Source organism: Triturus cristatus, chromosome 2_1 (genome assembly GCF_964204655.1).
Source record: "Triturus cristatus chromosome 2_1, aTriCri1.1, whole genome shotgun sequence".
NCBI classification, from domain to species: Eukaryota; Metazoa; Chordata; class Amphibia; order Caudata; family Salamandridae; genus Triturus; species Triturus cristatus.
In genome coordinates, this window is record NC_140581.1 from 915,473,963 (window position 1) to 915,618,141 (window position 144,179).

The 144,179-nt window shown below is 44.2% G+C and overlaps 1 pseudogene; it reads right to left on the reverse strand.

Annotated features, from left to right (window-relative positions):
- Window positions 1-85,581: 85,581 nt before the first annotated feature.
- LOC146866095 (28S ribosomal RNA) lies at window positions 85,582-86,598 on the reverse strand (annotated as a pseudogene).
- Between the last annotated feature and the right edge of the window lie 57,581 nt (window positions 86,599-144,179).

A 144,179-nucleotide genomic window follows, 5' to 3' on the forward strand; every position in this document is an offset into this window, starting at 1 on the left:
ACCCTTTCAGGACAGTTCATGGCTCTCTATTGAGCCTCGGATAGGACTTTGCCAGCTTTCAATGTAAGCTCCTGCAGCGCCAACACGTTAGGCAGTTCCCCCTCGGTTGGACCCTCCACAGCTCTCGGGTTGCGCGATCCCACTGCGGCTTCGGACCAGCCGCATAATATATTCACCAGAAAACGCCGAAACGCTTTAGGCCGCAACACAGCTGCAGGTAGGTCAACAAACCTTTATTCAAGCAATAAAGCAGGCAACTTTGCATCCCTTTAAATGTCCCTGGCCTGATGCATTTCGGAGCGTCTGTCTCCTTCCTCAGACCCTGTGTGTTGAAAACCAGTTCATCTCGTACGCTGCCTCTCCCCTGCACGTTTTAAACAATGCCTTAATTGGCCTCCGGTGTACTCCGGTATTCACTGTTCCACATGTATGCTGGGAGATGCAGTTCAATTAGTACCTTTAAATGCCCTCCAGTGGGCTCTGGTTTTAGCACCCTTTCAGGACAGTTCATGGCTCTCTATTAAGACTCGGATAGGACTTTGCAAGCTTTCAATCTAAGCTCCTGCAGCGCCAACACGTTAGGCAGTTCCCCCTCGGTTGGACCCTCCACAGCTCTCGGGTTGCGCGATCCCTCTGCGGCTTCGGACCAGCCGCATAATATATTCACCAGAAAACGCCGAAACGCTTGAGGCCGCAACACAGCTGCAGGTAGGTCAACAAACCTTTATTCAAGCAATAAAGCAGGCAACTTCGCATCCCTTTAAATGTCCCTGGCCTGATGCATTTCGGAGCGTCTGTCTCCTTCCTCAGAGGCGGTGTGTTGAAAACCAGTTCATCTCGTACGCTGCCTCTCCCCTGCACGTTTTAAACAATGCCTTAATTGGCCTCCGGTGTACTCCGGTATTCACTGTTCCACATGTATGCTGGGAGATGCAGTTCAATTAGTACCTTTAAATGCCCTCCAGTGGGCTCTGGTTTTAGCACCCTTTCAGGACAGTTCATGGCTCTCTATTGAGCCTCGGATAGGACTTTGCCAGCTTTAAATGTAAGCTCCTGCAGCGCCAACACGTTAGGCAGTTCCCCCTCGGTTGGACCCTCCACAGCTCTCGGGTTGCGCGATCCCTCTGCGGCTTCGGACCAGCTGCATAATATATTCACCGGAAAACGCCGAAACGCTTGAGGCCGCAACACAGCTGCAGGTAGGTCAACAAACCATTATTCAAGCAATAAAGCAGGCAACTTCGCATCCCTTTAAATGTCCCTGGCCTGATGCATTTCGGAGCGTCTGTCTCCTTCCTCACAGGCCGTGTGTTGAAAACCAGTTCATCTCTTACGCTGCCTCTCCCCTGCACGTTTTAAACAATGCCTTAATTGGCCTCCGGTGTACTCCGGTATTCACTGTTCCACATGTATGCTGGGAGATGCAGTTCAATTAGTACCTTTAAATGCCCTCCAGTGGGCTCTGGTTTTAGCACCCTTTCAGGACAGTTCATGGCTCTCTATTGAGCCTCGGATAGGACTTTGCCAGCTTTCAATATAAGCTCCTGCAGCGCCAACACGTTAGGCAGTTCCCCCTCGGTTGGACCCTCCACAGCTCTCGGGTTGCGCGATCCCTCTGCGGCTTCGGACCAGCCGCATAATATATTCACCAGAAAACGCCGAAACGCTTGAGGCCACAACACAGCTGCAGGTAGGTCAACAAACCTTTATTCAAGCAATAAAGCAGGCAACTTCGAATCCCTTTAAATGTCCCTGGCCTGATGCATTTCGGAGCGTCTGTCTCCTTCCTCAGAGGCCGTGTGTTGAAAACCAGTTCATCTCGTACGCTGCCTCTCCCCTGCACGTTTTAAACAATGCCTTAATTGGCCTCCGGTGTACTCCGGTATTCACTGTTCCACATGTATGCTGGGAGATGCAGTTCAATTAGTACCTTTAAATGCCCTCCAGTGGGCTCTGGTTTTAGCACCCTTTCAGGACAGTTCATGGCTCTCTATTGAGCCCCGGATAGGACTTTGCCAGCTTTCAATGTAAGCTCCTGCAGCGCCAACACGTTAGGCAGTTCCCCCTCGGTTGGACCCTCCACAGCTCTCGGGTTGCGCGATCCCTCTGCGGCTTCGGACCAGCCGCATAATATATTCACCAGAAAACGCCGAAACGCTTGAGGCCGCAACACAGCTGCAGGTAGGTCAACAAACCTTTATTCAAGCAATAAAGCAGGCAACTTCGCATCCCTTTAAATGTCCCTGGCCTGATGCATTTCGGAGCGTCTGTCTCCTTCCTCAGAGGCCGTGTGTTGAAAACCAGTTCATCTCGTACGCTGCCTCTCCCCTGCACGTTATAAACAATGCCTTAATTGGCCTCCGGTGTACTCCGGTATTCACTGTTCCACATGTATGCTGGGAGATGCAGTTCAATTAGTACCTTTAAATGCCCTCCAGTGGGCTCTGGTTTTAGCACCCTTTCAGGACAGTTCATGGCTCTCTATTGAGCCTCGGATAGGACTTTGCCAGCTTTCAATGTAAGCTCCTGCAGCGCCAACACGTTAGGCAGTTCCCCCTCGGTTGGACCCTCCACAGCTCTCAGGTTGCGCGATCCCTCTGCGGCTTCAGACCAGCCGCATAATATATTTACCAGATAACGCCGAAACGCTTGAGGCCGCAACACAGCTGCAGGTAGGTCAACAAACCTTTATTCAAGCAATAAAGCAGGCAACTTCGCATCCCTTTAAATGTCCCTGGCCTGATGCATTTCGGAGCGTCTGTCTCCTTCCTCAGAGGCCGTGTGTTGAAAACCAGTTCATCTCGTATGCTGCCTCTCCCCTGCACGTTTTAAACAATGCCTTAATTGGCCTCCGGTGTACTCCGGTATTCACTGTTCCACATGTATGCTGGGAGATGCAGTTCAATTAGTACCTTTAAATGCCCTCCAGTGGGCTATGGTTTTAGCACCCTTTCAGGACAGTTCATGGCTCTCTATTGAGCCTCGGATAGGACTTTGCCAGCTTTCAATGTAAGCTCCTGCAGTGCCAACACGTTAGGCAGTTCCCCCTCGGTTGGACCCTCCACAGCTCTCGGGTTGCGCGATCCCTTTGCGGCTTCGGACCAGCCGCATAATATATTCACCAGAAAACGCCGAAACGCTTGAGGCCGCAACACAGCTGCAGGTAGGTCAACAAACCTTTATTCAAGTAATAAAGCAGGCAACTTCGCATCCCTTTAAATGTCCCTGGCCTGATGCATTTCAGAGTGTCTGTCTCCTTCCTCAGAGGCCGTGTGTTGAAAACCAGTTCATCTCGTACGCTGCCTCTCCCCTGCACGTTTTAAACAATGCCTTAATTGGCCTCCGGTGTACTCCGGTATTCACTGTTCCACATGTATGCTGGGAGATGCAGTTCAATTAGTACCTTTAAATGCCCTCCAGTGGGCTCTGGTTTTAGCACCCTTTCAGGACAGTTCATGGCTCTCTATTGAGCCTCGGATAGGACTTTGCCAGCTTTCAATGTAAGCTCCTGCAGCGCCAACACGTTAAGCAGTTCCCCCTCGGTTGGACCCTCCACAGCTCTTGGGTTGCGCGATCCCTCTGCGGCTTTGGACCAGCCGCATAATATATTCACCAGAAAACGCTGAAACGCTTGAGGCCGCAACACAGCTGCAGGTAGGTCAACAAACCTTTATTCAAGCAATAAAGCAGGCAACTTCGCATCCCTTTAAATGTCCCTGGCCTGATGCATTTCGGAGCGTTTGTCTCCTTCCTCAGAGGCTGTGTGTTGAAAACCAGTTCATCTCGTACGCTGCCTCTCCCCTGCACGTTTTAAACAATGCCTTAATTGGCCTCCGGTGTACTCCGGTATTCACTGTTCCACATGTATGCTGGGAGATGCAGTTCAATTAGTACCTTTAAATGCCCTCCAGTGGGCTCTGGTTTTAGCACCCTTTCAGGACAGTTCATGGCTCTCTATTGAGCCTCGGATAGGACTTTGCCAGCTTTCAATGTAAGCTCCTGCAGCGCCAACACGTTAGGCAGTTCCCCCTCGGTTGGACCCTCCACAGCTCTCGGGTTGCGCGATCCCTCTGCGGCTTCGGACCAGCCGCATAATATATTCACTAGAAAACGCCGAAACGCTTGAGGCCGCAACACAGCTGCAGGTAGGTCAACAAACCTTTATTCAAGCAATAAAGCAGGCAACTTTGCATCCCTTTAAATGTCCCTGGCCTGATGCATTTCGGAGCGTCTGTCTCCTTCCTCAGACGCCGTGTGTTGAAAACCAGTTCATCTCGTACGCTGCCTCTCCCCTGCACGTTTTAAACAATGCCTTGATTGGCCTCCGGTGTACTCCGGTATTCACTGTTCCACATGTATGCTGGGAGATGCAGTTCAATTAGTACCTTTAAATGCCCTCCAGTGGGCTCTGGTTTTAGCACCCTTTCAGGACAGTTCATGGCTCTCTATTAAGACTCGGATAGGACTTTGCCAGCTTTCAATGTAAGCTCCTGCAGCGCCAACACGTTAGACAGTTCCCCCTCGGTTGGACCCTCCACAGCTCTCGGGTTGCGCGATCCCTCTGCGGCTTCGGACCAGCCGCATAATATATTCACCGGAAAACGCCGAAACGCTTGAGGCCGCAACACAGCTGCAGGTAGGTCAACAAACCTTTATTCAAGCAATAAAGCAGGCAACTTCGCATCCCTTTAAATGTCCCTGGCCTGATGCATTTCGGAGCGTCTGTCTCCTTCCTCAGAGGCGGTGTGTTGAAAACCAGTTCAACTCGTACGCTGCCTCTCCCCTGCACGTTTTAAACAATGCCTTAATTGGCCTCCGGTGTACTCCGGTATTCACTGTTCCACATGTATGCTGGGAGATGCAGTTCAATTAGTACCTTTAAATGACCTCCAGTGGGCTCTGGTTTTAGCACCCTTTCAGGACAGTTCATGGCTCTCTATTGAGCCTCGGATAGGACTTTGCCAGCTTTCAAATGTAAGCTCCTGCAGCGCCAACACGTTAGGCAGTTCCCCCTCGGTTGGACCTTTCACAGCTCTCGGGTTGCGCGATCCCTCTGCGGCTTCGGACCAGCCGCATAATATATTCACCAGAAAACGCTGAAACTCTTGAGGCCGCAACACAGCTGCAGGTAGGTCAACAAACCTTTATACAAGCAATAAAGCAGGCAACTTCGCATCCCTTTAAACGCGTTTCGGCGTTTTCTGGTGAATATATTATGCAGCTGGTCCGAAGCCGCAGAGGGATCGCGCAACCCGAGAGCTGTGGAGGGTCCAACCGAGGGGGAACTGCCTAACGTGTTGGCGCTGCAGGAGCTTACATTTAAAGCTGGCAAAGTCCTATCCGAGGCTCAATAGAGAGCCATGAACTGTCCTGAAAGGGTGCTAAAACCAGAGCCCACTGGAGGGCATTTAAAGGTACTAATTGAACTGCATCTCCCAGCATACATGTGGAACAGTGAATACCGGAGTACACCGGAGGCCAATTAAGGCATTGTTTAAAACGTGCAGGGGAGAGGCAGCGTACGAGATGAACTGGTTTTCAACACACCGCCTCTGAGGAAGGAGACAGACGCTCCGAAATGCATCAGGCCAGGGACATTTAAAGGGATGCGAAGTTGCCTGCTTTATTGCTTGAATAAAGGTTTGTTGACCTACCTGCAGCTGTGTTGCGGCCTCAAGCGTTTCGGCGTTTTCTGGTGAATATATTATGTGGCTGGTCCGAAGCCGCAGAGGGATCGCGCAACCCGAGAGCTGTGGAGGGTCCAACCGAGGGGGAACTGTCTAACGTGTTGGCGCTGCAGGAGCTTACATTGAATGCTGGCAAAGTCCTATCCGAGTCTTAATAGAGAGCCATGAACTGTCCTGAAAGGGTGCTAAAACCAGAGCCCACTGGAGGGCATTTAAAGGTACTAATTGAACTGCATCTCCCAGCATACATGTGGAACAGTGAATACCGGAGTACACCGGAGGCCAATTAAGGCATTGTTTAAAACGTGCAGGGGAGAGGCAGCGTACGAGATGAACTGGTTTTCAACACACGGCGTCTGAGGAAGGAGACAGACGCTCCGAAATGCATCAGGCCAAGGACATTTAAAGGGATGCAAAGTTGCCTGCTTTATTGCTTGAATAAAGGTTTGTTGACCTACCTGCAGCTGTGTTGCGGCCTCCAGCGTTTCGGCGTTTTCTGGTGAATATATTATGCGGCTGGTCCGAAGCCGCAGTGGGATCGCGCAACCCGAGAGCTGTGGAGGGTCCAACCGAGGGGGAACTGCCTAACGTGTTGGCGCTGCAGGAGCTTACATTGAAAGCTGGCAAAGTCCTATCCGAGGCTCAATAGAGAGCCATGAACTGTCCTGAAAGGGTGCTAAAACCAGAGCCCACTGGAGGGCATTTAAAGGTACTAATTGAACTGCATCTCCCAGCATACATGTGGAACAGTGAATACCGGAGTACACCGGAGGCCAATTAAGGCATTGTTTAAAATGTGCAGGGGAGAGGCAGCGTACGAGATGAACTGGTTTTCAACACACGGCCTCTGAGGAAGGAGACAGACGCTCCGAAATGCATCAGGCCAGGGACATTTAAAGGGATGCGAAGTTGCCTGCTTTATTGCTTGAATAAAGGTTTGTTGACCTACCTGCAGCTGTGTTGCGGCCTCAAGCGTTTCGGCGTTTTCTGGTGAATATATTATGCGGCTGGTCCGAAGCCGCAGAGGGATCACGCAACCCGAGAGCTGTGGAGGGTCCAACCGAGGGGGAACTTTCTAACGTGTTAGCGCTGCAGGAGCTTACATTTAAAGCTGGCAAAGTCCTATCCGAGGCTCAATAGAGAGCCATGAACTGTCCTGAAAGGGTGCTAAAACCAGAGCCCACTGGAGGGCATTTAAAGGTACTAATTGAACTGCATCTCCCAGCATACATGTGGAACAGTGAATACTGGAGTACACCGGAGGCCAATTAAGGCATTGTTTAAAACGTGCAGGGGAGAGGCAGCGTACGAGATGAACTGGTTTTCAACACACGGCCTCTGAGGAAGGAGACAGACGCTCCGAAATGCATCAGGCCAGGGACATTTAAAGGGATGCAAAGTTGCCTGCTTTATTGCTTGAATAAAGGTTTGTTGACCTACCTGCAGCTGTGTTGCGGCCTCAAGCGTTTCGGCGTTTTCTGGTGAATATATATATATATATATAGGAAGAGCATTTTTTATTTTGCTTATAACTTTGGCGTCGTTTGATTAATCTTCATGAAAATTTCTAAATGCATTATTTGTTCATATCAGCTCCTATGTTGAATGTTTGGGGGTGATTCGTCAAGGGGGGCTGAGAAAAAAGGGGGGTCCCAAAACATGTTTTCTCCATGCAATTTTCATAGGAAACTTTAGACAAGGCTACAGGTCGAACGGGTGAACGGAATTACCCCAAATTTGGCAGGGAGAAGGGTCTTGGTCTAGAAAGCACGCTTTTGTTTATTTGGTGTAAATCCGTTTAGTAGTTATGGAGAAGTATCGAAATTTACAGATATCGATATTTGGGAATTCTGCCATCTGATTGGCTGAGGCGTTACGAGCACGAACTTGCTGGTTATTGGCTGCAAACTGTTGCAACTAGGAAGTGTTGGCAGCCATTTTGTGATTCCGTTGAAGTGAGTTAGGGGAAAAAACGGCAAAAAAATTAGGAAAGAGGAAGGTAGGAGCGCTGTGAGCTCTGTGGGGTGGTTAGGGTCTGATATACAGGGAGTGTGAAGCAAAGTATTCACCCCTACTGGTGTGAAAGTGCTGTTTTGCCCAGAGTTAGATGGTGCTGAGGTGAGGTGCTGGTGCGGGGAGGAAACCGTGCACCTAAACCGTGAGCTGATTGCTGTAAACTGATGTGCTCTGGGCGCTGTAGCATACTGGCCGCTGTAGCATAGATGTGCAAGTGGTGTCAGTATGTGTTTAGACTATAGCAGGAGTGGGAAGCAAACTACTTACTCCTACCAGTCTAAAGACTCGGGGATCAAACCATGAGCCTAAGCCATGAGCTGATTGCTGTAAAGTGATGTGCTGTGGGCGGTGTAGGATACTGGCCGCTGTAGCAAACCTGTGTAGGTAGTGTTAGTATGCGTTTATACTATACAGGGAGTGGGAAGCGAACTACTCACCCCTACTGGTCTGAAGACTCAATTGCAGTGTTTTAGCAAGCAGAAATAAAGAAATAATCATGAAGAATATAATACAGAATTTTGCAATGCCACAGAAGACAAATGGTGAAATTAGGTGTGTCTGAGAAAGTGGCTGTGTAATAAAGCGATGGAGTCTGCAAGTTATATAAAAAGTGTCTTTATTTAAGTGCCATAAATGGACCCACTAGTGCAAGAGCTAAGGCATCCAGCGGAGGCAAACTCCAAACGCTTCTGCTGTATTCAAACCTAAGCTCCTGCATCAGTGAATTCCACATTACATATTACAGTTCCATGTGACATAAACAATACCTATTAGACATGAATGACTCTAAATTCTATAATGAAAATAAAGGTAGGATACGATTACCACACTGTGCCAACCAGTTCCTAAACAATGTCGTGTTTTTTATCTTGATCGCCAGCTCGTGAGCAGAGGCTGAGGATGAGCTGAATTGTGGGAAAGGGATTCGTGGATAACAGGCAGGCAGAGAGACGTGTGCACAAAGAATAGACATGGTTTCAAAATGGATGCCGGGTTTAGTCTAATTTAGCAAGTAAATAGAGAATTTGCATAGGCCATACATCACCCATCCCTGGTTAGGCTGGAGACGTAAGGAGCAATAATGAAAACAGAGTTCAAATGCCTGAGCATACTTAGAAAGTTATTATATGAAAATAGTTCAATAGAAGTGTGTTAAAAAATGTTATAGGAAAAAGTTAAAAAAGTTGGAAAAAATCAATCCAAGGATAACGTGAATTTCTTACAAGTCTTGGAGATTGCAGTCCGGAAGTTCTTCAGTGGCTTGAGATGCGTAATGTTCCAAGAGGCGATTGTTGCCATCGTGTGAGAAAAGCGAAGCGATCCAATTCATATCCTCGAAGGGACAGTAATGTTCCTCGAATGTTGGAGCGGCAATTTGAATTGGCAGGCAATCTGCGATGTTGTCAAAGTTCACACGTTGCAGGAGATCTTTCGCGGCTACGCAGAAATCCCATTCCGCCAGGATACCTTTTTGCGTTGCATCCGCCTTTGCTCCACTGCCCGAACAATCAAGTTCATGGCTTTCAAGATACTCCATTAACTGCTGGATATCGGGAGCGATTGTTGGGATGTTGGCAAGGCATAGATCCATTCGCCAGTCGAATGGGCAAGTTTTGCAATAAAAAGATGGTTGCACACAGATTGCATATGTGTAAATAAGTGACATGTTGTAGCTGGCTCCGATAATAGATAGAGGCAGGCAGCCGAAAAGTTGTTCCATTTTTTCATGATATTGATGTAGCTTCGTATTGAGGCGTATTCCGTCGGACATGCTTGTTACCACAGGGAGCGCAGCCATTTTGTGCAAGCAAAAATAGTAGTAGGATGGCCGCAAACAGAGCAAGAATTATGGGCACTGTTCCTGTTTTTCCAAAGATAATCGAATGAATGAAGTCTGCTATTATGCCAAAAACAGTTTAAAAGCCTATGACAAGGCCGGGGGAGACAGTGTTAAAAAAGTGTGCCAGACCTTGAGTGTCAGATGTGTTGAAAATTGTGTAACAATTCACAAAGTGTAATGGGAGGTTTGTATTTAAAAGGAACTGTATTTTACTTGAAGTTCGTGCTATCTGCAGTCGATAAATTTCTTTCGCAGAAGTGAGGGTCACTGTTTGAAACAAAAGCACTTTCAGTTTGCTCAGTTTAATGACATCTGTTTTCAAAGTAGGTATTGAAGGCCAAGTTGAACTTTGGGAGTTACTTTGGGAATAGACATTGCCATAGGAAGTTACTCAGTTTGAAACAGTAAGGACATACGGTATGCCAGCTCGCATTCCGCAGCAATCCATGTTATTAAGAACCAGATAACTGCCGTTAGAAAGCTGTGTGGATGTTGGTCTGATTGTGGGAGTTGGCGTGCTTTTAAGAAAGCATGCAAGATTGGGGGCTGTAAGCTTAGAAGCGTTGTGCAGTTGGACATTCTTGCATAGTAATGAATGACTGCCATTGTGGTCGCACTTTTCACCTGTGAGAAAAATGTCTGTATCCTCTTTAAGACAGCGATATGTAAATGGGAGAAACCACTGCTCGTGAATAAATGCACTACCTTATATAATCACATACAACATGACAAACAACATGTACACCTAGCAGACACAACGACACTATGTACTGTGGGAACCGTGGCTAGCCATGTACACAAACCAAACATGGCATGGCACCTCTGCCACACAATGCAGAATGTGGGGAGAGGTGGAAGCAAAGTATGTGCAAAGATGGCAAGTGATTCTCGATTATAAAAGTATTCAATTCAAAGTGTTGAGGGGATGTGCCGGAGAGACTTGAGTATGCAGAGAACAGACATGTACATGTCAACATACACTGATGGTCTATTGAGTGAAGTGGACAGTGTACGCAACCATGATTGTACAGTCAGTAGCTAAGATCGTGAAAACATAGCGCGTGCATGCCCCCTCCCCCCCAAATCTTTAGCGTAGTGGGCTGGCTCGGCGTACGCAAGGCTAGCATAGGGGTATGAATAAAAGGCATGTTTCTCTGGGTGTGGTTCTCTTCCGGAATGGCGAACATATCTGCCAGGTCTGCGCAGCTTACACCGCCACGAGGCTGAAGCCGTGAGCGAAGGTGGCTGCGTGAATGATGCTCTCAGCCTGCTGGTACCCAGAAACCGTCATGGCCGCTGCGATGCACATATGCCCCACTGTTGACCTTTCAATACCGCCGTATGTGAAAGAGGGCCCACCACGTGCCGGCGGAAGCTTCTGGGCTGAGGTCTGCGAGCTGGGAAGGCTCCTGAGATCAACGCTGGCTACCGCGACACAGGCACACAGCGCCCTGCCTGAGGCCCAGCACCATGGAGTGCTCTGTATACTACTAACACAGTAGTCCAACAGGTACCAGCAGTGGAATTGTGTCTTAATCCCACAATGTACAATGTTCGAACTGCATCTGAGAGTGGACATGAAGGTACTCCCTTCGACCAGGTGCAACCAACTCTAGCTCCCAACAGTGGGACGGTGTCTTGATCCCACAATGGACGATTTTAGAACTGCATCTGAGAGTGGAGATGAAGGTACTCCCTTCGACCACTTGCAACCAACTCTAGGTCCCAAAAGTGGAACGGTGTCTTGATCCCACAATGGACGATGTTAGAACTGCATCTGAGAGTGGAGATGAAGGTACTCCCTTCGACCAGCTGCAACCAACTCCAGGTCCCAACAGTGGAACGGTGTCTTGATCCCACAATGGACGATGTCCGATGTTACCTGCTGCTTGGTTTTCACACAACTCCCTCCGGTGAGGTGCATTACACTCTGTGCTTCCGTAGCTAACTGCTGCACATGATTATTGGGCTTGGTTTACTGTAGTCGCTGGACTACACCACGGTACAGCAGGTCCGAACAGTGAAACAGGGTCTTGATTCTATGATTGAGGATGTCAGAAGTTAAAGCCTGTGATGATTTCTGTGTACCTCCTCCGATCAGGTGCAACCAACTCCGTGCTTTCGAATACAATGGCACGTGGCTGTGAGACGTTAATGACCACTGCCTCTGGACTACACTGCAGTCAGCAGGGCTCACAATTCAGATCGAGTGGTGATGTTAAATTACAGAATCCAGTAGGCAACTAACTGAAACGTTTATTGAAATATACACAATATCCCGTTAGTATACTTGCTTGAAGAACTTTTTTTGATGAGTTATAGGTTTAGTACAATGACCAAATTCTTCTTGGTAGTGGAAAAGAACACTGAATAGCAGTCTACACTGTGGACAGCAGAGATCACAATTCGAATTGTTTTGATTTATTTTTTGCAGAGATTTTTGTAAGTTATGTTGTTGTATTTTGTGAAGAGGATGTGAGAAAAATAATTTACGGATGTCTGTGCTGACTACTGCCTTCCATTTACACTGCAGACAGCAGTGTTCGCAATTCAGATCGAGTTGCTATTGTAGATGACGCAGTCCTGTAGGTAAAAGACATTGCTCCAGTGCGCTCTGTCTGCACCACGCATACGCATCATCGCAGGCTCCCCATATGCTTTTTGTTGCTTTGTGTATTACAAACTGTGCAGCTCAAGTCAACGCCACATGGCTGTGGGCCCTTGCTGACCGCTCTCTCTGGCCTACACTGTAGACAGCAGTGTTCACAATTCAGATCGAGTCGCTATTGCAGATGATGCAGTCCTGTAGGCAACAGACATTGCTCCTAGTACGACCCGCCCGCAGCACGCATCATCGTTGGCTGTGCAGATGCTGAATGCTTTTGATGTGGCTATCTGAGTGCACTAGAACTGATGAACCCTTTATGATACAATCTTTTTGTGTATTATTTCAGATCTACTGCCTGTATCTCAGTATACCACAAGTTATGGTTCTTTTACAATAGAATCTTTTCTGTATTATTTCACATCTACTGTCCCTACCTTACTGCAGCACAAACTAGTGACCCGTTTATTATTGAGTCACTGTGTGTGATCCAATGATTACTGTTGTAGTAAATGCTAGCAGCAACCATTCCCTGAGGGCTGGTTTACACTTACCCCACAGGCATACAGCACAGACGTCACTGGATATATGACCCTGGTAATAAAAAGGAGTCGAGCGCATATGCCCGTACCCATGTCCACTATCTATCTGTGTCCGTGTGTTTCATTATCTATGCATGATACTGCCCCTGGGCTGTACCACATTACATTGTGCTGTGGACAGCGTATGCAACCATGTTACCTCTGGCAGTGGGGAAAACTTCGGGTATGTAACTTTTAGGTGCGTGGCTATCACAGGTGGCAGGCTACTTTACAGACCATGAATATTGATGAAGATGATGGTTGCATGTTGTGTGTAGTGTAAGATATGTGTTCATAGCAAAACGTTTTCAAAAAAGCTCTCTAAGCAGAAGAGGTGTGTCCCATCAAATGCTGTAGAGAGAATAACTAAAATGGGTTGCGTTCTCCAACTGCTACAATGGGAAATGTTCTGAACTAATCACATGCATTTTTTTAAGGTCACATGGCAATCGCGCACCCAGCGCGCAAGGAGACCGCACCTGACACGATTTTGAGAAAATATATTTACCATAATATAAGTGTATTACAGTTAGAAATATATAGATGTTTAAAATATTTTAGATTTTCACTTGCTCTCATATACACTTTAAAGTTATTTAGATATAGTTTTGAGACATAAAGAGACTAGCACACTGTCAGCGTTTAGGACATATTTCTTAAAAGAAAGGCAAAACTGATTTCATCTGCATTAGGAGTGTGTTTACAGCAATCAATAAATGGTTGACCGGCCGTGTTTAAGAGTGCGTCGTACTGCCCTATGAAGCCCCGCTGGGTGGAGTCGATGCTACATAATATATTACATAAATAAATATTGTTTGCCAGTAGCCCGGTGGTAGTGGGCTTGCTGGTTGACGCTTGGATTGCTGGTCGCGATCATCCTGCTCTCCGCCCCCGCTGATTACGAGCGCAGGCGACGTACATTTGTATTGTATTTTACTGCTTTTAACTGATCTTCAAAGTTTGTGCAGGTATCTTACCTTTTGCGGTTTCAGAGGTGGGTTGCCAGGGCGGGTTGGTGCACTTGCGGGCTTCTAAGCAGCAACGGGCGCCATCTTAGATCGGGCTGCCTTCCTTCCTAGCCCTGCCCCTCCTCCACCGCTCCGCCCCTACTTAAGACCCTTGACCTGCCCTTCCACTGTGTTTGCCAGTAGCCCGGTGGCAGTGGGCTTGCTGGTTGACGCTTGGATTGCTGGTCGCGATCATCCTGCTCTCCGCCCCCGCTGATTACGAGCGCAGGCGACGTACATTTGTATTGTATTTTACTGCTTTTAACTGATCTTCAAAGTTTGTGCAGGTATCTTACCTTTTGCGGTTTCAGAGGTGGGTTGCCAGGGCGGGTTGGTGCACTTGCGGGCTTCTAAGCAGCAACGGGCGCCATCTTAGATCGGGCTGCCTTCCTTCCTAGCCCTGCCCCTCCTCCACCGCTCCGCCCCTACTTAAGACCCTTGACCTGCCCTTCCACTGTGTTTGCCAGTAGCCCGGTGGCAGTGGGCTTGCTGGTTGACGCTTGGATTGCTGGTCGCGATCATCCTGCTCTCCGCCCCCGCTGATTACGAGCGCAGGCGACGTACATTTGTATTGTATTTTACTGCTTTTAAATGATCTTCAAAGTTTGTGCAGGTATCTTACCTTTTGCGGTTTCAGAGGTGGGTTGCCAGGGTGGGTTGGTGCACTTGCGGGCTTCTAAGCAGCAACGGGCGCCATCTTAGATCGGGCTGCCTTCCTTCCTAGCCCTGCCCCTCCTCCACCGCTCCGCCCCTACTTAAGACCCTTGACCTGCCCTTCCACTGTGTTTGCCAGTAGCCCGGTGGCAGTGGGCTTGCTGGTTGACGCTTGGATTGCTGGTGGCGATCATCCTGCTCTCCGCCCCCGCTGATTACGAGCGCAGGCGACGTACATTTGTATTGTATTTTACTGCTTTTAACTGATCTTCAAAGTTTGTGCAGGTATCTTACCTTTTGCGGTTTCAGAGGTGGGTTGCCAGGGCGGGTTGGTGCACTTGCGGGCTTCTAAGCAGCAACGGGCGCCATCTTAGATCGGGCTGCCTTCCTTCCCAGCCCTGCCCCTTCTCCACCGCTCCGCCCCTACTTAAGACCCTTGACCTGCCCTTCCACTGTGTTTGCCAGTAGCCCGGTGGCAGTGGGCTTGCTGGTTGACGCTTGGATTGCTGGTCGCGATCATCCTGCTCTCCGCCCCCGCTGATTACGAGCGCAGGCGACGTACATTTGTATTGTATTTTACTGCTTTTAACTGATCATCAAAGTTTGTGCAGGTATCTTACCTTTTGCGGTTTCAGAGGTGGGTTGCCAGGGCGGGTTGGTGCACTTGCGGGCTTCTAAGCAGCAACGGGCACCATCTTAGATCGGGCTGCCTTCCTTCCTAGCCCTGCCCCTCCTCCACCGCTCCGCCCCTACTTAAGACCCTTGACCTGCCCTTCCACTGTGTTTGCCAGTAGCCCGGTGGCAGTGGGCTTGCTGGTTGACGCTTGGATTGCTGGTGGCGATCATCCTGCTCTCCGCCCCCGCTGATTACGAGCGCAGGCGACGTACATTTGTATTGTATTTTACTGCTTTTAACTGATCTTCAAAGTTTGTGCAGGTATCTTACCTTTTGCGGTTTCAGAGGTGGGTTGCCAGGGCGGGTTGGTGCACTTGCAGGCTTCTAAGCAGCAACGGGCGCCATCTTAGATCGGGCTGCCTTCCTTCCTAGCCCTGCCCCTCCTCCACCGCTCCGCCCCTACTTAAGACCCTTGACCTGCCCTTCCACTGTGTTTGCCAATAGCCCGGTGGCAGTGGGCTTGCTGGTTGACGCTTGGATTGCTGGTGGCGATCATCCTGCTCTCTGCCCCCGCTGATTACGAGCGCAGGCGACGTACATTTGTATTGTATTTTACTGCTTTTAACTGATCTTCAAAGTTCGTGCAGGTATCTTACCTTTTGCGGTTTCAGAGGTGGGTTGCCAGGGCGGGTTGGTGCACTTGCGGGCTTCTAAGCAGCAACGGGCGCCATCTTAGATCGGGCTGCCTTCCTTCCTAGCCCTGCCCCTCCTCCACCGCTCCGCCCCTACTTAAGACCCTTGACCTGCCCTTCCACTGTGTTTGCCAGTAGCCCGGTGGCAGTGGGCTTGCTGGTTGACGCTTGGATTGCTGGTGGCGATCATCCTGCTCTCCGCCCCCGCTGATTACGAGCGCAGGCGACGTACATTTGTATTGTATTTTATTGCTTTTAACTGATCTTCAAAGTTTGTGCAGGTATCTTACCTTTTGCGGTTTCAGAGGTGGGTTGCCAGGGCGGGTTGGTGCACTTGCGGGCTTCTAAGCAGCAACGGGCGCCATCTTAGATCGGGCTGCCTTCCTTCCTAGCCCTGCCCCTCCTCCACCGCTCCGCCCCTACTTAAGACCCTTGACCTGCCCTTCCACTGTGTTTGCAAGTAGCCCGGTGGCAGTGGGCTTGCTGGTTGACGCTTGGATTGCTGGTCGCGATCATCCTGCTCTCCGCCCCCGCTGATTACGAGCGCAGGCGACGTACATTTGTATTGTATTTTACTGCTTTTAACTGATCTTCAAAGTTTGTGCAGGTATCTTACCTTTTGCGGTTTCAGAGGTGGGTTGCCAGGGCGGGTTGGTGCACTTGCGGGCTTCTAAGCAGCAACGGGCGCCATCTTAGATCGGGCTGCCTTCCTTCCTAGCCCTGCCCCTCCTCCACCGCTCCGCCCCTACTTAAGACCCTTGACCTGCCCTTCCACTGTGTTTGCCAGTAGCCCGGTGGCAGTGGGCTTGCTGGTTGACGCTTGGATTGCTGGTGGCGATCATCCTGCTCTCCGCCCCCGCTGATTACGAGCGCAGGCAACGTACATTTGTATTGTATTTTACTGCTTTTAACTGATCTTCAAAGTTTGTGCAGGTATCTTACCTTTTGCGGTTTCAGAGGTGGGTTGCCAGGGCGGGTTGGTGCACTTGCGGGCTTCTAAGCAGCAACGGGCGCCATCTTAGATCGGGCTGCCTTCCTTCCTAGCCCTGCCCCTCCTCCACCGCTCCGCCCCTACTTAAGACCCTTGACCTGCCCTTCCACTGTGTTTGCCAGTAGCCCGGTGGCAGTGGGCTTGCTGGTTGACGCTTGGATTGCTGGTGGCGATCATCCTGCTCTCCGCCCCCGCTGATTACGAGCGCAGGCGACGTACATTTGTATTGTATTTTACTGCTTTTAACTGATCTTCAAAGTTCGTGCAGGTATCTTACCTTTTGCGGTTTCAGAGGTGGGTTGCCAGGGCGGGTTGGTGCACTTGCGGGCTTCTAAGCAGCAACGGGCGCCATCTTAGATCGGGCTGCCTTCCTTCCTAGCCCTGCCCCTCCTCCACCGCTCCGCCCCTACTTAAGACCCTTGACCTGCCCTTCCACTGTGTTTGCCAGTAGCCCGGTGGCAGTGGGCTTGCTGGTTGACGCTTGGATTGCTGGTGGCGATCATCCTGCTCTCCGCCCCCGCTGATTACGAGCGCAGGCGACGTACATTTGTATTGTATTTTATTGCTTTTAACTGATCTTCAAAGTTTGTGCAGGTATCTTACCTTTTGCGGTTTCAGAGGTGGGTTGCCAGGGCGGGTTGGTGCACTTGCGGGCTTCTAAGCAGCAACGGGCGCCATCTTAGATCGGGCTGCCTTCCTTCCTAGCCCTGCCCCTCCTCCACCGCTCCGCCCCTACTTAAGACCCTTGACCTGCCCTTCCACTGTGTTTGCCAGTAGCCCGGTGGCAGTGGGCTTGCTGGTTGACGCTTGGATTGCTGGTCGCGATCATCCTGCTCTCCGCCCCCGCTGATTACGAGCGCAGGCGACGTACATTTGTATTGTATTTTACTGCTTTTAACTGATCTTCAAAGTTTGTGCAGGTATCTTACCTTTTGCGGTTTCAGAGGTGGGTTGCCAGGGCGGGTTGGTGCACTTGCGGGCTTCTAAGCAGCAACGGGCGCCATCTTAGATCGGGCTGCCTTCCTTCCTAGCCCTGCCCCTCCTCCACCGCTCCGCCCCTACTTAAGACCCTTGACCTGCCCTTCCACTGTGTTTGCCAGTAGCCCGGTGGCAGTTGGCTTGCTGGTTGACGCTTGGATTGCTGGTCGCGATCATCCTGCTCTCCGCCCCCGCTGATTACGAGCTCAGGCGACGTACATTTGTATTGTATTTTACTGCTTTTAACTGATCTTCAAAGTTTGTGCAGGTATCTTACCTTTTGCGGTTTCAGAGGTGGGTTGCCAGGGCGGGTTGGTGCACTTGCGGGCTTCTAAGCAGCAACGGGCGCCATCTTAGATCGGGCTGCCTTCCTTCCTAGCCCTGCCCCTCCCCCACCGCTCCGCCCCTACTTAATCGTGCAGCATGTGTCAGCGCAGCGGACGAGCGCAGCGGGCGCGACGTAGGCGCGCCGGAGTTGCGCCAGAGTTAAGCCCGTCTGCGCCCGTCCGCGGCCGACCGGGGCTAGGGGCACAAAAGGCTGCCCGTTTACTTACGTATTCACCTGCACTACTACTCTCATTTTGGGTCCCTGGAACGGTTGACCCTTCGATCAGTACCTACCTGAGACAGCTTGATTTATACTCTTTCCCACCTTATCGTCCTCCTAGTATCAGCCCACCCTTATTTTCTTCATCCAATACACCATCCCGCACCATCCTGCCCCCCCCAGCCCCCCCAGCACCAATTTGTAATACTTCAGCAATACTCTTAAACACCAGGTCTGCGGTCAGTCATCAATACGAACTATTTGACTACATTGACACCCATAATCCAAACCTCATATTCTTAACGGAGACCTGGTTTAAGGCAGACTCCCTACCCAATGTATTAGCCGCATTGCCTCCATCATACTCTGCCATTCGAGCAGATCGGCCTGAGGGCAAGCGGGGTGGCGGAGTAGCCTTAATAGCCCGGACAGACTTCTGCTTCCAGATTCTCCCTTCCTTACCCATTCCTGAGGTAGATTTTCTTGTAGCTCGTTCAACTCTTCATCAGGTACCATTCACCTTTGTCCTAATTTATCGTCCCCCCCAGCTAACCCCTTCCTTTCTCCCTAGCATCCAGGCTCTCTTAGCCACCTTGGTGGTTAATAATTCATCGGTACTAGTGCTAGGGGACCTAAACTTTTGGCCCAATGAACCTGCTGAGAGCCCTCAATCCAAAGATTTTACAGATTTCATGATTTCTTTGAACTTTTCACTGCTCACTCATGGCCCCACACATACCCATGGTCACATGTTGGATCAAATCTGGGCGCTAAATATTCCATCCACACCCCCCATAATTTCCCCGTGCTCCTGGTCCGACCATTCTATTATTTCCTTTTCCCTTGCACTGACCGCATTGGTCAAACCTCCTCTTCCTAAAAACATTTGGGTCAGGAAATGGGGTAAAGCGGATATGCCCTCCTTCTGTTCAACTTTGGCCAAAACTGCTCCCGACCTTACAGATCTCACTGCTACGTCGCAACTGGCCGCCATTGATAATTGGCTGACTTTGGCAGGCGACGAATTCGCCCCCATGAGGCGACTCACTGTCAAGCGGGCCCATGCAGCCAATCGATGGTTCACCTTAGAGCTAAAAGAACAGAAACTAGCAGCTAGAAGAGCCGAGCGAGCCTGGAGGAAAGACTACAGCCCAGAGCTAAAGACTATATATCTGTCTGTTTTAAAAACTTACAAAGCGGGCATTCTAGCGGCCAAAACTGCATTTTATACCAGCAGGATCATGGCAGCTGAGTCTCGCTCAAAGGAAATTTTTACCGCGGTCCACGAATTAGCATTATCCAGTCGTACCACGACTACCATTCCCCCCTCTCAGTCCTTCTGTAACTCGCTCAATGAGTTTTTTATTGATAAAATACTCAAAATCAAACTCAACATTCCACCACCCTCCCCTGCATTTGTCAATTCTTCCCCTCCCTCCACTGTCCCCAAACTTAACCTTATTCCACCATTAACGGAGGACACCTTCTTCTCATTACTTCACCGAGTCAAATCTGGTTCTCCCTTAGATTTTGCCCCCGCCCATATCCTCAGGGAAATTTATTTATCTTCCCCCACTCCCCCTCTGACTCTCCTTAATGACTCGCTAAAGAAGGGAAACGTTCCTGATCTACACAAATCAGCGGTTGTTATACCTATTATTAAAAAGCCTGACGCTGATCCTTCCTCCCCCTCCAACTACCGTCCCATTTCCCTACTGCCTTACCTAGCAAAAATTTTGGAAACTCACGTCACAACCACCTTAAGTACTCATGTTGAAACCAATCACTGTCTTTCCCCCCGTCAAGCCGGCTTTCGCCCATTGCACTCCACCGAGAAAGTGGTGATCTCGGTTATGGACGTGCTACGTGAAGGCATTGACACCAACCTTCCACAAGCCTTGATTTTATTAGATCTGTCCGCCGCCTTTGACACGGTAGATCATTCCATTCTTCTTAGCCGTGTCAGGGCGGCGGGCATAGAAGGCTCTGCCTTCTCGTGGATTGAGTCCTTCCTCACAGGGAGGGCCCAAGCCGTCCATTTGGCCAATTTCACTGCTGACCTTCGTAAAGTGGAGTGTGGAGTCCCTCAAGGCTCATCACTTTCCCCACTTTTATTTAATTTGTACATCTACCCCCTCATTTTTTCGTTACAGCAGATGGAGGTCACGGTGTTTAACTATGCTGATGATCTCCAGCTAATCTTTAATCTCTCCAACTTCCCCTCATCTGCCTCCAATGTTCAGACCGTAATGACCTTCATTCAGGACTGGATGAACTGCAACCACCTCAAACTCAATCCGGACAAGACTGAGTTAGTCCTGACCGGAGGTGGTTGCAGTCCATGGACCTCTGCCCACTGGCCCTTGTCACTTGGTGCTCCCCCTCTTCCTGTCTCTAAGGTCAAAACTCTTGGGATTTCTCTTAACACACAACTCTCTATTCACTCACAGGTGGGTTTAGTGGTCTCTGCTTGTTTCTTTTCTTTAAGACTAATTAGGAAAGTATCCCGTTTTTTCTCCCTTCCTGCTTTAAAAATCATTGTGCTGGCCATGGTACTGTCGAGAGTTGACTATGGTAACATCATTTACAATGGAGCTCCAGCATATGCGGTCCATCGCCTGCAGCTCATTCAGAATCAAGCGGCTCGCTTGATCTATGGCTTACCCACATACCATCGTGCCACTCCCCTGCTTAAAGCTTTGCATTGGCTCCCGGTGAGGGAGCGTGCCCTTTTTAAACTGGGTTGCCTTACCTTTCAGGCTAGACCAGGTACAGCCCCCGAATTCATTTGCGCCGCCATAAAACCGTACCTCCCAGGTCGTGAACTCCGCTCTGCCCATAGGGCCTTCCTCAACATTCCTCGCTTTAAGAAAAAGAAATCTGGTGGAGAGAAATTTGCTGTTCTTGCCCCGCTTTTTTGGAATTCTCTCCCTCCTGCTCTCCGATCTTCTCCGTCATACACACAGTTTCGGAAAGACCTTAAAACCCTGTTATTTGAGCAAGCTTACACTGTTTAGCCCTCCGCCGACCGCTACTGCATCACTTAAAGCGCCATGAAACCGCTTGGTAAACGTGCGCTCAATAAATGTTTTTAAATTCAAAATTCAAATAAGGGGGCTGTTAACTTTGTTATTCTGTTCAGAGGTTGGGGTCTGTCCTTTAACTAAAGACCCAATAAGAGATGGCAGCTAACACTTGTTTGAAGAGGCGACCCCTTTCACTGGACCTATTTACCTCTCTTATCACAAGAGCCAGGCCCCGCTGTCCCCAAACTAACCCCTCCAGCCACCTTTTCAGATCTCTTATCCGTCACCAGCAGCCTCCGCCCATGCGTGAGACATTAAACCTCTGTTTGCACAGTCGGGCCAAGTGTCTGGTGTCAAAGGATGGCTGGTTATACAGCGGCTCGTTCACAGGGCCTCGGCACCCGCTTTGAAGAGAAGTAAGGCAAACACACCTGCATCCTGCATCCTGCAGCCAGCCAGCCAGCCGAGCGTGGTTCGAGTCAGTGCGTGCCGGGCCGGAGGCTGCCGCTGCACTACAGAGTAACACTTTTGGCGTGCATGCGCACGATGTCAAGCATTGTGCGCATGCGAGAGTCTGGACAGGTCAGGCAAAAGAAAGTGCGAATGCAGGCAGCCAATCAGATGAAAAGAAAGCATTTACAAATGCAATAGGACTCGTATTTACGCGAGTCCTATTGCATTGTAAACAAAAATGCAGGCGCCGAAGAAGGCAGGAACGGGAGTGGGTGGGGGGGTTCTGGTGGTCAGAGAAGTCACGGACTTTGGGAGGGAACAGGGGGAGGCAGGGGAACAAAAGTGTTGCTGAAGTAAAGGGGCTGATAGCCATGGAAGGATAAAAATAGCGTCATGGCAGTAAGGAGTCGGGACTAATACGCTGGCAACCAATGAGAATGCAGCATTTCAGATTTGAGCCAATCAAAAGCATGGGCAGAAAGTGGGTGGAGCTTCCCCCACAATACTGTATACAGCATCTCTCACCAAGACATCGCATGTGCTGCCTAGGTAAAACCAAAATATGAGGGAATGGCGTACCCGGCACGACACCACACATCTATGACATTACACAGGGCCTGGCAGCATGCACTCGTCGCATACAGAACACGCAGCCGGCGTGACCCCATACGTATATGACGTAACGTGCGGTTTGGTACCGCGCACCCGTCGCATCCCAAACTAGCAGCTGGCGTGGCCTCATACATATATGATGTTAGGCGGGACGTGGTGCCATGAACCCGTCGGATATGAAATGCACATCCTTTACGAGTTTAGCAATATGGCGGATAGGATTCGCGTGCTGATGGAGCTTGGTACACTACCCGTACGGAACTCCAGTTTTCTAAAAAAAAAAAAGATATACATACTTTTTTTGAAGATATAAAACATTACATAATTTTTAAATTAAAAAAAAGATAATAGAGTTCCAAAACATTACAAAAAATAGAAAAAATATAGGTTTTATAAATAATAAAATATGAAATTAACATTTAAAAAGCCTTTGAAATTCACTGAAAAAACCATAGGTTTTACAGACATTATAGTTATGAATTAGCATTTAACCCCTTCAGCGCGGCGCGGATTATGGAACCGCTCCATCACAAGCATCGAAAGGGTTAAAAAAGCTTTGAAATTCACTAAAAAACCATAGGTTTCAGGGACGTTATAGTTAGTTGGACATTTGACTCATATAAAACCAGAGAAATTCGCCCGTTATAGTTAGTTGAGCTAACTATAACTCACGCGCCCACAATGCACTGGTGATGACGTCATATATTACATCACTCATGACATGGTCAGTGACATCACTGATGACATCTCAAATTACATCACTGATGAAATCTTCCACGTGATAATCTGATGCACATACTGATGCCCTAATATAAACTTTGATACACGCACTCTAAAATACAGACTACTATTTTTGAAACCATACCCACAACAATGCCAGATACTACATACCACCCACTATTTGCTAGGTCTACACACACATCCAGTCACTTATACATGCAGTTACTCATCAATACAGTACTATAATATGCTCTCATATACCTATACATACAGTCATATTCCACCACTCATCCATAGAGTTACTCACACACGTAGTCAGTCATGCAAAGAATCAATCACAAACCCATTTACTCATGTATACAGTTATACACAACAACTCTGTTATTTATACACGCACCACATCACTTATTTATGCAGATACTAACACATACTTACTGTCTTATACAATCACTGCCACAAGCAGACACTCATTTATACACCCACTCTTCAAATAACTTACTCTCACGTATAGTCATTTATATACTCCAACACTCACATATACTGCCTTAAAACATATGTAGTTACTCACACATATACCACTGAGACATTAATTCACTTACCAACACACCCATACACACACTAACACACCCATACGGCCCTTCCCAGATACACTTTTGAATCCATACAACCAGTGAATCACCGACTCAGACATCTATGAACAGAGTCACACACACCCCCACCCACCCACACAGACACTCAGGCACCCATACAGATACTCAGACAACAAATCAATAACCCATATAGACACTCATGTAGCTACTCACCAACCCATGCAGCCGCTTACACACCAACAGAGAGACTAATAGAGACTTTCACACAGTTTAGTCACTAACCCATGCATTCAGTAAGACACGTTCATTCACTCACTTATACAGTCAGTCATGCACCTACTAAATAATCCATTCAGGCACTTGTAAATCCACTCATTCTTCAATACACCTTGGCATAGATACATTTGAAAAATATTTAAACTTTACAGAAACACACATTAACTGGATGATGTCATCAGTGATGTCATTTGAGATATCATCAGTGATGTCATCATTGATGTCACTGACCTTGTCATGAGTGATTTAATATGTGATGTCATCACCAGTGCATTGCAGGCGCGCAAGTTATAGTTAGCTCAACTAACTATAATGGGCGAATTTCTCTGGTTTTATGTGATTCAAATGTCCAACTAACTATAACGTCCCTGAAACCTATGTTTTTTTCAGTGACTATATATATATATATACAATTTTTTAAATTTGCATGAAAATAGCAAAATGTAAAGAAAATACGTTTAAACACCATGGCAAAAAAGTACCAGCAATTCCCTAAGGGAAACTAATGAAAGGGCCAGTAACACAGAGTCATCAGCCTCAGAGTTCAGTTAACTAACAAGTGATAGTGATTCAGAAGAAATGAGAAGTAACTCACATAGCACTATAGATAAAAGAAAGAAATTGAACCCTGGAGAGGAGTTGAATTTATTATCATACGACCGCCGGCAAATGCTGCGACCTCACAACCAGCAGAAACAAACAAATCACAAAGAAACAAAAGGCGAAAAGCAAGGCACAAGCTTAGAAGCGCCAAAAGGAAGGAGAGGACAATGGCGCAAGTGATAGATGACAATACCATTGTCAACTTGTCCTCTATAACTCTAACAAAAGCGGAAACTCAACTTTTAGCATTGGGACTCTCATATTGCCCCAAGAGCAATTTTAATTACAGTAGAACAAGAGTGGATATATTCAGATATATAAGAAAGCTCAAACTCAAAAAAATCTTCACAATCAAAGAAGGAAACAATCAACAGAGGGGCATTGCAATGAATGAGGATAGTGATAACAGTACGGATATTAACCTGCAAGTATCAGACGCAAGAATACTGCTTACACTACATGAATTAAGCAGTAACACAACTACGGGACAAGACAGCACTACGATACAAAGTTCAATGCAGGACAGATAACCAAATAACGCAGTTGGTGTGTATAACTGTATACATGAGAAAATGGGTATGTGATTGATTCTTTGCATGACTGACGTCCCTGAAACCTATGGTTTTTTCAGTGAATTTCTAAGGTTTTTTAAATGCTAATTCCTAACTATAACGTCTGTAAAACCTATGGATTTTTCAGTGAATTTCAAAGATTTTTTAAATGCTAATTCCTAACTATAACATCTGTAAAATCTATGGCTTTTTAGTGAATTTCGAAGGTTTTTTAAATGTTAATTTCATATTTTAATATTTATAAAACCTATATTTTTTCTATTTTTTTTTTCTATTTTGGAACTCTATTATCCTTTTTTGTTTTTAATTTGAAAATTAATGTCATATTTTAATATTTATAAAACCTATATTTTTTCTTTTTTTTTTTTCTATTTTGGAACTCTATTATCCTTTTTTGTTTTTAATTTGAAAAATATGTATTGTTTTATATCTTCAAAAAAAGTATGTCTATCATTTTTTTGTTGTTGAGAAAACTGAAGTCCTGTACCAGTAGTGTACCAAGCTCCATCAGCACGCCAATCCTATCCACCATATTGCTAAACTCGTAAAGGATGCGCATTTCATAGCAGACGGGTTTGTGGCACCGCGTCCCGCGTCACCTCATATACATATGTGGTCGCGCAAGCTGCTACTTTTGGTATGCGATGGGTACGTCATGTATGTATGGGGTCATGCCCGCTACGCGTTGCGTATGCGGTGAGTGCACGCAGCCAGGCCCTGTGTTACATCATAGATGTTTGGTGTCGTGCCGGGAACGCAATTCCCTCATTTTCTTTTTGTCTCAAAACTATATCTAAATAAGTTTAAAGTGTATATGAGAACAAGCAATAATCTAAAATATTTTAAACATTTATATATTTCTAACTGTAATAAACTTATATTTGGTAATATTTTCTCAAAATCACGTCAAGTGCGGCCTCCTTGCACGCTCGCTGCGCGATTGTCATGTGACCTTAAAGAAAAGCATTTGATTGGTTCATAACGTTTCCCATTGTAACAGGTGTTTGATGAGATATTCCTCTTCTGCTTGCAGAGCTTTTTTGAAAACTTTTTGCTATTTTCACATATCTGATAGTACACACAACATGCAACCATCATCTTCAGCAATATTCATGCTCTGTAAAGTAGCCTTCCACCTGTGACAGCCATGCATCTAAAAGCTACATAACAGAACTTTTCCCCACTGCCAGAGGTAACATGGTTGCATACGCTGTCCACAACACAATGTAATGTGGTACGGCCCATGGGCAGTATCATGCATACATAATGAACACACGGACACAGATAGATAGTGGCAGTGGGTATGGGCACGTGAGCTTGACTCCTTTTTATTACCAGGGTGACATATCCAGTGACGTCTGTGATGTATGCATGTGGGGTGAGTGTAAAGCAGTCCTCAGGGAATGGTTGCTGCTAGCATCAACTACAACAGTAATCTCTGGATCACACACAGAGATTCAATAATAAAAGGGTCAATAGTTTGTGCTGCAGTAAGGTAGGGACACTAGATGTGAAATAATACAGAAAAGATTCTATCGTAAAACAACCATAACTTGTGGTATACTAAGATACAGGCAGTAGATCGGAAATAATACACAAAAAGATTGTATCATAAAGGGTCCATCAGGTCTAGTGCACTAAGATAGCCACATCAAAAGCATTCAGCATGTGCACAGCCAGCAATGATGCGTGCTGCGGGCGGGCCGTACTAGGAGCAATGTCTGTTGCCTACAACACTACATCTTCTGCAATAGCGACTCGATCTGAATTGTAAACACTGCTGTCTGCAGTGTAGGCCAGAGAGCAGTCAGCAAGGTCCCACAGCCACGTGGCGTTGACTTGCGCTGCCCAGTTTGCTGTACGCGAAGCAACAAAAACCGTGTGAGGACCCTGTGATGATGCGTATGCGTGGTGTGGACAGAGCGCACTGGAGCAATGTCTTTTGTCTACAGGACTGCATCATGGACAATAGCGACTCAATCTGAATTGTGAACACTACTGTCTGCAGTGAAAATTGAAGGCAGTAGTGAGCACAGTCTTCCATGAATACTTTTTCTCACATCCTCTTCACAAAATACAACAACATAAATTACACAAAACTCTGCAATAATTAAATCAAAACAATTGAAATTGTGTGCTCTGCTGTCCACTGTGTACACTGTTATTCAGTGTTCTTTACCACTACCAAGAAGAATTTGGTCATTGTACTAGACCTATAAGTTATCTTACATAAAGGCACTTTTTATATAACTTTTATACTCCATCTCTTTATCCCACACAGCCACTTTCTTAAACACACCTGATTTCACCATTTGTCTTCTGTGGCATTGCAACATTCTGCAATATATTCTTCATGATTATTTCTTTATTCCTGCTTGCTAAAACACTCCATTCGAGTCTTCAGACCGGTAGGGGTGAGTAAACCCATACTAACACCACTTGCACAGCTATGCTACCGTGGCCAGTATGCTACAGCGCCAGGAGCACATCAGTTTACAGCAATCAGCTCATGGTTTCCTCCCCGAGTGTACCGGCACCTCACCTAAGCACCATCTCACTCTGGGCAAAAAAGCACTTTCACACCGGTAGGGTGAATACATCACTTCACACTCCCTGTGTAGCACACCCTAACCAACCCACAGACCTTACAGAGCTCCTACCCTCCTCTTTCCTACTCTTTTCGCCCTTTTTTCCCCTTACTCGCTTCAACGGAATCACAAAATGGCAGCCAACACTTCCTAGTTGCAACTGCTCGCAGCGCTCACAACCAATAGGCAGCACGCTCCTGCTCGTAACGTCTCAGCCAATCAGATGGCAGAATTTCCAAATATCGATATCTGTAAATTTTGATATTTCCCAAAAACTACTGAACGGATTTACACCAAATAAACAAAAGCGTGCTTTCTAGACCAAGACCCTTCTCCCTGCCAAATTTGGGGTAATCCATTCACCCGTTCGACCTGTACCCTTGTATAAAGTTTCCTATGGAAATTAACATGGAGAAAACACATTTTGGAACCCCCCTTTTTTCTCGGCCTCCTTTGACGAATCATCCCCAAACTTCCCACATAGGAGCTGATTAGTTTGCAAAATTTCATGAAGATTCATCAAACGACGCTAAAGTTATAAGCAAAAAAAAAAGCTCTTCCTATGAAACTTGGTCCTAACTATAACTACCTACTGGCGACCACCAGTAGGTAATATATCTATCTATCTATCTATCTATCTATCTATCTATCTATCTATCTATCTATCTATCTATCTATCTATCTATCTATCTATCTATCTATCTATCTATCTATCTATCTATCTATCTATCTATCTATCTATCTATCTATCTATCTATCTATCTATCTATCTATCTATCTATCTATCTATCTATCTATCTATCTATCTATCTATCTATCTATCTATATATAGAGAGAGAGAGAGCGAGAGAGAGAGAGAGAGAGAGAGAGAGAGAGAGAGATATATATATATATTTATTTTTCACTGAGAAAACATTTCAGGGACATTATAGTTAGAAATTAGCATTTAAAAAACCTTAGAAATTCACTGAAAAAACACAGGTTTCAGGGATATTATAGTTAGTTGGACATTTCACTTGTACAAAACCAGAGAAATTCAGCCGTTACATTTAGTTGAGCTAACTATAACTCATGCCCCTGCAATACACTGCTGATGACGTCACCTTTTACATCATTCATGACTTCACTGATGACATCTCAAATGACATCACTGATGACATAATCCATTGACTCTGTGTTTCTGAAAAGTTTAAGTATGTTTTTTATATATATATATTATATACATATATATATATATATATATATATATATATATATATATATATATATATATATATATATATATATATATATATATATATATATGTCCACGCCAATGTATATTGAAGAATGAGTGGGTGTATAAGTGTCTGAATGGAAGGTTTAGTAGGTGTGTGACTGACTGTATAAGTGAGTGATTAAACGTGTCTTACTGAATGCATGGGTTAGTGACTAAACTGTGTGAATGTTTTGTATCAGTCTGTCTGTTGGTGTGTAAGCGGCTGCATGGGTTGGCAAATAGCTACATAAGTGTCTATATGGGTTATTGATTGATTGTCTGAGTATCTGTGTGGGTGTCAGAGTGTATTTAAAAAGAAAACAAATGTGGAGTTTTATATAGCGCTAGCTGGACCCGAGGGTATCAGAGCACTTTACAGCAAGTAAATTATGTGCAATTAGACAGTACAGAGTATAGTAAAACATGGGGATTGAGCCGGGTATAGGGCGAACAGAGGCGTTTTCACTCAGAGGGGCATGGAGTGCGCAGGTCAAACAAGACGGGCCTCCAAGAGTTTCTTTGTTCACACAGAACGAGTGTCCAAAAAAGTTGTCTTGATCCAAGTCAGTGTCACCGGTCAAAAATTAAAGTTAGATAGAGTACCAGCTAGGGTGCATACTTGGCTCCTATCGGTTCGCTCGAGAGCGGTCGAGGAAGAAGACTTTGAGCCAATTTTTGAATTTTGGAAATGAGGGGATGGTTCTGATGTGGGGAGGGATGGAGTTCCAGATTTTGGGGCCGTTTCCGGCAAACGATTTTGCCGCGGTTTTTTGCTTGCGAGTTTTCAGTGGGATGAGTAGCAGAGTGTTGGAGCCCCTGAGGTTCCTGGACTGACCGGCACTTTTGAGTTTGGCAGCCAGGTATTCCAGTTTGCCTGTGTGCGGGGCTTTGTGGGTGGGGCAGTCTGTTCTGAAGCTGGCTCTCAACTCAATTGGGAGCCATTTGAGTTCTCTGAGTGCGGGGGAGATGTGATCAAATTTCTTAGTTCCAGGGACCATACTCGCTGCTGCATTAAAGGTTGTTTTCAGGGGGGCGAGGTGGGTTTTGCTGTCCCAGTCAGGGCTGCAATTAGGGGTGGGCAGAATTTGCGAAATTCACTTTCGCAAATTATCGCGAAAATGTTAAAAATCTCCACAAACACGCGGAAATATAGCGAAGATGCGGACGTTTTTTTCCCGCCCGTTCGCGGTATTTTCTGCGTGGTCACGGCCTGCCAACTTACCCATGCGGTTGCTCGCGGGCGCGGCCATCTTGTTTTCACTTGTCTCGCGGTGCATGATCGCAAGAAGAAAAACGTGATCACGCGACGAATGACGTTACTGCGGGCACGAACTGTCGCGAGACAGCGCAAATGGCTACCAACAATCCAACATCTCGTGGAGAACGCGACCGGATCGGGAAAACTTGTCGGCGAATGCGGGGATTCAGGTAAGGCGATCGCGCGCACGCGAAAATGTATTATTATACAGAGCGAGCAAGCAAAAAATTTCTGGTAAAATGCGGATTGCGGAAATTTTGACATTTTCGCGCTCTCCGTGGAATGTGAAAATGTCAAATTATCGCAATTTCTGCGAGCAGAACGGAATTTTAGCCCAGGCCTAGCTGCAATCCCATAGTTAATTCTGGAATGCACCAGTGCTTGGGTGGCTTGTTGAAGGTCCTTTGGCGGGAGGAAGGGTTTTATTTTGTACAGTAATTTCAAATTGAGGAAGGCACTTTTTATGGATCTTGTAATATGTTTTTTCGTGTCCAGTTTCGGGTCTAGGGTGATACCTAGAGATTTTACCGAATCCGCCAGGATGAGGTTACCATTGAGGGCATCAATAGCATTGAGCCATTCTGCGATTTCTGGGTTTTCGTCCTTGTTGGAGATGTGGAGTATTTCCGTTTTCTCTTGATTGAGTTTCAGGTGATTGTTTGTGAGACAATGTTGATGGTGACCTCAGCTAGGCCTACCAGTGCAAGGGGTTCGCCCTTCTCTGCACAGAGTCCTCAGACCAATAGGAAGAAGTTGGCACAGAAACTGGAATAGAAAATACAAAGTTTAATAAACCTCATGAGGTGGAACTACATTCACACAGCACCCTTCGGTGTTGAGTGAAGTAGCACACTGAACAGAAGAAGCATGGTCCTTTTATACCCACACAGGGGCTGAAAAAGGCGGTACAAGTATACATGAGAAGAGTTATGCACATAGATGGTCATACAGAAACTGCACAGTCAACAAGTAGGAGGAGTAATAAGTTGCTGACATCAGTTAGAACAGCCTGACAGTTCTATACTAGGAACAGGTGCACTCTACTAGCTAGGCCCATTTGAGCATGTGCAAGACTCTGGGAGAGGGAAACAGCAAATGGCCAGCACATAGCTAACTAAAATGGCTGCCAAGTACAAAATGGCTTTCAGCTCATGCAAAGAGATTAATGCAATCTTCAACAGACGGTCCTTTTAGCATGAGCTAAAGACATTTCCCATAATCCAGTAGGAAAACAAAAAATATGCACATTAATTTTTTCATAAATTTATCAATATCCTAATTCATTGCTAGGTGGGCATTTCTCATTCTAAATATTGTTAAGCTGCTTTGTATAAGGTATAAGCAGGAGTACAAAGGGAACAGAGCATTGGGTCATACAGATAGCAGGAGAGAGTAATTACTATTATCAGAAACAGAACTATTAGCTTTCTAGTCCTAAGCAAATCCTAGAACCATCCAGTAAAAACATTTTTAAGGCTCTTATGCATTTCAGTGACCATCAATTTCAATATCAAAATAGCCGACAATACATATCCAATAAAAACATTTTTACTAGACTTTTCCAGTGTTTCCTTTATGAGGGCTAGAGTATTAATCAAGGAAAGGGTAAAGTAACATTTATCAGCTGCTCAGATGAACTTTTCTCTCGCAGAATAAACATTATTCCCAATACAATTATGAAAGCAGTCAGACATAATATTACAAAAATTATCCTGGATCCAGGGGACCAGGAGGACCACACAAGACCATGAGAATTAGGATGAAGAGCTGCAAAGGGTTGCTCTTCCTCAAAAATGGGACGACCAATGGGGTACATTTTCAACAAAAAAGAAAAGGAAGTCCTTGGGAAATTAAAGCCGCTGTACAACCAACCAGAGGGGAGTCTTCTCCCTGTGTCCATTTGAGCCTCACAGGCAGGCTCTTGTTGTTCCCACGGTGGAGCTGCACAACTCGCAACTCAGGGATCATGGCCTAGTTTCAAGGGAAAAGTTTCTTCTTTCAGGATAGGGCAATCACCCACCAGGGCAAATGCTCTCAGCGATCCTGTCCAGTATCTCAGGCAGTGCACCAGTTTTCTTCATTTCAATCTAACAGGCACCAGAGATCCAGCACCTGTACCCTGAACTCAAGTCCTTCCCTAACTCCTGTATTGCTCTGCTGGCACACTGCTCTTTCGTTGGGGCCATAGATTGCATTCAGTGTGCCCAGGTATCTCTTGACCAACAAAGGTGAAAACTTTACAGCCACTTTGGGACCAGGATTCAGAGGCCTGATGCTAGGATCTCTGAAGCAACCCTTGTTTCAAAGGGGGTTACCTCAAGCAAAAACTTTCTTGCTGATCTGGTCGGTTTGTGACTCTCAGCTGGGCATCAAAAACTTGATCCAAGATTTCGCCTTTCTGATTTGTGACCCCGTCTTTCGCCCAAGACAGTGGCAGGGGTACACACTTCACATCCCAGTGCTTCCGGCCTTCTACCTTCACTGAGGTCCTGGTTGCCAGCAATGCCTGTGCTGGTTACCTTCACTTTGACTTCAAGCTGGACTGATGCTGACTCTCCAAGCTGGATCTGATGTCCGCGCCCCTCTGGCAATGGTTGTAAGGCAGCAAATATCTATTGGTGGACAGAACAAAAGGTCTTTAGTCAAGGCACAGAAATAATCTATCAACAGAGAGGATAGTCTCAGAATACTTCCTAGTCTAGGGACGCCCCATATATTAGCAAGAACGATGGATTTAACCCAGATCTCTTGACTGGGGAGAATGTATGCATTGTCAGCATTCCGTCCATCATTTGTTTGTTGTAACGCTTTTCGCCCTAAGTGGGATGGGTATTCCCAGACGTGGGACCCGTGCTCACTACGACACTGGAGTCAAGCTATCCTGGCTGATGACGGCTGATAGCCAGAAAACGGTCCTAGGATGCTTGATTCCGGTCCAGGGAAGACATGGCTTGGCAGTTCGGGCTGGACTGTTCCCATGAGGCACAGGGTCAAGACTGATTTGCATATGGCCATGTCTAAACTGGGGTGGTGTAGTGGGCAAAAGAACGATGGATTTAACCCAGATCTCTTGACTGGGGGAGAATGTATGCATTGTCAGCATTCCGTCCATCATTTGTTTGTTGTAACGCTTTTCGCCCTAAGTGGGATGGGTATTCCCAGACGTGGGACCCGTGCTCACTACGCCACTGGAGTCAAGCTATCCTGGCTGATGACGGCTGATAGCCAGAAAACGGTCCTAGGATGCTTGATTCCGGTCCAGGGAAGACATGGCTTGGCAGTTCGGGCTGGACTGTTCCCATGAGGCACAGGGTCAAGACTGATTTGCATATGGCCATGTCTAAACTGGGGTGGTGTAGTGGGCAAAAGAACGATGGATTTAACACAGATCTCTTGACTGGGGGAGAATGTATGCATTGTCAGCATTCCGTCCATCATTTGTTTGTTGTAACGCTTTTCGCCCAAAGTGGGATGGGTATTCCCAGACGTGGGACCCGTGCTCACTACGCCACTGGAGTCAAGCTATCCTGGCTGATGACGGCTGATAGCCAGAAAACGGTCCTAGGATGCTTGATTCCGGTCCAGGGAAGACATGGCTTGGCAGTTCGGGCTGGACTGTTCCCATGAGGCACAGGGTCAAGACTGATTTGCATATGGCCATGTCTAAACTGGGGTGGTGTAGTGGGCAAAATAACGATGGATTTAACCCAGATCTCTTGACTGTGGGAGAATGTATGCATTGTCAGCATTCCGTCCATCATTTGTTTGTTGTAACACTTTTCGCCCTAAGTGGGATGGGTATTCCCAGACGTGGGACCCGTGCTCACTACGCCACTGGAGTCAAGCTATACTGGCTGATGACGGCTGATAGCCAGAAAACGGTCCTAGGATGCTTGATTCCGGTCCAGGGAAGACATGGCTTGGCAGTTCGGGCTGGACTGTTCCCATGAGGCACAGGGTCAAGACTGATTTGCATATGGCCATGTCTAAACTGGGGTGGTGTAGTGGGCAAAAGAACGATGGATTTAACACAGATCTCTTGACTGGGGGAGAATGTATGCATTGTCAGCATTCCGTCCATCATTTGTTTGTTGTAACGCTTTTCGCCCTAAGTGGGATGGGTATTCCCAGACGTGGGACCCGTGCTCAGTACGCCACTGGAGTCAAGCTATCCTGGCTGATGACGGCTGATAGCCAGAAAACGGTCCTAGGATGCTTGATTCCGGTCCAGGGAAGACATGGCTTGGGAGTTCGGGCTGGACTGTTCCCATGAGGCACAGGGTCAAGACCAATTTGCATATGGCCATGTCTAAACTGGGGTGGTGTAGTGGGCAAAAGAACGATGGATTTAACCCAGATCTCTTGACTGGGGGAGAATGTATGCATTGTCAGCATTCTGTCCATCATTTGTTTGTTGTAACGCTTTTCGCCCTAAGTGGGATGGGTATTCCCAGACGTGGGACCCGTGCTCACTAGGCCACTGGAGTCAAGCTATCCTGGCTGATGACGGCTGATAGCCAGAAAACGGTCCTAGGATGCTTGATTCCGGTCCAGGGAAGACACGGCTTGGCAGTTCGGGCTGGACTGTTCCCATGAGGCACAGGGTCAATGCTGATTTGCATATGGCCATGTCTAAACTGGGGTGGTGTAGTGGGCAAAACAACGATGGATTTAACCCAGATCTCTTGACTGGGGGAGAATGTATGCATTGTCAGCTTTCCGTCCATCATTTGTTTGTTGTAACGCTTTTCGCCCTAAGTGGGATGGGTATTCCCAGATGTGGGACCCGTGCTCACTACGCCACTGGAGTCAAGCTATCCTGGCTGATGACGGCTGATAGCCAGAAAACGGTCCTAGGATGCTTGATTCCGGTCCAGGGAAGACATGGCTTGGCAGTTCGGGCTGGACTGTTCCCATGAGGCACAGGGTCAAGACTGATTTGCATATGGCCATGTCTAAACTGGGGTGGTGTAGTGGGCAAAAGAACAATGGATTTAACCCAGATCTCTTGACTGGGGGAGAATGTATGCATTGTCAGCATTCCGTCCATCATTTGTTTGTTGTAACGCTTTTCGCCCTAAGTGGGATGGGCATTCCCAGACGTGGGACCCGTGCTCACTACGCCACTGAAGTCAAGCTATCCTGGCTGATGACGGCTGATAGCCAGAAAACGGTCCTAGGATGCTTGATTCCGGTCCAGGGAAGACATGGCTTGGCAGTTCGGGCTGGACTGTTCCCATGAGGCACAGGGTCAAGACTGATTTGCATATGGCCATGTCTAAACTGGGGTGGTGTAGTGGGCAAAAGAACGATGGATTTAACCCAGATCTCTTGACTGGGGGAGAATGTATGCATTGTCAGCATTCCGTCCATCATTTGTTTGTTGTAACGCTTTTCGCCCTAAGTGGGATGGGTATTCCCAGAAGTGGGACCCGTGCTCACTACGCCACTGGAGTCAAGCTATCCTGGCTGATGACGGCTGATAGCCAGAAAACGGTCCTAGGATGCTTGATTCCGGTCCAGGGAAGACATGGCTTGGCAGTTCGGGCTGGACTGTTCCCATGAGGCACAGGGTCAAGACTGATTTGCATATGGCCATGTCTAAACTGGGGTGGTGTAGTGGGCAAAAGAACGATGGATTTAGCCCAGATCTCTTGACTGGGGGAGAATGTATGCATTGTCAGCATTCCGTCCATCATTTGTTTGTTGTAACGCTTTTCGCCCTAAGTGGGATGGGTATTCCCAGACGTGGGACCCGTGCTCACTACGCCACTGGAGTCAAGCTATCCTGGCTGATGACGGCTGATATCCAGAAAACGGTCCTAGGATGCTTGATTCCGGTCCAGGGAAGACATGGCTTGGCAGTTCGGGCTGGACTGTTCCCATGAGGCACAGGGTCAAGACTGATTTGCATATGGCCATGTCTAAACTGGGGTGGTGTAGTGGGCAAAAGAACGATGGATTTACCCCAGATCTCTTGACTGGGGGAGAATGTATGCATTGTCAGCATTCCGTCCATCATTTGTTTGTTGTAACGCTTTTCGCCCTAAGTGGGATGGGTATTCCCAGACGTGGGACCCGTGCTCACTACGCCACTGGAGTCAAGCTATCCTGGCTGATGACGGCTGATAGCCAGAAAACGGTCCTAGGATGCTTGATTCCGGTCCAGGGAAGACATGGCTTGGCAGTTCGGGCTGGGCTGTTCTCATGAGGCACAGGGTCAAGACTGATTTGCATATGGCCATGTCTAAACTGGGGTGGTGTAGTGGGCAAAAGAACGATGGATTTAACCCAGATCTCTTGACTGGGGGAGAATGTATGCATTGTCAGCATTCCGTCCATCATTTGTTTGTTGTAACCCATAAATTAGCAAGGCACCCAAGAACCACTTTCATCTATGTGAGAGTAAAAGAAACAACAGCCTGGACCTATTGGCAAGTATAAAAGGAACTCTTTGGTGAACTGACAAGAGTAATACGTCACTCAATCCCAAGAAGACAAGGAAGTCTGTGTTAATTTACTAAATTCTGAGGAAAAGAGAAAAACAATACAGACATACTCCAAATCCTTACATATATATATTCCTATCTTAATCATCTAAAGACCCTCAAGAAAAAAGGAAATGTTCTACACTTTCACTCATAGACTTTGCATTACTTGTGCAGGACTGCAGACACTTCTAAAATGATTTCTCTTAATAAAAGCACCTACATTGTATGCTTAGGACCATGCTCTCATGTTATAGGAGCAACAGGAAAATCTAAAACTGCTACTTTAACAGGGATTCCCATTACATAAAGAACTAAAAACTTCAACATAATGGGTACATTTTCTCCAGCAGAACATCCTGTGACAAACAGACTCCTATAAAACAATATTTTCCTCAAAAATGTTTGCTAAGGATCACATGGGCATCTTCTCTGCATTCTATTTTTCATAATCCAAACTATGCAACATCAGCTCTAGTTAGGACTGTCAGCTTATTTACACAGACTAGCTAATAAAAACTAGCAATGCCCTTGCAAAACTGTATGTAGCATGAGAATAACAAACAATAGTGGTGTTATCACCTGAGAATTTTAGAACAAAAACTACCCACAGCTAGTTCCCCTTAAAGATCAAATAAGGAAACCACAATCTAGACTACTCATCCTTTCATAATTTCATCAGACAGGATGGGCAGTAACATAGCAAATTTATTTATTCATTTTATTAATGCTAATAATGTTTAAAACAGTATTACTGAATAGCCAATTAAATGTCTCATGGCTATTTCACAGACAGTTTAGACAGGCTCAAAAGAAATTAGGAAAAAGAGAGAGAAAACATAAATTTGCCTACCCTTAATTTGTAGAGGAGCTAGCCTCCTCCCCCCATTTTTGACAGTAGGAAACCTGTAACAGGGTTCATTCTGTCAACACTATCAACCCCAATTTGAAGCAACTGGGCATAAACAAACTCTGAGGAGCTAAATATCACATTGAGCTAGCTAAAGAACATATTCCTTTAGCAAATGTACAAGTGTGACACGAGGGCACATGAATTCAAACTAAATCCCATTGCTTCCTTAATTCAGCCCTGAAAGCATTAGTGCTATACATATGACAGAGCCATTGTCTTAATAAAAGCTGACATATACCATTATTATTATGCAATCTATTCATGTGAGTGAACAAAAACTTGCTTTTGCCAAACAAAGTAAGCAAAACCTCATTCTGTCCCTGCCCTGCCATTTCGTCTTTCAAATGTCAAAATGTCAAAGCAAACGTTGCGCTGAGCCCTGCAGGCTTCTAAATGTAGGACTTTGGCCTTTAACCTATGCAGCTGTCTCATCCTGCGTGCAAGGTTTTCATGGGGGTGTCCCAATTCAAAGTGACCCTGGAAACGGTAAGAGCAACAGCAAAACTCACTTCATTCCTGTCTACCAGCAATTCAGAGGTAAGCTTAATAACTTCTGCCAGTTTTTTTGTACATATTTATATTTGTAAGCAGTGTGCCGAGTGCTTGTCTAGCAGTATAGATGTCAGCTATTCATTCTATGCTTACATATGTGCATTTACTGTAGCCTGAGGCAGTTTAAAAGCTGCTCTGCATTAATAACCTCATTTAAACAGTGCATTTTACTCAATTTCGACTTTGATGTTTGGGGCACTTAAAAATGAATATCCTACAATGTTTTTGCATAATAGTCATCCCCAGAATGTCCCCTACATATCCCAGAGATGTGGCATCAGAAATGTATAATGTATACCCTTATAAAAATGAGTTTTGTACGCCTGGGTAAAGTGACATTTCACATGTAAGTGACCCCCTATTGCTGTATAGCATGGCTTAAATTCAATTTGGATGCTAGGAGGTCACAGCATCATTATTAGGCATTATAAATATTACAAAACGAATTTAATGCACCTATTTTAAATAAAAAAATGTATATAATCAAAATATATATATTTTTTTAATAAATCTAATCATTTTGATGAGTCCACATATGAAAAGCAAGCTGCATCCCTTTGCCTATCATATTTAAACGCATTCATTCACAGCCCTAAGAACAGAAGCTTAACTTGAAAGTCTGCGCCACTTTTTAACGGACAGTCATTATTATTTAACATCAAAAACTACTCTTATCCTTATTTAAAAAGGCATTAAGAAAATAAATCGCTACTGTCAATCTGTCCTCTGTTTATCAAAAATAATGAAACTATATTTCTAACTTTTAAAACAGCAGTCTGAAATGCAGGATTTTACACCGTGTTTGACTTCAGCTGTTCTCTGTGGCCGGAGTCAGAAATACCCACGTGCTGACACATTTGCTTGACACGTAAAGGCGTCGAATTCACACGCCTTTCAAGTCAGCCTTGCCAGCCAGCACAAATCTGTCATTCTGTAATGTGTATTTTGGGTCAGCAACAACCAATTCACTCAGATAATGTGAATGCCTTTTAATACCTAATACAGAAGGATAAATGCTGTGACATTTTGTATCTTTAATGTTATCTATTGAAAAACACATAATTTCGTTTTTCTTTTAAGCTTTTTATTCCTATTAAATGTGGATTCTAATTTTATCTTTAACATTGTGGCAATTTGCACACATGTATAGTGTCTTACTCTGTCAATTTAATGATAGCGTGCAGCTATTTAGCATATATTATATAATTAATTGCTGTATTCTTTTAAAATGTATTTTATCTTAATGATATTTGGCATAACAGAATGATGACAAAAAAAACATTGAGCTCATTCCAGACATTTTCAAAACGGTGTCATACACATAATACAGGGCACTTAAGGCTAGCCATTCTTGCACCAAGAGCGCAATCGCTACTTACAAGTACCACTAATGAGAAACCACAGACATTTAAACACACATTTAACCCACAGATCAACACTTAGGATAAAACCAAAAGACAGCCCACAGACTGTACTTAAACCAAACCATTTGTAAATACTAGTTGTAAGTCATATTCACTAGATTTGGCTGGCAGAACACCAAGAAAAAAACGCTCTGCATATCACCACTTATGAATGTTACTAAGTGCACAGACCAGGATCCTTTCTATGTACATATTTAGTTCCTCGGGGTACTAGTCACCAAAGAAGAAATACTTTTTTATACCTAAACCTAGTTAAGTATCCCCTCTAGGGGAGCCGGCTAATTATATACAAGTTTAAAAATGGTACATCCAAGAAAGCAACACATTCATAAACTCACCTGGGGGAAAACAAAAAGACCATCACACATTTGCTTACAAATAACTGCTTTGTTCTTCCGCTCTAATGCTTTCACATAAATGTTCTTTCGCTGTTCTTTTTCAATCAAGGCTTGCTCACGCTCCATTCGTTCACGCACTTCTTTCTCCCACATTCGTACACAATCAAACATCTCTTGCCTAGTCTTTCGCTTAAACATACATTGTTCCACATACTCAATCTTTCATAAATCTAATGACCCATACATAGGCCAACGCAACTCAGGATCCTTACGAGTGTATTTATTCCATAATGCGCTGTACATTATAGAAGAAAGACCATACTTAATATACATATCCCTATTAGGCGTCCCCTCCGGGGGCCCGGTTGTGCTTCATCTAGTCTAAAATTGGTACCACTACAAAAGCTACACATCCTATGAAGTGTGCTAAAAACAGGCATGCCAAAAATAGTGCAGAATATGCAGTATTATAATCAAAGTAGCACTTAAGGTACCTTTAGTACGATGTGCCGTTCAAATCAATTCAGATAGAGAAAATTCTCCTCATTACCTGCCTATATAGATTGCAATCCATATATAAATCTCATGACAAACCAAGATGGCCAACACCAAATCCAAAATCCAAAAGCCACAGTAAGTGTTACTAAACTACCTTACCAATCCCAGGCATCAAAACCAACATCAAGCGCCACAGAGGGACACTTACCAATCACTTGGTGTCCAGATTCCAACTGCCAGGTTCTAAAATCGACCAAATGGTCACTGCACGGCGAATGAACAGAAGAGATCTCAGTCGAGGACCAGCACCACCTGGATGGTCAGATCAGAAACAAAAGGAAAAACGCCGTGGTTGCCAAGACGCAGGTCTCATCGGGCAGCGATCGCGTCCACAGCGAGATTCCAATCCTTCGTCGCGACCAATCCTTTGGGCATCCGAGTCACCGATGAGCCCCAGTAGTTGGGCGGCAATTTGTTGATGGTGACCTCAGCTAGGCCTACCAGTGCAAGGGGTTCGCCCTTCTCTGCACAGAGTCCTCAGACCAATAGGAAGAAGTTGGCACAGATACTGGAATAGAAAATACAAAGTTTAATAAACCTCATGAGGTGGAACTACATTTACACAGCACCCTTCGGTGTTGAGTGAAGTAGCACACTGAACAGAAGAAGCATGGTCCTTTTATACCCACATAGGGGCAGAAAAGTAGTAAGTACACATGAGAAGAGTTATGCACATAGATGGTCATACAGAAACTGCACAGTCAACAAGTAGGAGGAGTAATAGGTTGCTGACATCAGTTAGAACAGCCTGACAGTTCTATACTAGGAACAGGTGCACTGTACTAGCTAGGCCCATTTGAGCATGTGCAAGACTCTGGGAGAGGGAAACAGCAAATGGCCAGCACATAGCTAACTAAAATGGCTGCCAAGTACAAAATGGCTTTCAGCTCATGCAAAGAGATTAATGCAATCTTCAACAACAGTATTGTATCTCTCTGAGCATGGCATTGAGTCTCTGGATGTCATCAATGGAGGTGGTTTCCAGATAGAGTTGAGTGTCATCTACTTATAGGTGGAAAGGAATGTTGGATTTCCTTTGTAGAGTGGTAAGGGGTTCAATGTAAATGTTGAAAAGCTGAGGGGAGAGTACTGATCCTTGTTGACGGGGTGGAGGTCGGACTCGAAGTTTTTCATTTTTATTCTTTGTGAGTGGTTGTGGAGAAAGGAAGAGAACCACTGGAGGACCCTCTCTTCAAGACCAGCCCTTTCTTGTAGAACCTTGATGAGCAGTTTGTGATCGACTGTATCGAATGCGGCCGATAGGTCTAGGAGGATGAGAAGGCAGCATTGGTCCGAGTCCAGTGACTTGTGTAGATCGTCTATGACATTGAGGATTGCGGTTTCAGTGCTGCAGCCCTTTCTGAAGCCCGATTGGTGGGGATCTAGGACATTGATGTTGTCCAAGTGTTGGGTCAGCTGAGGAAGTACACATCTTTCCAGGATTTTGGACAGAAGAGGTAAGTTTGATACAGGTCTAAAGTTGTTCAGATCCTCAGTGTCTAGACCTGGCATTTTCAGCAGTGGAGTGACTTGGGCAACTTTAAGGCAGTCTGGAATGACTCCTGAGCTCAGTGAGCTGTTAATGATCTTGCACCATAGCGGAGCTAGGACGAGCTTCAGGTCCTTGGTCAATTGAGGGGGTAACTGATCCAGGGCTTGGAATGAGGGTTTAGCGTTGGAGATTAGTTTGATTATCTCTGCTTCCTGAATGGGAATGAAGGAAGGCCATTGTTTTGGGGGGTTTAGGGAGGTGCAATTGTTTGATTCAGACGCCTGGATCTTGGTGGAGGGGATGAGATTTGTGTCAAGTGAGAGGTCGATCTTAGCGATTTTGTCATTGAAAAAGATGGCAACGTTTTCACAGCGTTCATTGGATGCCTGAGTTGAGGATGTCGATGGCTTAGAGGTTTGATTCCTGATGATATTGAAGAGCTCTTTGGGTCGGTTTTTTGCGGTGTCTAGTGTAGAGCAAAAGAAAGATGTCTTTTTGTTCTTAATGTGCTTTTTGTAGTTTGTGCGGGCTGCTTGGAGTTGATCGCGATGGAGGGCAGTGGGATTGTTCCTCCAGATTCTTTCTGAGGCTCTTAAATGTCTTCTTTCTTCATTGGTGTCAGTGGTAAACCATGATCTGGATGTGTGGGTTGGTTGGGAAGTGTGTGACTGTGGATAGATGGGTGAGTGGGTGATTCACTGGGTGTATGGGTTCAAGAGTGCATCCATGAAGGGTTGTATGGGTAGGTGAGTGTGTGTATGGGTGTGTTGGTGAGTGAATAGATGTCTCAGGGGAACATGTGTGAGTAACCACATATGTGAAAGGCAGTATATGTGAGTGTTGGAGTATATAAATTACTATATGTGAGAGTGAGTCATTGCGAGAGTGGCTGTATGGATGAGTGTGTGTTTGTGTCAGTGATTGTAGAAGAGAATACGTTTGTGTTAGTATCTGCATGAATAAGTTAGGTGGTGTGTGTATAACTGTACAGTTAAGTAAATGGGAGTGTGATTGATTCTTTGCATCACTGACTAGGTGTGTGAGTAACTCTATGGATGAGTGGCGGTGTGTGAGTGTTTGTATAGGTGTATGAGTGCATATGATAGTGCTGTATTGATAAGTGTGTTGTGTGTAGATTTAGATTCCGTATATAGATTTACCGAATTATGCCCTTATATAGGTACAATTCACATCGCCCTCATTTGGACATAGAAATCCGGCCCTTATTTAGACATTGTCCGTGCAAACCAAATACAGGCATGGCCACCTACATCCGTCCATCCACGTCACAACAACTTCTTGGAAAACCAGACCCTTAAGCCTTCAGGAATTTCCCTCAGCTTGAATATTGATTTCTCCAAGAACTCTTTAAGTATGCATGAACATGTATTCCTTATGGGTTCATTCATGACGTTCCTCTGCCCGACTTTTACGTCAATACTGGCATTCCTAGACACCTTCAAGGTAGAAATATACCAGCACTTGCCTTGGTAAATTGCGGATCCCGGAGGTTTCGAGCCAACCCAGACTACGCGGTTCGCCACGGCAAGTTCGGAAGGAGATCGAGTTCCAGCCTGATGCACTGACCTGACGCTGCCATCCTCGTCGCAGAGAATCCAGCTCTAGTGCTCTCTGACTTCCCTCTAGGGGAGTTAGACTATCGAGTCCAGAAAAGAGATTCCACCCTTTCTCATTCTCAGGTATGGAGCTGACTAGAACTTAGAGAAACTTTTGGCAACTCGTAGCTAAACTAAAATATAGCTAGCTATACCTTAGAAACAGCACCTACTTCAAACCTCGTACTGCACTTAGGTTAGGTAAACAGGGGTAGAACAATTTAGAAGCATCAGATGAGTATCACATTTCAGCATTATGTTATTTATGTATGTATTTTGATTAATATATGTCATAGCTACAAACTATGCTATTGCAGTATTATTTTATCTTACTGCTAACCTCGTACTTATTGTACATCGCAGTCTGTCTTACGATTGTAGCAATTCATATCTCTTTCATGAGAAACAAGACTGTTCAATAAACCCTTTTATTGAAACGCCTGTCTCTCTATTTCTGTGCAACTCTGTAGAAAAGAAGCGGTTGTCAGAGACTAATCCCTTCTTGTATATTCGAGAATTTTCTAGTGACCTCTGAGTTAGCTGGCACACACAAGTAATTAAGTTTAATGTACTCGATAGAGACATACTGACGTTAGTCCTATGTCAAATCTATAGTGTATGTTATTCCAATGCGCAGAGCCTATCAGGGATATAGGAACTATACTACAAGTGACTGCATATATCGGTGACTGTAAGAGTGAATACGTGGATGTGTGTATAGACCTAGGAATCAGCGAGTGGGTATGTAGTAACTGGTTTTGGTGTGTCTATGGTTTCGAAAATGGTACTCTGTTTTTTTAGAGTGGGTGTATCAAAGGTTATATTAGGGTGTCAGGAGGTACATCAGATTATCACGTGGATGATTTCATCAGTAATGTCATCAGTGATGTCATTTGAGTTGTCATCAGTGATGTCACTGACCATGTCATAAATGATGTAATATGTGACGTCATCAGCAGTGCATTGCGGGGGCGTGAGTTATAGTTAGCTCAACTAACTATAACGGCCAAATTTCTCTGGCTTTGTACAAGTGAAATGTCCAACTAACTATAACATCCCTGAAACCTGTGGTTTTTTCAGTGAATTTCTACTGTTTTCTTAATTGCTAATTTCTAACTATAACGTCCCTGAAACCTATGTTTTTTTCAGTAAATTTCAAAGGTTTTTTAAATGCTAATTTCTAACTATAACGTCCCTGAAACCTAAGGTTTTTACAGTGAATTACATAAATAAATGCATACTTCTGTACTGAAAAAATGACTGCAACAGTATTGTGTTATGAGTATTAATTCAGCCATGATTAAAACTTATTTCGCACTGATCAAGATATTGAAGCATGGTGGTGCTAAATGTTTCCTGTGTTTATTTCTATTTCTTGTATTCTGAACCACAGTTTAATCATATGTCTTGTATTCAGAATCATAGCAAGTGTTATGCGTTTTCAGTCACGAAGATGCAAATGAGACGCTTGGCAGTTGCCAGTTTTCAACCTCTGCCAACGTGTGCACATGTCAAACAGTTAACACGTGTAAGGATGCACAGAAGCTTTAGTGGTTAACAGTTTTCAACCTTTCCCAACATGTGCACATTGTCAAACAGTCAAAACATGAGCACATGTTAACCAAAAAACAAGATATCTAGATGCATGGTGCAGCACGTTGCTTCCATAGACTACTTGGTAACCAAAGATTATATAAACCACACCCAGCCCTTTGAGAATCGCTTACTTTCGTTTTTCCGAGTCACTTACTTGTCTCCAGTCTGCCATCCAGCTTTCTTCTCCAGCGTTGGATTCTTCTTTTACAATAACAAAAGAGATTATGGATTTGTAAGTTATTGGAGTAAGGAATAGTAGATATGTATAATACTTGATTATTTATCGGAATGGTGAAATTAACAATTGTAATTGCTTCTTGTGTTCTAGGAAACAAGTAACTAAAAGTATTTCTTAAAAGAATAATATTGAGAAAAAAGTTTTATTATATCTGGATATCGAGACTTATCAAGATATCGAAACTTTCAGTATTTGTATAAAAGATGCTAAAAAGTTCAATGTGTGTTTGATATTCACTTGTTACATTATTTATTTGCATTTACATCTAACGTCACCAACTACTGTTCAAAACGAGACAGAATTCAAAAGACACAGTTCCCTTGTGAAACCCTACATTCCCGAGACCCTGAGAAGAGAAACATTGACGCAATAAGACGCTTGATAACATTTTCTCATTTCTCTTTTTCTCTCTTCTTTTCCCCATTCCCTTCGCCCCGGGGAGATAAAGTCTGAACGTGTATATTGTACTACTTACATTCTGTTGCTCCTCAGAGGGGTTGGGGGCCTGTCGGTGCCAGTGCCGGTCACAGTTTCTATGAGTCACAGTTTATTGATATAATAATTGGAGAAATGCTTCCATTGTAAATCACTGAATGGATAAGTTTATAGATAATACTTTAAAAAATTCATCTGTGCATACATAGTGCCTCAGTGAGTGACTTGAGAAACTCTACATTCCCGAGTCCCTGAGAAGAGAAACATTGACGCAGTAAGACGCCTAATGACATTTTGTCATTTCTCTTTTTCTCTCTTCTCGGCCCTATTCTCCTTCTCCCCTGGGGTGATATAGTGTGGCCGTGTATATTCTAGTACTATGACCCTGTTTTGCCTCAGAGGAGTTTGGGGCCTGTCGGCGCCAGGACTGAACAATCTGGAATACAGGTTAGTGGCCACCATAACATACTGCCTCACAGTTTCTATGAGTCACAGTGTATTGTCAGAATAATTGGAGAAATGCTTCCATTGCAAATCACTAAATGGATAGGTTCATGAATAGTACTCATCTCTGCATACCTAGCACCTCAGTGAATGCCTTGAGAAACCCTACATTTCCGAGTGCCTGGGAAGAGAAACATTGACGCAGTAAGACGCTTGATGACATTTTGTCATTTATCTTTTTCTCTCTTCTCGTCCCTATTCTCCTTCTCCCCTGACATGATATAGTGTGGCTGTGAATATTCTACTACTGTCATTCTGTTTCAGCTCGCAGGGGTTGGGGTCCTGTCGGTGCCAGGTCATACAATCTTGAATACAGGTTAGTGGCCGTCATAACATACTGCCTCACAGTTTCTATGAGTCACAATGTATTGCAGAATAATTGGAGAAATGCTTCCATTGTACATCACAGAATGCATAAGTTCATAGATAGTACTTCAAAAAATGTATCTCTGCATACATAAGGGTATATTATCAAGGAAATGGCAGAGAGAGGTGTTAGCCTTCTTGGCTTAGCGCCTATCTCCGCCACTTCGGTAAATACAAGGCTGCACCATATTAACAAGGATATGGTGCAGCCAAGGATATGGTGCCCCCTGCGATGGCGCTAAGTTTCACAACTTAGCACCAATGCTGGCACCCTTGCGCCAGAGTGCAAGGGTGTCTGCGAGCAGGAAGGTTTGTTTATGTACAGGAAGGTTTCCCTTCCTGCACATAAACAAACCTAAAATGCTAGTTTGTAACTTACGTGTGTGCTGCTTCATGTAGCAAACATGTAAGTTACAAAATGGCATTTTGAAAAAAGGTTTGTTTATGTACAGGAAGGAACACCTTCTTTAACATAAAAAACAAATTTCATTTTGCTTTTTCCATGTGTGCTGTACAAGGCAGCACACATGGAAAAAGCAAAAACAAGGAGAAATAAAGCATTTGTCCTCGTTTCGCCAAATTAAGACCAGGGTTTTCCTGGTCTTAATTTTGGCACTGCCTCCTATTAACGCTGCCCTTGTTAATAGGGGGCAGCGTCAAAATCAATGGGTTTTGTGGTGGAACGATGGCGATAGGGGCTTCTTAATATGCCCCATAGTGGCTCAGTGAATGCTTCAGTGCAAAAGTACTCCCTCGCTCATTGTATAACAGCATAAGTAATCCATGATTGATTTAATTTGTGTGGTAGTAGTGCCTACTTGATTCTATGACTGCATCGCTACTGCCTAAGTAACTATGGGCCAGATGTAGGTGGCCAAATAGCGATTGCTAACGCTGAAAATCGCAGAATTTCAGTGTTTGCGATCGCTAATTAACCATGTGAAATGTAGAGGCAGAAACACCGAATCGCTAATTAAGGAATTGCTAAAATCAACAGAAAACAACTAGCGATTCCTTATGTAGCGAAAATGCCACACCGACTCGTTATTTAGCGATTAGCAAAATAAGGAATCGCTAAAAATGTTCGCTAAGCTATGTACATAAACTCACTATTACAGAATCCTTAAAAAATTGCTAATTAAGAGTCGCAAATTACCACGAACTCAAAGCAGGTGGTAACCAGGTGCACAGCATATAAACAGCCCCAGAATGCATCAGGGTGAACACAATGGCAGTCCTCTACGTCATTGCAAAGTGGTTAAGGATACGAGCTGCAGCACAAAGGATCTGGAGACGACAGGAACGAGTATACAGATTGTGCATCACCTTATTCCAACTCACAGAGGCTGAAATCCATGAGAGGTACAGGCTTCACCCAAACACCATACTGGACCTGATACGGGACCTGTACCCAATCCTGGAGCACCAGACACCAAGGGTGCATGCAATACCTCCACATCTACAGGTACTCTGTTGCCTGCACCTACTAGCATCCTGCAGTTACCAGGGGGTAATAGCTGTGGCAGGTGGAGTCTCACAGAGTTGCTTGTCACGTTTCTTCAATACATTCCTGGACGCCATGTTGCAAAGGATGCCACACTATATCCAATTCCCCAGCACACAGGCAGAACTGCATAAGACCAAGATGGACTTTTATCAGAAGGCCCAGTTCCCACACGTCATAGGGTGCATGGACGGGACACATATACCAATCTGCCTCCCCGTTGCGACTGAGCACATCTACCACAACCGCAAATCCACACATTCAACAAATGTACAGGTTATATGTGATGCTTCTCACATCATCACCGACATAGTTGCAAAATTCCCAGGGAGCACGCATGATTCCTACATATTCAGGAACAGTGGGATCTATACCCGTCTTGTTGCGGGTGAATTTGGAGAAGGCTACCTGCTAGGTAAATCCATGTGACACACCCTGAAGTATACATTTCATGCAACGATTGCTAACTGAATAATTTTCCTTTCTTTTACACTTAGGTGATAGCGCAAATGCGGTGTGTGCTTTCATCCTGACTCCGTACCTCGACCCATCTACCCCAAGTGAAAGGAGATATAATGTGGCACATAAATCTACGCTCAATTTGGTGGAGCGTACATTTGGACTCCTCAAAAGCAGGTTCCGCTGACTCCACAAAAGTGGAGGTGCACGGCAGTACTGGCCCCTGATCTGCTGCAAAATATTAGCTACATGTGCCATGCTGCATAACCTTCCCACATAGAGGGGGGCACCCGTGGAAATCAGTGAATCAGACGATGAGGATGAGGAATGTCCCCAGCCACAGCACAGTGCTGCAGGCATCGCAGCTGCACCAGATGGGAGACAGAGCAGGGCAGAGATCACACACAACTATTTCTGAGTACGTAATGAAACAAAGCTAATAACTGCAATTGTGTGACGGTGTTTAATTGACCTTCAGTCAGGCAATTGTACAGCACACTGCAACACTATGATGGCCTCACAGTGCCTGGTCAAGCCAAACATGGCATAGTCACTCCACCATGCAACATCCCTAGTCCCATCATTGTGTCCAATGGGTTACGTCACCCACCACACAATGGAATGTGATGGCAGTGCTTATCTTCTGTGCCCACACGCAGCACTGCTGCGTTCAGCAGGCACACTGTCCTCGCCAGTGCTGTGTCCTGCGGCTGAACCGTGCCTACCTCTGTGCCTCCTGGTCTCCTGTAATAGGGGATGATGATACTGCTGCGGCTTGATGACTCCCCACTCTCAGCCCCATCCCCCGATCCTGTGGCAGCAATTTGGTTGGTCTGAAGTACCTCCAAAGCACTCCAAGTGATTCTCCATGTTAATTCCAATAGGAAATTTTGTTGTGGCTACAGCCCAAACTGTTGAATGGAATTACACCAGATTTGGTAGAGAGGTAGCTCTTGGTCCAGAGTGCCCGTTTAGCTTTAAATGGTGTAAAAAACTTCAGTAGTTCCTGAGAAATCTAAAAATAAAAAATATAGATATCTGAGCACCGAGGAGGATTTGTGAACCCTCCCGAGCACGAGCTTCATTCTGATTGGCTGCCGACACTCCAAACCAGGAAGTGTTGGCAGCCATCTTGTGACTTGGTAGTAAAAAAAAGTAAAAAAAATGGCACAGGCCCTGGGGATGGGGTCCCCAGGGCCCAAATAATAGTAAGAGAAGGGGGGCCATGCAGCCCCCCTTCTAAAAATATAAAAAGTAAAAGAAAAACAGGCATCTCGCCGGAGGCCCCGTCCCCTCCCTGCACCACTCTGCGGTTGCCTGAGGCCACGTCCCTTTTTACACTACTCTGCAAACGCGCCTCTTGGCGCACTGCTGGTGGGGTGAGGAGGTCCTCCTGTGTCCTGAGGACCTCAGGCTTGAAGTGGACTTTATCTCCCGAGCAGCAGTGCACCAGGCACCGTGTTTGTAGAGTGGTGTAAAAAGGGGGCATGGCCTCGGACCACTCTCAGCAATCCAGCTGTGTGGAGCTTACTGGAGGTAACAGAAGGGCTAGTTGGCCCACAGGGAGCCTCAGGAGGTAAGGGGATTTCCTTCCCCAACCAAGAGGGCACCAGGAGATGTGTTTGCAGAGTGGTGGACAAAGGGGGCGTGGCCTACGGCCACCTCTCAGCAATCCTACTGTGTGGGGCTTACTGGAGGTAACAGGTAGGCTTGTCGGCCCCTAACCACCCCCAGCAGCGAAGGGGACTTCACTCTCTATCCAAGGGTGCACCAGGGAGCATGTTTGCAGACTGGTGGGCAAAGGGGGTGTGGCCTGCTAGGAGAACTTACCAATGCTGCTGTGTGGGACTTTCTGGAGGTAAAAGGAGGGGTAGTTGGCCCCTAAGGTTGTCCTTGGGGCCAACTTTCCCACCTGTTACCTCCAGTAAGTCCCACACAGTAGGATTAATAAGAGGTCTTCAGAGGCCATACCCCCTTTTCTCCACATCTCTGCAACACACCTCCTGGCACACTACGGGTTGGGGATGAAGTCCACTTTCTCCTGAGGGACTGTGGGGGCCAAGAAGCCCCCCTGGTACCTCCTGTAAGCCTATGCAGCAAAATTCCTGAGTGGTGGTTGGAGGCCCAGCCCACTTTGTCCACCTCTCTGCAAACGCAACTACTAGTTAAAGAAGCATTTGCAATGTAATAGGTTTGTGAGAGTTAGAGCTATTGGCGTTGTAAATGTAAAAGTGTTTCATCAATGTTTGTTGGAGTGGAGTGGATGTAGGTTGTGTGTAGTGGAATTATGTGGTATGTTGTGCAGTGAAATTATGTGGATAGAATGTATGTGGTATTTAGTGTATAGGAATTATGTAAAGTGGGATTATTTGTTAGGGAGATTAATTGTGTGGTATGATAGTCTGTGTTGTGGAGCGGTAACCTCAGGTTTAGTCTTCATCGTTTCCATAGAAGCTAAACTATCTACTTAATGAGACGAAAAAAAGAAGGAACACTTCTGGACCTAATCAGAGGTATGAGCAGGTCCACTGGAATTATGTGACTGCTTGGCTGCACCGACCTTTGCACAATTATACATTTTCGCATTTGCCACATAATCCATCATCTAGTGCATAATTGCAGATTTGAACAAAGCTCCTTTGCAAACCTAGAATGGTCACCTGTTACTTATTGCTAAATGTGGGTATTAAATTGGTACTAATGGTGTGCAAACCACTCTTCCTTCTTTCTGCGTCTCTCTTGCCTCTTTCAGTATTTCTGTTGCTTCTTTTTGCATCTTTCTCTCTTTTTCTGCACTTCTTTTGCCTTTTTGTGCTCATCTCTTCCACTTTCTGCACCTGTCTTGCCTTTGTATGCACTTGTCTTCCCTCTTTCTGTACCTCTCTTGCCTCTTTCTACATCTCACTTGCCTCTTTCCGCACTTCACTTGCTTCTTTATTCACCTCTGTTGCTTCTTTTAGCAATTCTTCTGCTTCTTTCTGTACCTATTTTGCTCTTTCTGCACCTCACTTGCTTCTTTTTGCACCCCTCTTGCCTCTTTCTGTACCCCTCTTTCCTCTTTGTGCAACTCTCTTGCCTCTTTCTACACCCACATCCCTCTTTCTGCACCACTCTTGTCTCTTTCTGTACCTCTGTTGCTTATTTCTGCACTTCTCTTACCTCTGTCTGCACCCTTCGGGCCTCTTTCAGACCTTCTGTTGCTTCTTTCTGCACTTCTTTTCCTTCTTTCTGCACCCTTCTTCCCTTTTCCTGCATGTCTCTTGGTTCTTTCTGCACTGCTGTTGCCTCTCTCTGCACCCCTCTTGCCTCATTCTGTACCTCTGTTGTTTCTTACTGCATTGCTCTTGCTTCTTTCTGCACCTCTCTTGCAAATTTCTGCACCACTCTTGCCTTTTTCTGCACCCCTCTTGCCTCCTTGTGAACCTCTGTTGGTTCTTTCTGCACTGCTCTTGCTTCTTTATGCACCTCTTTTGTCTGTTTTTGCAACTCTCTTGCCACTTTCTGCACTTCTTTTGCCTCCTTCTGCACCTCTGTTTCTTCTTTTTTACACTTCTGTTCCTCTTTCTGCACCCTTCTTGCCTCGTTCTGGACTTCTCTTGCCTCTTTCTGCTCCTCTCTTGCCCCCTTCCACAGCCCTCTTGCCTCTTTCTGCACCTCCTTTGTTTTTTTCTGCACTTCTCTTGCATCTTTTGGCACCCCCTTGCCTCTTTCTGCACCTCTGTTGGTTTTTCTGCACTAGTTTTGCTTCTATCTGCTACTCTCTTGCACATTTCTACACCCCTCTTCCCTCTTTATGCCCCCCTGTTGGCTCTTTCTGTACCTGTCTTGCCTCTGTGTGCACCCCTGTTCCCTCTTTGTGTACTTCTTTTGCCAGTTTCTGCAACTCTCTTGCCTCTTTCTGCACCCCTCTTGCCTCGTTCTGTACCTCTGTTGGTTCCTTCTGTACTTCTCTTACCTCTCTCTGTACCCCTCATGCCTCTTTCTGCACCCTTCTTCCCTTTTACTGCATGTCTCTTGGTTCTTTCTACACTGCTCTTGCCTCTTTCTGCACCCCTCTTGCCTCTTTCTGGACCTCTTTTGCTTCTTTCTGCACATCTCTTGCTTCTTTCTTTACCCCCTTGCCTCTTTTTGCACCTCTGTTGGTTCTTTCTAGGCCTGGGCGGTAAATTCCGTTCCGTTCGCGGAATTTGCGGAATTTGGGTAATTTCACGTTCCGCGGAGAACGCGAAATTGCCAAAAAATCTGCGTTCCGCGACTTCGCGAAATTTTTTGCTTGTTCGCGTTCTCAATATGCGTGTTCGTGAGATATTTCACCCCGAGTACGCAAACAGCGATCGCGAACAGGAAAAAAGTATCGCGAACAAGCAATTCCGCGTGTTCGCGGAATTTTTGCGTGTTCGCGGATATTTTTTACCGTTTCGCGGAGATTTGCGTAATGCGATTACGCAAATTCCGCCCACCCCTAGTTCTTTCTGCACTGCTCTTGCTTCTTTCTGTACCTCTGTTGTTTCTATCTTCACTTCTCTTGCTTCTTTCTACACCTCTCTTGCTTCTTTCTGCACCCTACTTGTCTCTTTCTGCACCCTTCTTCCCTGTTTAAATACCTCTCTTGCCTCTTTCTGCACCTCTCTTGCCTCTTTCTGCACCCCTCTAGGCTCTTTCTGCATCTCTTTTGCTTGTTTCTGCTCTTCTTTTGCCTCTTCCTGTACCCTCTTGCCTCCTTCTGCACCTCTGTTGTTTCTTACTGCACTGTTCTTGCTTCTTTCTGCACCTCTCTTGCATATTTCTGTACTATTCTTTCACACCCCTCTTCTCTCTTTCAGCACCCTGTTACCTCTGCTAGCTCTTTTTGAACTTCTCTTGCCTCTTTCAGCAGCTCTGTTGCTTCTTTATGCACTTCTCCTGCCTCTTTCTGCACCTCTATTCCTTCTTTCTCCACCACTGTTGCTTCTTTCTTCACTTCTCGTGGTTCTTTCTGCACCCCTCTTACCTCTTTTTCTCCCTCTCTTGCCTCTTTCTGTACCTCTCTTGCCTCTTTCTGCACACACAGGTCTACTTAAAAACTGACCTCAGGCTCAGTAGTGCACACATGCAAGTACAGAAAAGGGCTGCTGGCCTCTAAACTGTCATGCCCTATTATATGCTAGGGACTTAGAGGTAGTTTTAATCCCTTTGCACTATTATGTAGTAGGCCTTACACAGGAGGTCATGCCAATCACAGGGGTACCCCAACCCATAGTTAATTATTAAATGTAGGTGTTTGCAGTATATTCTTAGTATATTTCAGCATAACACTGGCTCAGGACCTGGTTAGGCAGAGCCCAGGGTCAGTCAGAGTCAATTACCACAAGTACTAGTCAGCACAAGGTTGGGGGGTGCCCAGGGTACAGAATGACTTTGCAACAAGGCCTCTTTCTACACCTCTGTTGGGTCTTTCTGCATATCGCTTGCTTCTTTTTGCACCTTTCTTCCTCTTTATGGACTTCTGTTGCCTCTTTCTGCATTTCTCTTGCTTCTTTCTGTGCCTTTTTTCCTCTTTCTTCACATGTCCCACCAATGTAGGCATAGTTAGAAATTAGCATTAAAACAAACCTTTGAAATTCACTGAAAAAAACAAAGGTTTCAGGGACATTATAGTTAGAAATTAACATTTAAAAAACCTTAGAAATTCACTGAAAAAAACACAAGTTTCAGGGACGTTATAGCCAGTTGGACATTTTATTCGTACAAAACCAGAGAAATGTGGCTGTTATGGTTAGTTGAGCTAACTTTAACTCGCTCCCCGCTCACGTCTTTGAATGACGGCTGTGATTCAAGAGGGTTTGCAGCACGTTTTTTTTTATTTTTCAGCACTAGCACTTTGCGTATTGAAGAGTTACGCATAAGCATTTGCCCACTTGGGCAGGATCTTTGAACCTAAAATGTCATACTGACAGAGCAAGTGTGCAATTCAGTTTTAAAAGTCATGTGGTGTTATGACAGAGTTTTTAGTAGGGTCTTAATTGGCCACTAATCAATTTAATATCGTATTTATTGTTGTATGATTTTTCTTATGACAATTTTATATTGATGTTTTTATTAGCACTGTCATTGCTGTTCAATCTTAACTTATTTAATAATTTATTTTATTTAAGTTGCTATGCTTGTCTAAATATTTATGATTTCATGAATATTGATTGCGTATTTTGCACATATTTATGGTACCCCCACAGTGGGGATCAATTATTTTAAGGCTCTGATGTTATTAGGATTACTATTTTTTCATGAAGTGTAACTTCTATGTCTATTGTGCACTTTCCACGTGTGATTTTGTGCACTGTCACTTTAAAAATGAAAAAATGGCTTTGGAACGCGTCATGTGATCAAGGCCTCAGAGAAGGCTGAAACGCGTTATGGCGGTGGTGCGGGCATTCTGTAAATAAACCTGTTTTTTGGCACTGATCCTAGGTCTGCCTTCTTGTCTTTGAATTCGGTGGCGTGAAGTTTTGCGGATATATATATATATATATATTTTCTTGAACTCCGTAGGCTTTGAGCAGGGTTTGACAGCAACGAAGCACAGACCACAAGATAAACCAGCAAAGATTTATTCGATAGTTCCCTCGACCTTTACAGCCATGACGCGTTTCAGCCCGGAAGGGCCTTGATCACATACATATATATATATTACCTACTGGTGGTCGCCAGTAGGTAGCTATAGTTAGGACCTAGTTTCCAAAGGAAAATAGTAACATTCGTTTTCCAATAACTTTGGCGCTGGTTGACGAATCTTCGTGAAATTTTCAAAACTGGTGAGGCGCTCTGGTCAGCTCCTATCCTGAAAGTTTGGGGGTGATTCATCAAGATGACATCACATAGTACATCACTCATGACATGGTCAGTGACATCACTGATGACATCACTGATGACATCTCAAATGACATCACTGATGACATCATCCATGTGATAATTTGATGCATCTTCTCACACCCTAATATAACTTTTGATTAGGGGTGGGCGGAATTTGCGGAATTAACCTCCGCAAATTATCGCGAGAATGCAGAAAATCTCCGCAAACACGCCGGAAATATCGCGAAGATGCGGAAGTTTTTTGCCGCCTGTTCGCGGTATTTTTTGCGTGTTCGCGGGTCGCCAACTTACCCATGCGGTCGCTCACGGGCGCGGCCATCTTGTTTTCACTTGTCCCGCCCTCTGGCGTTGTTTACTTCCTGTTCCGGGTCGCGCAATGCATGTTCGCGGTCGATATTTCCTGTTCGCGATCGCTTTTACTTGATCGCGTTGCTTTTTGCTTGCTCAGGGAGAAAATATCGCGCGAACTTGTGCACGTGGTCGCAACGGGCGCGGCCATCTTGTTTTCCACTCTATTGCATGGTTCTGGGGCCTGATTTTCAATCCTCCCTAAATCTTTTCAATCCTTTGTTTATAGCCACTTTTTTCGGATCTTTATTACTTATTATTTCTCTAACTATTTTCCTGCCTCTATATTTTTGGTTTTTGTGTACCTTTTTTTTTGTTTTTTAGCTACTTTTTCTCTTTGTATTGCCTGCTATTTATTTCCTTTACTCCTTTATTTATTTTACCTTTTCTTTCCCGCCCCGTCCCCAGAACCATGTCCAAGGGCAGGGCTGTTCGCCGGCGCAGCCAGAGCCGCGACCGCCTTCCTTGCGGAAGGCGGCGCCCACAAGGGGTGCATGCACGGGCCTTATTTGGGGAGGCGGAGGTGGCTGCACTGATTTTCTTTGTGCAGCGCCACCTCCCCTCAACCCTGGCAGCAGGTGGCAGGCCTGGGTCCGGGTACGGCCTCCGGGAGCGTCGGCAGCGGTGGGGGAAGGTGCGCCGGGCAGTGTCTCGCATCTCTGGGGTCCGGCGCACCCAGGCACAGCTGACGCACCGGTGGTCCGACATCCTGGAACGTGAGCAGGACCTGCTGGACCTGCTAGGAGTGGAGGTCCCGGGGCTTGGTGAGTACCTATTTAATTATTACAACTTTGTGTCTGTTCTTCTGCTCTATGTTATATATTGCGAATATCTTTTTTTCCTTCCAACCAGATAGAATGTTGCTGCTTGCAATACATTCCAGGTTAATAATGTTTAAAAGTCTTCTGTGATTATGACACAGGTGCTCTTCTGCGCTACTACTAATCTTACTTGTTTGCAGCTTTGCGTTTGCGCTTGCTTAGCGTGATTCTTTACGAGTTTATTTTAGAGAAATTAAGTTACGTAATGCTACAGTGACTCATGTCCACTCCTTACTTTGTCCTGTCACTAATAGATAGGGGCGGATTGATACATAGGTTTAGGTACTTTGTATGAGCTTCTAATTGGTTAGTGGTATGCGTGATGCCCCCTCACTCAGTTACGTGACGTGCTGCTAGTACGCCAGTCTTTAGAACCTTTCTAGTTTGTTCAATGAGTGGAGGTAGGCTTTGCAGTTACTTAGCAGTAGCAGATGAGCATCAATCAAACCAAAATTGTGTATATACAAAAAATGTAGTCATGTTAATGTGTCCTCCATGATTGGATCATACACATTGTTGAGGAATACAGTCGAAATGCATACTTAATGTACAATTGGCATGCCTGGAATAGGTGAGCTAGGTTGGGTGGTAGGTTGTACTAATACTTAGGCTTACTTGTAACTTAGTTTTCTGGAATCAGAATGGAAGAATGGATTACTGTTGATAAATAGTAACTTAAGTAGTCGAACTGCGAATCCCCCGATATTACATGTTGACCAGATGAGATCGGTCAATGTAGTTATTGCAATTGTTTACATAAGTGTTTTTTGACCGTTGTTGAAAAAAATTGTATTTGCTTAAGTTGACACCATCCATCAATGTTTGTCTTTCTTATATCTTTCCTGTTCATCAGCACCCAGGGGCAGACGGGCAGGGACTGGGCAGTCGGCGGGACAGGAACACCACGAGGAGGACACCGCTGAGGGCTCCTCTGCTGGCCCCAGTAAGTCTTCTTGTTTTTAATAATATTTCTTATTCCATAACTTTTACTGCCCCATTTCTCCCGAACTATAGTGTGTTTCCAAATGCTATTTTTTTACCACCAATTATCCTTCGATCTGTACGGTTTCAAAAAGCTTATCCCTGCCTCCGCTATGATGACTGAGTACTACTACATACTATCAGTCTGTCTGTCTGTACTGTAGTAGCTAGTCTTGCCCAGTGCCACTCTTTGTGAAAGGTTGTAATATAAAACTCATATTCACCAGTAGCTCGTACAATCCGTTGGGTCGTTGTCTTGTACTACTTTTTACTCTTGTTGATGTTTAGGCTTTGAAAATTCACAGCAACAGCCCTACCAGATTTCTTAATATTTTGATATGATACCCTATAGGACATACAACTGTTGTAGGGATCTTGCACATACATTTGCACCAGAAAATAGGATGTTGGTGATGGTAGGTTGGACCTTCCTTGCACACCTCAATCAGAAATTCCGCACCCACCACAATTCCACTGCTTGACTATAGTACTGTCTTGTCATACCTATTAGGTCTCGGAACCCTCCCCCCAAGACAACCAACAAGTAGACAACCCAGAACATTAACACACCCAACCTCTGTCGTGGAAGCAATTCACATGCACACCCTTACTTTAATTTGCTCAATCGTGTAAGTTAGTCCACTCCACACCAAATACCACAAAGTCTATGTAAGTTTAACATTTTTATTTCAATTTGAGAAGGTCTGTACACTGTTATCTTAGCAGCACCAACCGGCAAATCAATAACATTAAAACAAAATACATTGTTACACTAATACAGTTGGGAATTAAATCATGATAACTGAAGTGGTGGAAGGCAGCACCACCATCCCATAGCAATTTAGTTTATATACATTTATAAATGAAGATGTGAGTGAAGGGACCCCTCACCTCAGAAGAACCTAGTACTGGTAGTTGGTGCATCGTTCAGAAGCTCTGGTTCGTAGAAGCGAATCTTGCGTCTGTAATGCGAAAAAAGGAAATGGTGTGCGTTAGTATATTGCAACTTGCAAGCATTTCTCAGCCGTGCCAAAAAGTGTAGCATCTATGGATAAGCAATATGGACTAACAGTAACAGTAGTACACCAGTTCTTCCTAAAAAAGTGGCTTGTTAATGTTTGTTGACCGCCTGTACGCAGCGCGTAGACTAGACAGTAGCAGTGTGAGGCAGGTCATGTGGGCTCAAAGGTGTCTTAAGAAGCTGCAAGGTAAAGGTAACGTCACATGTGCATGGCTAGGGCTAATCAAGCAAATGCTACAATGATCATATAACTTAGTGTCTACTCTACTACTACCTGATTTGTACTAGTGATTTATGTTAGTATTAACTCATTTTTCAACCTTGCTACTGATCAATAGGGGGGAGGTTTATATGTTGCCTAATAAATGTGTAATGTTTTCTAGGCGCACTACCGACCACCATTGCTGGGGCCAGCGAAGGCGACGCAGAGGGCGAGAATGCGGCAGTTGCAGATAGCAACGGAGGGGGAGTGGCAGCACCAGTGGCAGGCGGTGGTAAGTTAGATTCATAATCTTTAACTATTGTTGAACTTGACAGCACACTCACTGCAAAGGTGTACTGTATGTATATGTATACTGTAAAGTTGTGAATTAGGGCCCCATTAGGATGGTGGGCGTATTGCCCCCGCCGGGCTAGCTGGAATTCACTGCCGTCACAGCAGGGGCAAACCTCCCGCCATCCCTGTAGAAAATATTCAGACATGTCTAGGCGGAAAAGGGTTCAATATGGCGGTGGTGTCTCTCTCACCACACCGGCAGCCATATAATCTGCATTTTGGAATGCCTTTGCGTGGCGGCATTACCGTCCGCCACGGAAAGGCATGCACACATTGCAGAGTATGCTTGGGGGCCCCCATGGAGGGTACCTACCGATGCTATGGTACCCCCCGACTTTCAAAGCAAAACGTGACAGGCTCCGTGCGAGGCCCGTCATGTTGTGCTTGGAAAAGCAGCACAACATTTTAGCATTGCTTTCAGCAAAGCCAACCAGAATTTAAATTTAAAATAACAGGGTGCGCCCGCCACTGTGCCGGGCGCATCATCCTAATTAATTGTCCCCACGGGACCCCCACCCTTTTTAGCAGTCGGATGGCGGGCGGACAAAGTCCGCCCGCTATCCGATGTCGTAAGTAAGTATGAGTTCTTGGGGACGTTTGAAGAGTGAACTAGAAGACTAGAATTCCCTTTAATTGGTATAGGACTAGGAGCCAGAGTATTGAGTAACCAATGGCCTCATCTATCTGATTTCAACTCCGCTTTGAAAGTTTTATGGAGAAGAGCACCTGGTGCACTGTTCAACTAAAAAGTGTAAGACAGGTGGAAGGAAGAAGGACGGGCGACATTTAAAATGTTATGTACTACTGTGCTTTATTTTATAGTGCTACTCTACCATGCCACTATGTGTATAAATAATTACCTTGTCCTACTGTTTTATTAAGACTATATTTTACAATTGTCTTGTTTTTTTCTTTTTGATACACAGCTACTCCGAAAATCAACCGGAAGGAGTTGGCCGCCAAGGCACGGCGCCGGAAGCTGGAGGCAATCCAGCAGGAATACCGGCGGCTGGTGGTCCTAGCCGAGGAGGAGGAGGAGAGTGCAGCAGCAATTGAAGCCTCCTCCAGTGCCCCGGGCCCCAGCCACCGCCCTCCAGCGGTACGGCGCCACCGTCTGGCGGCTGCCCGCCGCCACCGTGCCATCTCCGGTGCCCCCCCCCACTGTGGTTGCAACTGCCGCGGCCTTAGACGCCGCGTCGCCCATTTAGAGGACCAGATTCGTGTCCTCCTCCAGTCCCGCCCCACCAGTTAGTCCCTGTCACTGCCCCTTTTTTAATTCCTGTTTGTTTCCTCACTCGTTTGGGCGTTCTCTATTTCTATGGACAGTCGTTGGGGTTAGGGAGGGGGGTGGGTCAGCTTTTGTGGGTTTAGTTTATTTGTTAGGGTCAATTAAATATATTTTTCTATGTTACATGCAATGTTGTTAATGTTTTGTAGGTGGGGTAACTGTTTTACATCACACTGTTTCTTTGCTGGTGCATGGCCGCCCATAGCGTGTGTTTGATTTCAATAATTTGCTGACTGTATAAGACACAAACAGATAGATGCGACACACCTCACTCATTGACTGGTCCTACTATGCATTCTTTGGAGTGGTGTTTGAAACTGACATCATTGACAACATGTCCATTATTGATTCTGCCTCCCCCAAACTTCTCTCTTACCGGTGCTTGATGTTTATGTCCAACTGTGGCACAGCACTGGCTGCATGGTGAAGATGGTTTCCTTTTTCATACATGCCATGATTGGGGTGGTGGTGGTAGTATAGTAGTAGTATACACTGGCAGGGTAGCAGCATTTCCAAAAAAAGAAAAGGAGATAGTCAATCGCCTTTGAGAGACTGTTAGAGGAGTAGTTGAATGAAGTACATCACAGAATTTACCGAGCAACAATTATATGCTCAAATATTTGACAAAAAAAATGAATGCTGGATATTATGAGGATAGCCTACTAGACAGAGTTACAAACTATAGTTTTGTCGACTTGGCTATGCCTACAGTCTAACAGTTAGTGCTGTATATGAGGAATGACAACAAACAAATCAAATCAATGCCGGCAATTCATGCTGAGGTATATGTTCCTTTGTTAAATAAAATAACCTGTGAAATATCCTACTCATGGGTGGGCAAGCAGAAGAAGATCATCGCTCTGCATTGAAATTGAAGTAGTGTTGCTTTCACCACATCCGCCCCAGCAAGTGTGTGATTAAGTATTGGTGTACATTTAATTTAGTTACACCTCGACAATAAGTCACACAGCCCGGGGGAAGAGGGTTAGGGTCCGTTGATTGGATGGGAAGGGGGATTTTGGGAAAGGTTTGACATAGAAAAACAGTATGCATACATAGACAAACAAACGACAATCATTGAAGACTACCATACCATATCCATTCCATATGTTAAGGTATAAAAAAGGAAATGCATGCATGATGAGACCCGGATTACATACACTTCTATTTCTTGTTCTGTTCCGGCCTTAAAACTTTAACAGATAGCAAATAGAAATTTTAAATATTGGTAGTGAAGAATCGTAAACACAGAGCAAACGTAATGATGATTGATAATAACAACTCCAAGAACACACTGTTGTAAAGAATGTATACAAGATATTAATCAAATTATTTAAAAGAAGTGAAAAGTGGATACTGTTACTGTCTTATCCTGGTCAAAAATGTGGACTGGTTTTTTGCATCTCGGCATTCCTCTTGCTCCTCTCGTCCATCAATCTTGGGTGTGTCGCTTCACCACTCGCCACTGCCCGGCTGGAATAAAAAGGTGATTGATTGGTAAGGTAATTAATATGCATTGTAATGTTTTACAAAGTTTTGGACAAGGCCCGGCCTGTAATTTTAGATTGAAAACCAAAGGGGATATTCAGAAAGAAAGTGAAAACAAATGCACAAGTGATGGTGTAGTGCAACAAGAACACTTTCCGAGGTGGCATGTATGCATATGCATCATCTCTACTGTAGTCTGTTTCCAGCATAGACCTTCAACAGTAACAGGAGAGATCAGGCCCACAGTGCTTACCATTAGCACATCCTACGTTAACACTTTAGAGTCCTTTTTTTTTTTCTCTCAAAGAGTTGGACAAACGCAAAGCACATTATCCATTCCAGACATAGCATTTTACAGTTAAAGTTAGTAAAATCAATGCACTGCAGTCATCCCACCGCTACACTCTATTCAACTTCTACACAGACATTTGGGTGTGCTGTGGTTGTGGTTCACGTGTTTACCTTTAGGCTTTTCCGTTTTATGCCACTCATGAAACATCCTCCTGACTTCATCATCAGCTCTGATACTTCTACTGACTGAAGATCGGCCTGCAGTACAAGTGTAATTTTTAGAACACAACAAGAGTAGAAATATAAATATTACTGACTTGAGTCATTCTTTATTGTGTACAGAAAGATAGATTAACACTAGTACACTTTGACATCATTCACTTTGTGCACAACAAACAACGCAAACACAAAGATCAATAGCTCAGAGTCAGGTGTCCAATGCATGCCATTAATTATCATCATTTATTACCTGTTACTTCTCATCTTAAGTTAACGGGCCATCTCTTTCGCCATCATCATGACGGACGGTGCTGTTTAAGTCACAGTCATTTGCATTGCGCAGCAGATTGAGTGAGTCCCCTTCCTGTATTGAATTAAAAGCAATGTATCACCAAGATGCAGGAGAAGTACACATTTCTTGTTTGCCAGAAGAGGAAAATTAGTAATTACTAGTGTGTTCTGTAGAAAGTTGATTAGTGGCAGTGCACAATTACATCAATTCATGCGAAACACACCACAAAATCTACATCATTCAGTCTGCTATTCTGCGGCCAATGCATGGCATCAATCATTACCTGTTGCATCTCATCTCGTTAACGCTGCAGGCCGTCTCTTTCGCCATCATCATGATGGACGGTGCTGTTAAGTCACAGTCATTTGCATTGCGCAGATTGAGTGAGTGCCCTTCCTGTATTGAATTAAAAGCAATGTATCACCAAGATGCAGGAGAGAAGTACACATTTCTTGTTTGCCAGAAGAGGAAAATTAGTAATTACTAGTGTGTTCTGTAGAAAGTTGATTAGTGGCAGTGCACAATTACATCAATTCATTCATGCGCAACACACACAACAAAATCTACATCACTCAGTCTGCTTTTCTGCGGACAATGCATGGCATCAATCATTACCTGTTGCATCTTATTTTCAGTTAATGGCCAGTCTCTCTCGGCTCTGAAGGAGGATAGCTATAGAAGTCATCAGATTCATGGTCCACTTGTTTTGGAAGGACGAGGAAAGTTTGAATTTGTTGTTACCATCATCCAATCATCATTCATGAGGGAAATGGAATTGACCAGGAGATGCAGTATGATCGAGCGGAGGAGCTGGATTCTGAGGACTGTAGTGTCAAATGGCAGACACCTGAAACTTGTATCTTAAATTAGAAGATTAGAAGACGGTGATAATGCATTGGTTGCGATTCACAAGTTTATAACCGGAACAACAGACACAAACAAAGGGGGAAAAAAGGGAGGAAGACAGTAAGTGCGAGCCTAATTGTCAGGAAAGTATAGCTCGTCCTCAAACTCTGGGGGATCGTCCAGTAGTAGGTAATCATCTGACACAATACTTCCGTCACCTGAGCCGCTGTCCTCATCTTCCTCTGTTGATTCATGCATTGTGTAATTCGGTGGTATGAAGTGCTGATTCATTTTGATCATTGTTAACCTCTCCACGTTTTTGGGAGATAGACTGGTCCTTCTCAAGGTTACAATGGAACCAGCAGCACTGAAAACACGTTCGGAAGAGACACTTGCGACAGGGCAAGCCAGATAGCTTATCGCCAGCCTGCTGAGCTGTGGCCATTCAGACCTTTTCCTATACCAATACTGCACTGGGTTTTGATCAACGTACACCTCTGTTTGGTCGTCCAGATAGGCCTGGACCATCCGCTCAATGTTCAGGGTTGCTGCTGGTAAGCTTTTGTGCTGTTTTTTCTGTGCATCAGCACTGTGCTTAAAGCCCATCTTTACATACCAATCTGATAATGATTGTACTCGGCAGAATGATCCAGTTATTGTTTTTGTAGTCGATGGTGATGGTGAGTGTTGCGATTGTGAGCCAACCGCACTGCCCTCAGCCGACGAAGTTGCACTTGATTCTGCATGGCCTGCTTCAGTATCAGTACTTGTTGTGGGTTGATGTGGCGGGCTTTTAATTAGCAGCCCTTCGTTTTCAAACTTGATGGCTGCTTCAGCTATACAACTTTTGTAGCGGGCAACATCAGTGTCGGAAAAAGAACGGAATAGTCCTAATTTTGCACGTGGATCCAGAATTGTGGCACAAATGTAATGGTCTTGTGACAAAATTTTATTTTGTATCCTTACATTTTCTGATAAGCGCCTGGATAAGCTCTCCACCAAGTCATGGGCTTGCCTTCTGTCCTCTACACCTTTGTAGGATTCAGACACATTATTCAGCTCATGCTCTAGCATTTGCAACAATGGGATCGCTTGGCCCATTGTACAGTCCTCCTTGCTGACTTCACGTGTGAAGACCTCAAAAGGAGACAGCATCTCAGTCAGGCATTGAATTAGGGTCCATTGCTCCCTCTGAAGGGTCATGCCTTTAACACTAGCATCACTGCTTCTGTACCAGACATAATCATTGAGTGACCTGTGCTGTTCGTACAGACGATCAAGCATGTAATACGTTGAGTTCCAACGTGTTGCCACCTCCTGGATGAGTGCCTTGACTGGCACCCTACGGTCACGTTGGATGATCCTCAGCTGCTTCCGAGCTTTAAAAGAATGGCTGAAATGAGTGCATATTCTTCGGCAGATGGACAGTAAATTGCTTACTATGGGTTCTTTTTTCAGAAAGTCTTGCACTATAATGTTTATGCAGTGTGCCAAACACGGAACCCTGAAATAGGAACCAAGTTCCATGGCCTTAAGTACATTACTGCCATTGTCTGTGGCAACAAAACCAATACCAAGCCCTCTGGGCTGCAGCCATTCCAAAACCTTGGTGCGAAACTCTTCTAAAATGTTTTCAGCCGTATGAGATTTCTCCATGGCGAACATGGCTACAGTTGCATGTTTCCGAGTACCTTCAAAAATCGCAGCTGTGTCAACAACACCTCGTGCAGATAGTTGATCTTTAACCCCCACAAAAGAGATCCAGTGTGCAGTGATACACATGTAATCTGTGGCTTGGCAACTGGTCCACATGTCTGTTGTCAGGTGGATATTGTGCACAGCACTCTTCTGCAAAGCTTGTCCAACCAATTCCAGCACATCATGATGTAGTGCCGGAACAGCAATTCTTGCGAAATAGGACCGGCTTGGAACTTTCCATTTCGGGCAGATGGCAGACACAAATTCAAGGAAACCCACCCCTTCCACAAATGAAAAAGGAAGAAGGTCCAGCGCTAACATTTTAGCCAGCTTCGCATTGTACAATCGTGCCGTTGGGTGGTTGCGTTGGAACTGCCCCTCCAACCTAAACATGCTGTCAATGGTAGGCTGGCTTACTTTCCTTAGTGGTGCCATTAACCCACTAAGGCTCAACGACACAGATTGTCTCATTGAGGTACTCGCCGCCGGTCGCCTTGGTGTCTCACCCACACTCTGAGTATGGCTCTTACTGCGGTGCCACTCTGATGTTACTGAGGAGGATGTGGGCGTTACCACTGCAGTGACTGCACTACTGGAGACAGGGCTAGAAATGCCTCCCTGTTCTTCACCTGCCACCACAATAATATCGCTCCCTGATTCCTGACCAACTTCAAAGGGTTTAGTTTTCCTACTTTCTTTTAACTTAAGTAGGTGATCCTCCCACACAATAGTGTGGTGTATTCTGAGATGACTTGCTTGTCCTCCGGTACCATAGTTTGTACCAAGCTTACCACGCCGAACACCTTGCCGACAAATTGCGCATATAGCAATGTTCTCCTCCTTGGCGCTAACAGAAAAGAAGTCCCAAACTGGGGAGGAGAACTTTCTGGCACTGCTGGATGTGCCACTTTCAACACCAGATGAACTTGAGGGGGTCCTTGAAAATATGTGACCCTGTCCACCTACACTGTGACTTTTACTACCACTTCCTACTGAGGTGGTTGAGCTGGATGTAGGTCCCTGCCGGGCCTTGGAAAATATGGCAGCTGGAGGTAGTGGTGGTGTAACCTGTGTTGGTGAGATCCGTGCTGCATCCCACTCAGTAGCAGCCTTTCTGGATAGGGTTAGAATGTCGGTCTCCAATCCCTTTGGGGCGGGAGTAATGTGCGTGATGACTGGCTCGTCTTCATCAACATCATCACCCCCCTCTTCTACATCTACCTCCATAACTCTAAGTTTTTCTGGGACCTTCCTTTTCAGAAGCAATGTCTTGTGGCGTACTTCACTCTCAGACCGAGCTGGTGGGACCCAAGTGTCATCACGATCATCAGAAGCGGGGCTTGAAGAAGAAGATGATGGACTAAGCCTCCTTTTCCTTGCTGGTGGTCTGGAAGACAATAGATGTTCTGAAACAGTGGTTTGACTTCGCTCCGCTTTGTCTGCAGGAAGCTCGATTTCCTGAAATGCCCCTACGTCAGGAGCAACAACTACTATGGTGGGCTGTTGTGGTGGCTGCTGCTGTTCTGGTTGCGGCGGCTGCTGCTGCTGTTCTGGTTGCGGCGGCTGCTGCTGCTGGTCTGGTTGCGGCGGCTGCTGCTGTTCTGGTTGCGGCGGCTGCTGCTGCTGTTCTGGTTGCGCCGGCTGCTGCTGCTGTTCTGGTTGCGCCGGCTGCTGCTGCTGTTCTGGTTGCGCCGGCTGCTGCTGCTGTTCTGGTTGCGCCGGCTGCTGCTGCTGTTCTGGTTGCGCCGGCTGCTGCTGCTGTTCTTGTTGCGGCGGCTGCACACTGATCTGCTGAGTTTGCGCCTGCGTTGAACTTGATTGTGTACTACTTTGCGGTAATGACATTTCTTCAACATCGCTGCCCGTTAGTAGACTGGCTACCTCTGCGACAGTAAAGCCCTTGGGCCTAGGTTGGTGGGGTTGCTGGACCGCTGTGCTGCTCCCAGCTTGGTTCCCGGACAACGCTTTGGTGCCAAAAAAAACCTTGGCCGGCACACCACCAGTCGTGGTTAATGGCACTTCCTTTTTCTGTTCCTTCTTCTCACCAGCAACTTTCTTGGTACTGGACCTGGTACCTTTCTTTGGGGCCATCTTATTCCGACGTCAGGCAGGAGGCAGATGCACAACAAGTTCTGGTCACACGTGGGCGTGATGCGCAGCAGGACTTCTGTCTGGCTGGCAGTACAACGGGTAGCCAGGTGATGCCGATGACACCTCCTACTCTGTCTTTTGTGCACCTAAAAGCAAAGAAGACAGGAGAAGAACATCAGTGAAATGTTGCATTTGTTTTTGTGGTTCAGTTACTTAGTACTGTACTAGTGCAAACAAAAGATAGTCTAGCCATTTATGAATTTTTTTTAACTAGAGCTATGTTATACTACTAGTACTGTGTACAGCCACACTACACTCTCAGGAAGGTGATGTCTAAAAATTCAACAGATCACATAGAAAACACTTGATCAATAAAGCTGTGGCTACCTGCTCTGGTAGCAGTGGATGAAAGCAGGCCTGCTGGCAGACAAGGCCAGGCAAGCTTGCAGGCCTAGGCCTCAAAATGGCCACCAGCCACATGGCGAGCCCCAACAACATCAGCAAGGCCACCCCAAAATACACACTTCCCCAACTCAATCCAATGCCATCCATGCCCAAAATGATGTCTAAAATCAACAGAACACACAGAAAACAGTAGATTACTAAAGCTGTGGCTACCTGCTCTGGTAGCAGTGGATGAAAGCAGGCCTGTTGGCAGACAAGGCCAGGCAAGCTTGCAGGCCTAGGCCTCAAAATGGCCACCAGCCACATGGCGAGCCCCAACAACATCAGCAAGGCCACCCCAAAATACACACTTCCCCAACTCAATCCAATGCCATCCATGCCCAAAATGATGTCTAAAATCAACAGAACACACAGAAAACAGTAGATTACTAAAGCTGTGGCTACCTGCTCTGGTAGCAGTGGATGAAAGCAGGCCTGCTGGCAGACAAGGCCAGGCAAGCTTGCAGGCCTAGGCCTCAAAATGGCCACCAGCCACATGGCGAGCCCCAACAACATCAGCAAGGCCACCCCAAAATACACACTTCCCCAACTCAATCCAATGCCATCCATGCCCAAAATGATGTCTAAAATCAACAGAACACACAGAAAACAGTAGATTACTAAAGCTGTGGCTACCTGCTCTGGTAGCAGTGGATGAAAGCAGGCCTGCTGGCAGACAAGGCCAGGCAAGCTTGCAGGCCTAGGCCTCAAAATGGCCACCAGCCACATGGCGAGCCCCAACAACATCAGCAAGGCCACCCCAAAATACACACTTCCCCAACTCAATCCAATGCCATCCATGCCCAAAATGATGTCTAAAATCAACAGAACACACAGAAAACAGTAGATTACTAAAGCTGTGGCTACCTGCTCTGGTAGCAGTGGATGAAAGCAGGCCTGCTGGCAGACAAGGCCAGGCAAGCTTGCAGGCCTAGGCCTCAAAATGGCCACCAGCCACATGGCGAGCCCCAACAACATCAGCAAGGCCACCCCAAAATACACACTTCCCCAACTCAATCCAATGCCATCCATGCCCAAAATGATGTCTAAAATCAACAGAACACACAGAAAACAGTAGATTACTAAAGCTGTGGCTACCTGCTCTGGTAGCAGTGGATGAAAGCAGGCCTGCTGGCAGACAAGGCCAGGCAAGCTTGCAGGCCTAGGCCTCAAAATGGCCACCAGCCACATGGCGAGCCCCAACAACATCAGCAAGGCCACCCCAAAATACACACTTCCCCAACTCAATCCAATGCCATCCATGCCCAAAATGATGTCTAAAATCAACAGAACACACAGAAAACAGTAGATTACTAAAGCTGTGGCTACCTGCTCTGGTAGCAGTGGATGAAAGCAGGCCTGCTGGCAGACAAGGCCAGGCAAGCTTGCAGGCCTAGGCCTCAAAATGGCCACCAGCCACATGGCGAGCCCCAACAACATCAGCAAGGCCACCCCAAAATACACACTTCCCCAACTCAATCCAATGCCATCCATGCCCAAAATGATGTCTAAAATCAACAGAACACACAGAAAACAGTAGATTACTAAAGCTGTGGCTACCTGCTCTGGTAGCAGTGGATGAAAGCAGGCCTGCTGGCAGACAAGGCCAGGCAAGCTTGCAGGCCTAGGCCTCAAAATGGCCACCAGCCACATGGCGAGCCCCAACAACATCAGCAAGGCCACCCCAAAATACACACTTCCCCAACTCAATCCAATGCCATCCATGCCCAAAATGATGTCTAAAATCAACAGAACACACAGAAAACAGTAGATTACTAAAGCTGTGGCTACCTGCTCTGGTAGCAGTGGATGAAAGCAGGCCTGCTGGCAGACAAGGCCAGGCAAGCTTGCAGGCCTAGGCCTCAAAATGGCCACCAGCCACATGGCGAGCCCCAACAACATCAGCAAGGCCACCCCAAAATACACACTTCCCCAACTCAATCCAATGCCATCCATGCCCAAAATGATGTCTAAAATCAACAGAACACACAGAAAACAGTAGATTACTAAAGCTGTGGCTACCTGCTCTGGTAGCAGTGGATGAAAGCAGGCCTGCTGGCAGACAAGGCCAGGCAAGCTTGCAGGCCTAGGCCTCAAAATGGCCACCAGCCACATGGCGAGCCCCAACAACATCAGCAAGGCCACCCCAAAATACACACTTCCCCAACTCAATCCAATGCCATCCATGCCCAAAATGATGTCTAAAATCAACAGAACACACAGAAAACAGTAGATTACTAAAGCTGTGGCTACCTGCTCTGGTAGCAGTGGATGAAAGCAGGCCTGTTGGCAGACAAGGCCAGGCAAGCTTGCAGGCCTAGGCCTCAAAATGGCCACCAGCCACATGGAGAGCCCCAACAACATCAGCAAGGCCACCCCAAAATACACACTTCCCCAACTCAATCCAATGGCATCCATGCCCAAAATGATGTCTAAATTCAACAGAGCACACAGAAAACAGTAGATTACTAAAGCTGTGGCTACCTGCTCTGGTAGCAGTGGATGAAAGCAGGCCTGCTGGCAGACAAGGCCAGGCAAGCTTGCAGGCCTAGGCCTCAAAATGGCCACCAGCCACATGTCCAGGCCCAACAACATCAGCAAGGCCACCCCCAAAAACACACTTCCCCAACTCAATCCAATGCCATCCATGCCCTAAATGTGATTGAAAATGAAATATATTCAAAAAACAAAAGGAACAGTTGCTTCATCATGCACACACACACCCATGAGGCCATGCCCATGGCTAGCTCGGGCCTACTACTACAACCCACAAAATTAAAATAAATTAAAAAAAAAAAAAAGGAATGATGATAATTAATTATCAAAAATAAATTGTAGTTACACAACAACTGCAATGCCCACAATCAAACACAACAACCACTTACTTGTAAAATATCCTATTCCAAAAATCCTGAAATCCAATTGCAATGATGCAGCAGACAAAAAGAGAGATCTTTCCAGCTCCAAATCCAAAGGCAGAATGAGCAGGAGATGGACAAAGCACTGGGAGGAGCCTGCTGGACAGGAACAGGAAGTTGGAGAATCTGTGTCACTTCCTCCCTCTCTCCACTTTGTAAAAAAAAAATGACTCCTGGAGTCCTTGCACAAAAAAGGAAAGCCAAATGTGAATGTAAGGAGTTCTTTTCATCCAAAATCAGTATTTGCAGATGGTTTCATGCTGCTAGAGCCGATATTCCTCTCCAAATTGTAAATTTTACGTTGTTGAGTTCTCCAGCTTCACATTACTTCCGCCGGCGTGTCGAAAACGATATGATCGCGTTCTCTTCTGTGTCCCTGTCGTGTTGGATATGACGTGTTCGCGGTCTCTTTCTCCTGTTCGCGTTCGATTTCATGTGCCCGCGTCCTCATTCTCTGGCTCGCGATGTAGAATGACATGTTCGAGATCTCAATCTTCTCATACTCGCGCGGTGCATGATCGCGAGAAGAAAGACCTGATCGCGCGACAAATGACGTGATCGCGTGAAAAATGACTTGAATGCGGCCGCGAACTCTCGCGAGACAGCGCAAAATGGCTACCAAAATCCAACATCTCGTGGAGAACGCGACCGGGTCAAGAAAACTTGTCGGAGAACGCAGGGATTCAGGTAAGGCGATCGCGCGCGCGCGAGAATGTATTGTTTTACAGCGCGAGCAAGAAAAAAATTATCGCTAAGCTGCGGAATGCGGAAATTTTGACATTTTCGCGCTTTCCGCGGAACGCGAGAATGCCAAAATATCGCAACTTCCGCGAACGGAACGGAATTTTGGCCCAGGCCTACTTTTGATACACCCACTCTAAATTACAGACGGCCATTCTCAAAAGCATAGACACTCCAAGACCAATTACTAGATACCCACTTACTGTTTCTTAGGTCTACACACAATTCCACTCACTCACCCATACAGTCACTCATACTTATGGTCACTCAGTAAAGGACTGTCATATGCACCCATACACCTATATAGACACCCATGTACTGCCACTCATCCATAGAGGTACTCACACACCTAGTCAGTGATGTAAAAAATTAATCACACTCCCATTTACTCACCTATACAGTTGTACTCACACCAGCTCACTTACTCATACAAATACTAGCACATACTTATGCTCTTATACAATCACTGATACAAGCACAGACTCATCCATACAGCCACTCTCACAATCACACACTCTCAGTTATAGCCATTTATATACTCCAACACACATATATACTGCCTTTCACATATGTAGTTACTCACACATATACAACTGAGTTATACATTCACTCACTAACACACCCATACACACACTCACCCACCCATACAGTCCATCACAGATGCACTCTTGAAACCATGCACCAGTTAATCAGCAACTTACTCATCTATGTACAGAGTCACACACACCCCACCCACACAAACACTCAGGCACCCATACAGATACTCAGACAACCAATCAACAACCCATATAGACACTCATGTAGCTATTCGCAAACCCCGGCAGCCGCTTACACACCAACAGACGGATACAGACATTCACACAGTTTACTCACTAACCCATGCATTCAATAAGATAAGTTTAATCACTCACTTATAGAGTCAGTCACGCACCTACTAAATCATCCATTCAGACACCCTATACACCCACTCATTCTTCAATACGCCTTTCCCTATATATATTAAACATATTTAAACACACAGTCTCTGGATGATGTCATCAGTGATGTCATTTGCGATGTCATCAGTGATGTCACTGACCATGTCATGAGTGATGTAATATGTGATGGCATCAGCAGTGGATTGTGGGGGCGCGAGTTGTAGTTAGCTGAACTAACTAGAACGGGGGAATTTCTATGGTTGTGTACGAGTGAAATGTCCATCTAACTATAACTTTCCCTAAAACCTATGTTTTTTTTCAGTGAATATCTATATATATCTATATATATATATATATATATCTATATATATATATATCTATATATATATATATACATATATATATATATATATATATATATATATATATATATATATATATATATATTGCAATCAGTGAGTAGGTGTGCAAGTACTTGTATTGGTGTGTCAATGGGTTTGAGAATGGTAGTGTAGAAGTTAGAGTCGGTGTATGAAAGGTTATCCGGGGTATCTGTGAGTGTGTCAGAGATTCTGTGGTTGATGTCAGGAGTGATATAATTTCAGATGTCATCAGTGATGTTACTGGCCATGTCATGAGTGATGTAAAACATGAGATCATAAGCAGTGCATTGCGGAGGTGCGAGTTATAGATATCACATCTAACTATAACTGCCTGAATTTCTCTGGTTGTGTACGAGTGAAACCTAAGCCTAACTATAACGTCTCTGTAACGTTTGTTTTTCTGTGAATGTCTAAGGTTTTCTTTATTTTATTTACTAACTATAACATCCCTGTAACCTTTTTTTTCAGTATCCAATATGCATTACAATTGATCTGTTGGTAATTAGATAAGGAGATTTATTCCAATTTTCAACCAAATTATACAGCCTTTTGTCTCTATGGACACATAGAATCACAAAATCCAAGTGTGGAATTTAATAAGATGTACGATTACAGCCAACACGTGTTTTGCGACAGTCACTTTTTCAGGGCTGTTTTATAAGACAAAAAGTACTACTCAGTACGATCACAATAATAGTAATGTTATACATAATAGTGCAACATGCTCCAGATTAACAAAGTCAAAGTAAAAAAAAGCTTTATTATCGGCTAAAAACCATAAAAGCACATATTTACAAAGATTTGAATAAAACATACCAATATCCCACAATGCAATATATTCATGATGAAGAGGAATACTCCTAAAATAGTTTTTAAATACAAGTATAAAACCAGGAAATAATCCTATGCAATTTAAAACACAACAGATAAAAGAGTAAAATCAATCCCTTCACAAGTTAATATCAGGGAATCCCAGTGATATGCTGGGTCTGTGTTAACGCGGGTGTAACAGATAATTGTTTTTTAATTTTTGCGCCTCTGGCGCACCACATGGCCCAGATGTATCTAGAGGTCGCAAAGACAATCAGGGGGGTGGTGTCGTATTTAAATATTCTAAATGCTTGCCTGTAATCCCTGAGACCCAGTGACTTACAAAGCTGGACAATCCATTTAGATCTAGCCCTCGTGTAAAGAGGGCAGAAGAGCACAACGTGCAGATCCGTCTCTTCACAACCATCACATCCCGGGCATGAGCTAGAAATGTGTGAAGCGATTGACCACTTGTTTGTCACTGCCCTCAGTGGGAGTGTCCCATGTCTAAATTGGACATAAAGTTTCTTCGCCAGTAAGGGCTGAATGTCATCCAAGAATTTCTCAAAGCGGTAAGTATCCTTCACCTCCAGAAATCTGTTGGTCAACTTGCCCAGGGATGGGCTAGAACATACAAGATCCTTTTGATATTGATTGAGTAAGTTGACCAACACCCTTTTAGGCATCAAAGGACATGTCTGCTCTGGAGAGAGCCAAATGTCTCCCCTACCCAGTGGATAGCAGAGCTGCTCAACATATTTTAGCCAGGGGATTTTCCCTACCCCCTTATGGTCATTAAATCCCTTAGGTCATCCTGGTAGCTTAGCAGCTCTGGGGTAGCCCAGAGTCGCCTCCAGTACATCACAGGTCGGTTCGAAATGATCCCCTGTATGGGGGCCAGACCCAGATCTAACCGTAAAGGAATCAGAGGTGTGCTCTGTCTGCGGGAGACTCAATAGACGCCTAATAAAGCTATTCTCAGTGATGGACAAAGGGGTGGCACTAAGATGGCCCCATAGCTCCACCCCATAGAGCGCCCCACCTCACACCTGGGTCTTGTATATTTCTAAAGAGGATCCCAGGGTTTTAAGTGAACACTCTTTATGGACCTTTAAGATACCACCAGAGGATTGGGCCAGCTTCATGTTTGCCTTGGCCATCTGCGACCCCCAACCCATCTTATCGTTGAGTGTTACTCCTAAATAGTTAAAGGTGGAGACTCTTTCCAACATCGTGCCATCCAGATTAACAGTACTTAACAGAATTACAAAAGCACATTCAAATCCCATTTTTAAGTTACACATTCCAAAACTTAAACTTGAAACATTAAACATTTATAAAGCATTTATAGACATCCTCATCATTGATAAAAATTGTTCTTATACACCCATTTTCCTTGAATATTGCGGTTGAATGCTTTACATTTCTTTCAACCAAACATATTACATATTACCTTCAAATTATGTAACATGATCTGTTTTTAAATAGAGTGAAACAACCTGTTTCTTATCAAATTATATAATGAAATTGTTTAAAAAACATTTGCATACTAAGTAAGCATGTTTTGAACCTCTATTGTGCTGCAACAAATAGTCTAAATAATAATTTGGACAGTTTTCTAAAATCCAAGAGAAAGAAGGGAACTTCCTTGTTACTATTTTCTGCCTTCTCCATCTCAATCACATTCTTCCTAAATGAACAAACTTAAAGTTAGTTCTGAAACCCAAAATGGTAAATTGATTCCAGGAGCATACCCCCATACACCTACTGAAATACAGATGAAATGCTAAAGCAAACGATCCCTATCATAAAAATCCAAGAGAAGGAAGGGGACTCCCTTGTTACTATTTTCTGCCTCCTCAATCTCAATCACATTCTTCCTAAATGAACAAACTTAAAGTTAGTTCTGAAACCCAAAATGGTAAATTGATTCTAGGCGCATATCCACTTACACCTACCAAAATACAGATGAAATGCTAAAGCAAACAATCCCCATCATAATTCTAACTCAGTCATTCTATGTAAAATAATTAAAAAGAAAAGAAAAACGCACTGAACACATATTTTTCTCTAATCATCATCACATATAAAATGGCATACTATATTCAACTTAACAAATAATTGTGAACAATGGTGCCCTTCAATCATCAACAAAAGCTGACAAGCGAATTCGGCAGCCACAAACAATAATATGTTTGTGTTTAGACACACAGTTTACATATGCTCAAGTATGGATAAAGGATCCCAAGATAAGGGAATCTGAAATTTAAAAAAATCATCCTATTAACATATAATATTCAATGATCACCAATACACCTCATATTTTCACAACATCCTTTTCTGAAGGTAATCTCAATCCGTGTATTATAGTTTTTATTTTTTGATGCCTTCAATTTGTTTGGTAAGGAAATTTGGAAGAGTCAATGTGATAATTTTTTCATTTTCAAACTGACAGTTATCAAGTGTGAAAGATAATGCACAGAAGTTATTTACTATAGTGTGGTGGACTAGTAGTTCTTGATTCAGGATCAGGAACTGAGATTACCTTCAAGAAAGGATGTTGTGAAAATACGAGGTAAGAGAAGGTAGCGATTTGCGCTGACTTGCGTCATCCTGGATTTACTAAGCCACGCACATCCATGTACATTGTGGCTATGCATGGCTTAGTAAATCCAAGTTAAGGACTTGTGTTACCTTGATTCACTTTGCTTGACACAAGGGCAACAAAAGCATCTTGGTAAATCTGCCCCTAAGTGCGTGCTAATAAGATTGCTTGGTGATGAAAGTCTTATTGCATGGACCAGTGGGATGTATTTTGCATGATGTAATGGAGATGAAGCTTCCCTACGTGGAAATTGACAATATCCCTGTGGATAGAGAGTGGAGAACCAGAACTGAAGAGAGAGAGAATGGGGAAAAGTAAGTTTTTAGGAAAGGGCTGCTGATTTGTTCTACCTGATTGACGATATAGAGTAGATGGTAGCAGTAAGGAGTAGGTCATAGGCTTCTCATGTTAAAGGTGTCAATGTTTAAAAGTAAGGCTGTCATTTGGTCTTTGCCGGAAGACTACTTGGAAAGGCTGATGACAGCCAGGTGCTGAAATCTCATGCTTCCATTGTCTTCTTGTTTTGGAAATTTCTGCTTGGAGCCATTGCTAATGCTGTGAGAGCCATCACCTAGCACAAATACTGCGTCTGAGTTACAGCCACGAAATGATATTTGAAAGAGAAACACCCCAAATCAGTTTTAAAACCTCAATAGTGGATCCACATCCCTTGTCTGGAAAAGTAGTATTAAAGTGGGACTGTGAAATGATCGATCAGTGGGCCACATAAATGGAGGTAATAAAATGTGTCTAATTTATTCAGTGTCTTATTTCTTAAAATATTTTAAATAAAGTCAATGAACAAAAATCTCTATTAGTTTCTTTTCTTCTGTGTCTTTATTGTTTATATGTCTTTCTCTAATATAATGGGAAAAGTCACAGGCCTGGGCGTAGTTCACGGAGTTTTACTACGTTGAACTCCGCAAAGTTACCAAAAACTCTGCGAAGTTCCACGGGTGGCGGAGTGCAGTGAAAACTGCAGTTTGTGCTGGTATTCCTGCCGTTCATGTAGAAATTTTACCCAAGCGGCAGCTCACACTCGCAAACCTACCATTCACGATCGCGAGCTTGCCGTTGCCGATCGCGAGCGGGAAAAAACTCCGCTGCACATCGCGAAGCGGAGTTTTCTGCACTCCGTGAGCTCCGCGGAGTGCAGAAAATTCCGCAAACTCTGTGAACGGAGCAAAGTTCACCTCCCTGGGCTAATTTCAATGACATTCAGTTCAATTAATTATAGTCCCATTCCTTTGCTAGTGACTTAACAACAGAATACTTTCTCTGATGGCTCCACAAAGTATGGGCCGTCGAAGGAAGAACCTTATACCATCTACCCTATAGCTGTAACGGACAGGAAACAATATTGACCCCATCACCCTGGGAGAAAACTCCCAAAGTGTGGAATCATTTGTTTTAATTATTTAAAAAACAAACTCCTCCTTTGAGAATTTGTTTTTGAAAAACAATTTAGATTTTCTAGCTGGCGATCATATCTGACTGTACTGTCATTCACATGTTTCATGCAAAGACAAGAACCTCCATTACAGCAGTTCCTGTCAATGTAGCGAGTTGCCCAAAGTGCCAATGGACAGATCTAAATTTGGTGAGCGGAGGTTCCCTCAGGACATCAGCGGTATTGTCCTCCACCATCCTTACAGAGTTAACTCCATCTTTGAAACTCTAAATCAGGCCCATCGTTTTTCTCACTTCTGCCATGTGATTGAAATGAGGTCTTTCAGTTATAGTGTGTTGGTCACTTCATAAGGAGCCCTATGCAATTGTTTCTATTTTGATAAAAGCACATTTAAATACTAGATGCCTCTATGTTACTGGGATACAACATTTCCATTACTGGTTTTGGTTTTACTACTCATTGTTTTCTGGTCCGATTTGTTTAATTGAACTGAACAAAAATTAATAATATCAGAATGCACTGAGTTGCTTCAGAAAAAGAGGTGTGCTCATAACAGGGAGCTTTTTAGTAATGCTACATTTGTCTCTTGTACATTCCCATGGGTTTATAAGTAAGAGCAAGTGTATAGCTTTTGAAGGGTAAACAGCTTTAACGTCTTGCAAAGGTTCTAATCATCTTTATCATTAGTCACATCTGCAGGTAAAAGAAAAGGAGTAGGAGCAATTCTGGAGCGCAACACACCTTTATAAAGGACCTCCCAGGTCGCTATGTCTAAGCCCATGGTGTAATGGAGAGGCATTCTGTGCCTTGTCTGTCAAAATAACTTGGAAACCTTAAAAAATGTGGGACCTACAAACCTATAAGTTAGTACCTGCATCTAAGTAGGGGTTGGCCGAATTTGCGAAATTCACTTTCGCAAATTATCGCGAAAATGTTAAAAATCTCCGCAAACACGCGGAAATATCGCGAAGATGCAGAACTTTTTTTCCCGCCCGTTCGCGGTATTTTCTGTGTGGTCGCGACTCGCCAACTTACCCATGCGGTTGCTCGCGGGCGCGGCCATCTTGTTTTCACTTGTCTCGCAGTGCATGATCGCGAGAAGAAAGATGTGATCGCGCAACGAATGACGTTACAGCGGGCGCGAACTGTCCCGATACAGCTCAAATGGCTACCAACAATCCAACATCTCGTGGAGAACGCGACCGGACCGGGAAAACTTGTCGGCGAACGCGGGGATTCAGGTAAGGCGATCGCGCGCACGCGAGAATGTATTATTTTACAGCGTGAGCAAGCAAAAAATTTCCGGTAAAATCTGGATTGTGGAAATTTTGACATTTTCGCGCTCTCTGCGGAACGCGAAAATGTCAAATTATCGCAGTTTCCGCGAGCGGAACGGAATTTTAGCCCAGGCCTACATCTAAGTCTGTACACCACTAAGGGCCTCATGTTGCAAGGTCACAAGGTTTGTGATGATAAAATTACGTATCATTATGTAAAAAACCCTTTTTATGAGTTGGAGATTTCTTTAGACTAGTAAAAGGACCTTTGTGATCATTTCTGAATTGCAAATAGTAGGATTCATGAGAAGGGTTTCCTCCCTCTCCATTCCAATTCAGAAAGGAATTTATTGATAGCTTGTGACTGCAATTGCTGTACCAAGCCACTGATGAGTTATTGGCCCCATTGTTGAGGTGGTAAGCACTCTGCAAAGGGAAGGTGCCCCCAGGACAGGATGTTGGCAGCCTCAGGGGAGAGGATTTCTAAAAACTGCTGGCCAAACAGTGCAGAATGTTTGCTATTTAGACTGCAACCAGGTAAATAGTAAAATGTTTCTGCTAATTGCACGGCTGGCATCCAAACAGGTTAAAATCTCTACTGTTTAGGCAACTGCTGGGTAAATAATTCAGTTTTTCTGCTATGTGCACGGTTGCCAGTCGAACAGCGCAGAATCTCTATTATTCAGCCAGCAATTGGGCAAATATTTAAGTTTTATTGCTATTTGCACAACTGATGGTCAAGCAGTGCAGAATCTTTACATCATCATCATCATAAACTTTATTCGACAAAAAGTCATAAAAGTATCACATATGTACATAAAACATATTACAAATCAATAAAAACAAGTTTGTAAATAGCTAAAATCGTAAAAAGCAATTAAACTACATATAATTGACGTCGAATGAAGTATATTTCATAAAAAAGGGGTGGAAGAAAGATCACCATAACTCAGTTTATAATCCTAGGGCTTGCCTCCATATCCTAATACTGGTCAGATTTCATATACCTAGCCATCTTCCTTAGCTCGAAGCAGCCATGCCCATTTCAGGAATTTTGCCATGGCTAGTGCAATTGGGAGGCTAGGATCAGTGCATAATATTCTTAATGCCTCCTCATGTCTCCTTAGGCCGATAAGGCGGCATAATGGTTTCACCCACTTATTTCTTGGGGCTGCATATAATGGGCAAAAAAACTAAAAGTGGCTCATCGTCTCTTTCTTACCCTTACATTTGGGGCATTTATCACCATCATCAGTTCCCGCCCATCTTGCCGTAAATGCCCTTATAGGAAGGGTTCCTATCCTAAATTGAAAGTAAAGCTTTCGATCTAGTGGTTTCTCTATTGCATCCCAATAGGGTTCCAATAGTGGGTAAGATTTAAATTCGAGGAAACGCTCTGTGAGATGAGCAGATGCATTTAAATAACACTTTTCAGTAAAAATCATCTCCCAATATATCCTCTTAATTTCTGCCTTAGAAGGAAAAGCAGTATTACTTGGGTCATCCCACAGATCCCTCAACCCCATTCTCTCTAGAAGAGATCTCATTGAGTTCAACCACTTGATTTTATGAAAGCAATCCTTCTCTATAACTTCCTTGAGGCCTCTATCATAATGAGACAATTCCTCCGTAGTCCATAACCTACGCCAGTATAAGACCGGTCGCAACAAGGCAAGGTCGTACACAGATTTCTTACCAAGATCGCAGAACAGAGGAACTAGAGGGGTGCTTTGGGGGGCATGGGTGACTTTCCTCAAGAACTCATTTGCTAGGGTGGTCAGCTGCTTAATATTAGAAAACCCCCACAACTCAGCACCATATAAAACAGAACCCAATACTTTCATCCCGTAGATCTCTAAAACTGATCTAATCGGTTTAGTAAAGGAACACTTAAACCTTTTAAGTAATGCGTCTGCTTGTTGTTTAAACCTCAGTGTGCTTGTATTTAACTGCGTGTTCCAGCACATATCACTCTGGAGGTTGACCCCTAAGTAAGTAAAAGCTTCAACCCGCTCTACCCTGCAATTGCCCATATATATACTTCCCTTAAACCGTTTAGTTTGCTTTTGACATCTAGGTTCAGTGAGGACCATAAATTTTGTTTTTGCACTATTCACTTCAAGCCCTCGCATGTCACAAAATTCAACAAAATGCTGTAGTGCCTTCTGCAAACTGCTTGGGGTTTTAGATATAATTAGAGTGTCATCCGCGAACATAAATACCGGGACACACTCTCCTGCCAGCACGGGGGCATCGGTAGGAACCATAGAAAGAAATCTTGCCACACCATTAATAAAGAGTGAGAACAGGGTAGGTGCCATCACGCAACCCTGTCTCACTCCCCTTCCTACCGGGAAAACATCTGTGACTTCACCCAGCCTGCCCCATCTTACCCTTGCATAGGTATCCTCATGAAGGCGTGCAATCAGAGTTAACATTTCCAGTGGCATACCTAGCTCCTCCAGTACTTTCCAGAGCTTCCTCCACGGGACAAGATCGAATTCCGGCCTTAGATCTACAAATACTGCATATAGAACACCTTTTCCCAAAATCACAATGCGCCAGTATAAGACAATAAATCTAAAAACCTGATCTATCATGCTAGTCCTTGCTCGAAACCCAGCTTGGAACGGGCTGAGGATATCCCCCTCTTCCATCCAGTCCTGGATTTTTCCCAGGACCAGGCGCCCCATTATTTTTTGTAATGAATCGATCAGGGTAATAGGCCTATAATTACTTGCTAAAGACTTATCACCTTTCTTGTAAATTGGCACAATTTCTGCTCCTTTCCATGTATGAGGGACGGCCATTCCCTGGGCAATTGCATTAGATAGGTAACTAATATATAATCGCCATCTCCCACTATCACTGAGGAATAAATCAACAGGTATACAATCCATCCCTGGGGCTCGCCCTGCAATTACAGTATTCAATACTCTATCCACATCCCCTAAGCTAAAAACAATACCTTCATAAAATGTAATACTGGGAGCCATCCCACTTAAGTTGCCTTCGGTATTAGCATACTGAGGCTTAAAGAATTCAACCCAGGAACCCTGGGGTACATTGTTTTGAGGGCTGTCCACTATCCCACCTCCTTCCCATTTGAAGATGTCCCAAAAAAGTGCCTGGTTCTTTGATAAACATGCATCTTTAAGATTCAGCCATACTTGTTCATCCCAATCTCTTTTTGCCCCACAAATTGTTTTCCTGTAGTTACAGCGGGCTGCTTTAATTATCTCTAATTTCCTTGATTTTAGTGCTAGACTCAGACCAGCCCGAGCTTCCCTACAGGTTTTATTATACCACCTCTCTGGTTTTCTTCTCGCCATTATCTTAGTGGTACCAGATTTACAAAAGTGGGCTTTGAGATTAATAAACAAATCATTATGATCATCCTCAAATAGGCAGGACCTCATCCCAGAGTATGCATCATCTCCTATCTTAGCCAATACCTTATCAAGCTGAACTTTAATAGCACATAGTGTGTCAGCTTGTTTGCTCACTTTGCACCACTTAAGATGCCGCTCATCATTTGATAAAATGGTCTGGGGCACAAATAAGTCTACACTTGAATTAACTAATCCCTCCTGCCCAAACCTAAATGATGCTACAAGAGCAGAATATTTACTATTTAACTGCCAGAAAAGTAAATAGTGGTGTTTTTCTGCTATTTGCATGTCTGTCAGCTGTACAGTGCAGAATCTCTGCTGGTTACCAGCGGGCAGGTAAATAATGTATTTTTCTCCTACTTGCATAGTCGCCAGCTGAATAGTTCCTAATCTCTACTGTTTAGCCAGCGGCCAGGTGAATAGTGATTTTTTTCTGCTAATTGCACGGCCGCTGGCTAAACAGTGTAGAATCTCTACTATTTAGCCATCATCTGGGTAAATAATGAAGTTTTTCTACTATTTGCACGGCAGCTGGCCAAACAGTGCAGAATCTCTACTATTTGGCCAGTGGCTGAGTAATTAATCAAGTATTTATCCTATTTGCATGGCCACCAGTCGATCAGTACAGAATCACTACTACTTAGTCAACAGCCTGGGAAATAGTACAGTTCTTCTGCTATTTGCACAGCCATGAGCCAAACAGTGCATAATCTCTATTATTTCGCCATTGTTTTGATAAATAGTGAAGTTTCTCTGCTATTTTCAAGGCTGCTGGTCAAACAGTAAATCATTTCTACCATTTAGCCAGTGGCCAAGTGAATAGCCTCTACCAAGATGCTTTCCGTATGGAAACTCTAATCTAACTATAACTACACACACACACAAACATACACACACACTTATATCTATATTGCACAAGGAATGGCTGTACTCCAGAAAACATTGAGATTTGCATTGTATTGTGCAGTCAAAAGGAACAGCATGCCAGTCTAACTACAATGTGTTTTGAATGAGGTCTTTTTTTGCAGTCCCATGGCATCTGGCAAATTTCCAGTAAAGCCCTTTAGTGGGCTCTATTGCACAAGGAATGGCTGTACTCCAGAAAACATTGAGATTTGCATTGTATTGTGCATTCAAAAGGAACAGCATGCCAGTCAAACTACGATAGATAGATAGATAGATAGTAGATAGATAGATAGATAGATAGATAGATAGATAGATAGATAGATAGATAGATAGATAGATAGATAGATAGATAGATAGATAGATAGATAGATAGATAGATAGATAGATAGATAGATAGATAGATAGATAGATAGATAGATAGATAGATAGATAGATAGATAGATAGATAGGTAGGTGGGTAGGTAGGTAGGTAGGTAGGTTGGTACCTCTGTGTAAGTGTGCCGCTGTCTGTTGCCTATGTGGAGCTAGATGTTTATCTGCTGTCAACATCTACTGTCTTGTATGCTGGTATATATCTAAAATATCTGTGTTTGTCAGCGCTCCTGTCTTTGAAAAACAGTGAACACATATTTTAATTAGAATTAAAGATTTCACACTAGCGCACATCATTGCATGTATTTATTTTTTTATCAGTTCAGAGACTTATTAACCCACTGAGAGTATAATGTTCCAGCCTTGGAAAGCAATTAGATATGCACAGGCAGCTCCACAAGAACGCCACAGAAATTGGAAATGTCTCTAATTAGAAAACAGCTTTCTTACTACACACATGCCAAGTACAATTTTAGCTCATTTTCTAATCTCCTGACGGGTAATGCAGTGTGATCATGTGCACACAATCATGCAGTTTAGGATTGCAGGAGAGGTCCTTTGGTAGGACTCTAATGACTGAAAAGGTCTGAAATGATTTAAGATAGCAGGACCGTCACGCCCACTTCATTACCACCTGTCTTAGATTTTCAGAATAGACACTGACATATCAGTACATAAAGCCTGTGGGAATGTAAATTGGGGTTGGGTGTACTTTTAATTATGAAGTCTGGGCTGGTGCCTCGGTTCACTGAGTCAGCACACTGGTACTCATCAATTGGCTGGATTGACCTTGATAATGAAACGTCATTGATGATGTTTTTGTGAACACAAAGCTGACAACCTAACTGGTGGACATCTTGAAACCTCGCACACTCCTGATGGTGGGGCACGACCTGCCCTGGACAGGGTAGGATGCTCTGCCTGCTGACTGGCACCACTGGCCTGCAGGCACCAGGCCTCCCACAGGGGATTATAGGAGTTTTTTAGCCCACAGGAGTCCCAGGCTCCAACCCTGTCAATGCCACCCTGGACCAGGTAGGGAAAGTGGCCCTGCCCAGTTCCTGGAGCCATACCTGCAGAGACTGGGCCTCCCAGATGAAAGCAATGGATTTGCCTGCCTCTCTTAGTGTATTATGGAAGCTGTTTAGCCCACAGGAGCCCCAGGTTTCACCCCTGTCCGACGCCACCATGGGCCAGGTAGGAAAGCTCGCCCTGCCCAATGCCTGGAGCTCTGACCTGCAGGGACTGCCTCCTCACACCCTGGAGGTGAACAAGAGCCCTCCCTGGTCTGCAGCCACATTACCCTGGGTAGGGACTGTCACCCCAGAACATCGGCTATGGGTGCCCTGGGTCGGTGTCTTTCATCTTCCTGTTACCTAAACCTGGGGATTTAAGGATGGCTAAGCCCCCAGCAAACCTCCCTCTCCTTGGGCCTGCCTGGAAAGCCATTTTCCGCAACTATTAAGCCCCCACACAGTGGGGCTTAAAGAACCTGTGGGGGAGACATGGGTCAGAGTTAGCTGAGCAGGCCAGACTGCCGATCATCTGGTCGGCAGGCCACCGACCAGTCATCTTGTTGGCCAGTCACCAGTTGGTCGTCTGATTAACCAGCCTGGCAACCAGATGGCTTGGGTCAACCTTGTGACCAGAATACCCAGGCAGCATCCAACGATGATGCCAGTCTTCAGGAGGCTCCTTCCACCTGGAGGCAACAAGCCACTGATCGGCTTTTTGCCTCCAGGCTACTTCCCTGGTGCCTGCTCCAGCCATCTTGTCACTCTTCTGACCTGTGAGGAACTGTGTACTCATCCCTGACCTCGTTGGGGCAGGGTGGGAGGGAAAGTTCCCCATACCACACTGCATGTGGTAGAGGCAGCCTCCCATTGATCCTTACCCTGTCTCTTCCGCTAGCCTGGCAGCAGAAAGAACCCCACAAACCCACACCCACACCACAAACCCTGACAAAAGCTTGGTTCAGAGAATGACTTTCAATAGGTTGCAGTAAAGTAGCTACTCTGCTACTTGTGAAATCATGGCCCACAATTTTAGCACCAGATGCCCCACGGACATGCAGTACACTCAGAGCAATAAAGGCAGCCCCCTTCCGCACACACAGTCCAGTCCCCAATAGATCGGCTCTATATCCCAGCACATAGGCTGGCTATCTCAGACCAACAGTGGCTCCATGATACTGCAGTACTGTAACGGTTTAGGGAGGATTCTGACTTAGAGGTGCTAACACATAATACTATAGATGGTAGCTTTGCCCCATTGTCTCCTCAGCCAAGCATATAAACCAAATGTTTGAATCTGTAGTTCCTCTTTTACTGATCAGAATTACTATTGCTACATGTCCTCAGTAGGATAAAACTAACCTGTCTCACAACAGTCTAAACCCAGCTCACATTTCCTATTAGTGGGTTAACAACACAACTCTTGGTGAATTCTGCTTCACAATGATAGGATGACCTGACATTGAAGGATTAATAGGAGACATTGTTATAAATGTTTGGCCACCCCAAGTCAATTATCCCTGTAGTAACTTTTCTGACACCTCCTTCTTGAATTCCAAAAAGTCAGAATGATATTGAGGCTCCACTTTCATGGGCTGTATTCATACTGAAAATTGAGATCAAGCAAGCTGTTGCCCTTCCGCTCTGCAGAAGGTTTCTGTCCGCCTTGAGCTCACTTTAGGACACCTGTGCTATGATTTGAAAGGTGTACCACCCCAGTCAAAATCCCAACTTGCCACTGTCCCTTGTGAGTGTCGTGCCCAGCAGGCACCAGGAGCTTGAAGCCAAAAGCAAGAGCCCCGTGAGTGTTGCCCCTCTGCCATACCAGGGCAAATAAAAAAATGATAAGAGTAGTGGTATTTCACTGGTGACCCAAGGGCCTCCTGCTTATTCTAAACCTCTCATGTCTCTTCACAGTGCCAGACTAAAGTCAAGTTTAACACATTATTCTTTCCTTGCTGAGCCTGTTCCTTTGGTTGTGGGTTTTCTAGACAGTAGGTCGGATCAGTAGGAATTTACTAATTAGATGATGAGGCATTTGGCTATCTTGTTCCACCATGCGGTGGCTCATTCTAGATTATTATTGCTGCCCATCCACATCAAATCCATCTTGCTTCCAACAACACAAAGATTGTCTTGGAGTGTAACTACATTTTGAGTTGCCCTCTCAGATGAATGAATCACATTTGGGCATAGACAGTGCCCCCTCCAGTACTACTGAAACAATCCTAACTTTACCCACAGATTGTCTCTGAGTGCAACTACATTTCAAGCTACCTTCACGGCTATGGTTATATGAATCACATTTGGATACACACAGTCCCGCCTCCAGTACTATTCTAAAATTCCAAACTTTACACATACAACTATGGTAACATTCATTTAATTTTAATACTGTTGGCATTCAACTAATTCTAGCAATGGCAAATGTTGATATAAGATAGTATGACCTCCAATACTATTCTAACAATCATAACCTTACACATACAACTATGGCAACATTGCTTACTGCACATCTTTTGCAAGTTTTTTGCTTTTTTCTCATCTACATGCTTTTTCCCTGCAATTTGTTTTCTGTTTTTATCTTCCAAGTAAAGAACCATTAGTACATTTATGTTTCTTTTGTTTTTGAAAACATTTTCCAATTCAGCCAGAAACAATATTCCTTCATTTGACCATAGTTTTGCCGGTTTCATGCTTGCTATAGCTTCAAGTCTAGCTTCAGTTTGTGCTTTCCGGTGTGCATGTCTTGCATGTTGCGACATTCCAATTTTTGTTCCAAATCTGAGGTTACGGAGGCTATAAATCAATGATAGCCCTCCTTTCTTTATTCTACCTTTGTAATTTGCATAAATGCATGCAATGTTATGAATCTCTGCTTCCTTGTCACATTTAAAGCAATAATATTTTAGGTAAAATCCTTTGTATTTATTGGAGACATGTTTCTTAAGTTCTTTGAATGGTCCCATTATGAAATCATAGTTGTATTTTTCATTAGGATATTTCCAGTTTGTGACTTTCTTGGTGACGTCACTTCTCTTGTCATTGGGTTTATCTTTGAAATGATAGACATCTGGCAGATTTCCAAGAACTGATATGACTGCATCACTCTTTGCTGATGAGGCTACAAATTCCATGTTTTCTCTGAGGTCAAAGGTTGGTTCACTGTCTATCAGTATTGAGGGTGCACAGGGTGATCTAATTTGTTTTGTGTTCATTGTGTTGTTAGCGCTATGTGTAGAATTGACAAAATAGGTGAGGAGGTTAATGATTTGTGTCAGAGGCAACACCTTTTTTTGCCATTTCTGTGGGGTTTTTATCACCCAGGAATACCCCATCCAGAATTGGGATCATTGGGCCCGATTCACAGAACTAACTTAAGACAAAATCCTAAACTTACTACCATTTTGGTATTCACAGAAGGCACTTACTCATTTTGGTATTCACAGAAGACACTTACTCACTTCGGTATTCACAGAAGTTAGGAGTCCTAACTTTAGGACTCCTAAATGTCTTCTGTGAATACCAAAAGTCTTAAAATTAGGATTTTTCTCAGTTTAGGAGTCCTAAGGTTAGGACTCCTAACTTTACAACTACTAAACTGAGAAAAAAACTAATTTTAAGGCTTTCGGTATTCACAGAAGGCATTTAGGAGTCCTAAAGTTAGGAGTCCTAAATTTAGGACTACTAAATTGAGAAAAATCCTAATTTTAAGACTTTCGGTATTCACAGAAGGCATTTAGGAGTCCTAAAGTTAGGAGTCCTAACTATACTACTACTAAACTGAGAAAAATCCTAATTTTAAGACTTTTGGTATTCACAGAAGGCATTTAGGAGTCCTAAAGTTAGGACTCCTAACTTCTGTGAATACCTAAATGAGTAAGTGCCTTCTGTGAATACCAAAATGAGTAAGTGCCTTCTGTGAGTACCAAAATGGTAGTAAGTTTAGGATTTTGTCTTAAGTTAGTTCTGTGAATCGGGCCCATTAACTTCACCTTTTCTCCATATCATGCACCCTGCCATGATAGAACCTGGTTAGGCCTATCTCTATAGTGGCATGGAGATAGTTACCAGTGGGACCTCTAGGAGGCAAAGGGTACTACGACTGAGAATGGGTTAAGAGAATCATAGTTACTTCATCACTTCGGCCTTCAAATCCCTTGTTTAAATATTTGTTGCTACCACTAAAATTTCCACCCAGGCCCTTGTTCTGGGCTTCCGCATTCACTACAGTAGCCCTCCTTCTCATCGCAGATTAGCACCCACAGCTCTCTGCACCAGCAACAGCCGAATTCAAATTTCCATGGCTACCATCCTGACATCTATATCAACTGACACCTTTTCTAGGGTCTGATGAGTGTCAAAATTGGACGCCCTAACACAACCTTCATTGCCAATTCTACTTACCAAAAGTGGCTGTTAGACCTGACAGTCTTAGGGTGGTCTTCCTCCCAACTTTTTTCCTACTTCCTCTACTTTTCTGACCTTGTTTTTGCTGGCTTTAGGACTCTGCATTTTGCCAATGCTAACCAGTGCCTGTGTTCTCTCCCCTAAACATGGTAACATTGGTTCATCCCCAATTGCCATATTTAATTAATGTATAAGTCCCTAGTAAAATGGTACCTCCTCTAACCAGGGCCTGTAAATTAAATGCTACTAGTGGGCCTGCAGCACTGATTGTACCACCCACTCAAGTAGCCCTTTAACCATGTCTCAGGCCTGCAATTGCAGGACATGTGTGTGCAGTTTACACTGTCATGTCGACCTGGCAAAACAACTCTAAACAGGCCCCAGCCTACCCCTTTTCTAGATATGTCACCCCTAAGGTAGGCCCTGTGTAACCCAGCGGGTAGGGTGCAGTGTATTTAAGAGTCAGGACATGTACTTTCCAGTTTATCATGTCCTGGTAGTGAAAAACTCCCAAAGTCTTTTTTTCTCTACTGCAAGACCTCTTTTCTCCCATAGGATAACATTGGTACTACCTTAGTACATTTTATAAGTGTAATCTCCAATTGGGAAGAAGTAAGACCCACTTCTGGTGTCTCTTGAATCCTAATTCAAAATCCTAACTTATGGTGAAGTCAGATTTTAAATTAAAATTCTTAAAATTCCAATTTTCTTTCTTTAGCCATTTGGTACCTTCTGCCTGTCTCTGACTAGTCTGCGGTGGGTGACAACTGGGCTTTGTATATTCCCCTTAGATAGCCTCACACAAATGGAGCTTAGGTGTGACTTGATGGGCCTTGATGGGTCATCCTGTCAGAATGGGAGGGAGGAGCCTTGCTCAGCCTCACACTTACAACTTAATAGGTTGTGTCCTGTCCCTACACAAGGGACTGCATAACCCTGTTGTGAGTCTGAAGCCAGGGCAGGAGGGGAGGACCTCTGTGCACTTAAAAGCCCTTCTTTGAAGTCTCCCTCACTTCAAAAGCACCACTGGGTATAAGTACTGGAGCTCTAACACCACCACTGAAGTATACTTCTGGATCTGTGACCACTCTGCCAGGACAAAGAAGTGTCACTCTTCTGGGCTGCTGCTTTGCTGGACTTCTGCCTTCTCTGCTGCCCTGCTGTCTGCTGTTCTCCTACCTGGGTGAGAAGGACTGAACCTGAATCACTAGAACCCAGAGTTACGCCAAGGGCTTGCTGGTTTGGCTCCTGATCTGAAGTCTCAGGACATACAAGTCTTCCAACCCTTCTACTGCTGTACCTGGACTCTGCCATCTGTGAGTCCGACCTGTCAAGTGATACCACTCCAGTCCTTGACCCTTGGAAGAGAGGCCTAAGGTACTTACTTCAACAAAACCCACACATTCTCTCTGGAACCAGCTCATTAACGCATTGTATGGATCACAACAGGCGCATCGCATTTGGAATCAGTGCAACACACTCGGAACCGAAGCAACTCCAGTGTTGCATGGAGAAAATCTATGCATCTCTTCCACTGCATGGCTCGACGCAACACATTGCTTCAGCTGCACCCCGCATCTTCTTCGACAGCTATACAGCACGGATCATGGTACTTTTCTTCAGTGGGCCAAACTGGGTCCCTGTATCTGGCCCGTGCTCCATCACAGTCGGCCTAAACTATTGACTTTGTCCCGGTCCGGCGTGACCAGATATTTCCAAGAAGTTCTTATTGATTCCAAGTGCTCTTTATAGTTATTCTTTAAAAATTAATAATCTCAACTACTACTTATTGGATTTTTGTCATTTTGATCTTGTTAGTTTATTTAATTAAAAGCTATTTTTCTAACCTAGGGGCCTATTAGACTGTCGGGCGAATCGCCACCACCCGCATGGTGGTGGCGATCCGCCCAACATTCTCCTCCGCCCGCATGCTATTTCCCCCGCCATGTTAGTATGGCAGGGGTGACCCCAGCAGACGGAAAGACCGTCTGCCGGTTTTCCGCCAGTCACACAGGTGATGGGGCGGAAAAGGGGCCTGATATGGTGGCGCTGTCTAAAAGACACCGCCATCCATATTATGATGGCAGCGGGAAGCAGTCTTTACGTGGCGACAGAAAGGCATGCGGTTTCTTCAGTTGGGGGCCCGTTGCAGGCCCCCAGGATGTTGGGGGGGCACATGCGGGTACCTATGGTACCCCCCTGCCTTGGCATGGACAAAGTGGCAGGCACCGTGCGGTGCCTGTCACTTTGTGCATGCCAAGGCACGACGTGCATTCCCAGCATTGTGGCGGGCTGTGCTCACAGCACCGCCCGAAACAATGCTGGGAAGAGAGGACACATCCTAATTGCCGGTGTGGGACCGCCGCACCACTGGTGGCCAGTCCCAGCACTGCTAGGGTTTCGTCCGCCCGCCATCCTAATAGGCCCCCTAGTGTGGAATCTTTTTGTGGGGTGTTTTTACTGTCTTACAGTTTGAAGTGTTACACAAATGCTTAACACATTGCCTCTAAGGTTAAGCCTGACAGCTCTATACCAAGCTGCCAAAGGGAGAGCACAGGTTAATTTAGAGTTACCTCTTACCCTGACTAGGACTGTGGTTGCTGTTTGACTAGGATTCATACCCCAGTCAACCTACAACCCAGGTTCTAACATTGGTGATCAGCAGAGAGGATAGGACTTGTGTGCGTGCAGTGCCATATAGTAACTTGGTGTACACTGCCCAGCCACATCCAAGACCATTTCAAGTTGTTTTTAAATTCTCCCTGATTGGCATTTTTTATTTTTTTCTCAAAATCTTGTGTCTGGCTGCTGGTTCTACATTTGGAATCATGGAATTTGAGCTGACCAACATGGAAACACACACAGCAGCTTGGCTTAAAGACTTTTGCAAAGAGTTTGGCTTCCTGCCAAGAGTGCCACCAAGAGGATAAAATTACAAAAAGCGGTGAGGGCCTGGACATAAGCCCACTCCGAGGAGAATGATGGCTTGGGGGAGCCTGATAATGGCTCTTATGAGGGACCATCTGCAGTGGCTAAGGGTGAAATACCTGAATTTGAGCGCCCTCTAAGAGCAGCAAGCAGTGTCTCTTCCCATGGTCTCGCCCCAGAGGAGCTGAAGGAGAGTAGGGAGGAGCGAGAATTCAAGCTGAAGAGAGCCAAATTAAAAATGGAGGCTGAAGAGAAAAAGGTTGAAAGGGAGGCCAAGATGGCTGAGGAAGAGAGAGCATTAGCAAAAAATAAAACCTTTACTGGCTCATGAACTTAGTATGACTGAGCTGGATATCAAGGCCAGGCAAGAAGATTCCAGCACTGATGGTGGCAGCTTACAAGCAGTACCTGATGGAGAAAAAAGTGTTTGCACACCCAATGGTTTGGTGGCTAGATATGTGGTGGGAGATGACATTGATAAATGGTTTTCTGCTTATGAAGTTGCACTGAAAGTTCACAGGGTGATCTATGGAAACACATGCCCATTCTTGGGAGGGAAACCCTTCTGATATTAGAGGTTGGGGATCAAACAAAGTATACCCCTATGAAGGCCATTTTAATTGCCAGATTTGGGCTGACCCTCGAAACGTATTGCCAAAGATTCAGGGACAGCTAGAAGCTCCCCAACAAATTGTGGCTAGATTCTTTAGATTACCCCAGGAAGTCAATGAATGGCTGGCTGAGTGAGGGGCAGCAAAGTTAGTGATTTTAATGGGCTGTGACATTTAATCATGAGACAGCACATGCTCAGTATCTATTTTCCTGAGTTCTGCCAGCACCAAGTGGACAGTGAGTTGAATATGCAATGGCATAGAATTCCCTTAACACCCATTGTCTTTCCACTACTGACTGTAGCATGGCAATATACTAGTGCACTAGGCTGATGATGTATCTCCGTACCTATTGCACGTTCTCTAACTGGCTTAGCTGTGAAATGCCTACTGTATTCCCAGTGGCACTCTGGAAGAGTTTTGACAGTAATTTTAGTTGGCCTGGGAGCATACTGTAGGTGAAGTTTGATCCTGTTACTTGCTTGCAGCCATGTCAATGATCACATAAGGAGAGGAGTGGTATTAAGTTGTTATTGCTTCATTCTGCCTACCAAATATGTTCATCCTCTGCCTGTGTACTCTCTCTTTCCCCTTGTCTACTTGTTTCTCAAAATAAGGGGCAAGGCAACAACTTCATTTACTGACATGGTGAAAAACATTTTTTTAAACTTTGGCATATTTTCTTAGCTTGATGTTGAAAATAATGTTGTGGCTTTGGTTTGATTTCGAATGTGTGCAAGCTGTATGCCATTGGTTGATATAGTGAGTTTTACCTAGTGATGGGGTGGAGTTGAGCCATGACTTTTACATCTCCCACTTTCTTGAATTAGCAGGTGTGTGAATGTGACTGAAGTCTTGCATATATATATATATATATATATCTATATATATATCTATATATATAGATATATATATATATATGTTCGTTATCTACTAATTTTGCTGACGTTTTCAGATGTCTGACTTTTTTTCATTTTCATATCATGTAAAAAATAATTTTTATAATTCTAAAAAAAACGTACAATTTTTTTTTCTTTTCTATTCCTTTTTCCTATGGTAATGTTAGTTTCATTCCCTGATTCCAACAATTTCTATGAGATTTCCTTTTTGTAGTATTGAGTAGTCTTTGGTTGTGTCTAACTAACTCCAAGGCTTGACTGGCGAAGATCTGAGACTGTTTGGGCTGTACTTCTACTGGAGTACATATTCTGTAACTTTGGTGCACAGTAACTTGCTTAATCTTTTTTTATGCATGATTTTGTATTTACATCTGCCCATCATTATTTTTCTGCTTAAACATCCCCTTTTCTAGTAGATAGTTCCATTTTCTAGCTTCTCACCCATCATCTCCCACATTTACTTCTAAAATGTATACCTACATGGTAGGAAGCTCGCTCTTTACATACTATATCAAAGTAAGGTCTAGTATGTACAGAGTCCAGTGGATCCCCAGAGGTATAGGAAAGTCTAAAGTAGATAATACATTTCTCCCTTTTGTGGTAGTGTGGTTTGAAGTACCGGGGATTTTAGGACCCCAGCGGTGCCAGGGATAGCACCCTATGACTTCGGGTTATCCTGTTGCTGTAGTATTATAAAAGACGCTCTCATGGTAATGTAACAAAGAACTTGGCAAAAGAAGCTGAAATATGAAAAAGACATCTTTATTAGACATTAAATGAGTGAGACTACGTCGCACAGAAGCCTTAGCAACTGAATGAAGCAGTCTGCAGAACAAAAACCAGTCTTCTGTTTTATACAGAATATTACGCTTTGGGCAACACCGCCCCTGTTTTACAAGTGGTCATTCACATATTTTGGCTTCAAAGAAAAGGCAGGGTCATGATGACCATCCCACATTCCAGTTAAACCAGCCCACAATTATTTACCCAGCAAGGCTCAGATCCCACATCAGATATCGATAGGCCCCAATAAACATGAGCATCTCCTGTTTGGGAAACAAGCCATAAAGCAGGAACAGTCAGGTGTGAAAGAGATTAGCTGGAGGCTCGTGTTTAATGTAAAGGCTTTTATGGTGTGTCAAGCCCTGATGCTAATCACAGGTGGCCAGAGGACGGGGAACTCGTGAGACCGGACTGACCTAGGGGAGTGGAGCCAAGCTGCCCAGGTCACAAAAATGTCAAAGGAAAGCACATGTGCTCTAAAGGCCCGTATTTTCTTCATAATATGTAGCCTATGTGAGGGCAACCATAAGATGGCCACCGCTCTAAGATGGAACCCACGTAGTGATGTATAATATCGTATACATAGTGCATTTATCAATGAAACGTTATATAAAGCACTTGTACATACCGCATTGGCCATTCGCGGTTTGCTAATACCGGGATAGACAGGGGTAGGGCCCTGCCTCCTACGTGGTCCCAAATTTTGAAGTACCACAGACCCTCCTTTTGCCCTTACATAGGCAATAACTATACTCTCATCAATCCGAGTCTAGGTCAATATTCATGAAGTCATGGAGATGTTGCTGTAGCATCATCCTATTACTTAGCTCGTTTTCTGACACATGTTTCCTTACACATGTAGTAGCACAAAGGCCACATATGGCGGGACAAAATAAGGAATACCTCTGTCTTTAGTAGGCGGCATAAGATCACACACCCAATAATTAGTGATGTTCACTACTAACTAATGTTGATGCAGAAGCTGTACAAAAGAATTGCTTACGAATTCTAATCTTTTAACCTGCCCATGTTCAGGATAGGGTGAAAAGAGTACAAAGAAGCAGTGGTAGGAAAAGACATAGGTTGGGAAGCGGGTGCAGAAGTCAATTGAGTAGAGAAAAACGATCCCACCCATAAATGACAATGTCATGCTGGAAAAGACACTAGAAAACACGTTATTAAGAACATATAAACAACGGGAGAAAGTAGTAACCACTATTGCAAATTAAATAATAGTTTTTCACAACCCTAAGCAAAAAGCAAATCCCAAAATTATCTAGTAAAATGTTTTAGGGCTCCTATGCAATTCAGTGATTTGTTTTGTATGTTCAGGTGAAACAGTGGTGACCCTCATCAATGCTCTAAGGTGAAAAGGGGGTACTCTTTCCACAGATAATGGACTTTATTCTGCTTATACTAAACAGAATAGTACTTTAAAACAATGCCAGCAAAACAATCTGTCTCCTTAACACCTACTCTATACAATCACACGGAAACCTCTTGTGAAACCACCTATGCCCAGAGTCCGTTCAAATAGCCTCTCTGGCAGGCTTCTATTGTCCATCAAATCTTCTTCTGTTGTTTTCTTTTGCATGGGCCTCTTCATTCAAGCCTTTCATGAGAAAAGTACTGCTTAGTTGGAGTGCCCTCCTGGCAAACACCCACAGCTCACTCGAGAGTCTCAAATTCTCAAGGCAGTGCACCTGTATCTTTCCTCTGCGGCAGACACTACAATAATATGCTCTTCATTGGTCATGGGCACAGATCATCTTGTGCAGACCCGGGACCATTCTCAGGATCCAACACTCATCATTCGGTGTCAGAGGACGCTCAGGCTGTTCTTCCATGGGCCCTAGAATTAGTGCCTTTTGTCAATCTTGGATTCGCCGGTGCACTGCACTTCCATTGGAGCAAAGGGAAAAGAGGGGGGTGTGTGGCCAAAAACTCAGGCCAAGGGGCTCAAAGGACTGCACACTGTCAGAGGTTACCAGCACATGACAGGCGCTCTTGTGCACTGAAATTCTGGTTCTGTGGCAAAACCAGCTCCTCCTTCTTTTCTGATGTTGAACGCCTTCTGATGAAGCAAGTGCGATGCTTTAAACAGTTCATTGTATAACAAGGGGACTGTAAACAGGCGGCCTGCGGTCTTTCAAAGGAGTGGCCACACGCCATGGGACAATTTTGGTCTAGAATACACTGTCATTCTCAAAAAGCAATACAAATATAAAGGCAGTAGGTAAAACAGCGTCTCTAATCTTTTCAATTGGGTTTCCGTGTGAGAGCCTCCATCATCTAAGGGTAGATAACTACACAAGAATTCTATCTACATGGATGTCTTCACATATGGTGGCATTGTGTAATGGGGCAAACACATTTGTTTTCCTCTCAATGATTACATCTAGGTGTTCCTAAATTTCTTATCTAGAACATCTCAATAGAGAAATCACACGGTACAGATTATCATGGGCATGTAGAAACCTTTCACATCAGTTGCACTATGCAATATACAGGCTAGTAGTCAAATATGCAAACAAAAGACAAGAACTAGAGGGTCCTGATATTTGCATGATTAGAACACATCTGATCCCACCAAAAATTAGAGCTTCAGGAACAAAAGGGTAAAAACCACATTAAAAATAGACATTGAAAATTTGTCATGTTCAAAAAGTAAACGCAAGATATCTCCCTTTGAGATGGAAAACTTGTCTTACTATAATATTGAGTCAGTTAGCCAGTCTATCGCTACTCTGACAGTCAGGATGAAAACATTGAAGCAGGCCTAAGGAACATTCTTGAAGATCAGTCTGGTCATACAAAAGGGAATTATACATAATATGGGGGTCCCTGGTACATCACTGTAGTCTGGAAGTGTGTACCAGAACAATACACCTACAATAATAAATGGGCTGACTGGTGAAAGGAATACGGAAAAGGGAATTGGAACTAGGACACAACTAAAATCCCCAATCACTAAGCATAATGCGACATTGGGCAGGGAAGAAACAAAAGCAATAAAAAATAAAAATCTATAGGAAGGACAAGAATTTACTTGGGTGATAGTCAGGCATGTGATGCTACACCAAGAGTACGGTGATACACAAAAGGCAAAAGTTACACAAATTTTAACTCTACCGCTGGCGACTACACCATATACGGTACTCCTAGGTAATATTCCAGTTCCTTCTTCAGGGAAAAATGAAAACCTGGTTTTCTTTTAAGGAACAAGAGCCATATGCTACTTAGGAAGCAAAACATCATTAACTAATGTAATATAGAAATGAGGCCACCTTGAGTCACAGATCTATAATTTCATCCTTAGGTCCAATCAAGGATACATAAATGTAGGGCTGCCTGTTCCTTAAGGGAAGGGGGCAGTAACGTGACTAACTGCAGGTGACACACTTTGATCCTGTATATCTCTTTTTTTCCTTCACTACCCCATTATAGCCAAATAGACATGCACTGGTGAAGTGTTGTCTCTCATGTTCACAGCATGAAATATCATTATCTGTGGAATTTAGTAACCAGAACAAGTTCAACCAACTGTTGCGTAGCGATGGGCATCGTCATGACCATCCCCTCACAACACAGGTAAACTTGTAATAGTATCAAAAGCAGCAACAAAAACAACAAAAACATGCAAAAAATAATAAAAACGCACAAAACGTCAAGCCGTCAGATATACTTGCTGTATATCAAGCACAAAAAGCATAGACAAAACAATAGCATATGTAATAAGCGGTGACACACAAACACCATGTCATGTACTTTATGCACTGTAAAACTGCAGCCCAAAACCCAATATTTGGGCCTGTTTAATTTGTCAGGTTTAAAATCCTTACCCTCCTTTTTGACAGTAGAACACCAGGCAATGGAAATCTGCTGTCAAATATAACTTTACTGTCTCTCTTCTAACATACAGGACCAGCAAGAACAATTCATGATAGAACCAAATACACAAAAATAAATTTCCATTACTTAACTGTTACCCTCTTGTCAGTCACCATGCAACATCCAGCCACTTTAGTTTTTACCTTTCTAAAAATAAAAATCGTTACACTGACACTCCATATTAATTTGGCACCTACAATTTCCACTGTGAAAAATAAGTCTTAATTGTCAATTCGTTCACACTTAGCATGTAGCCTTAAAAAAATTTAGAATCTTATTTTCTGTCTAAGACTTAATGCAACACTTCGTTTTCTGATAAATAAGAGCTAATAGCAGGCATCATTCTATTTTTTTTTTTTTTTTAGAGCGAGACACAAATGTATCAGTTCTGTAAAGCATTTAACATGATGTTTGGGCTTTCAAAGAAACCCCTTTTCTATATTTTCCCTTTGGAATTAAGTTCTTTAGTTTTAGTGATGTTGTTATGGAGAAACCAGAAACCCCACCTTTAGAGGCCCGTGTAGCAAGGTCATTCTGCATTCCACAGAGGCAAGGCCCTAATTTAAAAGGTCATAAATGTCAACTCCATTGTTTACGGGAAAACTAAAGATAGCATCTCAGCAGCCAGCCTCTGCAGCTCTCCCAGCTCCCAGCTCCCAGCTTCCGCCACTCTGAATTTGTCAAAGCCAGAAGGCCTTCCTAATTCCTCCTAACTTGCAATAATTCACTCTATTTTGAAAAATAATTTCTCCTTTTTAGGCACTAAAAAAATTATCCCTATTCCCAGATTGTTAAACTACATGTACTGTGAATAATTCACAAAACTTAATAACGCACATACCAGTTTTTAGAATAAATGCTTGTTGCAATCCTATGCAATGGTACACATTTCATCAACTTTAAATTAATGAACTTCTCAGTAGGCCCAGCTGAAGTTAGAACCTTCAACCCTGATATTAAAACAAGCCGTTGTACTGGCATATTAACTCATTGAATCATAAGAAGGCACAACCTGTAAATATATATCAAACCTATATGTATGTATTTACTGAAGCCTGAGACACTTTAAAAAGTACTCTGAATGAAAGAAAATGCAGTTAAAACAGCGCTTTTACCCAAATTCGACTTTGATTTTTTTAGGCATTAAAAAATGAGTATCCTACAATTTTCTTGCATAATATACATCACCAGAATGTCCATTACATAACCCATGAGTCAGGCATTGGAAATAATAACTTATACTTTATAAAAATGAGCTTGTTTGCGCCTGCGCCAAGGGAAAATTGTACACACGAATGCTTGCCATTTTAGTGATGCAACACAACTTAAATCAAATTTTAATGCTAGGAGGCCATAGTATGAGTATTAACCTTTATAAATATCAAAAAACGATTTTGAAAAGCACTTATTTTTTTAAAATAATTTTTCCATGATTAATAATTTTCTTTTAAAAAAATCCCAATTATTCGTTTTTGTTATAATTCCATGTATAAAAAACAAGCTGCATCCCTTGCCTATCATTTTGGACACATTTAACTCACAAGCCTAAGCGCATAAGCCCAATTTGAAACGCGTCACATTTTTGCGCCACTTTCATTTAAAAGGATGGTTATGCAAAACTCCACCCGTGTTTAACTGGGAAAGTGCTGGCTGAATGAACATTCCTATCAAATATACTGCAGCTGAAAAGTTTGCCTGTGAACATCTAATACAATGCATCTAAGGAAAATGCTGTAAATGTATTTACTTTTGCAAAAATAGATAATTTCGTTTTTGGGCCCTTATTTATATCTATTGAATGTGGTTCTAATTTTATCCTTGAAGCATTTAACGGCAGTTTTGTATATGTGCACAACTGCTCATTCTATAAATTAAATAGCAACACATAGCTATTTTAGCACATCACATTGTTCCTTTCTGGATTTTTCCTAAGTTTCTACTTAACATTAATTAACCAACATTTTGCTTAACAGACTGAAAACATCAGAAGACCCACAAACACATATTGAGCTCATTTCAGACATAAACGGAAAGGGGGGTCAAATAGACAATACAGCGCGCTTTAGCCATTTTTCATGAATAGCGCAGTCGCAATTTACTTACAGAAGTTGCACTAATGAGAAAACCACATAGACATTTAAACACACAGTTGACTTGCAAATCAATACGCATGACAGAAAGAAAGAACAGCTCACAGACTATACTTGAACCAAACCATTTGCAAATACTAGTTGTAAGTCATATTTACAAGAAACGCTTCTCAATAGTATTCCAAAAGGCTGCATAAACAGCCCAACAGACAGATGTATGTCCAAGAAGTAGTGAGTGTGCTCAATTCACTAGCTTTGCCTAGCAGAACACCACACAAAATCGTTCTGCATATCTTTATTCATGAAACTGCGCAGAACGAAGGATCCTTGTTTTGTATTATGTCATATTTTAATTCCCTGGGGATACAAAATCACCAAGGAAGAAATATGTTTTCAAATCTAACCGATTTTAACTATGGTACCTTCCAAAAAAGCAACACATTCTTCCATGTGAGCTTAAAAACAGGCTTGCCAAAAATACTGCGGAAAACGCAAGTATTATAATCTAAACCAAATGGAGAAATATCTCCTCATTACCTGCCTACACAAATTGCAATTCGCATATCCAGACCTATACAAACCAAAAGTTGGCCAACACAAATTTCTACATTTCAAACTTGCTAAGATCAGGCATCTTATAGCTCACTAATCTAACTTCAAACTTCAAGGGGTTATCTCTATCAATACACTCGCAAATATACGAGACCCTTGGCTATGGTAATTGCAATGACCAAATTAAAAACCAAGAAACCAACCCCTCGGCTTTGGTAATTGCGATAACCAAATCAAAGACCCAAAGAACCAAAGGAGTGGGAGCGACCCATTTATACTTAACTCTTACTTTTATTAATCAAAAGGTTATCCAAATTCTAACTGTCAAGTTCTTCATAACAAAACGTCTTTTATAATACTCACGCCAAAAAGGGTTCTAATCGGGAGTGACATCTTTTGGAGAGTCAAAGTCAGAAAGATCAGAGATATACTGGGCTGCAGAGACAAAGAATCCCCCAGAACCTCGGTACCTGCTTAGTGGATTTCTGTCCTGTTCTCCCCAGTAGATTTCTGTCCTCTGACAAGATCGCTCCTCCAGATAGTCACTTGTATTGATGCCACGCTGTCGGGCGCCAACTGAAGTACCGGGGATTTTAGGACCCCAGCGGTGCCAGGGATAGCACCCTATGACTTCGGGTTATCCTGTTGCTGTAGTATTATAAAAGACGCTCTCATGGTAATGTAACAAAGAACTTGGCAAAAGAAGCTGAAATATGAAAAAGACATCTTTATTAGACATTAAATGAGTGAGACTACGTCGCACAGAAGCCTTAGCAACTGAATGAGGCAGTCTGCAGAACAAAAACCAGTCTTCTGTTTTATACAGAATATTACGCTTTGGGCAACACCGCCCCTGTTTTACAAGTGGTCATTCACATATTTTGGCTTCAAAGAAAAGGCAGAGTCATGATGACCATCCCACATTCCAGTTAAACCAGCCCACAATTATTTACCCAGCAAGGCTCAGATCCCACATCAGATATCGATAGGCCCCAATAAACATGAGCATCTCCTGTTTGGGAAACAAGCCATAAAGCAGGAACAGTCAGGTGTGAAAGAGATTAGCTGGAGGCTCGTGTTTAATGTAAAGGCTTTTATGGTGTGTCAAGCCCTGATGCTAATCACAGGTGGCCAGAGGACGGGGAACTCGTGAGACCGGACTGACCTAGGGGAGTGGAGCCAAGCTGCCCAGGTCACAGCAAAGTCAAAGGAAAGCACATGTGCTCTAAAGGCCCGTATTTTCTTCATAATATGTAGCCTATGTGAGGGCAACCATAAGATGGCCACCGCTCTAAGATGGAACCCACGTAGTGATGTATAATATCGTATACATAGTGCATTTATCAATGAAACGTTATATAAAGCACTTGTACATACCACATTGGCCATTCACGGTTTGCTAATACCGGGATAGACAGGGGTAGGGCCCTGCCTCCTACGTGGTCCCAAATTTTAAAGTACCACAGGTTGAGCAGTCAGGCTTATCAGAGGGTAGTGTTAAGCATTTGTTGTACACACTCAAAAAGAAATGATGTCACACACTCAAAGTCTGAATCCAGACCAATTGTTTCTATTAAAAGTTGTTACTTTGTTTCTTTTATTACTAGAACCAAGATTTACTCTGTAGCAGGTAAGTGATACTTTACATTAGGCCTGGGCGGCAAATTCCATTCCGCTCGCGGAATTTGCGTAATTTCGCGTTCCGCGGAGAGCGCGAAATTGCTCAAAAAGTGTGCTTTCCGCGATTTCGCAAAATTTTTGCTTGTTCGCGTTCTCAAAATGCATGTTCGCGAGATATTTCTCCTCGAGCACGCAAACAGCAATTGCGAACAGGAGAAAAGCATCGCGAACAAGCAATTCCGCGTGTTTGCGGAATTTCTGCGTGTTCGCGGAGATTTTTTACCGTTTCGCGGAGATTTGCGTGACGCAATTGCGCAAATTCCGCCCACCCCTACTTTACATGCAATGTTACTTTTCAAAATACAGTGTGCACTGGTTTTGCAGGAACTTAAAGTTGAAAAAAAGGTATGTAAACTCTTTAGAACAGTTACTTCTCTACTTTTGCACAAAAAAAACTAATCACAGTCTAAACATCACAGCACATCAGTAAGCAGGTTAACATGTTTGAAGACACATAGGGCCAGATGTAGGTGGCCAAATAGTGATCGGTAATGCTGAAATTAGCAGAATTCCAGCATTTGCTATCGCTATTTGGCTGCGAGCAATGTAGGTGAGTTTAAACCTACTAGCAAAATAAGGAATTGCAAAATTGCGATTCCTTATTTTGCTCTTGCATTTAAGGAATCGGAAATTGTGATTCCTTAAATGCAATGTAAGTAGCACAAAAGTAAGTGCACTTTAGCCTTAAGGAATCGCTAATTACCACCAACTTGAAGTTGGTGGTAATTAGCGATTTCCTTTAAAAAAGCACTTTTTTGCCTTTTTCAAAGTGCCATGTGGCACACATTCTTGCCCTTAGGGCATGTATGCGCGCCACATGTGCACACATGCACATTTCAGGGGTGCAACAGGGTGTCCTTTTGACACCCTGGCACCCTTGAAATAGCGCCCGCTATTTGCCATTCTTTAATAGCGAACCGCTAATAGTGAATATCTTCCCATTCATTCCTATGGGCCTCCTAGCCCATAGGAATGAATGAGCACGTATTCCTTATTAGCTAATCTCAATTTGCGATTCGTTATTAAGGAATGTTAAGGAATCGCTAATATTTTAGTGATCCCTACCTACATTCAATTTTGCGAGTCCTTAATAGCGAATCGGTAAAATTCGCTATTAAGGATTCACAAATTTGATTTTACCTACATCTGGCCCTAAGTTGTTTTTGTTGTAGTACAAGACAGTTCAACACTTAGAAGATTTTTCAGAGAAAACTCACCATACAGTCCTATGGAGAAAAATGAAGTGTTAGTTTTGCAGGTAAGTAAATGGTTTTAAGAATGGAGTTTTGGGTGGTAGAATCAAGGTTCCCCAAGGTTCAGGTTGGCACCCAAGGTGCACCATCAGCGGCACTAGGGCAACCAGGTGCAGAGTGCAGGGTGCCAATGTTAGCCAAAGGGGCACCTCAGTTGGGGGATGCTCACAGGCAGGCCATTCAGTCTTGGGAGTCAAGCTCCTAGGGTTAAGGTGAGGGCAAAGAAGGTCCCAGGTTAGCACCAAGTTCACACTACCAGAGGCGCTGGGGCAGCCGGGTGCAGGTCACTTAGGCAGTGTTGGGAACCCAATGCAATCATAAGGGGCTTTGTTGTGTTTGGATTTTGGCTGCAGGCTCGGTCCAAGAAGTCTTCCGGGAGGAACCAACAGCTGGGCAGGTAAATAGAGATGTCCCTTGATGTCAGAACACTGGGTTTAGGTCACCAGGACTCAGGGCTGGAGACTGCAGGGGTGACTTTCAACATAGGGAAGCTGCTTACCGGTCCGGTTGCGGTGGTGGGGAGTCATTGTGAGAGGCTGCAGGCATCAACATAGAACCTTGGAGGTGACACCCTTCATTGGTTTGGAGCTCAAAACCACTGGAGGACCACTTCAGGAAGGATGGACCCTCAGGGCATGGGTCATGGGTGACTGGTGCAGAGGTAAGTCCTGGAGCAGGGTTTCTTGGTCCCGCAAGGACTGGCTCTTCTTCTGTGGAGAGTAGTCTTAAGTCTTTATTGAAATGGTGGACCAGTCCTCACCAAATCTGGAGATCACTGATCCTTTTTGAAGAAGTTGTTTTCTTCGGAGCTGCAGGCAGGCTGGTAGGGCTGAGGCCAAGTCAGTTGGGCCTGGAATCTTCACTGCTGCAACGTCTTCAGGTTTCCAATCTTCTTAAGTTGTCAAGAACTGAACTCTGGGCTCAGGGCTGCCCCTTAAATACTGTATTTGGGGGGCATTTTAGGGCCCTAGAGGTCAGTAGCCAATGGGCTGCTGACTTAAGGTGACTACATCCTTTGTGTGCTCACCCCACATGGAGGAGAGGGCACAATCCCTAATCCTTATTGGAGGGTGCCTGCCATCTGCAAGATGGCGGGCACTGAAGAATGGGTTTCACCTTGCCTCCCCCACCTGAGGGGTGGGGTTGGAAGAGGTGGGCACATCTTCTGGGCTGTTCTTATTTTTCTTGCCTGTCTTCCTGCTGAAAACGGGGTGAGACAGGAAGGTGGACAGCTCCTGATGGCAGGATTGGCTGGGAGATGCATTGCAAAGGCAGCAAGGCCTTTGAAGCGCCCATGCCACAGCTGGCTCTTCCTTACTTGGGGAGGTGTGAACACCTCTGCCCAGGAAAGGCTTTGTTTCTTGGCCCAGGGAGCGAAGGCTCCCACCCCAGGGGTCCAGAAACTTGTCTTGTTGTTGAAGGCTGGTGTTCACCAGTCAGGAACCCACCAGTGGTTTGTTTGGTTCAGGGGTCCCCTCTAGAAAGGACCCCTGAGTGTGTGGAATAATAATTTTGACATTGGAATCAGTGCAGGTTTGTTATTCTGAGATGTTTGATACCAAACATCCCAAGATTCCGTAAAGCCATTATGGTGCTAGGAAACACGTAATGACCAGTTTCCAGACCATATACTCAGGGTGGCTTTACTGGGTAATTATAATATCTAAGAATGCCCTTAGATAATACTGGGTCCTGCCTGCTCATGAAGATAGGTCCTCACATGAGGTATAGGGCACCATGCTTTAAGGGTGACTTATCTATGCCTCATGAAGTGCAGGGCAGGCATGGCACACACGGATGTGTGCCATGCTGGCTCTTTACTTTTAGCTACACCACAACACGCAGGCTACAATGGCAGTGGTGTATATTTGTGGAGAGAGGTATCTAAGGGTGGCATAATACATGCTGCAGCCCTCAGAAGCCTTTCATAGCTACCATGCCCTTGGTACCTTAGGTAACCCTTACAAGGGACTTACAGGTAGGCCAGATTTGTTCCAATTGTGGGAACATGATACAGGTTTAGGGAAAGAACACAGGCCATGGGTACCTGATTGCCAGGGACCCATGGCACACTCAGTCAAAGTACATCAGAAATCTGGCAAAAAGGGGGGCGATTACTGCAACAGAAACCCATTTTCCTACATACATATACAGAGTACTCTGCATTCGTGTTGGAGAAGTCAAGCCATACCTTTGTGAACTACATTTGTGGATACATAAATTAGTACTACTGGACTGCCACTGTAGATACTCAAAATGAGTTTGAGTCTAGATCCACAGTGTTTGACTTTACCAATACTATAAATGTATAACCAGGTTTGCGGTGATTCCTGATACTGTAGGAATTCCATGAGCAACTCTGCTCTGCTCTGATTTTATTCAGCTTTTATATAGGATTTTTTTTCCTAATGGATGTTTTATTACAGGCAGAAGAACAGGTACCCTCAGGAATTCTTCAGGTACAGACTTTCTAGAAGTTACAAAACGTTTTCAGCTTGGTCCAGTTATCCAGGCATAATCCTGGAAGTGTTTGGGAATTCCTTGTCTTTTGTGAATCTAACTTAGAATCAGCTTACCAGCCTCCTGCAAAAACTATCATAACTATCAAATAACTACATAAGTAAATACGGAGGGCCCACTCCTCTTCATCTTCTAGTCTGTTCTCTTTTCTTTCATATTTTGCACATGCCCACTGCAGCTGCCCACTGCAGCATAGCATGAAACAATGAGTCAGCCTACTTCTTCAATTACCTCTATAGTATTGTGAGTGCCAATATATTGCCTGATTTCAAGAGTACATCTGTCCAAAGCCAAGTGCACTTTAGTGCCAGGGCTGGTGAGCCAATACTTTACTGTACAATGTTTTTTTTTACTATTTTCATTTCTTTTTTTCCCGAATTAAGAATTTAGTTGGAATTTCATGCAGCGATTCCTGGATTCCGGAATTACAATTACCACCAGTATTTGTGCAAGGATCTCCACATATTGCAAGTTAGGCCTCTCGGTATGGGGAATATTTGTAGGGACATTATATGCCTTATTCTGAGGGGTTTAACACTCCAATGTACCCCCTGATGTAAGCAGGACATCAAGGAAAGCAGTGATTTCCATAGGGGTTGGACTGGAAGATTTGGGGAGGGAAAGAGAAAACTAGTTTTGTCAGGGGGAAGCATTGCAAGTTCTCCCCTTGCTAAAGAAAATTCTTGGAAAGGTCCAGGCGTGGGTGCTATTGCAGCCAAATCCTATTGTAATTTTACCGCCTAGGATTTGCAGCCAGTCAAATTGGGTTTGGTGTTCACATGCTCAAGAAAACTGGATGCATGAGCCCTGGGACATTCATGCAGATTGATATCCCACCTGGGGTACATGTCCAAATGACCCTTAATCAGGCCCTATGTCATATTTGTGTGTTTAAATTATACCTGCAAGTGACAGAAATTCAAAGCTAATAGTACCTGGACCATTAAGAATCATATTTTTCAGTGGTGTGCATTAAAACTTAAAAGGGTTTCTATACGTTGTTCTAAGTACGCATGTGTGCCAGGAAGTAATATGTTTTCTGGATTTATATGGAATACAGCCCAAGTGGGGGGCCCTCCGAGACCATTTGCACCAATCCTGAGATAGAGAACCTGGTAGACTATGACTCCACGAACCCCCTGAACGTAAAATGGAAATGGTGCATTGTGGGTAACGATGAGTCCTGTGAGACTCACAGGAGTACTTGTTGTTAGTAGGTTCCAAATCCTCTTTCACCATGAAAAGACACACTTAGGAATATGCACTCAGGATATAGCTTTATAATTTGTATTTAAAATAAGAAGATTAAAATCATACCCTAGTGCTTAAAAGGTGTAGAGCAGTAAACTATAAGATAAGAACAAAGACGATAGCGGCAATAACAGTGGAGACCTTGGCTGAAACCAGGAAGAATAGCAACATTATCATGGGAACCAAAAATGTAATTACGTTTGTCCTCCAGTCGCTCCCTTACTGTCTCTAGCTAAACTACTTTAACACTAAAAAGAACCAGTAAGAGTTGTTAGATGATCTCCGACCTGCATACCTTAATGGAACAAGAAATACATTGTTTCGCACAAATAGAGCTTCTGTCTCTCTTCTGGGGTTCCAGCAAAAACCAATAAGACTATCTGGCTTTCTCAAGGCAGCAGCCAGTGCCTTCGAAGTGGATGTTTGCAACTTCTCTGCCAAACATTGATTTCTCAGCCCCTGGAAGTTCCTCTCATAATATGTAGTTTTCATCAGGTTTATATACCAGGGCCAGCTTTAGCGCTGGTGGCGACCGGTGCCACAATCATTTTTGGCACCCTTACACCCCTCGAATCCCCTCACTACCACTGGGCAAAAGTGCCCTTCATCTCTCCAATCATAAGTTATTGCTAAACACAGCGCCCCCCTACCTGAGGTCAGCGTCCCCTCCAGGTCTGCGCCCAGTGCGGCCCCACCAGTTGCATTGCCCTAAAGCCGGCCCTGTTATATACCTTTCAGGGTTCTACCATTAAACGCTATGAATAATAGCACTCAACTTATTGCCTCTTATTGAATGTTACTGAAAACAACAATCAATATAACCTCTAACCTACTTACTGACTCTGCAACACGTTGTTGACTGTTAAAACATGGCTATAAGCGGTGGCACGAGTTCGCATTCAGGAATATGAAGCACAAAGTAGTGAGAAACACTTCAGCTGTGCAGAAGAAGTAATTGCAGAACTATCAAATCATACTCAAGCAAACATACTTGTGCAAGCCAAATGAAATTAAATGCAACGTGTTTATAAATGTAAAATATACAATCAAATTAAATAAATTCATAAAATGCAATGGGGGATTTTAAAGTAGAAGAGATGATTACATGAGAAGCATCCATACTGTTCCATTAAAATTATATAAAATGGGTTTTTTTATAAAAATACTGCATGCATTCGACTGCGTATTTTCTTTTGTAAAAGTCATTTAACAATCACACCAGAATTCCTATACCAGAACTATTGGCTTTGCCAGTGCTTGTTTCACTTTCAAGGAGGCACTTCCATATTGCTTTATTGTTCGAACTGTGCAATTATGCACGGCAGACATTCTACCCACTGCCTAAACCTCCACGAATTTTGGGGTCTCCCCTTTCCTACCCACTCCGTCAAAAGATGTACTCTTGACATTGACAGTAGTAAGATTCTGACCATACTAGCTCTGAAGGATTCTTAGGGGGAGTCTGAGGATACCTGCAAATGCTCGCGTTGGTGCGTGCTATCACATTTTCCAGGGAAACCACTCCCTGTAATGTGCACTTCCCGCATTCTACATAGGATTTACTTATGCGCGATCTAATGTAACTTCAGCATAACTTTGTGCAAGAGTAAACAATTTTTTTAGAACAACTTCACCTTTTGTGAATACGTTGGAATCCCAAATCCAGACATTCCTATGAGTAAGTCAGACTTACACAAGCAGATGTCTTTTTTTCATGCCAGCCACATCCTTTTCTCAGGCCTGTGAGATCATTTCTTGCTGTTTGCTCTCGGGCTATTTGGAAAAGTTTATCTCCAATGTCAACTTCGGATGAGAACAGTTTGAAGAAGGCTGAGCCTGCGGACTTAATTCTGTTGCCAGAACACATGTCAAATATGAGGTAATATGACCACCCCTCATTTAACAGGCTTAATTATGCTTAATTAGAGAAATGGTGCATTACTGTGCTGATCTCACCTCTGCAGCGCATACATGAGAAGCACCAGCTATAAAAGTGATTAATACTGGTTATTTCCATTTATTCACAAAAAGGCTATATTTGAGGTAATAACGTGTGCTGATGGCAATGAAGTAACTGCTCTATTGTAGGGGTGGGCGGAATTTGCGAAATTCACTTTCGCAAATTATCGCGAAAATGTTAAAAATCTCCGCAAACACGCGGAAATATCGCGAAGATGCGGAAGTTTTTTCCCGCCCGTTCGCGGTATTTTCTGCGTGGTCGCGGCTCAACAACTTACCCATGCGGTTGCTCGCGGGCGCGGCCATCTTGTTTTCACTTGTCTCACGGTGCATGATCGCGAGAAGAAAGACGTGATCGCGCGACGAATGATGTTACTGCGGGCGTGAACTGTCGCGAGACAGCGCAAATGGCTACCAACAATCCAACATCTCGTGGAGAACGCGACCGGATCGGGAAAACTTGTCGGCGAACGCGGGGATTCAGGTAAGGCGATCGCGCGCACGGGAGAATGTATTATTTTACAGCGCGAGCAAGAAACAAATTATCGCTAAGCTGCGGAATGCGGAAATTTTGACATTTTCGCGCTTTCCGCGGAACGCGAAAATGCCAAATTATCGCAATTTCCGCGAACGGAACGGAATTTTGGCCCAGGCCTACTCTATTGTAGTATTTTCACGGATATAGAATATCATTTCATGGAAGGGCCACACTGCCGACGAAGATGGCAGCTGCTAGGGCTCTGAAATCTCCCAAAACTTCTCGGAATTTAGACATTCAAAAACATACAATAAGGTACAAACTTCCGAGAATGACTCAAAAAGCTTTTTCGGTGAGAAATTGTGCCCTACAGCAGCGGTGGTGTGAATTACTTTGAAAGTTTCAAGAGTAAGACAGAGTTGGCATGGATAAAGGGCTGCGTATAGATGGGCTGTGAGATGTTTGCTCTGATTCCACTCTAGCTATGTAGCATCAGATAAAGCAGCACTCTCTCATCTTACATTAGGCTGTTTGAGGTGCTCTGAACTTTTATTGGAGGCAGCAAGTTCCAATGTCCAAAGGGTTGTTCAAAATACAGTTTATTGACAAAGCTTTGTGCATGCTTTGAAGACATAAAGATCCAAATATACAAATGTTTAACCCTTTAAATGTCATTTAGCAATTGGTAGAACAAATTTCTCCAAAACTACCAATCAACTGTCCACTGCAAAAATACTGAAAGGAGCTGTCAGGATCAGTTGCAAATATTTCAAAATTGGAACGCATACATACTAGCCCAAATGTCACCGATGTGCCATCAGCTGAATTGGCCACCATCTAAAACCTATCTTGCCTTCAAATTTCCTGCTAGTTCTTATCTGGCTTTCACATCTTACCACGGCTTTTTTGAAAAAGAGATTTGAGTTTAAACAAGCATTTGCAATGCAATAGGTCTCGCATTACTGAAAGTTTGACCTATTGGCGTTGCTAATAATAATGCAACGCCAATTGCTCAAACTTTCAGTAATGCGAAAGCTATTGCATTGCAACATTTTTGTAAAACGTACTTATTTATTAACTAATAGGTGCAGGTTCATTTGAAGGCAAATTTCCATAGTCAAAGACAACAAACCTACCAATAATCCTAATTTAAGGACACCAATAAGATCCTCCAAATGAATGTATCCAAATAAGCAGTACATGACAAGTATGGGCCGCTAATAGGTTTATGGTTGAATGGATTTTACCCACACACTCATCTTTCATTGATCATGTGCCTCCTTTTACTGCGAAAGGAACAAAAATATGAAAAAAAAAATAATGCACCTGTCGAATCGTGGCACCATTGTTGCAGGTTCTATAATGTTGAAATGAAGTGGTCAATTACAGAAGGGCACAAGAACACGTTTATACAGCTCTGAAGGTACATCAATAACACCAAGGTTCAAGTACTGTACTCACTCAAATACAGCTGGTTCATCCATCATCCACATGAAGAGAATCTAGTCCATAACATAATGCAAACCCAAGGCAGCTGACACATTTTAGGCAACGAATAATGCCTCCAATAACATTAGAGCAGGTCAGTGAGAATTTGATTTGTAGCTAGACATCCTTTAGTATTGTACAAAAACACCTGCTTACAAGAAATTTAGCACTTTTCTTCTGCAGTTCTATAAAAACACACATCCCATTTTCAAAACTTGTGCATCGTCTGAGTCTTCCAGAGACCAGGTTTTATACAGAGCTTTATAAATGTTGGATGCCCAACCATACAGCTCAAGCTAAAAATGGGGAGTCTCTCAAAGAGGCGTGGCCGATATAATTAAGGGTGAAGCTTAAATGCGTCAGCTAAAAATCTGTGCTTCGTATAGTGTGCCACCTGACTGGTATTTTACTGCTTATGTCATTGCATCCAGATATATAATAAAAGCAACATTACACCTACAACAAGCCAGGAATATTGGCTTTGTCAATGGTTGTTAATTGCATAAGATAAATAAGCAACATCCATGGCTTTGTTGTATAGAATATTGACAATGCTTCAATTCTAAATTGATGGGACTGTGAAAGAACTGTAACAAGTCTCTTTGAAGTTACATCAAAGGAAGTGAAGGGTGCCACTTATGCAGAGGTAAGATTTATTTTCTCATTTCTGGCAAAAATGGAGAGCCAAATAAGGACCTGTCTCAGCATCTGCTTTTTAGAACTGCCGGTGCTGAGGACCTGCAGTACCCGGGCCCACTTAAAGCCCAAGTCATCGGGAGGTTGAGAAGGGGGTTTGACAGGGTGGGATGGGGGGCATTATGCACTGTTTCTTTGTCGGAGATGCCCATCTAGGCGGCACAACTGCACTGATCTGGAACACTGATGGAAGCAATTATGCGCACTAAATACTAGCACGGCACTTGTGACAGGGAAATGAACCCCACGGGTGGAAGCTTTGCACTGCGGCACTGCACGGAAGGAGTTATTATTAGCTCTTTGTGCGGGATGAACCCCTTATATCAGTGCTTCACTGCTGACACGGAAGTGAAACATCTGGATGACAGCGCTGCAGTGAGGTACACAGCACACATCACAGACAGCAGCACTGTACTACTGACGCGGAGCTGAAACCCATGGTTGGCAGCACTACGATGCTCTCCACCAGGGTGTTGCGTACACCTGTACATCAGCGCTGCTTCACTGATAGACATCTGTACAATTGCACCAGAGTGGGGGTCGATACACACCCAGGCACCCCCTCTGCAGTACCAGGCGGAAATATGTGTGGGTACAAAGACCGCCCTGTTGTCGGATGTTTCCCCTTTTACATGTGCTGCAGCGCAATCCATCCATTCTGCGGCTCCGGACAGGAGGATCCCAGGCTTGGGTTTGTTTTCTGGTCGTACTGGGAGAAACCAAGCATGGTTCTGCAAGCAAGTGGAGGCACGACCACACCAGTCTTACTAATCATGGTGTGCCGCGAAGCATCACATGGTCTACTGGTGCCAAGCACTTCACCCTGCTGGGATACCTTCCCTGTGTGCTTAAGGTGCTAGCACACCTCAGTGTTATGGAGGAGCTGGTCAGAGATGAGGTTGTCTTTAATGTTAACTGACATGCAATCCCCACAAAGTCCAGAGATGGCGCACTGCTGATGAATCTAATCATGGATTTCCTAACTGTTGGGAGGCAGAGAAGGGAGTATGTTTCATATGGAGGAAGCCTGGCTCATATAGCTGGAGGTGGTCCTCATGAACGAAGCTCAGAGGTGAAGGTACCACTGACACACTTTCTCTGGGCTCCCTCAATCCTTTGCACCTGCACTGATGCTGCATCCCTGGCTGGTTGATACCATAAAAGTGGCCCCAATAACAATTCGGATTGCTACAAACTGACTCCATTAGTAAATCTGATAGCTAAAAAAGAAGCCCACATTTAAATCGGGGCAGTTTTGAAGTTGTAAAGAGACACTGTATAAGCATTTTGAATGGAATGGGACACTGCATGCTGACATGCTGCCATTAAACATTATTTCCATTTCTGCAAAATTGCAGCAAGTCCATCCAACTGAAACAATTTCTAGGCGTGATCGGAACCATCAGCAGTAATAAACCACCAGACTGCATATAGGGACTGCATGCGGATCACTGCTCGTGCCCACGGCAATACTCCATGGAAATGAACTTCTCAGAAAAGGTGGGACATGCACCCACCATTAGCCATTTGCAGGCTACGTTTTTTCAATGACACACACAAAAGCCAATCCAAAGCGTCGGAGAAGTCAGACCCCACAAAGTACAGACAACAGATCGCCTAATAGTGCAAGGGCTGTCTAGGCGTAACCTAAAAGCCTTTACTCACCTGAAATCGCTGGAAAATGTAAAGTCTTTGTGACAACGGTGTGAATAGTAAGAGTAAGAGTAGATGTCAGAATATACTTACTTAATGAATAGCTTACATGTAGGGCATAAACATCAGTGCCCAGCCCTCTTCTTTTTATTTCCCTATACGATTCTTGTCAGTGCTTGGATGGAATTGTATCATATCCAATGCTGCTGTGACCTATTTAGTATACTATACTTATTAGTCAGATGTTTAAGCAGAGTTTTAAGCCCAGCTGTGTTAAATTCTACCAAGACGTGACTTTTGAAGGAGATTGATTTAGATGTAAATTGCACGCTTTGCTCATTAGTCTGATGTGGGTTTCTCGTGAGTGTTCGCTGTTGATAATCATTTTAAGTGCAGATGTATGGCATTGGCAAACATGTGAAGGCCGATATATTGACCACCAAGGATGTGAGCGAAGACAGCCATTTAAGTGACCAATCCTCAAGAGACAACAGAAATTGCAGCTAAAGTGTAGAACTGAATTTGGCAATTTCTACTCGATTGGAAGATAGTACAACAACTATGTACTTTTATGGATGACCTAGCAAAACTTCATATGGACTTAGTTTGATAAATTATCAGTTTGATAACTCATTTTAATTGGGCCTTGTCAGTGAGTTGCTATATCTAATCACTCTATGGTTTCTTTCCACCGAGGTACACACAGTGCCGATTAAATCAATCTATAAAAAAGGAAACGGCATAGAAAAAGACAGGTAGCTTTCCCTCTTTGCATAAACTTGATTTTTCTAAACTGGGGAAAAGCCAGTAGTCTTGCATTCAGAGGTACACCTCACACAAGTGGTTGTGATTCACTAAAGGGACAGATGTGTATCTCACCATTCCATTTACGTGCTCAAGTGCACTACCACAGAGAGATATCCTCAAAATCTGAACTGCACTAACATCAGTTGTACACTCAGCTGGGAAATAAATAGCTGAGTATAGAGCAACCATTTCAGAACTGCCCCTGTGCAGGAGTAAAATGTACATGTGCTGAAAGAGACTGTGCTTAGGTGAGTTGTTATGTGCAAATGGCAGGGTACTAATCAAGAGCCTCATGGGAGAACATGACTCAACTGTTTGAATCAAAAATAGTTCTATAGAAATTCCACTTCAGATGTGCAGTGGTATTTAGTTGCGTTCAAATTCACTGCTCTTAGGATATAAACGCATACCACAAATTGCTATCTCTGTCACCTTATTAGCATCACACACACGCTCACCCACCAATTAACACATTTTGCACAAGGCTTCACATAATAATTTTGAACTTGGATTGAATACCTTTGGCATGGCCCACTGAAGGTGAGCTCAAGTATAAGGAGAGATGTCAGAACCTGACAAACAATACCAACATGTGATCTTTATAAGTGGATTCAATGTGCAACAGAAAAGGACAAAAATGTGTAGCTGTGGTCCCTGGAAAAAAGAACAAATACTCCAGATAAGTTGTGAGAACTGCACACATTGTTCCAAATAAAGACACTAAAGAGCAAGACTCCATTTTGGAAATGCTGTCCAAAATTCTTTTACAGCTATACACTTGCAAAAAAGTGAATGAAAGTCAAGAAATACAACTGAAGAATAGATATAGAAGAAGCACATACAGCAATAGCTCTTCATTGCTGAAAAAGAAGCAGAGCCCAGCACTAAGCACAATGACCATGGAATATGTGTTGTGACTTACCAACCGTGCATCCTCAAAACAGAATGGGCCCGATTCACAGAACTAACTTAAGGCAAAATCCTAAACTTACTACCATTTTGGTATTCACAGAAGGCACTTATTCATTTTGGTATTCACAGAACACACTTACTCATTTTGGTATTCACAGAAGACACTTATTCATTTTGGTATTCACAGAAGGCACTTACTCATTTTGGTATTCACAGAAGGCACTTACTCATCAATGAGTAAGTGCCTTCTGTGAATACCAAAATGAGTAAGTTACTCAAAATGAGTAAGTTACTCATTTTGTATTCACAGAAGGCAATTACTCATCAATGAGTAAGTGCCTTCTGTGAGTACCAAAATGAGTAAGTGCCTTCTGTGAATACCAAAATGGTAGTAAGTGTAGGATTTTGTCTTAAGTTAGTTCTGTGAATCGGGCCCAATATTTGTGCATCTGGAGTTCTCATCAGCAACAGAAAGACCAATCACTTATTCAAATACTGAGAGTCTGGCCACGCAGAAAGTGAAGAGTTATCTAAAGCAATGTGTGTATGTTGTCCTGGAAGAACCATCAAAGACTTCAAAAGAGCTCTCTGGAAATCAGTGCTCTGTCTGCAGGTTTTTTTTATTTTTTGCATATTTATATAGCTCGAAGGTATTGGTGCGCTTTACATGAGCACCGTATTTACATTACACATTCAGGCACGGGGAGATTAAGTGATTTGCCTAGAATGACAGGATGTGGACGCGACCTCGAGGCTTGAACTCTGGTTTCCAACACCAAAGTCGGCAGCGTAGCCGACGGACCACTTCCTCTCCCCAAAGGTTCTTACTTAAATAGTGAGGAAGGTATAACCCATTATACGATGTTCCTACATTGGATGTTCTCAGGGTAACTGTTCATGTATGAAAATCTTTTTGTTTCAAAAGCACTTGCAGTGCTACCAATTTGCCAAAATATTAAGCCATTCTTCCCGTTAAAAATGGTGAAATGTGATTTGTGCCCAGCAATATGCTGTCATTGGGTGGTGAAGGACACTGCTGCAATCTTTAAATAAAAAATGTATGTTTCCATGATGAACATTGCAGTGACAAGAGAAAGAGAAACAAGTGGTGAAGAACAAAATTTGTTGCACTTCATTGCACTGCACGGGTGAAGAAATTTGAACCAGAGTTACGCTTTATGATGCCACTGTCAATTTCTTTTGTGCTATTTTAAACTCCGTGTAAATTTTAAAAAACTTACTCACGCTTCTGGAATCACTGTGGTCCAAAGCAGCCGATCTATTGCTGCAGCTTGACCACCCCAGAACATTGTTTGGCGCCAGCGCGCTGAAACCGGAGGCCACGCCCCCTTTCCGAGGCCACGCCCCCTCCCACAAATCGTAGTTAAGACGCCGAGTTAAGGCGCCAGGTAACTGTCTGTTTGTTGTGCTCCTGAGGCGGAAGCCGGGAGCGAGGCTGTGTGCTAGTTCTTTTAATCTCTTTTGTGCTATTTTAAACTCCGTGTAATTTTTAAAAAACTTACTCACGCTTCTGGAATCACTGTGGTCCAAAGCAGCCGATCTATTGCTGCAGCTTGACCACCCCAGAACATTGTTTGGCGCCAGCGCGCTGAAACCGGAGGCCACGCCCCCTTTCCGAGGCCACGCCCCCTCCCACAAATCGTAGTTAAGACGCCGAGTTAAGGCGCCAGGTAACTGTCTGTTTGTTGTGCTCCTGAGGCGGAAGCCGGGAGCGAGGCTGTGTGCTAGTTCTTTTAATCTCTTTTGTGCTATTTTAAACTCCGTGTAATTTTTAAAAAACTTACTCACGCTTCTGGAATCACTGTGGTCCAAAGCAGCCGATCTATTGCTGCAGCCTGACCACCCCAGAACATTGTTTGGCGCCAGCGCGCTGAAACCGGAGGCCACGCCCCCTTTCCGAGGCCACGCCCCCTCCCACAAATCGTAGTTAAGACGCCGAGTTAAGGCGCCAGGTAACTGTCTGTTTGTTGTGCTCCTGAGGCGGAAGCCGGGAGCGAGGCTGTGTGCTAGTTCTTTTAATCTCTTTTGTGCTATTTTAAACTCCGTGTAAATTTTAAAAAACTTACTCACGCTTCTGGAATCACTGTGGTCCAAAGCAGCCGATCTATTGCTGCAGCTTGACCACCCCAGAACATTGTTTGGCGCCAGCGCGCTGAAACCGGAGGCCACGCCCCCTTTCCGAGGCCACGCCCCCTCGCCCCGCACCGGACGTAGCATAAAATATGTGCATGCTCCGGACGCGCAGCGGACGAGCGCAGCGGGCGCGACGAATGCGCGCCGAAGGCGCGCTTAAGGCAAGCCCGTCTGCGCCCGTCCGCGCACGACCGGGCTCAGGGCCAGAATCTATGCCGGACGGGCATACCGATAGGGTGAGTTACTCGCGACGTGCCTTACTAAGTCTCAGACCTACAAAAAACACACAATGTAATTATGTTGACACCTCAGGCGGACACTTCATAAACTGTGCCATCTGCCCCCCGGTCAAATTACAACTGACACAAGCACCATTTGCACGCTCTGGCCTGAAATTAGCAGGACTGAACTGTAGGTCGCTCCCCATGCATGCCCTGCTTATTAACCATCTGCTCGTGGACCATGAGCTAGACATCCTGTTTCTCACAGAAACGTGGCTCACACCGCACTCGGACTCGGATGTGGTCTTGGCTCTGGCCCCGGGCTTCCTTATCCAGTCCCAACCGCGCCCTTGTGGCAGAGGGGGCGGACTGGCCATTTTGCACAGAGATCACTTCTCATGCAGAATTAGCGATGCTCACATCAAAGACTCAGAGAGCTGCCATTTTACTATCCACCTAGCCCCGACAACCTCGCTGACAGGTCTTCTGGTGTACCGCCCTCCCGGCCATTTCGGCCCCTTTGCCAGCGCCCTACTAGATTCCATTTCAGCTCTTGCCCACTCTACATCCAATTTCACTGTGCTAGGGGACCTCAATATCCACTTTGATGATCCCCTAGACACAGGGGCTGCTGACCTAATATCGGACTTAGCTGCCTATGGTCTCCAACTGGCCAATACCGGAGCCACTCATATCAAGGGCCACCTGCTAGACCCAGTCTTTACAAATGTCCGCACCCTTCAGGCTAGACCCTCTTGTCCCCTCCCTTGGACAGACCACTTTCTGGTCCCCCTTTTTTGGCCAGGAGAATTTAGGAAGCCCTCCAAGCCCACCACATACACTCGGGACAGGGCATGGTCCAGACTCTCTTTCAAGGACTGGGCCAATGCTCTAGAATCAACGACCCCCGCCCCCTCCGGGGACCCTGTTACAGCTGATAGTAACTTCAGGAAGTGGATCTCCGACTCACTTGACTCCATCATACCCATAAAAACCCGCGAAGATAAGAGTGGAAAGACAGGCTCAGCCCCCTGGTTCAACTCTGAACTCAGAACCCTCCGCAAGGAATGTAAAAAAGCTGAGCGACTTTGGAGGAAGGATTGGCTTCACTCTAATAAAGACGTATACCGGAGGACTGTGAGAGCATACAAATCTGCTCTGCAAATTTCTAAAGCCTCCTACTATGACGATAGGATAAAAAATGCCACTAACTCCGCAAGAGAATCCTATCTCATCGTCAAAGAACTCCTAAAGGTTCCTGAACCCCCACCACTGATTGTGGCCCTTCCAAGCAGGAGCAAAGAATTAGCTAAATTCTTCGACTCTAAAGTCTCCCACATCCTAGACTCACTCCCGCAGCCTAGTCAGCTACCTTGCTGGGACAATGTGACGTCCGACACCTGTCCAGTAGGCGCACCTCGCCCGCTGCTTAATGCCTTTAGGGCGGTTACATCGGACGAAGTTGAAAAGACTCTGGCCAAAATGAAAAGTGGCTCCCCCCTTGACCCTGCCCCCATGAGGTTTCTTAAAACAGTCGCTCCTGCGATTGTTCCTTCAGTTATGGAGTTGATTAATGCTTCTTTATCCCAAGGCACCGTTCCTCCTAGCTGGAAGGGAGCGGTGGTCAAAGCCCTTCTTAAAAAACCCCAACTGGACCCCGCCGATCTGGCCAATTATAGACCGATCTCGCTCCTTCCGGGCATCAGCAAAATTGCTGAAAAACTGGTCAACACTCAGTTGTCCCAGTTCCTGGAATCGAATAATCTGCTGCGACGGTCCCAAACGGGGTTTCGCCCTGGCCAAGGCACGGACACCGCCCTCCTCGCTGTCATCGAGGAGGCAAGGTGCATTTTGGATTCAGGGGGATCAGTGGCAGTGATCCTCCTGGACCTTAGTGCAGCCTTCGACACGGTGAACCACCGTGTCCTGCTCCATCGGCTGGCCAGGGCAGGACTTGGGGGCACAGCGCTGGCCTGGTTAGAGTCATTCCTGTCGGGTCGCTCGTTTCAGGTCTGGGATGGCAGCTCCCGTTCTGACTCCCTTCCTCTGACAAGTGGGGTTCCCCAGGGTTCCTCACTGAGTCCAACCCTTTTTAATGCCTACATGGCCCCTTTGGAGGATATAGTTGCCCCCTTTGGCATTAAGATTGTGAGCTACGCGGACGACACGCAACTGGTCGTCTCGCTCTCACACCTAGACCAATGCCCAGATAATCTTCTGCACTGCCTCCAGAAAATCCACCTCTGGATGTGCGACTCTTCACTCAAACTCAACGGGTCCAAAACAGAAGTTATGCTGATGGGCAAGAAATGGTCAACAATTCCACCATCCGTTTGGCCCGATACCATGGGTGAGGTGCCCGCCCCCAGAAAAGAAATTAAGAGTCTGGGGGTCTGGCTTGAACCAGACCTATCCATGAAAACCCAAGCTACCAAAACAGCTGGAACCTGTTTCGGACTTATGAGGTCAGTCCGCAAGATCCTTCCTCTGCTTCCCCCTCCTTCTAGAAAACTCCTGGTTCAAGGACTGGTTCTTGCACGACTGGATTACAGTAATGCTGTCTACTTAGGAGCCCCTGAAGCTACTCTGGGCAAGCTGCAACGAACCCAAAATGCAGCTGCTCGGATGCTGATGGGCCTTCCCTCCAGATCCTCCGCCAGACCGGCACTTAAGGCACTTCATTGGCTGCCAGTGCGAGAGAGGATCGAGTTCAAGGCTATGTGCATCGCGCACAAGCTCCTCAATGGACAAGGCCCCTCGATCCTGGGAGACATGGTTACCCCGTACAAAGCCTTGAGATCTTTGCGCTCGGACAATGAGCGACTGGCGAATATCCCCAAGTTTAGGAGGGCCCGTACCGGAGGTCGTCGCTTCTCAGTGAAGGCAGCCACCCACTGGAATTTGCTCCCCCGTAGTTTGCGTTTGGAACCCTGCTATCTGCGCTTTCGCAAGCAGCTCAAAACTCTGCTTTTTCCCAAATAAATAGGTTCTCTTCTCCCTTTCCCCTCTTAGCCAACCTTACAGGTTTATAGCGTGGGGATGCCTCCGGGTCACCAGGCGCTCTACAAATCTTTAAATAATAATAATAATAATAATAATTTTCCAAACTCAGTGGGGAAACATCCTGTCGGGCAGGACGACGCACTAACAACCCAGCAGGAGTAAAAGTTAAGTGTGGAAAAGGCTGCTTTATTGAGTCAGGCGCAGATTCAAATTAAAGAAAATCTTGGCTTCTCGCCATACAAACTATAAAAGCCCAGGCTCGCTAGAAAATGTAACAACTAACAATCCACCTCCTCTAGCAGCCTCTCAAATGCCCCTGTCAAACATCTACTCTCCAACCTCTCTTCACTCCAAACTTTACTCATCCAAAACTGCTGTGTGTCTTCCAACACTTGGCTTCCTATTTCCTTCCCACTGTATCTAAAACTGGTAATCTTGCTAAATATCTTGAAACCTGTTCAAACAACCCGCCACCAGAAAAACCTTCTGGGTGTTTTACTGACCCCCCCCCCCAACTGATTCTTTCAACAAATCAGACAACACTGTCCTCAACTGTAAGAGATACAAATCCATCCAGATTACCAATAAGGTGCCGATTCCGATCCTGGAAAAACCGGGTACGAACTGTCGGACGGAGCGTTTTCTCCATCCGACTCGTACCCGTGAAAAACACCTTACAAACCCGCAAGTGCGATTCGTACAGAAACACCATTTCCGGGACACTGCGTACGCGACATTCGCACGGAGTCAGGCAGCGTTTTACGGATCAGCAAGTACGATTCGTACCCACAGCACTGCGCACGGCAACATTTTTACGGGACCCAAAAAGTGCCGGAAAAGCTAAGTACGCCGCGATGCACGATGAAAAGGGGGCCAGGTACGCACCGTACCTCCATCCCTACACGTACGCACCGTACCCCAGCATCCCCCCATCTACGCACCGTACCCCCAGCCCCCATGTACGCACCGTACCCCCTGCCCCCCCATGTACGCGCCGTACCCCCACCCCCCGTATGTACGGGGCGTACCCCCCGTATGTATGGGGCGTACCACCACCCCCATATGTACGAGGCGTACCACCACCCCCCGTATGTATGGTGCGTACCACCACCCCCCCGTATGTACGGTGCGTACCCCCCGTATGCACGCGCTGGGGGTACGCACCGTACATACGGGGGGTACACACCGTACATACGGGGGGTGGTGGTACGCCCCGTACATATGGGGGGGTGGTGGTACGCACCGTACATACGGGGGTGGTGGTATGCCCCGTACCTACGGGGGTGGGGGTACGCTGCGTACCTAGCCTACGGGTGGTGGGGGTACGGCGCGTACATGGGGGGGCTGGGGGTACGGCGTGTACAAGGGGGGCTGAGGGTACGGCGCGTACATGGGGGGGCTGGGGGTACGGCACGTACTTAGGGGGTGGGCTGGGGGGTTTTCGGCACGTATGCGGGCACATATTTGGACGTCTCCATGCTTGCCATGGGAGTTCGCTCCGTACGGTGTTTTTTACATACGGTTGTGCATTCGGACGGACGGGACGGATCGTACTTGCGCGCTCGGACATCAGTTTCCCGATTCGTACGTAAAACTGTCCGGGGACATGTCGGACACTTTTTCCGACCCGAGGACGTGTCGGGGAATTTTCCCAATGCGATTCGTATGGGTTTTTTAACATACGGATCGTACTTGCCAGTTTGTACGGGACTTGTACGATTCGTACGTAAAAAAATCCAGATACGATTCGTACGGGGAATATTTTTAACGGATCGGAATCGGCATCTAAGTGTTCTCCATCATTCCTAAAGATGACTCTTCCTACCTTATCTTACCATGCTCAATGACAAAAATCCTTTTCTCTGCAGAATCTGACAATATCACAATAACATTTTTCTTTGCTTTGCTGTCGAGAACAACGTAGTTCCCGACCCCATCCTCTTGATCTCATTCAAGTTATCCTTAACACATTTAGTTAGAGCCAAGTCTTTCATCTTCACAACATCATTCTCTCCCTGTTGTAGCATCAATACATCAGAACAATGAAAATTCTTTCTCAAACCCTCTAGTTTAGGCAACAGCTCCACCCAATGCATGCCACCCTTCCCAAACCATTTCAACTGTATTTTTAAGTCATCAAAGCCCAATTGCCAGCTGAACTTCCTGGAATCCGCCTGCCGTTCAGCTGATTTCACAAATGAGTGGTCACAAATCCATGCCTGGATATGCGCCTGGATATGCTCCTGGCTAGGCCCCGCAATGCAGCCTGATGCTTGGTGTAAGCTCAATCGAGAGCGCCCACGAGCTCGATGAAAGCATGTTTTTGTAAAGAAAACATACCTTGGGGCAGAATTCCAAGTCCCTTCCGTCTTTTTTGCACCGCCGTTGCGTCACTTTTTGTGACGCAGCAGCAGCGTAAAAATGCGGCCCATTTACAACGTGACTCATCTAGGGAGATGCGTTACGTTGTAAAACCCTGCGTCACATTATACCTGCATCAGGTATAATGTATGCAGGGTGGGCGTTCCAATGCAAAAAAGCCTCGTAGAGGTGACGCAGTGAAATCTACAAGATTTCACTGCGCCACTGCTAGGATGCCACTGCGTCAAAACCTTACGCCTGCTTGAAGCAGGTGTAAGGAGTGATGCAGCACAATGAGTCTAGGCCTCCCTTGCATTGCTGGAGTTGCGTCGTACTAGCGACACGACTCCAGCAATGTATGAATTTTGCGTCAACAGATGCGTCAGAATTTCTGACGCATCTGTCAATCCTTGGGCCATGGTGCGCCGTATTGTAAATACAGGGGCAGATTTACAAGCCCCTTGCGCCACTTTTGCGTCACTTTTCCTATGTTAAAAGTGACGCAAAGTGGCGCAAGGGGCTTGTAAATCTGGCCCACGGTGCTTCCATAGTGGCGCAAGGCTTCCTCAGGGTGGCGCAGGGAAAGTGACGCATCTTCACAGATGCGTCACTTTCTTGTAAATCTGCCCCCAAGTACTTTTGCGAGCACACCTTAGACCTCATGCAATCCTTTGAGGGCACCGGTGGTGCACATTGCCCAGCCGTCTGGAACCTAGACATCCTGGAAGCAACACCGGAATACAAAACGCACCCACACGTTGCATCAATGCAGGTTTATATCACTTTTTGTATTTCTCCAAAAATTTGCAAATGTGTATGCGTTCACATTATGCATTATGACCAGCTTTGTTGATTTGAACTCGTATTGTCTCTTTATTCCACAAATAGCCTCTCCACTGCTCTTGCTGACAGTGATTATTAATAGTGCTTATTTGAAGTCACTGGACTCCTATGAAGTATCCCCAGAGATGCTGGTGTAGAAAGGCATTGGATGTCATGAAGCGACCTCAAATTGAAAAACTGAGAAAATCAACATTTGTATCCGGTTTCTTCCGTTACTGTATGATTTGTATTCCACATTTCCCTTTTATACCGGCCCTGGGAAACAACGAACATGCTGCGGGCTCACAAATCCCAGGCTTCTCTGGAAGATGCGGTGATGAGGGCCAGACAAAAATATGAGAAACTCCACAGCAGGGACCCTCCTCGACCAGCACAAAAACACCGCGCTGCTTCCAAAGAACACAGCCTGCAGAAACCTCACACACTGTTTTCCAGCATAAATAATGAAATAAAAGAAAGTAACTGATCTCTAAAGTTCATACGCCACAGCATCCAACTCCATGGGAACAGTGTATTAGGGCTAAAAACGGCAATATACACGTTTCACCAGGGTGAAGCTCCAATTACAGACAGCAAAACAGACTGAGGAAGAAAAAACGATAACAAAAAAAATCTTGGCGTTCCAATGTACCTTCGCCTGCACTTGTTTGATAGCCATCTGCGATAAAAAGTTGCTGAAATCTCATTACTTGAAGGCTTTCTGTGCCAAAGTGTTTTTATACATTTCTGCTCAAAGTCAATCTCGAATTAAAAAGTGACAAAAATTTCGAGCACATAAACCAGCGTTGTCAACACTTCTAACACAAAGGAGTTGGTCTCCGATTTTTGCCTGATAATTAATGACAAAAATAATGTAACTATTTTATTTTGAGTCTGTGCTGGAAGATGTGCTAATACCAATAAATATATGTATATGTTTAGAAGGCTGCCCTTAGATCTTTTTCTTCCCTAACCAGAAATGGCCAAGAGCTCCTGTCACATCACACCTGCTTCTACCCAGCCCACATGGCACATCTAGGTAGACACACAGCATACCGGTAAGAAAAAAGTGTAATTTATTTAATAGATAAAGAGAATCCTTAACTAGAACCTTTAGCAATAATGTATGTTGTCTTCTTTAAATTAAACTGTCTCAGTGATGCCAGGATGATTCACAAATTAGTGAATGAATAGATTAGTTTCAGAAACTATGCATTCTGAATGGTTTTTATCATTATGTTTTAATCTTATCAACTTGATTTCAGTGATACATAAAGAAAGCATCACATGGTATGTGATTTATGATCAAGCTATTTTATGTAGTCTCTTGAATGCTGGAGCACTAACAGAAAGCAGCAATGTAGAATATCCTCACTAGTATTGTACAGGAAAGTCCTACTTTTATTGGTATGCTTTCTTAACTTGCCTTTTTATAGATAATAGTAATAATAAACACATAAACCAGAGTTCAAAAAGCCCCCAGGCAGGGAGCACAAACCAAAGGATGTTTTCCTATTATAGCAATACGAAGACAGAGCACAACACCAATAGTACAATCTGACCAAAGAAAGTCAGTAGTGTTTTTTAATTATGAAAGTGCAATATACACAAAAACAATCCCATTGACAGGAGCATTAAAATGCTTGATAATATCTTGCAGTGTTGACACGTAGTTGTCAGAAAATAACAGCGGCGTAGTTGTCATAAGATAACAGCCGACACATGTTTCGTCGTAGACCGACTTTCTCAAGGCTGTTGGTGAAGTAAAGTACAACAATTTGTGGTGGTTTTGAGAGACAACACGAAAAAACATTCAGTATAGCTAAATCTCATCAATGCTAGAACTATATCTTATTACTGCATAGCAGGAACCAAACCACAGAAGAGTGCTCCAGTGGTAGAATGGTTCTAAAAGCTTCCAAAGCTAAGTATGCTAGGAAATTTTTGGGGAAAAAGTGGCATTTGTTGAAACTGTATCAAGACCTCTTCCAGCTTTCTAATAAGGCTTGGTAGTTTCATGGGTCAAGAACGACTGGATAAGACTAACAGGCAAAGACTGACAAAGGTCAAGATAATCTAAAATTCCTAATGCCATGAGCTGGAGGCTGACTGACAGGATCAAAAAGTGCCTGTTGTTCTGAGGATTTGTCAGGAGAAGATGGTGAAACAGACAAAGTTATGAAAGTTGAGATATATCAAGAACAGAAGGGAAAAAGCAATAAGCTCCCTTGAGTGGAGTCGTGATAACCACTGTAGCTTGTTGCCTGCGTATTGGAGCCACCCACCTAAAGATCATGATAAAAGGAGGAAAGCATTGGTAAATTGGGTAAACCAATCATGCAAGAAGAGTATGTCTGTTGCTAAGGCAAGCAGGTCCAGTCTCCACCTGTCATAGACAGTGCAACTGGTCTCCGGGACATGATACAATGAGACACACTGCCAGGGTGCCACATTAGGTTCAAGTACCTAAATGTTACAGGATGTAGCATCTAAACACTGAATTATAAATATTACATCATGGCAAATTAGGCTCACACATCTCAGTCACCCATGGCCAAAGAATGTAATGATTGTTGATGCCACAGAAAGGACCTTTTTAGTAATGATCACTCAAGCACTAAAATATAAATAGTGATGACGTAATGTATACAGGTATTATCAGGAAATGTTTCTCATAATTTTCAGATACATATTTATATATTTATAAAAAAATACAAATATTTATTAAATATTTGAAATTCATTCACTGAACCTATACAACTCCTTTCCAAACAATGTATATAACAAAATGTGGCCCATCATTTGACTGAAACAATTTTATTATCGTCTTTCTAATTGTGTGTTATGATGCTACAATTATACCTGTTGCACAAAGCAAGTGATCTTGTTTTCTTTTATATTATTTTATTTGCATTTTATGGTCCTACAACTGTAATGGGAAGGAAAAAACTGACAGTGGAAAAATACAAAAAAATATAACTCAGGCTGGAAAAGATACTCATGCCAGACAACGGTGTGAGAACTTAGGGGGTCATTATGATGGCGGAAGGCCCGCCACCACAAGCCGCGCGGTGGCGGGCCTTCCGCCATCGGACCACGATTTTCCCCCACCACCTTACCATGGCGGGGGATCCAGACTGTGACCGTGGCGGATGCAAAGACTGTCTGCCACAGAACCACCACAGGCAATCGTTACGATTGCCTGGCAGATGGTCCAGATAGGCTAAAATGGTGGCGGTGCCTAGTAGGCACTGTCTGCCAAATTAGGATGCTGGCTACAGCCAGCTTTTCCATAGCGGCGAAACAGACATGGAAAGGCTGGCGGGGATTTGCGGGCCCCCCTTGTGTTGGGGGAAGGTGTGGGTGCACTGGGGGGTACCCACGGTACCTCCCTATATTTCACAGCACAGCACAAAGTGGCAGGCACCATGTGGTGCCTGCCACGTAGTGCAGTGAAATGCACAACCTGCTTTTTTGGCATCGCGGCGGGTGCTGCAGCCAGCAGCACCCGCCGCAATGCAAAATGGCAAGATGCGACCGCCATGGTGGTGGTCGCATCCTAATTTGTGGTGCGGTATGGCCGCATGCATGGCGGGCGGTCCCGATCCCCACCACAATGGCGGGCGGACTGCAGTCCGCCTGCCATTGTAATGACCCCTTAGTACTTTATAAGAATGGATGAATGAAAACACTTATGAAGCCCAAAATACATTGAGACATCTGAAACCCTATTGAATGTACTACCTATGTTGATGTGTGGTTCTGACACAACCTACTGCAGCCCTAACATTGACATAGCGCCAAGCAAATCACCTTCCAACCCTGATGTAAGCTTGTTCAAGAGCAGATTAAAGTTCCACCCTAACCAGATAAATCAGGTTCCTGAGATAAAAGTCAATACATTTTCTAAAAGTAGGTTGTGAAAACTGCCATAATTGTCCATTGATTAATAGGAAGAAGAGCAGACCCAAAATTACACAAATCCAAAACTGTGTTTTGTTTACAAATTGCATTAATGCTTTAGAATTTCTTTTCTTTGGATGTGGTTTCCTTTGACTGCGCCTTAAACTGTATTCGGGCGTGTTGAATACTTTTCTTGTAAAAAATACTGTAAAACTACATTGAAAAATCTACTCAATGTACAGTGTAAAATAAATTAGAAGTGATCAACCAATTAGGAGAAACTGAGATAAATATCACCTAAGGTAGTAATAAGGAGACAGGCAAATTATATTTTTAGTTCTTGTCTAAATAGGGGAAAGAACCTAAAAGTAAAGTAGACAATCATAGCACATACAATTAAGAGTAAAGAATGTAAGGATTGCACACTGTTGCCAAAAGTTCAGAGTAAGATGAGATGAGAGGGAGGATGTTGTATTAGTGGGTTATTGTTATATGCAGAAGAGCTGGCCAACAGACTTGAAAATGTCTATTGCAGTTCTTAGTAGGTATGGAGAGGATTTCATTCAGGATAATGTATTCTAGTAGTGGTTATAGTGGTTAAGATGCATAAATACATGTAATATTGTTGTATGATCCTTTTGTTATGAGATTGGGATGTTTAATTCAGATTACCAACAACATCCTTAGTCTATGCAATTAGTACATAAGGCCTAATAGCACACTACACTGCCAAGAACATGATAGTGGAGAATATCTCCCTTGGTCAAAAGAACACAAGAGAGATATTCTGCACCAGATAGATTTGAGATAAGCTTGTGTATAAACTGATTGAATTGGTTTAGAATATGAGCTTGGCTACAATAAAATAAAGAGTCAATTAGTAATATCATACAACAAAGGTGTTCCCATTTGAGTACCAATGTCAAGCTAAGAACTAAGGGGCATATTTATGAGAGTGTTGCACCATGTTTGCACCATGCAATGTGGTTTATGCGGAGTGCAAACCTTGAAGTCAGATTTTTGATGCCACACAAAGAAGCTTTTAGTAGCTCCGAGAAACTGGAGTAATGCACCGCAGTGTAAATCGCTGAGTTGCGTCACTCTGCCCTAGAAAGGCATCCCATGGGAATTGCGTGGGTGTCACCATGCAAATCTCATGGTTTTTGATGCATTCCCAGATTTACCAGAACTGGTAATTCTGGGACTGGTGATGGATTAAACCCAGATCAGTTGACTGGGGGTGAGTGCTTGCAATGTTCAACACTCTGTCCTTCATCCCCTTTGGTTTTGCTTTGTTCACCCTAAGTTGGCAGAGTATGCCCAGACATGGGTCCCTTGCTCACTTTGTCCCTGGACTCAAGCTAGCCTGGCTGATGACGGTTGATTAGCCAGAAACCGGTGCCAGGATGCTTGTTTCCGGTCCAGGGAAGACATGCTTGGCAGTTCGGGCTGGACTGTTCCCGTGAGGCACAGGGTCAGACTGATTTGCATATGGCCATGTCTGAACTGGGGTGGCGGAGTGAGCTAAAGAATGGTGATGGATTAAACCCAGATCAGTTGACTGGGGGTGAGTGCTTGCAATGTTCAACACTCCGTCCATCATCCACTTCGGTTTTGCTTTGTTTGCCTTAAGTTGACAGGGTATGCCCAGACGTGGGTCCCTTGCTCACTTTGCCACTGGATTCAAGCTAGCCTGGCTGATGACGGCTGATTAGCCAGAAAACGGTCCTAGGATGCTTGTTTCGGGTCCAGGGAAGTCATGGCTTGGCAGTTCGGGCTGGACTGTTCCCATGAGGCACAGGGTCAGACTGATTTGCATATGGCCGTGTCTGAACTGGGGTGGCGGAGTGAGCTAAAGAATGGTGATGGCTTAAACCCAGATCAGTTGACTGGGGGTGAGTGCTTGCAATGTTCAACACTCCGTCCACCATCCCCTTTGGTTTTGCTTAATTCTGGGACTGCACCAAAAAGATACACATCTCCAAGAGAGACGTAAAGAGAAGAAATATATTTATTTCACCTCATTACTTCATCTTTCTATGTGTGTTGCATTTTACAGCACACATAGAAAGAGGAATATCCCTCTCAGGATTGTTTTTGAGTAGGACGGCGTCCCTTCATCCACAAAAACAGTGTTGCATGCAACGCAAGCACCCATGCACCATAATGCAAGGGTGCCTGCATTGGTGTTAGGCAGCCCATTGTGCACCAGCACCTGAGGGAAAGTCAGTAATGGCCATTTGCCTTAAATACAGTGCATTACTGCCCTTTCCCAGTGCTGCAGTGGAGCACAGCAAGGTGACTTGTTCGCTACACTGCACCACTATATCATAACTATGCCCCCAAACAATCAGATTGCTGCTGAGGTTGAGACCGTTACCAATTATGCACTACACCAGGACTGGGGGAGTGTCCCTCTGACTGCCCAGACCCTTTGGGTCCCCAAAATGGAGTTTTACAGTTTAAACAGAAGAATTATCCTTTTAAGTGAAGAATAAATGCAAATCTTCAAAGTCTATTTGCTCATAATGATTATTTTATTCTCTTAGTTAATCGGCCATATTCATTGGTGTATATGAGCTAAATAGTAATAAAACAATTCTCAAAAAAATCCTCAATGCATTTCGAACAGAAAGTCCTTCATCAATGGTACTGTGGAATGAAAGAAAAATAATATTCAAGTGTTACCTATTCAAAAAAGTTCATGCAAATCACTTATCAAATCAGAATGTTTAACTCAATATCAATTGTATGTCAAGTAGCAATTTCCAGATGATGTACTCTGTCATTTGCAAATTTCACTTGATTCGTAGGTCCCCTGTCAGTTTATACCCAATGACTTTCACATGCGACTTAAAATGAAAAACATAAAACAATCTTCAAAAAAGAATATTGTAATAACATAATCTGCACAAGTTGTTTGTAAACTACATATACATCATTAAAGTGTGGATAACTCATGTCAAATAATGGACTTCATTTGAAAAATGGTAAAATATTATAAAAACATCGTGTTCCTCTACGTGCCTGTCATCCCAGTTGCTCCTCATTCCAACAATGTTCCTCACACATGTCCAAGTTGTCAAAAACAAATCAAATGAAAGTACTCCAATTCCAATTCCATGTTAATTAAGGGTGGGCGGAATTTGCGAAATTGACTTTCGCAAATTATCGCGAAATTGCGCAAAATCTCCGCGAGCATGCGGAACTTTCGCGAAGATACGGAGATTGCTTTTCCTACCCGTTCGCAATGTGTGTTTGCGTGCTCGTGGGGAAATATATCTCCAACTCGCCTAAGCGGTCGCTAATGGGCGCGGCCATCTTGCTCGCGATGCTTATTTCCTGTTCGCGATCGCAATGACGTGTTCGCGATCACAAACTCTTGCAGGATAGCGTGACCGGCTACCAACAATCCAACATCTTGTGGTGCGCACGAACGGATAGGAAAACTCGTCGGCGAACGCAGGGACCCGGTAAGTCGCGACCGCGCGCGTGAGAACGCATTTTTAAAGCGCAAACAAGAAAAATATTTCCGTTTTGCGGCAGATTGCGAAAGTTTTGACATTTTCGCGCTCTCCGCGGAACATGAAAATGTCAAAATATCACAAATTCCGCAAGCGGAACGAAATTTACCGCCAAGGCCTAATATTAATTACGCTCTTACTGAATTCAAATGTAGATGTGTATAGTGTGGTGCCCATTCATAGAAGTGTTCCGGCATTCATGCCCTGCATACGCAGTTTAATGTGTAGATAAAAATTGTATGTGAACGTAAGTTATTGGAGTGTTATTAAATATGAGGATGCATGCACTGTGAAAAATGTGCACAGAAAAAAACTCTTACAAATGGAGTTGTCAATAAATGCTTGTGACTTCCCTTGTGTGTTGTATTATCAGCGACCTCCATATCCACCTTTGTGAGATTATTTACAACCTGGCATGAGATCTGAGGGTGTAACAACTAAACCATGTTGAAACTGTTTGTTTTGTGGATGCGCCTGCCATATTTGAATTCCTTGTCTCTTAAATCAGTGAAAACAAGCTGAAATGATGGTTTAACTGCTTAGTGCTCGTGTTTTGCTAATCATTATCTATGCTATTGAAAATGTGAAAAATGTGACGTGTGTGATGTAAATCCAGATTATACAGTCCATGGTATGATGACCAGATAGTATTACACCCTCTTTGAATTAATATTTGCAGTGTAACAGTTTGCCATCTCTAATGAACAAAATTCTAAATCCCATGTTATACATCTTCTTAGAACAAATTAAAAGCATAAATCATATACAGTCACAAATTGCAATGTGCATCATGAATATATATCATGTAAACCGGGCTTGACACATCTATAAGTTTATAAAAAAACATTGTGATGCAAAATGGTAAATGTCACCAATTGCAGTCCATGTATCATGCATGTATCTCCATGATGTTACATGTCTTAATAAATCATCATACACGTGCCATATAGCTGTCTCAGTGTTTATCCAGTCATGACAGGTTGAATCAAGGTCTTCATTATAGTGTATATCTCTCTGAGCCAAATCTCTGAGTTGTTTCTAAAGTGAGTATGTAAAAAATTCTGAATCATGAGTTCAAATATGAATCTGTGCACACAAAAGTACTCTAAACGGTCATTCAATCCAAATGGTACCGATGTGTTCAGTCGCTTGATCCAATATAATTGTCTTTGCAGTAAAATCTTCTTCTCTACATTGTCTCTAGTTTGAACTTGCTTCAAAATTAGACTAATATCATGTGCAAGGTTATTATTAAAGTGTACCGAAACAGATGACTTCTCAATTATCAATCTGATGTTGCTCTTATGTACAGATAATCTCACTGTCATTTTGTGTTCAGTTTTTCCCATGTAAGCAAGCCCATATGGGCATTTCAACAAGTACAAAGCATTTTTTGTTTCACATCTGACGTTGGTCCTGAGTTTAATTTTGTTACCTTTGGTTGGGTGTTTTATCAAAGTGCCTTTTATGATGTTATCACAATTCACACAGTTGAAACATGGGGTAGTGCCTTTGTATGGCAATTTTTTATAATAATCAGGTCTCTTAGTCTGCAATAGTTCCTTACGTTCCGTGAATGTTCATAAGCAAACACAGGTGTGGAATTAAATGCCTCTTTGAAATCTGGTTCAGTTTGAATCATTGGCCAACATTTTGGGATAAGTTTACTGATGTTTGCGCTAATGGCGAAGTATTTAAATATGAATATCATTCTTTTACTGGATTAGATTAGGAGAGATGGTTTTTGTATAAGTAGCACCTGGTGGTTGTTTCTTTCAGCTTGTGTTACAGCACTACCGAGTACCCTCTCTTGGTAAAGGTATCACACACCATCAATTTGGTCCTCTTGTATGTTGAACAGCCAGATGTTTTTCTTTTTACTAGAGAAAACTAGAGTAATGTAATAATTTTTCTGCCTATCCATAGGAAAGGTTGTCCATAAATCTGTAGTATGCCTTCAATTTGTTTTGCCATAGTTCACATGGGAAAATATATTCCTCTTCAACCATGCGCATAAAAAGATTTGCATAACACTGTGCAGCACAATTGCCCATGGCAGTGCCCATCAGTTGGATGTAATATTTATCCTCCCAATATAGGTATCTGTGGTACAATGTAAAGTGCATCAGTTCCAGTAAAACATTTTATAGATCTTCATCCAATGTCAATTATGTCAATGCTTGTTCAATAGCAGATAATCCTAAATCATGTAGTATGCAGGTGCTTAAAGATTTTACATCAATGGTGCACAGCAAGATGTCCTCTTGTTCAGTGATTGCAATTCAGGAAAATCATTGGTATCCTTAATGTAGGATTTTATTGATTGAGCACTAGATTGTAAGTGCTGATCTATGTATTTGCCTATCGGTTCTTGAATAAACCCCTGGTGGATACAATGGGTCTGAATGGTGGGTTCCTAATGTCCTAGTGGATTGTAGGTAACGCGTACGGATGGAGTTTGAGGGTTGGACGGCAGTAAACATTGTTTATCTCTTTCTGTGATGGTTCCTTGATCCAAGGCTGTTTCCAATATAATTCTCTACACTTTTGGGAATTACTTCATGGGGTTAATGTCAATCATCATATATGTGGATCTGTCAGACACAATTTTCTCTCACATTATGATCATAGAATGTTTTATCCATGATAACCAATGCCTCTCCCTTGTCGGCGGAGCAAAACTCAGTTGAAGGGTCTAGAGTTATTTGCTTCAATAATCCTAATTCCTTTTTAGTCATGTTGGAATGCGTTCATCTTTTGTGACTCAGAGTTTTCTTGCCTTCTATCCTTATCATCGTTTCAATGGTATCAAAGTTTCAATGGCTCATAGGAGCTTGAAATGTGCTTTAGTTCTGAGATTCATTAGTGTATTGTTGTCCTATTTTTATAAGTTGGTTCTTCCACAATATTTTCAAAATAATGTGTTCATCTGAGGGACGTATGAATTTAAATATGCTGATTAAATTAAAAGCATCAATGATATACAGTTCACATATTGCAATGTGTGTCATGACTATATATCATGTTAACCAGGCAGTTTTTTGTTGACATTTGCGGAATTCTGCTGGGGGATGGACTTTCACATCAGTGCTTTGCCTTCTGGAGGCCTTACGAGAATCTGCCCAGCATCACTCATGGAAGGACATTGGTGCCCTCATTCACTGGGGAGAGCTGCTGTGGGTCTTAACTGCCGCTGTTGGGGACAGACTACATGTCCCACAATCCCCTGCCTTTCACCACCTGAGCCTGATTAACTGTGCTATATAAAGCTCATTGTACTCGGTGCGTGGGTGGCGCCTATCCTGTGCCCATCATTGACTGGAGGAGGCTGGGCTGGGCATCCCCCCTTGACTTCTCCATCAGGCATCAGGCTCACCTACAATGCATCGGTGGGCACCTGAAATCTGCTCTTTTAAACACCCTGCAATAAAGTTTGTGCCTTTACATCCTTGGTTGCTGTTAATGGCATTACCTCTGGTGGGCTCCTCAGAGACAAATGGTATTTGCACAGAGGCACCATGAAAAACTGATTACAGCGCTTATTTTGGGGGTATTCTCTTTCGATAGTGGGAGAGGGCCACTACCTGCTAATTTTGTTCTTACAGCCCGCTGATCTTAGCACTGTTTCAAACGATGGGCCTATTAGTATATCTGGGCCAGAGGAGGAGCAACGCATTTCACCGTGCAAGGAGATCATTAGGCCCAGGTCTTATGTGTGAAAGAAGGTGGAGTTTCACAATGATGGTGCAAAAACTACAAGCTCTCGTGGTCGTACCGGGAGCTCTACCTCCCTGCTTATAAGTGGAGGGTCGCACTCTACCAAGATCATTTTAATTCAGATTTACTTGGGAAACCTTGACTGAACAGTGTGGAAGTAGAAGTGATCTCCTGCGATATATAGGACTGGATTAGTTACAGGTGGCAGCACCATGTACCGCCACTGACTCTTGGTTAGAGAGTTGTCAACACCCATATCTCACATCCTACAGGTCCACGAGAGGAGTGACCCATTGGTGATTGGGAGTGGGTTTGGTCTCCCTATAAGTAGAGGTGGCTTCCTAGTGAAGAGCGACCTTGACATAATTTAACTCAATTTAGGGTCTTGTGCTGAGTTGTGAAAAAATCCCTTATTCCATGTGAGCACTCTAGGGGGTGGGGCTGATTAGCCCATGCCTGGTCATGTAGTGTAATATTTTACAGCTAAAGATATGTAAAATGAAAACTGTGGACCGACATCCTATTAGTACGCCTCAGGATAAGACCATTTCTATTGATAGAATGCTACATAGATGGGGATATAAACACAGAGATTGAACATATGAACGGCAGCTGTCACTTCAAGCATGCACAGAAATCGTCTGAGACAGAGGTCGATAGGGATACAGCCCCCTTACCATTGCCTATGCCCATTCCCTCACCTCCATCCCCTCTCCTAGTTGTGTCAGGTAGCCAACCTCTGATCACTCCAGAGCACTGGATGGAAGGTGCTGGCCAATCCATAGCAAGAGCAAAGGAAATTAGCTAATCTATAGGTCATAGGAACCAAGTGGCACTCTGTACCCCAATCTCTACTCGGCCATTTAGCAGGAAAGGCCTGCTTAAAGTATCCACTGCAGAGTCCAGTAATGCAACCAAGTGAAAAAATGTTGCCAGACTTATGGATAATTGTCTAACTAAGGTTAGGGAGCTCCTAGATGAGCAACTGACTCCAATATATGCCCGCCTTGTATCCATGGAGAAGGAAGTAGCCACCACGAGACCGGCGCAGGTTACACATGATCTACCTAGTACTAATGCATGCAAGGAACCTAGAGTGGTGTCTGGAACTGAGAGCAAGGAGCAGCCATAACAACGTACCCAGAGGCAACCTCTAGTTGCATAATTTCCTGAGACCAGAACCCCAAGCGATCCTACCAGTCAACTCCAGGGGCAGGATGGTTTGAATAGTAACACTTAATAGTTAAACTTAAGTTTAACTGAGACAAAATCCTAACTTTACGACTAGGATTTTTTCTCAGTTAAACTTAAGATTGTCTTGAGTTTAACTTAAGACCAAAACTTGAGATTGACTGAGACAAAATCTTAACTGTGAATACCGAAAGTCGTAAAGTTAGGATTTTGTCTCAGATTACTTTTGTGAATCGGGCCCAGAGTGTCTACTCTGGGTTTCTCAAGTGAGGCAGCCCAATGCATTTATTCATTGATCAAGGAAATAACCATTACAGCTAAGAGTGCTGGAAAGATTGAAAGTAGCATATGGAAACGATGATATATTTCTGAAAGAGAAATCAACCAATGGTTACACGCAGCAACACATATTACGTACCATAAAGTACAGAGAATACCTTGAGGACTGAGAATAGAATGGAAAGCAACGCTATGCAAAAAAAAATCAAAGATTCACAGAGAAATGTTACACCATCTATAATAAATGTTCACTTGACTTAATATTATTGATAATTGAGGAATTAACAGAACGCTTGAAGAACTAACCATTGAAATTCAACAAACTAAACTTCAAATAGGGAAGTACATTGACTCTGGGAACTGGGAAAGAAGTTATTGACAATATAAACTTACAATTAGATTGATACGCCAATTCAATTAATGAGAGAAATATCAAGAAAATCAGAAGAGATGATATAGATTATAAACTTAGGAAAGTTTATAATTTGTCGGAGGCCTATGCAATAAAGAGACAACCCAGAAACATGCACGTACCCAGGACAGTGACACTTCTACTTCAGATGAAGGACCCAGCAGAAGGGCCACATTTCAAGGGGGACAATTCAAACCACTGGAACAATGCCTACACCTCAAGAAGAAACTTCACAAACATGGCAACCTCCATAAGACCCACAACATCAGATGAGTCTTTTTTGTAAACACACCTAGCCGAAAACGACAGACTCATTGGGGACACGGCACACAAAGAATCAGACAGAATAACCAGGAGTCAAGTGAGGCGGTAACATCTGATAATCTGGTGATTAACTTTGAAACAAAGGCCATTTTCTCCCACACAACTCCCAATATTACAGATGGGAACCTCTTTTGTTCAAACGTATCACACAAATGAGCTAGAAATGGAAAGCAGTGTGTTCAAATTCTTATGTGCCCTCAGATTAAGACACTTCTTTGAAAACATTGTGGAAATACCATCTTCTAAAAAAGAGTACAAGGGCACATTAATGAATCTCAGAACTAAAAGCACATTTGAAGCTTCTATCAGCCATAAAACCTTTGATACCTTTGAAACTATGATAAGGAAAGAACTCAAAGAAACTATCAGTCACCACAAAAGACAAACACATTCAAACATGACTAAAAAGGAATTTGGATTAATTAAGTAAATGGCTTTAAACCATTCAATTGAGTTTGTTACCCAGATAACGGAGGGACGTTGGTTATCATGGATAAAACATTCAGTGATCATAATGTGAGGGAACATGTGCCCGACAGATCCACATAAATGATGACTGACATTAACCCACGAAGGAGTTAACCAAAATGTTAAGAGCAATATTGAAAGCAGCCTTGGAGCAAGGAACCATCACAGAAAGTGATAAAAAAGTTACTACAGTCAAACCCTCAGACTCCATTCATACATATTACCTAAAATCCACAAGGACATTAAGAGCCCACCATTCAGATCCATTGTATCCACCAAGGAATTCATGAACCGATAGGTAAATATGTTGATCAGCACTTATAATCTAGTTTCAATCAATGCCATCATACATTAAGGATATAAATGATGTTCTTAATAAATTGCAATCAATGATCAAGAGGCAATCTTACTGTGCATCATTAATGTGAAATCTTTAAACACTTGCATACCACATGACTTAGGATTTTCTGCCATTGAACAAACAGCAACATCATTGACATTGGATGAAGAGCTAAAAAGTATTTTACTGGAACTGATGCTCTTTACATTGTACCACAGTTACGTCCAATGGGAGGATAAATATTACCTCCAACTGAGAGGCAATGCAATGGGCAATTGTGCCGCACCCTGTTATACAGATCTGTTTATGCGCTTGTTCGAAGAGGAATGTATGTTCCCATGTGAACTGTGCCAAAACAAATTGAATGCACACTACGGATTCATTGAAAACATTTTTATCCTATGGATAGGCACTAAAATCGAATTGGAGACAGCTATTGCTCATCTCAATTCCATTGATGATCATGTACAATTTACACATGAGATAAGTGACATATAAATAACCTTTCTGGATGTTAAGATTTCTGTAGCCAACAGAAGTTTAGCCAAATAAATCTTTGTTAAATTAACAGATCAGAATAATCTATTATATTACTCTAGTTTTCACCAGTTGTCATTGAAAAAGCATTTACCATACTCCCAATTACTCAGAGTAAGAAGAATAACATCTGACTGTTCAACATAAGCAAGGGCCAAATTGATGATGTGTGATAAATTTACCAAGACAAGATATTCATTTGACATAGTTGAGTATGCTGTAACACGAACCGCCAGCTGCTACATAGACAATTACCATCTCACCTAATCCAATCCAAAAAAAGAGTTATATTCATATCTATATACTCCACAATAGTGCCAAGATCAGGAAATGTGTATCTAATTATTTTGGCCTATGATTCAAACTGAACCAGATTACAAAGGTGTGTTTAATTCCACATCTTGGTTTGCTTATGAACGTTCAAAGAATTTAAAGGAACTATTACACATTCTGAGACCTGATTATAATCAAAAAATGACATGCAAAGGCACTAACCCATGTTTCAACTGTGTGAATTGTAATAATATCATAAAAGGCACTATGATAAATCACCCGACCAAAGATTACAAACTTAAACTCAGGACCAACACCACATGAAACAAAAAATATTGTTAACATTTTGAAATGCCTATGTGGTTCGCTTACGTTGGAAAAGCTGAACTAAAAATTAAAGTGAGATTGTCTAAACATAAGAGCAACATCAGGTTGAAAAATGTGATGTCATCTGTTGCAGTACACTTTAACATACTTGTACAAAATAATATGCAATTTCGTTAACTAATTCTGCAGGAAGTTCAAACTAGAGACAAAGTAGACAGCAAGTACAATCTACTAGAAAGAGAACTATATTGGATCAAGCAACATAACACATTGATACAATTTGGATTCAATGACCGTTTAGAGTATTGTTTTTTACAGATTCATACTTGAACTCAGTATTGAGGATTCTTTGCATGCACAGGTTATAAACAACCCAGAGATTTGTCTCAGAGAGATATACATTATGATGAACATATTGATTCAGCCTGTCATGACTGGATAAGCACTGGGACAGCCAAATGACATGTATGATGATTGATAAAGATATGTAACATCATGGAGATGCATTCACGATACATGGACTTCAATTGGTAACATATACAATTTTGCATCACAATGTTTTTTATTTAATATGTATGGATATGTCAAATCTGGCTACATGTTATAAATTCATGATGCACATTGCATTTTGTGAACTGTATATGATTAATGCTTTTAATTTGTTCTAAGAAGTTGTATAATGTGGGATTTAGAATTTTGTTCATTAGACATGGCGAACTGTTACATGGCAAACATTCAGACAGACAGGGTGTAATATGATCTGGTCATCACACCCAAGACTGTATACTTTGGTTTTACTGGATATTCATTTTCACACTTTTCAAATTTTCAATACAGAGATGAATGATTGGCAAAACACAGGTACTTAGCAGTAATACCATCATTTCAGCTTGTTTTTAGTGATTTAAAAGTGGAGTCATTCCAATATGGCAGGAACACCCACAAAACAGACGGTTTCAACAATGTCTAGATGTAACACCTGCAGATCACATGACAGGGTTTATAAATAAACTCACAATGTGGGATATAGAGGACACTGAGATTACAACACATGAGGGAAGTCACAGGCATTCATTGACAACTTACTTTGTAAGTTTTTTTATGGGTCAAATTTTCACAGAGCATACATTCTCCTATTTAACAACACTCCAAACACTTACGTTCACATACAATTTTTATCCACACAGTAAACTGTGTATACAGGGCATTTATGCTGGAAATCTTATATGAATGGGCGCCACACTATGGACATCTACAACACACATTTGAACTAAGTATGAGCGTGATTAACATGGATTTCGAATCAAAGTACTTTCATTTGATCAGCTGTTGGCAATTTGTACACATGTGGGAGGATCATTGGTGCAATGAGATGCAACCAGGTTATTGACAGACACATAGAGAAATACGATGCTTTTTGTCCATTATTTGACGACTTACATGCATGTGATTGATGTGTATGTTGTTTACAAACAACTTATGCTAATTATGCTATTACGATATTCTTTATTTGAAGATTGGTTTTAAGTTGCATGTAAAAGTAATTGAATATAAACTGACAGGGGACCCATGATTTAAGTAAAATTTTAGAATGATAGAGTACATCATCTTGGAATGTAATACTTGACATACAATCAGTAAGGAGTTCAACATTTTCATTTGATGAGTGAACTGCATTATCTTTTATGAAAATTAATATTTAGTTTTTTGTTCCACCATACAAATGTACCTTCTGATAAAGGCTTTTCTGTCCGAAATGCATTGAGGATTTTTTTAAATAATTTTTTTGATTACCGTTATGATTTGTTCGTACACCATAAATATGGTTGATTGACAAAGAGAATCAAATTAACACTATGAGCAAATAGACTTTGAAGATTTGTATTTATTTTTTGCTTAACCCCTAATGCTGAGAACGGAATAATTCTGTCCTAAGGCATGGTGGTTCTGTGCTGAGGATGGGACCATTCCATCTTTTGCACAGAACCAGGAAATCCCTCTGCTGTTTACAGCAGAGGAATTTCCTTTTTTCTTTTTCAGCCTGAGAGCTAGGGTAGAGGATCCCCAGCTGCCCAGGGCATTTATTTTCTCAATCTAATTACGATCGGCGAGCACGGTGTGCTGATGTTATTACATTGAAAGTAAAAGTGAAACAAGCAGATTGGCTCATTTCACTTTCACTGCCTACGTGCTTGTGGGGTTATTATATCAGCCCGAGCACCTAGGCAGAAGAGAAAGGTATCATTGGAAAGGGGAGAATCCATGTTTGGGGATTGCCACAGGAAGGCAATCCCCAAGCAGGGATCTACTCCATTAGGCACCAGGGAGTGGGGATTCTGCAGAGTCCAAAGTCATATTTGTACTGCTTTTGGGTCATCCAGAACTATCATATTTCTCTGAGCCAGCCATGACCAGACCCAGGCTGAGGGCTGACCTCAGCTGGATGGATTGACAACCTTTCTTCCACAAGCTAGGGCCTCCTCTCCACGAAGAGAAGATGGGCGAGGCTACAGGCTCATCCACTAGCAGCTGTCACTGGGTGCCAGGCACCAGGCTGCACCAAGGAGGGAAGGCAGCGAGGGGGAAAGGGGCTTTTTCAGAGACATGTGGCCAGAGACCCTGGACGCTGCCATTTTGAACAAGCCCAGAGGCTGGACAAGAAGGAGGGAGCAGGGATAGGGAAGTGATGTGTCGCTGTTTGATACGACCAACAGAGACTTCCTGCCAGCCCCCTACTCAACTTTTAAAAAGTGCTTGCACAGGAAGAGAAGCTCTCTCTGGGGTGTGGTCTGCTGAGGCGGAAGGTGCTGGAGCCTGGCAATGGGCAGTTGGAAGGACGTACCCCCTGACTGTCCCCCAGGGCTCTAACAGCGCCAGAAGAAGAGCCCAGGAGGAGAGCCAGGTGAAAGTCTGGTGCAGGGAGCCAGTGAAGACTGTTCTCTGCAGAATGCACCCTCTTGGAGACCCGGAGGGTGAAGGAGAGTGCTCCCATTGGCTGTGGGGTGGCAACAGGAGCAAGAAGACGCAAAAATGGAGCAGATCAGACCCCCAGGGGCTGAGATATGGCCCCCTGGAAGGTAGGCGATCTTTGACCCCTGAGAATACCGATGACGAAGCGTGTGGGGCTCCGCCGCCGGTCTCAGAGATGCCCCCGGGGTGGGTCAGGTCTCGGGGGCTGTCCCCCAAAGAGAAGTCAAGACGGGGGGCTCCCCCCGTGAAGGTGACCAGAGGAGGCCGGGACCCCATACCCAGGCCCGAAGCAAGGCCAGGGAACGCTGTCGTGCTCCCCATGAAGATTCACCCCTACGGGGTGCCAGGAGCCCACTTTGGCCCCCGGCGAAGAAGCGCAAGCCGGGGAGCGCCGGTGCGCTCCCCGTGAAGCAGGGGGAGGGGCCCGAGACCCCATCTCCGGGCCCCGCGGTGATGGCTGGCGTGTGAGGGGAGTGACGTCTCACTCCCCCAAAGCCCGGCACAGCCAGTGAAGACTGGCCCGTCTGTCCGCCGGAGCGGGGAGACCAGAACGGATTGCCGGCTCCCGCGGCAGCACGCATGGGTGCTGGCCAGGCGGGGAGCCGGTGAGGGCAGCCGGGGGTGGGCTCCCCGGGCTGCCCTCCAACAAATGGCCATGCGAGGGTCCCGGGTGGGACCGGGCCCCAGAAAAGAGGAGGAGCAGCCGGGGGTGGGCTCCCCGAGCCACCTACGCTCACCTGGGGGTCAGGGTGGAACTGGGCCCCCCACCGAGGCCCAAGAAACGGCTGGAGGCCCACATCGCGGCTTTCCCCGGCACAGTGGGAGAGCCGCTAATAAAATATTTATAAGAAGGAGCCTGAAGCGCCCCATAATGCCTTGCAAGGCATGGGGAAGTTATCGTTTTTGGTGCCTGGTGGTCCCCCAGAGGAGGGGGGTCACCCTCAATTGAGAAAAGTTGCTGGGGGAGCTGCTGGAGAAGCGCAGTCCCCCCCAGCACGAAGAGAAAAGTCACCCTAGGTGTCCTGGGAACTTGAAAGAATAACCCCTCAAGGGCTCAACCAGCATTTAAACCATCTCTTGGGCTGGAAACAGCTAGGGATGTTGTGAAAAGTGCACTAAGGAATGAAGGGCTGAGTTGGGGATGTCTGGAGAAGGGCATCTCCTGGAGGTGAAGAGGTGTAATTGCACCAGAAATGCATTTACTAACAGGTATTTATTTTAGTGGGACTGAAGGTCACCGGAGTAATGTGAAGTACTGGTGTAAGGTGATGTAATAAGCAAAGTGGGGTTATGGGACCAGACATTCCTTCTAGGGTGTCTGGCTGTATAGGCGTAATCTTGTGATTTCATCTGTGATGCCTTAAGGGGCTGTAATTGCAATGCATTCTAGTGATCCACAAATGTGATGAGTACTGTCAAGTGTTGCTTAAACATGTATTCTTACTGCTGCGCTTAGGTGAAGAAACCAGACTGCTACCCTTAAGATATAGAGGTGCATACTTTATGGTCAGTATGACATACTCAGTCAGGGTTATATGTCACCAAGGCAGGGTTACCTATTTTAAATGCTTATTGAGATATTGGGGGGGGGGGTCGCCACTGGGATGGTGCTAGTGCGCCGGGCCCTCGCCCTAGGTTATGTTCAACCAACTGCATTGGGGGCAAGATGATGTGCAAACATGGGAGTGGTGGTACTAGACCCCCCCACGAGAGGGGTGGAGATGTTATGCAATGTCACAAAGTAATCCCAACAGCTTATGTATATTTGTAAATTGGTGCATAGTATTTAGTAGTGTGTGTGTTTGATAAATGTACTCTTACTTTTATAAAGCAAAGTACAGACTGGACAATCAATTATTGA